Genomic DNA, 116,488 nt, shown 5'->3' with positions numbered 1-116,488 from the left:
CAGTGAGGTTAAACCCCAGCTCTTGCCCGATGGGAATGAATGAATAAACAGCTATTGATGATCATGTTAAACTTTAATAATAATAAATTTTATCTAAGGCAACTTACTCTACTCTTAAGGACGCTGTACAGACATATACTGTACGTGTACACAAAATACAGATTTAAAAACAATAAAAGGGACAAAGTGGAAAACAAAAGTTTTTACATAAATGTGTTTCACAAATAATCCTAAATACTGACAATTGGATCTTGAGTTGTAATTTTCTGAAATAAAAAGGTATTCAGACACAACTTATCATTTACAGGCCACGTGGATGCCTATAGCTACAGAGAGGAGAGAACCACTTCCCTGGCAACAGTTAGCTAGCTAGCTAGTTTAACCTACTTTCAACTAAATACCTTCCTATCAACTCACTTTTGCTAACTCAGATATGCTACTATTAGCATATGTGAACAAATGAAATGACGTTATGTCGTTTTGAGTCGCTTTGTCAGACGGTTGTAACCTACACTTCAGTTTGATTCAGCTAAATACTTTGCAGGTGGAATGCGTTTTTTAAAAGTGCTTCCTGTCACGTCGCCCCATCCCCGCCGGAACTCAACGCCACGCTGTCACGGCAGCTGGTGGCGTCCGCTACCGGCAGAGGCCCTCCATCACCGCAGTAACCAACTGACGGTTTTATTTGGTCTTTCAAACGGATGCTCGGCAAACATGGACGCTCGCCAGCCTCCCGTCCTTCAGCTTGATAAAAAGATACGCTGACATTTGTAAGGAATGTGTCTCCAGGCGGCAGAGAGAACAGGCAGAAATGTCATCCGGCGGCGGCGGATGGAAAAACACCGCCGTCCTGTCCGTCCACCTCGCTATCCACTCACTCCTTCAGGAAAACAAACTGACAAATATAAGTAATAAGTCAAAAATAAAACAACAATGGATCAACAGGGGGAACGTTTCCTTCTCGTAAATAATAACAACAACGATAATAATGTTTGAATATAAACATACTATTTGGTACTAACAATTCAATGGTCACTATAAGTAAGTAGTAATAGAAAACTAATTGAATTGGGCTAATTATTTGTTATTATTTTATAGAGGTCAAAGTAGAAACTGCATGTCATTATTGTCTTGACCTTTCAGCTGTCAATCAGGTTGCGAAAACCACCAATAAGCGTAACAGAAACTATATAGCTAATAATACAATATGGAAATATAATCTAAGGCTCGGTTAGCTCGCAGATTTGATTTGGAGAACTTCTAAAGCGTCTAAAGGGGGGAAATTGGCATCTGATACAGTTGCACTGCGATGGAGTGATTGTTCGGATTTCATCAGGTTGCGTCTGCATCGGTGGCTCCTGCAGGAAATAAAGACATTGCGTTATAAACCTGTCGTAAGCCGCAAACCCTCATGCGGAGAGGATGTGTCCACACAATAATGGCGCGCCGTGTTGCTGTGTGTCGGACGCATACGGCACAGCGGGAGGTGGGGTGAAAAGGGAGGGGGTAGTGTTTCTACACACTTTGTATCTATGAATCGAGGACCTCAAGCAGCAGAGAACAGAAAACAGGCCAAGAGCTTCCTTCATCTTATTTCAAGAAAATGTCACATATGCAGCAGTGTTTTGTTTTTTTTACTCATCCATTCATTGAATAAACAATTGTGATACACGAAGAGTAATATTCATTTTTCTGGTGTTTATCAACCCTGCTGATGTGATGAGAAGGGGTTTTCTTGAAGTAGCTTTCTTTTTGTGAACTTTTGTGAACTCCAATCTTGAGTATTCCTATGTTATAAGAATAAATGCAGTTTTATCCCTCTCTGACTGATCATTTGTTAATCTTCTTTGTTTGTTCACTTCTGGAATTTACTGAATAAAACCACAACCATCGGTTGTACGTTTGAAAGAAATCTCCTCAAAACATCATCAAATAGTGTGAAAATCCGAAGAAAAAAAATCAAGGCCAGAAGATGAATAAGCACAAAAATAATAGAATTAAGAACAGAAATACTGTCAAAAAGTTCAAGATGTGTAAAAGAATTTAAAAATACATATAATTAAATAAGGGACGGTGGAGGGCGGGGCGACTCTCATTGTCCGAGCCCGGGCCCGGAAGGCGGTCGCAGCGGCCCTGGAGCCGGCGTGGCTCCGCGGGAGGAGCGGTCCCTCCGGAGCGGTGAGCCTTCCGAGGAGGCCGTCGGAGTTTCACCGCTGAGCCGTGAAATGAAAAGTAGCAGCTGAAGGAGCAGCAGCAGCAGCGGCAGCCGGGTGGGGGAGGGTCTGCAGCGGCCGCGGAAGAAGAGGAGAGGGAGGGACTACTTTCTGTGGACGCCACTCAAACTTCACTCCGGAGTGCGGAGGGTTTTTTTTTGGGGGTGGTGGTCTGGTTGATACCTGCCCCCTCGGCGGGCCGGGTCTCTGTCCATGGTGCTGCTCTCCTCTCCACACGGTAGAAGTACGAGCTATTTACTGATTTTATCCACAAACGGGTATTTAAAATCCCGAAACGATCGCCGGTTGAGGAGTTCGCCTGCAGTTTGACTCTTTCCAAACACAAACTGCCATTTCTGTTTCACATCAACTCCCCGATCACATACGGCTTGGCCACGCCCCCTCTCCACCGGCCCCGCCCTCGACTCCTAAATTCTTCGCTTTGATTGGCTCTTCACCGCGTCACTCCACTTGTGCAACTCCCGATTGGCTCCGGGCTCCCCCCTCTCCCTTCCCTCCCCCGTCGCGCTCTGAGTCGACGGCTTTCGACCAATCGCCGCCCGTCTTGAGTCCAAAGGGGCGGGACAAGATCTGGAGGAGGTGGCGGGGGGTCAGGCGGACACAAATGGGGGAGAAGAGCTTGTTTCTGAGAGTAAACTGACACGTTTGGCCTCTTTGTGCCTGCAAGGAGAAGCCGAGCCGATCCCTGTTTTGCTTCCTGGCGGATGCAAAGCTGCACCGTCCCTCTCTTCTGTGTCCTCCCCCCCTGACTCTGTTGGCTGTGTGTGGAAGATGCTGTTGCCATTTTATCCTCCTGTTGTTGGAAACAAGATGAATCATGTTAAACGGCCATTTTACACCAGTCAGGAGTAAATCACTTCACACCTACTTCCAGGAGTGTGTCTGGGTTCGCCGGGTTCACCTCACCTCCGGCCGGATCATCACACATTATGATCCCAAATGTCCGTGCCGAACGGTGGAAGGGTTTGATCGGTGTCGATGCCCCCCAGCTTGCAACTCCACAAAGTTATTCTAGTTTTTGTGTCATTCATTTCACATTCCTTGAGTAAAACAAAACAAAAAAACCCCATGTAGACCTCCTGTCACGGGGGTAGCTGAGTCCTTTTCAAGGGTAAAAGTCAGAATTACTTTTATTTCCCAACTGGGAGCAGAATTTAACTAAAACCTTTTTGTTCATCCCCTTTGAATAAACCCGGGGATGTCTCAAGAGAAAGATAATACTTTTCCTGACACCTTGTGATGTGGAGGTAATCTAATCAAATATACTTCTCACCGCTCCAAGGTCACACTCTGTCACAGGTGAAGCTACGTTCGCTGTCAGGACGCCCAGACACTGGAACCTATAGATCTGATTAAAACACCATGGAAAAAAAATCACAATGTACAGCGTCTCCTCTTTTTTTTTTTTTTTTTTGACAGATACATAAGTATTGAGTATAATATGAAAAATCTGACCCAGCATCCCTATAAGGTTATGTGCTTTTATGTAGCGGTGATGCATTACAACTCACTGCACACACACACACACACACACACACAGTTTGTATCTGCACCACAGCCTGACAGAGACAAGCCTTTCCATGATTTGTGGTGTAACGATTATATTGTGTTTATTTAAAGAAAAATTGGACCGCCTGCCGCCTCTGCTGTGTGTGACGCTGCTTGTTTTTATCAAGATTTCTGTTAGTTTCATGTTTACTACATTTACTAAAGGGAATAAAGAGATCTTGTGCAGGTTGTCCTGGTTTATTTTTTCCCCAGTGTGAGTTAATAAGTGCGTTATAAGTACATTATTGTACTTTTTTTATGACAAGAGACTGCAGCACTGGTGGTGAAACACATCTATATTTGAATACAGTTGTATTATTTTGGCTTCTTTGTTTACCGCAGTATCAGATTATGGTGGCAAAAACATGTCATTCATATAAATCTTTATTGAATTATATAATAAAAGTAAAGGTACAAGAGAGAATGTTTCACGTTTGTTTATTCCATGCGTGTGAATTTGTTTCCACCCAGCATTAAACTGTATTAAGAACCATTTAAACATACTTAGGCCCAGGTTTACTCGTGATGGTTGTATCCATATTATACACGGTCAATGTAGTGATGTGATTAACATTGTTTCAGTATTTTATGTTCAAAAAACATTTTTATTTTGTATCGGAGACAATCTTTATCCCTCTACATATATACTTTTGCTCTTTATACCATAGCTGGTTAATCAATAATTGTATCAACTGTGACGGTTCTCAGTCATCCAGATCACGGTCACTTGTCAAATCTTATTGTGGCAACAGTTATCCTGAACTGAAGAAGCTACTCGGATGAGAGGCCAAATATGTTCAAGGACAGCCGCCACAAGACAATTAAACAACAATTCCATTTATCATTTACATTTATATTGTAGTGTTTTAGTCAGGGAAACATGATGATGGTAAAATGTCTGTTTAATGAACAATAGTTGTTGTTGGCCACAGCCGCGCCACAAGAGCACGCAATATAACTAACTGTTCTCGCTCAATTACAGGAACAAAAAAAAAAAGCAGAATTCATTGCACCCCCAAAACACACCCGCGTCATTCCAAGCAACCCCAAAATCACACAGAAAACAAGAATCAACATAAAACCCAACATTTGTGACTCGCTAGAATATTTGACTGTTTTGCGTGCTGTACCTGACAAGGGGATGATTGAGCCTTTTTTTAATTATTATTCTCAAAAAAACATGATAAAATGGACGCAAATTAGTAAAAATAAAAACAGAATAGCAATACTAGGACAGACACTAAGTCCAGCTGCCACAAGAAGATTTAACAACATTCCATTTATTGCTATTTACATGTATATTTTAGTGTTTTGCATGCTGTACATGACAAGGTGATGATTGAGCCTTTTTTTAGTATTATTCTCAAAAAAACACGATAAAGTGAACAGGAATCAGTACAAATAGACACAGAATAGCAATACTAGGACAGCAGCTAAGTCCAGCTGCCACAATAACATTAAACAACAATCCCATTTATTATTTTTACATTTATATTTGACAGTTTTGCATGCTGTACATGACAAGGTGATTCATTCTTCTCTAAAAGACGTGATAAAATGGACGGGAATTAGTAAAAATAGAGACGGAATAGCAACACTAGGACAGAAACTAAGTCCAGCTACCACAATAAGATTTAACAACAATTCCATTTATTATTATTTTTATTTATATTTGACTGTTTTGCATGCTGTTCATGATAAGATGATGGATTATTCTCGAAAAGACATGATAAATTGGATGGGAATGAGTAAAAAACAGAAACAGAATAGCAATACTCGTGTGGAGAACAGAAACAAAAGAAAAATACATATATGAACTGAGAAGTGCTATCATACAGTAGAAATAATATTTCCACATGATTTTGAACTTTTGATCGGTTACAACAATGATCGCGATAGTCTTGTTGACGTGTATAAGCTGTTTAATTCCTCTTTATAACTGTTTTCATCATAAATATTCCCCACTGCTGAAGTAGTTGGGGCTCGACCAACTCACAGCGCATGCGCAGTCAATGGGGGGGCGCTGCTCTCGCTGCTCCATCCGGGAACTTCAGAATTACCATTGACAGCCGAAGCGCAACTTTTCCCCAGGCAAAGTGAAATCAAGCCGCGGACTCGGACAAAATATAGTCCCCGTTTTTCAACTTAAAATTACCGAAAGAAAGGCCCGGCCGCTCCCCTGCCGGACCCCTCGACGTTCGGCCGTCGTCTGGAGTGGATCCGCGCGGGGCCTGGTACCTTCCCGGCCGGTTTGGAGCACTTTTTCAAGACGGGCGGAAAGTGGGTGATGAGTCCTAGCCTGTAAAAGAAGCGAGAACTTGCTTTGCAGCCCGAGTAGTTCTTCTTTCAATTGTTATTGTCGCTTTAAAAAATCTTTTAATTCACTTAAACTTGGTCTCGGCCGCGTCGAAAGTGGGAGAAAAGTGCTTTTCGAGTCGTAACATGGAACTACAAGGCCTGCAAGAGGCGCTGAAAGTAGAAATCCAATGTCATCAGGTAAGTGAAACATGGTGTTATTCTAGCCTTGTTGGTGTTGTGGAGCAAGTGAGAACACAGGGGGGGGAGAATCTGAAGGGATCCGAGGGGAACGCACTCCGAGCGGGGGAACAACTATGCGACATGTCGCTTCTACCATCCACCGGCGACACGGACGGTCCACTCCAAACTCTCATCACTTTCCACACTAGTTTCGGCTGATTGTCGTTTCACGCAGGGGGGAGGGGGGCACACACATTTTTCGGGGGGGATTTATTTTTTATTATTTTATTTTTTTTTCTTCGGAGTGAAAATGCGGCGGTGGCGATCCGGACGCGACCTGAATATTTATGAGGTGCAAAGAAACTGAGTCGTTGAGGAGGCTAACATCGCCCGCTTTGTTCCTCCCTCCATAACTTGAGACACTTTTCTAATTTCGCTGCTCCCGTCGTTCGCAAACTAGTTGCACAGATGAAGCAGAACCCACAGGTAAAAAGAAACAAACATAAAAAGCTGACATTTCTCCATCTCCCCCCCCAACTGTGGAAGCTCCCGGCCACCATCCGGCCAGGCGAATCTGGGAGTGTGTCGACAAACTTTATCAGCATAAATCTTTTTTTTTTTTTAGCATTCCAGTTAGCTAGCCTGACATTTTTTTCCACACCACCATCGTGACTTTGCTGAACGAGTAAAATAATAATAATAGTAATAATAATAACCACGAGTAGTGTGAAGTTTCAGTGTTTAAAATGGCTACTGATAAATGTTTTTTTCTCCATTTGTAGGATGGAGAGCTTAAGAGACAGCTACACGACAGGCAGAGAATAACAGCCCTGAGCGATAAACAAGTAAGATATGTTTTATTTCAATATACTCTGGTATTTTGTTTATTTTTTTAATGTCATCTTCTCGGGTTTTGTTAAAGAAAAAAGTGTCCCAGACCCCCCCTCCTCCTCTCCCCGGCTAATGTCGCTAGCTTCAGCTCCAGCCGGGGGTTTGTCTCTCCCAAGAAGTTGTGTAATGTTGAAAAATTTTAGCGTCCATTTTGAGTAGGTCGACATGTTTCTGGAGAGGGGCGAAGAAAAGGAAGCCGATAACTACCCGTCTCGGACCGCTTTGGCAAGTTTTAACGGCCACAATGAACCGTTAGTAACGACATTTGAGTGCTTTTGACGGTGTTTGGAGACGTTAGCCGCCCCGGTTTTGCTACTTTATACTTAGTCTGCTGGTATTATTTCTTCGGGGTCACGTGATCGCGAGGGGTGCATTTGATTCGTCTACGGTTACGCTTTCACCGTTTCACTCTCTTTTTTTTTATTTACTCATGGCGGTGCGAACGGCGTCCGGTGTTAACTTTTAAAGCAACTGGAGCCCGAGTTGTGGGCTAACGGTGCCACCGGGTTAGCTCGCTTAGCAGGTGGATGCTGAGGATGAGCGGAGCGGAACGGCGGCGGCGTTCAGCACCGCGGCCAGCTCCCGCCGCTTGCACCGCCCCGCCGGTCGGTCCCGGCCCCGACGGCAGCGCACACAACTTGGCAGAGGAGGAATTCAGGGGGAAAATAGGTCGATGTTTATTTCGACTCGTACTTGAGTAGCTCACATCGGCCTTGTTTTTTTTTTCCGTAGAAATCCACCATTTCCTGTGTGCAATGCAAGATAAACTTGCAGAGTGTAAAAAAACATACAAACAAACAACAACAACAAAAATACAAGGGGAGTGCAGAAACACTGCACCGTTGTTCCGACCCAGTTCCTGAACGTGAGCCCTTGTTTGTGTTGTAGTGCTTTTTTTTTTCTTCTCTTCAGTTTGATAGTGGAAGCATCCATTTTGAGAGAGAAGGGGGTGGTTTCCTCCCCCCCCTCCAACATGGAGAGGAGAAAAGTCTGCAGAGTTTCGTGCAGGAGGTGGAGGAGGAGGGGGGGATGGGCCCCATTCATGCCTAACATTACCATTTTGATTGCTTTGATGCTGTTTTTGGTTGGAGAGAAGGGGGGAGGGGAGACTCAGAGAGCCCAGTCAGCAGTGCAAGCCGATGGCTCTAATCACCGCCACACTTTTCCTGCTTTCTTTTGAAGCGGCAGCAAAACGTGACCTTTACTTTTCCATCGGCACACGCGTGAACCCCGCACTTAACTGAGTACACCGAATTAGTCCTGAATTAAACATCCGGCCGTGGAGCTGCTCCGCTATCGGATGATTTAATGATGATCTTTGCTGAAAAAGAAGCACACGTCGTGGCTCTGTCAACATTCGCAGCACCGCCAAAATAAACTCCGCTTTAAGCCGATCCGAGCCGCAGAGAACGACTATTTATCAGCTGGAGGCAGAAATGATTAGATGTATTTGTTGTGAGCGTTTCTCCCGGCTAGAATAGAGCCTGGAGGTCATTTCATGGTCATCGTTTTGAGGCCTATTTCACTCCCCTTTTTCCACACAGAGAAAGAGAGAAACGCTTTTCCCCTCTGCTAGAAAACATTCCCACTTGGTTTCAGCCTGTTTTTCACGCAAATGGGCTGCAGCAAGAAACAAAAAAACAAAAACACAAAACGCAGCCATCGTGTATATGACGAAACGGGCTGAGAACAGGTTGAAAAACAAAGTGAAATACAGCCTAGTTTGAATCGTTGCTACACATGAATTAAATACAGGGTGGCGGGAATCAATACTGGATAGCATCACAGTATTTTTCATAGCCATATCATACCGATGCAAGCGCAGCATATTGATCTTTCATTATATATATACAGAATCCAAATATTAATGACAGTTTTTTTTGTTGTTCTGATCTGAGCAGTTCTTCTGACTGTCGGTCTGCGTTCTGCAGCAATAAAAGTCGGAGAGAACACAGTGTCTCATTAGACGCTGACAAAGTTTTCCTTCGGGGACAGAGGGGGGATAAAAGTCAGGAATGGCAATAGCTTTGTGTTTATTCTGAAGTACGATGACAGCGTTGTGTCTCGGGGCTTCTGTGACTCCCAGCCCTGGGATAAATATTGAACCCAGCTCCACTGATTGTCAATAATAGTTTTATTTTCTCATCCTGGTTCTATGGGCCGGCCAGCGGGTCAAGGGACCGCCGTTAAACCTGCTGCTGTTTTAAGAGCTACTGCCCATAATATTACATAACTAACAAAACACTCTGCACATCAGCGTTTATATTCTAGTATTGTTGTTTTTTTTTTGCTTTTTTAAACCGACCGCCCCCAACAATATCATACATGACTTGCACTCCTGTTTCCTCTGTTTGCAGATTTTTTTAGTTTTATGAATAACTCCATTAATCGGGTTTATTTGATAGCAGCCCTTAGCAGGGGCGACTGCTGTAAATTCTGTCGTAAAAATGCAAATTCACCACACCTGAAATCAGCAGTGAAAGCGTCTGCATGCTGTTGCTGTCTGTCTTTCGGGGAACTTGAACAAATATTGAGCCGGATATTAAACTAAAATCAACTTTTAAGTCTATTGTGGCCTGGTGATCTGCTGCAGCTTCAGCCTGTAAGTTTTAATTTCTGGTAATTAAACAGTTCATTCTCTGGTCTGTGTTTTCTCTTCCTGACTTTGTGATTTGAGGCTCCAAGAGAAGGATCGATGACCAGTGAATGTTTATAATAATGGAAAGGTCCCCCATTCAGATGATTTGCGTTTTGTCCAAACTCCTTGTAAGTTTGGATTATTTGTGGCTTCATTCTTCTTTCTGCTCATCATCCTTCCATCAGCTGAAGTACTTGCACTTTTTTCACTCCATAGTTTACTGCTGTGATTCGGAGTTTTGTGGAATTTCTGCCAGTCTTATATGGGGCTTGGTGATATGGAACTAGTAGAACTAATGGATATGGGATCAGGAGCTTATACAGCCACAGAATCAAGATTTATCTGGATTTGGAGCAAAAAATGCCTATAAATTTATATGATTATATAAAATAAATTAGCTAAACTGTGTATGACAAGGTCAACGTTAAGATCCTGATGAGTAAAATAGGAGTAGAATACTGTTGGAAATACAAAAATAGTCCAAACACGATGAGAGAATTGTTTTTGTAAAGCTTGGACAAAGTTTTCAGTCATTCTCAGTTTTTTATTTTTGTTTTTAGCGACTGTTTCAACAGTTAGTGTGTGTGTGACGGCTACGGGACGAGCATGCGGTGACCGCGCATCACGGTTGTTGTTGTTTCGGACTGCTGGTGGAATAACTGGAGATCAGTTATTAGATTCCTGGTCCTCCAAGAAGGAACGGATTCATTGGGGGGTTGTTTGTTGTTAGCACTCGCTGTTATGATTGGCTCTTAATTTTGTGGCTCCTCCTCAGCCCAGGTGTGAACTCCTACACAACTGCATCTGTTGTCATGGTAACGCTTGAGGTGTGAACTGGAAACACTCATCATGGTTGTAAAAAAAATAACTCAGCTAACCTTTAAACGTATAAAGAATGAAGACTTGACACTTGATGAAATCTCCTGGCCAAACAGATGCATGGACATGACTTTTTTTCCCATGTTCTGGTAAATTAATGTGTATTGATTATCTGACCAATCAAATACTGGAAACCCAAAGCATGTCATTTACCTTTATCTTGAAAATCTGAGCCGTAACACAATGTCTCTATCTGATCAGTCCCAAAAAAAAAATGTTTTTTTAATTTTACTTAAATTTATGTCATAAATGTATATTTTCATCTTATCAATTCTGAATCTAATCCAAATTAAATCACATCTCGTCGTCTGATAACCTGGAGAAAATATTTTCCTGAGATTATCTCAGATAAAATGGAAACAAATCAACAACATAAACTGCGCAAAAACTTTAATACTTAATCATTGTTAGTAGACTACTCGGATTTTCAGCGCATCATTGCCTGACTGGAAGAGAATAACGTGGTCGCTGCGCCGCGCTGCGATGCCGAGCTATGATTGGCAGCCGCGTGAGCTGATTTCCTGCTGATATTTACAACGATTGGCCAGATTTGATATTTTATTACGTCAGATTAATTTGGATACACCCTGCCAACTGGACACCAACTTTGCTCAGATTTTTGGTTTCCTGTAAGTTTGACCGATACGGATCCCAACAACAGTTGTTTATCAGCCAAAAAGCCGACGTCTTCCAGGCGTCCCGCCCTAACGTTCGCATCCGCCCAATCTGCGGCTTCCGACCTCCGGGCGAAAGGGGTGTGCGATTTCCTGGAGGACCACCTGCTTCCAGATGAGGCCGAGGCTGACATATCTGCAGAAGCTGCAGCGAAAAGCAGTTGACGGATGGAGATGTGAAACACGTCCCGTCCTCCTGTCTGCCGTGACATCCTTCCAGTTAAAGACATTTCAATTCTGCTGCTGCTCTTTACGTCCCGCATTAGCGTCCCCTTTCACGTACGCCGGTCTGCTCGGGTCACCGCTGATGAAGCTCTCTGCCGCTCTAATTGGACGTTTCAGTTGGCACCTCTGGAGGGAGGCTGCCAGACTGGGCTGTCCTTGGACACCGCCCCCCCCCCCCCCCCCCTCCATCTCAACCACCACTTATTCCAGGCTGGGACATTTGGTAGATATTAATGTCCTAGTATTCATAAGACATTTATAAATATCAGTGTCAATGATCTGCTGAGGTGTCACAGACACTTACTAATTTATACATGGTTAGTTTCAGTGTAGGCCGGTGTTCTTTCTGTCTGATTCATAGGTCAATTTTTACCAAGTTCCGCTCTAGACATTTCCCCCTGATCCTGAGACGGATCAAATCAGAGGCAAAATCTTAAATAATAGCAAATTAGCAATTAACAAGGCAGCGATTGTTGTTTTAATGGCTCCGGATTCCGGACCGAAGGCTGGAGTGAAAGTTTCTTAGGAGCTCAGAGCAAACGGGGCCTGCTAATCCCAGGGCGGCTCATTACGGGCTCCAACAGGCCTGATTAGATCGGCCCGGGTTTTTAGAAGATTCTGACTGCTTCGTCTACACGGCATGCAAGGCTAACCGAACCCTCCAGGGGGTCGTCAAGACTCGACGCCGCCGTTCCTTCCAACTCTTTAAAATGTTGAGAACGATACCAAAATCCCCCCTTTTGCCCGGAAACCTGTTTTCACGGCGACGTCAAGGGTCTGGAAGGAGCACGATGGTCCGTTAGCCAAGTTCAGCGGGATGAGAACGCGACCGTTTTATTTGAAATATTGAGCAGTCGAATAACAACGGCTGATCCGTGACAACTTAAGTATGCAAAATTGCTTTTTTTTTTTTCCAAAGAAAAGGTTTTTCGGGGATATAAATCCCGCTGCTTTGTTACTAGCTCACAAAATGTCGTGCAAACCAGAAAACAAGCCGTGTCTCGATCATTATTAATCAGCATATTATTGATCGATTTTTAACCCTGTAAATTTGAGCTTTTTTTTTTTTTGGACACTGGGTTTTTTTTTTTTTGCACTGACGTGTGTGTGTGTGTGTGTGTAGGGTCATTTGAGGGTCATCTGCTGAACCGTCCTTGCACTCCACATCTAGAAACAGATCCGGGAACCAAAGATGATTGACAGATGCTTACACCCATGTTGAAAGTTGAAGGTCCATGATGGAACATTTGGACTCCCGGTTCACTCACAACCTCACAACTCCACATCGAAATCACATCTCACCGTCCTGATAGCACTGAGGACAAAGATTCATTCGAATTATTGGTCTAGACTTTTAATGAAGAGCATGTTTGTGTCGATGGGCGATCAGGGATTGCCGCTAAAAGCCCACGTCATGACAAAAAGGGAATGACCAAAATTCAAACTAAAAGCTACCAACCAAAAATGTTGGAGAAGAAAAAAAATGGAAAAAAAGACGAAGAAACCTTTTTGAAAGAAGAAATCCTTATGTATTTAACGAGTAAAATATGCTTACATAATAGTTCCATAAACACATTTGAAGAGCGTCTTCAACAGTTTGTCTCAAACAGGTTCATTAAATCACATAGAAAGATCGAGGCTTTATACACACATTTAATCTCATCAGGCCTGGAGAGGCAGGCAGACTGTGTGTGCGTGTGTGTGTGTGTGTGTGTGTGTGTGTGACGGCTGCTTATTACCAAACAGCAAACAGTGATTTCCAGGAGAGGAAAGTGCTGATGTAGCAGTGCTGCAGGCGGCCATGATTTAACCCTCCCCCTGCCACTCAGTGTGCGAGCTGACGACTCACTGGGCTGATCCAGAAAGCTCATCCGTCACGCTGCCTCCATGAAATAATCCCCCCCCCAACTTCTCACACACTTTGATCGTCAATCAACGTGATCATCTCAGCTTCTCTTGGAGGACAAGCTCACATGTTTTTACCTCCTGCAGTTTCCAAAACTCTCAGAATGTTGAATGTTCAAATACTTCCGGAGAAATCCCTTATGAGACCCAAGCCGATGCCAAGAAAGTCCGATCGATATCTTGATCATATGATCAAGGTATCGATCATATGATCAGTTAAAGATGTCCCACAGAAATAGCGGATGTGGCTGCGAGCTTTAGATTCAACCCAAGCATCTTTGCAGTTGGTTCAGTTGCTAACTGCCTCTCAGCATCCTCACATCCACCCCTCACTGAGTCCGACGGGGCTTCACTATAGGTTTTGGCAATTTCTGTTGCCGTGGTTACACACAACGTTACCAAAAACCCTCCACACTAGTCCTGAAGTGGGATACACTGATATATATATTTATATGCAGTGTATTGTTTAGTGAATCTGAAAACATCCACTTATCTATTACATATATTCATTTCATCTTTTATTTATAAACCAATGTTTTACATCCTTGTCAACAATGCTAGCTGGTAGCCATCCCGCTAGCCACTTTCACACCTCAGCCAACAGGAAGTCATATGGGATTGTGTCACAGGCCGGATTTGATCGATTGTTCACGGTTGCTTGTGCGATTTAAGCCGGTTAGTATCTTACCGTTTGCTAGCAACCCCTCAGCTGGCACCTCGTCCAAACAGGGTCGCCATCTTAAGATCCGTAGTCTTTCTGTAACGTAGAAGGTGTTTTACGGCGTGACAAGTGAATAAAGTGAAAGTTTAATGCGGTGATGTCAGGATGCTGTGAGTCAGCGGCTGAGTCAGCCCGCTACCAAGGACCTGTTCTATTTTCAATTCATTTAGTGACTTCTTCCCTTCTGTAATCAGTTAGGGGCCTAAAAGCAGGATAAAAAAAACTCCCCTGGGACGCCTTGCTTTGTTTTCGAGTGCCAGTCATCGCGTGAATTCAGGCCAGATGAGTAGAGGCTCAGAATCAACCCGCCTCTGTCCCCCATTGATATCGGACCAGGTTATAAAATACTCTAATGATCCCTTTTTAAACCGGTGTCTGCAGAACCACTGAAGTCAGATGAATAAAGATGATGCAACGCCATGACATCACTGACCACAGGCAGTAACTCCACCTTTTTTTTTTTTATCACATCTTCATCTTTTATGAAGTGTAAAAATAGTCCCGGCTCCGTCTCTCAAGCAGCTTGTTTTAGTTGTAATGCGCTGTATTGAAAAATAACAAGCTGGAGAGCAGGACCATTTCCTGTCGGAAGGGGGGGGGGGGGTCACTTCCTGTCACCTCAGATAGGACCAGACCACAGTACCCTTCTTTGGTCCCTCATAGTTCAATATTGCTGTGATTGAAATGCAAAGCTGTTTTTGTGTACAGAGATTGTAAAAGCTGATAATTCCAAATATCAATGTCATCATCCTCCTATTAGCCTGTTAACTTTTTATTTTCTATACTTGGTTTTCACAAAGGAATGCCGGAGTGTCCACAGAGTTCATGTCACCTCGAGCTGTCAAAGGACAAAGAGCTTGAGCGTTGTGGATCGATGTCTCTTTTCCCAGATCTTTTTTTACAAGTAAAAGAAAGTTTAAATCTAAAACACTGCTTTTCTGCTTCAATCATGTGGTGAAGCCTCTTAGAGAGTATTTCTGGTGTTATAAAGTACTAATCACTTTTAGTTTTTGGCTTGTTTTTCAGTCTGCAGGTGGTTAGCGCAGTGGTTAGCACCTCCACCTCACAGCAAGAAGGTTCCTGGTTGGAATCTGACCGCGATCCTCTTTGTCTTGAGTTGTTTGACTTTTTATTTGTTAGGTTACGACTATCCTTCCATTGTACTATTATCAGACCTCAATAGAATCTTCAACTTCCCACCAGGACATGAATCTACATACCTCTGACCATGTTTGGGCTGAGACCTCCTGGGTGACGGCATCAGGTGAACGGTCCTCAGCGCCACCTGGCCGCCCCGGTTCCCTCGAGGCAGCAGCGGGGTTTTAGATGATGTCACTCCCGACGTGGCGGGGTGACTCGTATCTCACACGCCGCATGGGGTGTGTGTTGGAGATGGAGATACTGCAGCGGGCGTGTGACGGTCAGCTCGTAGCATGTGGTCACACCTGTTGACAGACTCTGTCGATCAAACCTGCAAGCGTTTTTTGAGGAACAAGAGGTATCTTGGAGGAGTTGTGTGATGTAATTCCACTTTGCACCTGAAGGGGCAAAACTCAGTGCCTTGCAAAAATAATTGCACTGTGATATTCTTTATTCGTTACAGAGAATATTTCTTGATTTAATAAGACGAAGCTTGTGTTTGAAAGTTTCTGAATGGACGCTTTAGCATTCCTGAGTGTGTTGTGGTTGTGGTTACTTCACCTGGCTCATTGGAACTGGAAGGAGCAGTTCAGGAGGACACATGCCTGCAATTAGGAAACAAGCTACCGCGGCGTGTGTGTGTGTGTGTGTGTTTGTGAGCTTGTCTGGCATTGAGAAAAACCCTAAAAATGAAGGAGGAGTCATCTGAACTTTACCACATCCCCCCTAATTTGTGGAAACCCTGAAGATCAACGGACATTGTTAGAAGGAGGTGCTGAGAATGAGAGGAAGGCGAAATGTCAGCCTGCAGGAAAACAGAGAGCTCAGAATTTTCACTTCAGGAAGAAATAAATTGTTTTGAAACCCAGGAGATTAGGTAGTCTTACCACTAGGTTGGAGAAGCAGCACATGGCTGCTCTGAGGTCAACTGAGCCGCTGGAGAAGATTGGCCTCCGTTGATCGGGCAACTTTTGATTGGTTTCCCCCAGTCTTCACCTCTTAATGAACTCCCTCACACTTTCTCACCTGCTGTTATTGTGGCAACATGGGGTGCTCACTCTCCTCCTCCCACCGCCAAAATAAAGGCATGTTCAGACTGTGAGGGATGGAGACGTGGCGTCCAGCTAAGTGACAGGGAGTGTATCGTCTCCTCACAGCCGAGAGAGGTGGCAGCAGCAGGAGCAGAATTCATGCATAACTGATTCAGGTTAGGTCCAAGTCGGTGCCTTTCTGTCACTCACCCTCCTCCTAGTCCAACAAACCACCAGAAAGATGTTTGTTCCTGCAGTCTAAGTCATCGAACATGTTGAGTTGCCTGCAGGAAACTACATGTCAACCCACAGGAAACTACATGCAAGCCTGCAGGAAACTTCATGTCCATCTGAAGTAAACCACCTGTCCACCTGCAACAAACTACATCTTCCCCTACAGGAAGCTACCCGACCACCTGCAGTAAACTAAATGTCCACCCAAAGTAAAATATACGTCCGCCTATACTACCCTACGTATCCAGGTGCAGGAAAGTACCCAGTGACCTTCAGGAAACTACCCATTCATCTGCAGCAAACTATATTTTCACCTTCTGGAAACAACATGTCCGCCCTCAATTAACTACATGTCAACCTACAGAAAACTGATTGTCCACCCTCAGGAAATTACATGTCAACCTACAGGAAACTTTATGTCCATCTGACACCCACGCACATCAAACTACTTGTCCAAGTGCAGCAAACTACATCTCAACCTGCAGGGAACTACATGTGACCCTCAGATCACTACATGTCATCCACAAAAAACTAAGTGTCTACCCTGGGGAAATAACATGTAAACCCACAGGAGACTACATGTCCGTCCTCAGGAGACTACATGTCCGTCCTCAGGAGACTACATGTCCGTCCTCAGGAGACTACAGGTCTGTCCTCAGGAGACTACATGTCCGTCCTCAGGAGACTACATGTCAACCCATAGGACACTACATGTCCATCCTCAGGAAACTACATGTCAACTTACTGGAGTTTACATGTCTATCCGAAGTAAATTACCTGGCCACACGCATCAAACTACCTGTCCAACCACAGGAAACCTCTTGTCCACCTACAACTAACTATATCTCCAGCTACAGGATGCTACCCGACAACCTGAAGGAAACTACATGTCTACTCAAAGTAAACTACTCGTCCAGCTGCAGGAACTTTCCCAGAGAGAAGTACCATCATTTTCAGAGAAGTAACTAAAGAAGACTCCAAAAATAGTGAGGATCAGATGAACTTTCCAGGAGTCGAACAAACATGAAATTGATTTCGCAACATGACCTTTGACCTTCCCAGGCCCTGTGGACCTGGACGCTTGGAGGTGTCCGCTGTCACCGAGGTTTCGGCGGTGGTTCCTTTGACCCTCGGAGGCCTCCCTACTTGTCCTAGACCTGTGGGAGTGACTTGGGGGACGGTCAGGTCAGAGTGTTCCCCTGCAGGAGGAGGTTGCTGTGTCGACGTTTCCGGGCCAGCTTGTTTCAGCTGGTATCCGTGGCGATAAGAGGGCTTTGGTCAGCAGGGTTCCCAGCCGTCGACACGGCCGCGCAAAGTCAGCAGAGGGCCTTTATCATCAAACGTTGAGCCACAGCATTCTGACTGTGCTTTATGGAAGATTATTGTGACAGTTGCCATGGAGACGTCATCAGACCCGTCTTTTTGAGAGACTGGAAGAAGAAGAAGAAGACCAAGTTTGGATGTTAAAATGCAGCGAATCAGTTCAAACCGAGGCGGAAATATTTATCTCTGAAAAAAGTTGACAATCGCAGCTGCAGTGCAATGTCTTTTATAGAAAATATAGTTTCCGTCTTTTTTCCACTTATTTAACAAAAATGCCATAAAAGGTTCAAAAAAATCCTGACACACAAAACCACTAAATCAACATATTGAATACACACAGAACTTCAGTAATCACAACAAAAATAACAGAGAAGAAAATGCTGTTGTGAATTATAAATGATGTTCTCTTACTGCATCAGTTACACTTAATATCAATAATCAATCAATGATTAGGATTGAATTACTGGCTTGGCAAGAGACACACACAACAATGGGGAAAAAAATTGATATTAATAATGCCATGAATAAGAAGAAATATGAAAGAAAATACACATGTCTAATGATATATTTTGAATCAGAACAATAGAAATACGCAAAAGAAAAACCCATATTCGTACTGCTTAATGAATGCGGGATCAAAGATACAGCAAGGACATCCAATGGCGACGTCATCATCAGGTTTTCCCTACTTCCTGTCTGACATTTAATCTGTCAGGGCTCGACTACCGTTCCCATTGTGCGGTCGGCGGCACTCCGACGGGCCGAGGGAAAGCATGTTCGGACACGTCTGATTCAATCAGGCCGCCGTCTGAGATGGAGACGAGCCCGAGCCTGCCGCCGCTGCTCCCACTTCCATCCCCCATCCAACCCCCCTCCTTCCATCTGTCAGTCTCAGAGCATCAGTATCTCAACCCTCATCTTCAACCTGCAGCTTCTTCCATCGCCCGTCGGCCGGCGTTTATTAACTCCCGATCAGAACCGCGGCTGAATCTCGCGGGCTCGGGAACGGCAATAATAGTCTAACGAAAACAGCAATGAATGCGATGAGTGATGAAACTCAGCCAATGGGCTGCCGGCTTCTGCTCAACTTTTATTTTACCACGGTTATCAGCTAGCTTAGCTTAAGCCGCTACCTACCAGAGTCGGCTAACCCAAGTGAGTTTTCCCTGGTAGCTACTGATGACCATGTTGTCGGGATGATACCTTGAGCCTTGGTTTAGCGATCCCTAACCTGTCTTGTTCCTGAGAACGGTTTCCGCGGATCTTTTCGAGGTTGTTTTCTCCTGAAAAAGCTCATTTTTTTCAAGCGCTAGCTCGTGGTAAGCTGATGTGTGAAATGGCGTGATGTTGTTAAGTGCGGCAGTAAGGCGAAGGCGGGGACAGTTGTTTTTTTCAAAATTAGATCCGGAAGGTCTAATGAAAAAAAAATATAATTTGTGCCAAAAAAGATTTTCTTTGCGGACCGGTACCAAATGATCCGTGATCCAAACCCGGTCCAAAGTTACACCTAGGTTTTCTCTATAAGCATTATGGCCCCAGCTGTTGCCATGGTGACTGACAGATGGTTGAGTGTGAGCGTTGAAGTTTTTTTTTTTTGTTGTTTTTTTTGCATCTGTTTAAGTGTTGTCTGAGACCAGTGTGAACTCTGACCCCTGACCCCGCTGCTCATTCAGCCGTACCCCTCAGTGGCCCGCAGATGGATCTGCTCAGGCCCCGCTTCTGATCAGAGAACTTTGTTTATTTGTTTGTTTGTTTAGAAGTTTATTAGGACAGTGTACAAATACATTAAGCACAGCGGCAGAGATGTTTGTACCAGATTGTAGCTCATAGCTACTTTCCATCTGTGGTCCTTTAGTTTTGAAGGACCGTTTCGTTGATAATGTCAGGAACCCCTGGGACTGACATTTATCCCAAGTGTGGCAGCAGATTTGTAGTTTTCCCTTTAACTGCTGGCTTTTTTTTTTTTTTTTTTTTTTTGCGCAGATTGAGGTTTTCATCACACTTTCCTTGTAGGCGGCTCTCATCTGGCTTCCTGTTTCTTTAACATTTTCAGACCGGTCTAGATTTCCAAGTCTGAAAGTAGGAAGCTCAATGCGACGGCGGTGCGGTTTGGTGCTACTTGTTTGTTTAATTAAACCTCCGCTCCATCAAACACCGGGCAGGAACACCGCGTCCACAACGTAACTCCACGCGCACTCCTCCCAGCTCTCCATCAGGATTCGTGGTCCTGCATCAACACAGGGACGCCGTGTCCCCCGAACAACTAACAGAACCAGTTCTAATACGAAGGACTGACGTTACGCGACGATCTGACATTGGTCAGAAATGGCCGTGGACGTCAGTGAATTCAGCCTTAAAGTCCCCAAGAGGACCAGAGAAAGATCGGTCGTGGTATCTTGTGGAAAATGTCGCAGCCCCTGTGCAGAAAGTATTTGTCAAATCACAGGAGTGACCATCTTCTTAAAACCCATTTCATACAGAAAAAGAGATGATCGGTTGCAAATCGACAGCGAGACGAAGGGAGGTGTGTATTCTGAGTCGTGACATGATATAGTCTCACACTCACACACGCATGGATTTATCTGCGTCTGACTTTTAGTGTTCCTTTTATGAGCGTGCGGTGATGTCATGTGATGGACAACCCCGTGACCTTCTTGCTCAGAGGACACGTCCAACGCCCAAGGATGGGGGCGTCCCTCGCTGTCAGACGCTTGAACCTCATTCTCCCGTCACCTCCTCCGGTTTTGGTTCTTGACATTTTTTTTCTTCATGTTTTTGAAGAGAGCGCGCACCAAACAAACCGAAAAATCCTTATTTTCATCTTAATAATTAACATCTTGCCATATTTCTAGTATTTTATCATATTATTACGCTTACAACAATCTGAAATAACTTTTATTTATACATTTTCAAGAATTTTGTAAATTTTTGAGTTTGTTTTTTTTTTCCGCAAACATTTTCACGTATTTCCAGAAAACACACACACACACACACACACACACACACACGTTTGGAATGCTTCCCACTTTTCCGCCTAATTTGTCCCATCAGACTTTTTACTCTCGATTCGCATCGCTAAAAAAACCACAACGCTGTTCGCATCGACTTTCCACGGTTAGCTTAAGGGGGGGGGGGGGGTCGCCATGGCAACGAGACCACAATTCTTCAGAGGAAGGAAGCAGGTTTATTGGGAGGAAGAGGAGGAGAATTAGCAGAGTCCCCTCACCGCAGTTTGAGACAAATGAGCTCCGTCAATCCCGATCGGACGTCAGAAAGAGCTGATCGATCAATAGCGAACCGATCATAGGCCGCCTCCGAGCTCTTCATCCAGACGGGATTATTTCAATCATTTCTCATCTTCAGGCTCTTCTTGTGGATTATTATCAGTCCTCTACTTTAATGAGCAAACTGTCCAAAACACCGAGCGGCCGTGGATGCCTGTCGGCACGTCAACCGTCCGTGACAGGAGACAGGTGATATTATGGGATGCGGCTCCTGCACGTCCAACCGAGAAGGGTTTCTTTCCTCAGTCTTTTCAGAACAAACTGATCACACACACACACACACACACACACACACACATTCCTTCAATAACTGACCGCCGCTTTCACTGGCTGGGTGAGTCCATTGTTTGATCACTCCAACACACACACACACACACACACACACATGCACACAGAGCTAATCAGGGCCAGCCAGCAGGAGCTGAGAATGAAGCAGCTGCTGCAGGAGGTGTCTGTCAGAAGGATTGGGTCACATGGTCCTGCTTCTCCACTCACTGAACCGCTCGTCCTTCTTCTCCTTGCGTTGTTGTTGTTTTTTTGTTTTTTTTTTCCCCTCATCATCAGTAGAAAGTTTCTCCAAGAAAGTCATCCACTTAGACATCATCATCCCAGATATCGTTGAAGCTAGATACAAGACCCATGAAGTCTACTCCGCTTCCCTGGAAGGAGAGATTTCGGGGAATAGTCCTTAACGTCCGATGTAAACAGACCCTTGTGTGTGTGTGTGTGTGTTAGATTTGTCTCACAGCTGCATGAAACATTTACCGACCCAGTTTCTGCACTCGCCGATAACAAGTCGACCCGCTGATGAACCTCAGACTGTGAAAACAACCTGCGTCGACGTGCTTCCACCGCATCGGTTCAAACTTCTTCCTAGAAAAGTGCCTCGTCACCCTCCGCTCCCCCCCGTCCGTCCGTCCGTCCGTCCGTCCGTCGCCTCCCCAGGTCAGAATGTTTGGAGATGCAGCGGGGATGATTTGCGAGTTAATCTGCGATGAGCTGTCAGGTCGACGCCTCTGTGCGTCTAATCCTGCTTCCCCTCCCAAATCTGATCTGGGCGTCGCTCGCGGCATCGCTGCCTTAATACCCATAATCCCTTTCTGGTTTGTGGGGAATATAATCTTTGAAAATCCCCTTAATCAAAGCTGCAGCGACACAAACATTTGCCCTGGAAATGGCCAAGTAAAGACTTAACGCTTCGCAGCGCCACGGGGAGATTTCTCTTCTTCTGCTGCTGTTTACACTGAAGGCGACGGTTGTTTCTGTGTCTTTGCGAATGTGTGTGTGTGTGTGTGTGTGTGTGTGAAGACGCAATGAAGGTAGGGAGACGGACTGGTAGTTCGACTCGATCTTGGTGTTATTGAACCGGGAGCGATGCGAGCGCTGTGCCTCGGGGCCGACATCTTTGTTTTTTCGACCCGTTTCTGCTCCTCCCTCTAAAGATTTTTATCGAGTCCGTATTTGTAATGGGTTTTGTTGAATTTCACTTGTTATTGATAGAATTTTAAAGCTGTTTTTCTCAAAACCTTTTCAAATAAACCAGCCGGTAAACTGAGCACGGAGGACGAGCAGGAAGTGACATCACCTGCGTTTCCTGGAATTCCTGACTTTTGAAAACACTCCGTCCAGAGGCCTGTTTCTCTGTATCACTCCATCACCAGAATGTGTGTGTGTGTGTGTGTGTGTGAGTGTGACTCACTCACCTAAAAATATCAGCCATATTCTGACCCCTGAGTCACTGCTGCCAAGCAGCCGGCGCTCGGAGGAGGACGAGGGACGAAGACGCCGCTTGTCAGGGGGACGTCCTGGACAGATGGAGGAGGAAGACCAGGACAGGAAGCCGGAACGCGTGAACCAAAAGAATGTTCTGGAATCTTCCGAGCGACGGCCTGCAACCGGATCAGCTGACTCGGGGGGGGCCAGAAGCCGTCCTTCGATAGGACCGCCATCATCTTTGAGCGGCCATCTTCATCCTGAAGCGGCGTCATCGTCACGCTGCGGCCCAGCTAACATCCAGGGGGGCTTCACACAAAACGATTTGAAACTAGTGACTGCAAAACCGTAAAAATATAGAAGTGAGAGAAAAAAAATCAAACTGACAGAATACAAAATGTGTGTGTGTGTGTGTGTGTGTGTGCAAGAGAGAGGGAGAGACCGCAGCCAGGAGGTGGCAGGGTTTGTCTTGCTGATATTAACAGACAGCTTGCTAGTAGAAAAAGTGTAAACAACACACACACACCAACACACACACATGTGTTTCTGTATTCTCCCCCACCCCCTTCCCCCGGGGGGTTTGTTACGATGGGTCTTCGGGACGTGTGAAGAGCGGCGTGTCTGGAATGAAACCCAGACAGGAAGATCACCTGCAGCATTGAGTTGCCGGGTAACCAAAGAGGGAAGAAGAGTCGGCCGTGAACGTCCGCGTTCAAGGACGGACTCACGTCCTTGGCGGCGAGCCGGTGGCTCTCCTCTCCGTCTTGGGTGGAAAACCATCCTGACCCGACAGCTGGTTACAGTAACCGGGACCGGTTGGTTAGCGAGTTAGAGCATCTGCTCCTCTTCGAATCAATACCCGACGTCGACTTGAAGACCTGAGCAGGTCAAACGTTCACCTTCTCAGATGGTATGAAGAAGAAATCCTCATTGCTGACCTTTGACCCCTGACACCATCAAGCGTCTCCTCGCACGAGGAGCTGAGTGAAGTCACACTGTGTGTATGTGTGTGTGTGTGTGTGTGTTTGATTCACAGATTTCCTGCGCTCGTAGCCATCCTGTCTCTGCCTCGCCGCCATCTTGGCTATGGCGTGACGTCTGCTAGCATGCAGCGCACAGCGTCGGCTCAATCAAACAGGCAGGAAGTGACAACAATTCTCAAAAGAATTGTGGTGCACGTGGCCTGGAGAACCAAACTAGCTGCATCCCACAGAGGCGGTAATATTATGGTACGGTGAGTCTTAGCTGAGTTGCAAAGAGACGAATCTGCCGGCGTCGTGTCCGACGTGCGTCCGCCGCCGGCGACGGGGAGCGTTTGCGCCGCCGCCGCTCAGATTCCATCACAGACTTCGGGCGCGATGGTCTTGGCGCCGCACATCTGCGTCTGTGTGCCTTTATTTTTATGCCTGTTATATTTGGCACGTTGCTACGGAAACCGGCCCGGGTTTAAGAACTATTGTTGCCTCTCCCTCGGTGGAGGAGCAAACTACGCCGAGGCTTCGCTGCAAAAAAAAAAAACAAAAAAAAAAAACGGAGTCATTACTGCCGTGAAGCCGAGGCGCAGTAATCAGCTGCTGAGTAATGTGCTGGGAACACACACACACACACACTCTCTGGGAGGAAATGGACACACAGGGCTCCCACACACCCTTAAGGCACCACCGCCGCTCAGACCGGCGCCATAATTGGGTTAATTTATCCGTTTAGCGTGATGAGGCCGCAGGACGGCTGGAGGATCGGCGCCGGCGGAGTTGCGCGAGCGCTGGCCTGCTCCGTCCGCCGCTGTTTGTTTTTAATTGCTTTCCCAGTGTTTGTCTCCATCTTTGTTTACGTCTCTGCGGCTGCTGATAAGATGCGCAATAATGGGAAATTAATTTGAACGCATCGGCAGGGGGCAGGGAGACGTCGGGTCGCGGCGAAGTCGCTCCCAACTCTCATTAGTTGAGTTTCCCCGCACACGCGTGCTGCGAGCGGCCGCGTGGAAACACGGTAGATGTCAGAGGGCGGCGGACGCTCCCTGATATAACATGGCGGGAGTCGAATTTCCCAAGGAGACGGAGGCGCCGCCATGCACCGAGGATGAATCTTAACTTTTAATGGAGTCTGTTCTGGCGCCAGAAGAGTGTAGTTCCACAACACGACTCCTCTCAGCTAATGTTCCATATTTTCACTCCGGTTACAAAGCGGCGCTGCATTAAATGACCTGAAAATGAGGGAAATGGAGCCACGATAATCTGAGCTTCTCTCTCTGGAAGGATAAAGAAGAAGAGGAAGGTATGAGTTGGTGGTAGTTATGGCTCCTCATCCTCACTCTCTTCACCTTCTCTGTCTCTGCAGAACCAGACCTTGTGTAAAGGCCTCAACGAACTCCAGAACGGCCAGGTAGGACCTGTGTGTGTGTGTGCATGTGTGTGTGTGTGTGTGTTTGATGATGCAGTGAGGATGCTTCATTAGCAGTGTCTCTTGTAACCAGGAGCCTTCAAGTCCTGGTTAAAGTTCATCGCAAATATTCCCAGTCTCTTTCAAATCCCTTAAGGGAGAAAAAAAAAAAAAAAAGAGATTTTCAGAAAAGTAAACAAACAACGGCCTCATTATGCGAATAATAAAAATATAATCGATGTTTTCATGCTAATAAATCTGTAATAACAAAGTAATAACCCAGGAGTAAACATCAAGGTTGTTCTTCAGTCACATGACCAGCGGGCGCTGCTACTTCCTCCCTGAGCATCAGGGTCTTCCTCGCAACTTTTTACAAAACAGGACACGAAAAGGATCTCTTTGATTTTTCCGAATATATTTTTCGCACATTTCGAACGAAGAGAAGCCAAAAGGAGGACGAAGATCATCGACGGAACACGCCGACTGTCCTTGAACGCGTCGCCGAAGGGGCAAAATAACGCAAAAACGGTCAGCGAACGCACCAGACGCGTCTCGCTCCGCCGCAGACTCCTCTCGGTCAGCCGGGGAGGGAAAAGACGGCGATCCAGCACTGAACCGCCACCTGCTTCCAACAAATTAAATATTGACCCGCCTTATTGAGTCCAGATCTAATTTGAAGTGATTGTGGATGAGCTGTGATGGGGGCGGCGGGCGGCGGCGGCGGCGGCGGGGGGGACGGCCCTCCGTCGGCCTTTGTTACCGACCACATAATTGGCTGGATGGAGCGAATCATTGAGTTGAAGAAGAAAGGGTTTATTGTCCTTGTCGAAGCAGATTCCTGCGGTGAGGGGCCGTGTCGGGGGGATCTCCACCTCCTCCTTCTTCACCGCATCGTGGAGGAGTCCTGGAGGTCTCCTGGAGGCCTTGGAAGATAGACAGTGTGAAGAAAAGGAAAAAAAAAAAAAAAATCGGATTCAAACTTTCTAGTGGGTCCATTCTTCACATATTCAGGAAAAGTTTAATCAACTTGCTTTTTTTTTTTTTTTGTTCAAGGTTGTTTCCGGGGAGATTTAGAAAATAATTTATTAACAATTAAATTAGTTCATTTTCTATTCTGATATTTGTTTCTACCCGGTTCGAAGTGGGGAAAAACTGGAGAGAGAATAAAAAATAAATAAAAAAAAAGCCACAAATTATACTAAAACCTTAGTGCATTTTTTTTGGAGGGATTATAACCGAAGCTGTTGCCTGATAAAATTAATTCGCTTTACACTTTACCCCAAGAAAGATATAATAAATAAACCAGAAACAGAATATCCAAGAGGGTGAATGCTTTGTAGAATTTACCAAATGTGTTGGAAATGAGTTATAAAAAAACTTAACTTTGTTTACGTAGTTTGAAACCCGGAGGGCGTCTCGGCCTGTCAGTGGCGCCGATGCGTTCGGGTCCGAGTCTGTAAATTCCTCAACCGAGCCGGAGTCAAGAGACGGATCAATGCAAACCAAATACATCAGCACAGATGAAAAGAAAATGATGGAGATTAATCAACTGGATCGTTGGAAAATAATGGAGTTAAAACTCAAATGGAGTTAAAACTGGGAGTAACGCAGGAAAGGCCGGCCTGCTGAAGGTCAGGGGTCAAAACCCAATGGATGAAACTGACCTGGAGAAACGGGACAAATCCATCAAGGCCTCGTAGCTCCAGGAGCTCCTGTCAGAGACCCCAGTGGCTGCTGGAGGCCCTGCAGCCAGAGCACCGTGTGTGTGTGTGTGTGTGTGTGTGTGTGTGTGAGCAGCTCTTTGTGAATGCATCTGTCTGCTTCCATTGTTCATGGGGTCCATCTGCTGGCCTTCACACCCCCCGTCCTCCACCCCTCCTCCACCGTCTGAAAAGAACTTTTACATTCATTAAGGACTCCTGTCAGTAGCAAGTCACTTCCCTTATTCACCGAAAACTTCAGGGCGACGGCGGACGGCGATCGCGCTCGAACGCTGACTGAAAATCTATTTAACGCCGGCTCACTTTCCAGTGTAACGGCGGCGGCGGAGGTGCAGGCGCCGTGCAATCGTGCGGGTTCGAACTCCGGTGTGTGTCTTAACATCTCGCTGAACTCTTAATCAATAAACCCGTCCATCAGGAGAGATGGGGGGACGTTGAACTCTTAAATGTGAAAAAAAAACTTTGTTCGAAGCTCCCCTGCAGGCACGGCGCTGATGATGATGAGGAGGATGAAAAAAAAAAATCAATTCCCCTTTTTTTTTTTTTTTTTTTCCGATGATTTCCACGCGAATCTCTGGAACCGACAAGAACGAGGTCACAGCCGGGTCACTCATCACATGACCCGCAGCTCCGGCGCCATCCGTTAGTTATCCCGAGTTCCTGTCGTCATGGCGACGGCATCCCCCCGAGACGCCGGGGTTCGAGCCGTGTCACTCCAGACACCACACACACACACACACACACACTGTAGAAATCTATCTGAGGAAAAATATACTTCACACCTGAGAGGTGACAGTTTAACCCTTCGGGATAAAAAGCATGTTTGGATAACGCCTGGACGGACACGCAGGTTAAAACCAAACTCGCCGGCCAGGTTTCCGATGAAGTGCTGTTGAGCAAATGCAACGGGCGCCGCTCCAGCAGATGCAGGGAATCACTTCATATCAAAGAACTCAAAAATGAAAAAAAAAAAAAAAAAGTTAAAAAAAGGCGCCTCAGACCTTTTCATGGCCTAGATTCTTCTTCTTCTTCTTCTTCTTTTTCTTCTCTGGTTGTAATTCTTCTGTTGATGTCGATGACACGGCGCCCCCCCGCCGCGTGGGCTGCAACCGCGATCCGCTCGCCGGTTTCTATGGCAACCGGCCTCGACGAGTCCAGAACACAGAAAAAAAAAAAATTCTCCCCCTCCTTTGACCGGCCATCACATCCCACTGATGCGTGAACATCAGCTGACTGCCGTCGCCATGGCGACCGCAGCCCGACGTTTAAGCCGCCGCTGACGTCACTTCCTGTTTCCTGTCAGTAGAAAAAAAAAAAACAAAACAAGCCGGCGATTGGTGATTATTGATCGTCCGGCTGCGCTGGACTCCAGGGAGCTCAGGGTGTTTTAATGAATAGCACATGAAGGAATTCTGGTTTTGAAGGAACTTACGGATGGGATTTCATTGTGACCACACGGTGGCAGCACAGGGGCGACCAGGGCCAATGAGACCCCTCCGATAACCGGAGGAGCGCTCGGCGATGGAAGGTCAAAGGTCGTGCTCTGGATCGCCTACCCGTGTTCTAACGTCCCCCCCCCTTTCCCTCTCCATCCTCCAGAAACTGTCCGTCAGAAGTTGTCCCGTGGGGACGACCAAGCCGCTGTCCCTCATCAAGCCCCCCAGTCAGGGCATCGCCATCTCCGTGGTGCCGGCCAAGGCCCCCGTTTCCATGGTGACGGCACACATGAACGGCCAGAAGACCGTGGCGAGCCCAGAGCCGGTGCAGACGTCGCCCATCAACCTCCAGACTGGCAGCAGGGTGGCGGCCGGCAGCAGGGTGGCGACCGCCGGCGTCCACGCCTTCAGCAGCAGGGCGCCCACCCAGGTACCGATGGTGTCATTTACAGGTCAAAGGTCATAATCCCGAGCCCGATAAGACATTTGAAGAGAATAAATATCTGAGTCTGGACTTAGCTGGGGTCGGTATTGAGCTCCTCCTGGACAGTAATGTTCAGCTTCACAGTTGAATGAGACTAAAAAGTTTACACACACACACACACACACACACACACACACACACACACACATATCCCTGCCTTAACTTTGTATTGTAGCTTCCTAGCAGCCTCTGCTTTGTAGTTGTTTTGTTTTGTTTTTTTCCGCTCCTGCAGGACCTGAAGCAGCAACACAAAGCAGCGGCTTCCTGCTCTAATAAAGACCCCATGTTTCCTCATTGTGTCACCCTGACCCCCCCCCTTTTTTTTAAGGGGGGGGGTCAGGGTTGGGGCAGCAGGAGGCTGTTTTGTCTCCGCCGCTCTTCAGGCAGCTGCACCTCCATCCATCCAGTCTGAGGCTCGGCCAATCAGAAGCAGCGAGGGGGCAGGGACGGGGGCAACTATGGCGGGATCGATAATGACGGGTGTTTTTCAGGGGGGGCTGCATTGTTTCAGTCAACTTTTTAGCTCCTTTCAGCGGACGGAGCTCCTCTTTCGTCCGTCACCGCTTATCGATTATGGGCTGTAAAATAAAAACGGCGCGGAAATTCTCCCAGAAAGCCGACGATGTGAAAGTGGATGACGCTCAAGTCCGATTAAAGTCATGTGACCGGGTTACAGGTCACTGTCGTCGAGAGCCCCCTCCCTCTACACACACACACACACACATACACTCTCAAACATGAACCTCCTGCAGGAACTCTCATTCTTGCTGTTTCCATGGAAACGGGTGAGCCACCCCCTCCCCCTTCACCATGGTGCTCTGCAGCACAACACAATGTGAAGGGGGTGTGTGTGTGTGTGTGTGTGGGGGGCGAGCAGTTCAGGTCCTGTCCAGCCAATCAGACGAGTTCTGTTTGTCTGAATTGTGATACAGCTTTTATTTTCTAAATGTCTCCCGGTGCACCAAGTAAGAGGCATTCTTTTTTTTTTTTTTCTAGTCACCCCCTCTTTTCTACCCCCCCCTTTATTTCCATGACTTTTTTTTTTCCTCACCTGCTGCGTTTGTGTCTTATCAGATGCTGGGAACTCTCACTGCTGTACCCATCAAGGTGCCTCAAGTCAGTTCACTGCACCGGCTGGCAGGACAAGCAGCCACCGTGCTACCTCAGGTAACACACACACACACACACACACACTTCATCTCAAAGATTGAAAACAAGTCGACTATTTTTCACCTGGAGAAACAGGGGGAGCCACTGGCTGCAGTTCCCTCGGTGTCCACTAGAGGGCAGCACTCGCTGTAGTCAATGTATCTGTTTGGCGGAAACAATTAAAAAGTTGAACTGTTTCCCGACCAATCAGACGGGGTGTCACTCGGGCGGCTGGAATCAGTTTGAATTGAAATACCAACATTTCAGAACAGCTGCTGTCTGTATTACATCGACTCGCACTAATAGGGAACCGAACATTCCTGGTTCGATTCCCGTCTCCTAGTGTGTCAAAGTGTTGTTGAGCAAGACACCGAACCCCGAACTGCTTGATGGCTGCCGACTGCTCAGGGTTCATTGTTCAATGCGGAGAATGAATTTACCACAAGGGATTAATAAAGTCTAATAGAGTTAATACATTTAAATTAAGCATCCATCAGGGGTAAGGAGGCCTTCAGCTGAATACGAGTGTGATGGGATGTTGTCGGTCAGCAGGTCAGGCCAAAGACCCAGATCCCGGACAGCCTCCCCCCGAGCCCCCGCCAGGCCGTGGTGAGCCCTCGCAGCCAGGGCCCCACGCTGCCGACGCCCAACAGCACCTTCAGCCCCGACCGCCGGCCCAACGGCCAGAGCGACGCCGTCTCGCCGCCCCAGCCCCCGCCCCCCCACGGCCCGCCCGCCGGCCCGGACGCCGGCGGCTCCTCCGCCCAGCACGCCTCGGCGGGGCCCGGCGTCGCCTACGCCATCATCGCCGCCTCCCCCGCCACCGGCAACGGGGTGTCGACCGTCAGCGAGGCCGTCAAGGTGATTCTCGCCCCCGCGGGAAAACCTTCGCCACAGTCCGAACCGGCCGGGCTCACGCAAACCCTGTGCCGCCAGGTGATCATCATCCAGCCTCAGGCCCCCAGCGGCAGCAGCAGCAGCAGCAGCGGCGGCGAGGGGCCGCCGGGGGTTCAGGCCGACCTCCCCCTGCAGGAGGCTCCGCCCACCGCCGCTTCGCCCTCGCAGAGGAAGGACTCGGACCCGGAGGTGAGCGGCCGAGGGGCCGGGAGGTTAAAGGTCAAGAACTTGGGGGGTAAAAGCAGGTCGCGTGACCGACGATTCTCTCCGACAGAAAATCGCCTTCATGGTCGCGCTCGGCCTGGTGACCACGGAACACCTCGAGGGTGAGTCCGACGGACGATTATTGATCCCCGATCGGTTTTACATCCAACCTTTACACGCTCGAGTTGTTCAGAGTCGATCGATCGGGTCACCCGGATGTTTCTCCTCCGAGCAGAAATCCAGATGAAGAGGCAGGAGAGGAAGAGGAGGAGCACCGCCAACCCGGCCTACAGCGGCCTGTTCGAGCCAGAGGTCAGAGGTCACGCCGCCGCCGCCACATCTCCATCCATCAATCAATAACTGATCTATAATCTGTGTCCCCCTGCAGAGGAAACGCCTTCCGTCACATTACCTGAACAACTCCATCTTCCTGTCGGCACGAGGTGACACACACACACACACACACACACACACACACACACACATTCCTGTAATCATCAGACTGACAATCAGGGAGGCGGGTCTCGGTGTGATTGACACATCAGTCACTGCATGAAGCACATTGTCTGCTGCATGGCTTCTGTCTAACCTGTGTGTGTGTGTGTGTGTGTGTGTGTGTGTGTGTGTGTGTGTGTGTGTGTGTGTGTGTGTGGCCACTAACCTGTGTTCTGCTCTGCTTCCATCCCCATGCCAGACTCTGAGGACTTCTGCTGGAAGGTAGGTCACATGATGCACATGGTCATGCGGCACTGTGCGAGTGTGAAGTCGAGGTCATGTGACCCAGGTCGAGGTCATGTGATCGAGCTCGGGGTCAAAATCCCTCTCACTTATGAGTGTGTGTGACACATACACATGACAGAACCGGTACTTGAGTGTATGTGTGAAGTGTGTGCTGGAGTTGTGCCATGTGAGTATGTTTTAATGTGAATGCACAGGTAGAGCTTTTTACTGTATGTGTGTGTGTGTGTGTGTGTGTGTGTGTGTGTGTGTGTGTGTGTGTGTGAATGGACAGGAGGGGTTGTGTATTGCACAGTATGTGACCAGCTGTGTGTGTGCGCAGGAGGAGGTGGAGCATGATGAACACTGTGCGGTGTGTAAGGAGGACGGGGAGCTCCAGACCTGCCACAACTGCCCTCGATCCTTCCACCCTAACTGCCTGCACCCCCCCCTCAGGACCCCCCCCAGGGGACCCTGGTACTGCCCCAAGTGTCAGAAGAAGGTACACACACACACACACACACACACACACACACACACACACACATGTTAAACACATACTAAAAGTGACATGTTTTTCAGGTTCTGAATAAAGAAAACATGTCATGGCCTCAGAACTTCGTTCAGTCCTACGTCACACACAAGACAGGTAAGGACACGCCGGCCTGTGTGTGTGTGTGTGTGAACATGTACTAATGTGTGTGTGTGTGTGTGTGTGAACATGTACTAATGTGTGTGTGTGTGTGTGTGAGCAGTGCGGCAGGAGGAGAAGCGGCGGCTGCTCAGAAGAAACAGCGAGCTGAAGAAAGAGTGCGCTCACCTGGAGGAGGAAGACAAGCAGCTCAACAACACTCTCAAAGTACAATGCACACACACACACACACACACACACACACACACACACACACACACAGACACACACACACACTCAGAGGATGAGTATTGAGCGTTGCCATGTGTGTGTGTGTCCTCAGCGCTGCATGGACGTGAGGGAGCGCCTGCTGGGGCAGCAGCGAGACACGCAGGCGTCCCTGGACCGTGTCAAGTCTCTGATCCGCCTGATCCAGCGGGACCAGCTGATCCAGGTTACCATGACGACCACACTGCTGTCGCCGTCCTGGATCAAAACCACCAGCGCCGCCGCCGCCGCCGCCACCGCCGTCCCGGGCCCCTCGGCCCCGCCCCTGCAGACCAGCCACGCCCACAGCCAGGACGACGGCGCCAACTAGCCCAACCCTTCACACCCCTTTCATTTATTTTGACATTAATTTATCTATTTTTTACATTTCGGTCCGAAATCTTTTCTCTGAGAGCCGGGAGGGAACGAGCGTCGGAAGGGCGCGACCCCCGCCCTCCCCCGCGCAGCGCTGAAGGAGATTAGTGCTTTTTAACCTTTCTTTCTATTTATTACTGTTCTTGGCCTTAATGTATTTATGGTAAAAGTTCCACCGTGACCCCCCCGCCGCCACCGCCGCCGTGGCGAAGGGGGGGAGGGGGGGGAGGCGGTCGTCTTTTTGCCGTAATGATTCAGGAAACGTTTCCGCGAGCCTTCAAACAAAACAAAAAAAAGACAGAGTAACTTTTTTCAGTATTAATAGAGTTAAAGTCAAAGAAAAGAAGTATTTAAGATGAACCTACAGAAAAAAAATTAGCATTTCTAGTGCAGATTTTAGTATTTTCATGCCGATGCCTGTTGGGAAGTGTAAGCTGGATGTGGGAAGGTTGTACATACCTTGTATTATTATTATCATTATTATTATTATTATTATTATCATTGTCATCACGGCCATCAGCGCAGGGCTCCGGTCCCTGACTCGGGACTCGAACACCAGCGTCTTTTTTTCTTTTTTTCTTTCTCTTTTTATATATTCGGATGCAGAAACAAAGATCTTCAGATTTAAAAATGTACATAAAAGGTAACACTTTTTTTAAAATTATTATTTATTAATTTCATTTATTTTTTAACATTTCCGGGCACTGAACTGTTAGAAAACGTCCAAATCTCCCATCAAGGCCTTTTTAAAATAGTCGCTTGTTTGTGGCGAGAAAAAAAAAAAAAAAAAAAATTACATTTTTCTAAGTCTGTTACATTTATTGCCTGAAATTACCGACGGTTAATTTTTATTTATTTACCTATCTATTTATTAACATCAGGCCTCCTTTTACAGGATTACATAGTAATATATAAGAGCGATCTTCTAAATGTCTCCTGAACCGGATGCTTGGAAAATGTTGGACTTTTGATTTGCGAGCAACTAAAGAACAACGTCAACATGGAAACGTTTTTCCGCGCGACGTCCGAACACGATGATAATCCCCTACCTCGTAGGAGGAGGTCGTTCCCACGCAGGAAGTCGCTGGCGAGCCTTGGCTGACCGGCACAAGGAGGCTCCCGTCGTGGAGTCTAGAAGGTCAGATGCGAGGCTGTTCCACGCCGTTTAAGGAAACGCCGTCAGAAGCTTCTGGAAACCTTTCTGACGCTGAGAAAAGCGAGGTAGAACCCCCCCACCGGGGCGGCCATCTTTGATGAGGGCGGTGAAGCCGCTCCTCGGCCCCGGAGGGGATCCGACTACGCGTTTCGTCTTCGGGACGTTAAAAGACCAGAGGTTTTTGTTTCTGCATCTCGGGAGGAAAACGGCGCGGTCGTGTTCCTGTTCCGAGCGGGCGGTTTTAACCCGGTGGACCAAGTATTTCACAGCTACGATGCATCCCACACCCCCTCGTCCCAGCCGGTACAGAAAATATGCCAAAAACTCTTGTTTGGTACCGGTGTGTCCTGCCTTTTTTTCTACTTTTAGTTTGTCCTGATGTCCCTCACAGCTCTTAACTGTCCCCGACCCGTCGTCCCGGATTCGTTCCCGACTCCTCCGACTGCCAGGCGCCGGTTTACCGCCAAAAAAAAGAGCGGGCTGCCAGGCGGTCCGGTCTGTTTTAGTCTCTAGTCTTCCTGCTGGTCCGGAGAGCTTTGTGGGTTTTTTCAAAACGTCACGGCAGAGTCGATGCACAAACGCGAACAAACCGCTTTAACGTGGAAAATGCCTTTTATGCGAAGAAACAAAAAAAAAAAAAAAAGGGAAAAAGGGAGGGGTGGTGGGGAGTCATATCGCGGTGGTTGACCATCTCCATCATCATCTTCATCCGTAAAGGAGCCAGGGTTTCCCGCCGCCGAGGAGCCTCAGGACACATTTCTTTAATTATCCATAGATTTTAGATAAAAGCCTTCGACCTGAAAACCCAATTTTTATCATTTTACATTTTTCTGATTTTTTTTTTTTTTTTTTTTTTTAAGAAATCAGGTGTATTTGCAGGAAAAATACTTTGTTTTTAGATTTCTTTGTATTTTTATATATTTTTTTATTTCTTTTATATCCTGAACAACTGATGTTTACAGAGATTTACTGATCTTATTTTGCCAATTTCTCTTTTTTTTTTTTTTTTTTACCCCCAGCAAATTCCCTGATTTTATTTTGAAAATGGGGGAAATTAGGGTCGTGCATTTCTCCAGTGTGACTGGTGTTTTATTAAAAATTGAAAAATGTTCCCGGTTCCTGGAGGCCTTCCTCGTGTTCCTGCAGGTTCGATTCTGTTGAAGGTCGAACGTCTCGAACCAACAGAACCAGCGAGATGTTTCGAACGAAATGTGTCCTGACTGTCGCCTCTTCAGACCAAACGGACGACCCCCTTTTTTCCCCCGATGACATTTTCAGAACGTTCTACACAAAAATCCACTGATCCACACATGGAAGAGCAGCAACTTACCTCCTGCAGCAGCAGATCCGATCCGCTCCAAACACCTCGAGATTGTAATTTGACCTGGAAATAAAGAAAATTCAGCCGAAGAGGACAAAAAAGAAAAAAATCTGATCAGCCTCAAAATCCTTTCAAAGGTCGTTTCGCTAACCTTGGATCATCAGAACTCCCATTCGCAGAACAAACCATTTAAGAGACGTCTGCTTGTCGTCTCGGAGACTGATGTCATCCGACATACGGCTTGTCATCACGGTGGAGAGCGTCGCTGCTCCGATGGCCTCCAGACGTCGAGTACGCCGTTTGGTCTGAACGCTACATGGCAAACGCACTTAACAGTGGGAGGGGATCCACTCCGGAGCAGAGTGTCAAAAGAGAAACCATATCGTCCATCTTCCTCCATCCTGCCCTAAGCCTCCTCATCCTTTAGACTCTTCTCCGGGAGAAACTGTGCAGTGCTTAAAAAAAAAAAAAAAAAACAGATCTATTTTAATACATGACACGACATTTGAACAAAGAAAAAAAAAAAATGTTAGAACATTTTTATATTCTTTTATCAAGGAGCAAAAAAAAAAAAAAAAAAAAAAAAAAAAGGGGAAGGAAGGAACCGGAACATCTGGGTTTTTATGGTTTCTGCATTCTGACTTCTAGCTTGCGACGTCTGGTGTTTCTTTGCAGCGGCGAGGAGGAGGAGGAGGCGTTTAGATGGAAGTGAAAGTGTCTGTGGATGTAGACGTTTCTGTTTGTCATGACGGGGAGTGGGGGGGGCGTCCAGTGGATAGTGTGTATAGGAAAGTGTTTGTCTTTAATATGCCAATGTAGTTTCTTTTCTTCTTTGCATTAAAAAGTGGATTGATGGATTGAAGTCAGTAAATGGTTTAAGAGTAGTCTCACTTTTTTGTACCAAGTTCTTACAAAAAAAAAGGAATCAATAAACAAAAGTTCAACAATGAAAAGCTTTGAATTGACGTCTGATTTAAGGTCCTGAACTCAAACGTCGGTTCCAGACAGTAAACGAGTCGTTATGCTGTCGGTCCGAAGACGGATTTCAACAACACTGAAATATTCTTCGATATCAACTTCTCAGAACCTGTATAAACAGTGACAAAGACAAAAAGACAGGAGGCAGAGCTAGAAGTCCCAGAGATGAAGATGCTGAGGTTCTCTTTGTGAATGACCAGGATGGATAGGATCAGGAATGAGTCCATCAGAGACGGCACATGTTAGATGTTTCGGCGAGAAGGTCGGAGAAGCCAGACTGAGATGGTTGGGTGGGTCATGTACAGAGGGAGAGTGAATGTGTTGGCAGATGGATGCTAGAATCGGAGGTCTAGAGGAAGACCAAAGATTTATGGATGTCGTGAGAGAGGATATGAAGTTAGTTGGTGTGTGAGAGGATACAGAGAATAAGGTTGGATGGAGAAGGTTAATTCGCTCTGGTGACCCCTGAAAGGAGAAGATGATTAACTTCTCAGAACCTCATCCTTTGTCTGCACTGTTTCAGGGCACATGCTCGTAACAAACACACACTGACATCAAATATTAAAAAGAAGCATTTATTTGATAAGATTTTTTTTTTTTTTACAAAAATGTAAAAAAAAAAGAGACACGTTCTACTTGGTGTCTGTGGAGAAAAAAAGTGGTTGAGCCTGTGATGCCTTCAGAGATCATTGGAAAGTGAAACTCAATAATGATTAGTATGGAAATGGTTGTGAACTGGAGTAACAGGGTGACCCCTCAGGGGAGGAGGGCGGTAGAATCAGGGTAGGACCTCTCCAGCGGGGCAGCGGGACCCGAAGACAGCGTGGTAGTGCTGGATCAGGATCTCGGTAAAAATGTTGATGGGGGTCAAATCACTCAGTGAGAAGTGACCCCCCCGGGGCCGGACCAGGTTGACCCCGAACACGCAGGCCAGGTTGGACGGGCTCATCCTGTTCACCAGGCTCTCCTGGGACACCTGGATGTGTCGGGGGGAGGAGGGGGTAAAGAGGACTTGAAAATGTAGAAATGACCAGAAATGATGCACTAAAGCCAGGAATGGGACAGAAAAATCAGTCACAAGGGAGAGACACTTAGAAGCCCTCTTAGGTCTGCGTGTGTGTGTGTGTGTGTGTGCGCGCGTGTGTTTACCTGGTGCAGGAAACACAGCAGGAACTTCAGGACGATGAAATTGTGTTCGGGGAGACTTTCGACCATGGTCCTACACCTCGTTACCCTCAGGCTGCTCTCCACATCTGAAACATCATCACGACGACGTCACGCCCAAAGTACGGTTACGACTCTCTCTCTCTCTCTCTCTCTCTCTCTCTGTTTAAGAACGGCCTTCAAGCATTGCTTTTTCAAGCGTGGAGCCTTGACTCAGGAGTTTTCTGAGATACAAGCAGTTGCTCTGAAGATTTTTTTACTCTGTGCTTGGAGTCCAGATGTGACTTTGGAGCGAACAGGATGAGTGTTTGACACTTCCATGGCCGCCGCTGTCTGTGAAAAGTCATTACAATCAAACTGACCTACAGTTTTCAGTCAAATTCTGCATTGAGCTGCGAACGTGCCTCAGTGCACCAACACACAAACAAAAACTCACAGGATTTTCCGCATGGTGGCATTGTAGCTTAGCGGCAGTCACTCACTGTTGAGTACTCCTGTTATAACGCTTTTTTGTGCTTTTTTTTTCCAGTAAGCTAGTCCTCATTACGGCTACTAGAAGGTTAAAGCGCTAAGACTCGTGGTGTTAAGAAGTAATTGCGAATTCCAATCGATCTAAAGACAGAAATAACAGCTAACAATGTGTTCCACATCTCAGCAAGCACCACGACACAGCGAGGTCAACCATCTGCACCATCCTGAAGAACAAAGATGTGCTATATGTGACTGAAGGGGCGACAACGTTAACGAAGCAAAGTGATTGTTAGCTTGGATGAATGAAGGGCAGCTTGCTGGAGATAGTGTTTGGGTTGGCGAGCCTTTCCTTTTGCTGATTTAGTGAAGAAAATGCCAAGTAGAAGTGCTGGCAAGAGAGAGAGAACACCAGAAAAACAGCCATAATTAAGGTTATCTTTAATTCCTTTCTGTATTTTGCCACAAATAAACCCATAAAAAAAGTTTCAAAAAAAGTTCCGCTTGTTTTGGTGCCGGAGAGCAGATCAATGGGGTTCACACTGAGTTCAGAGGAAAACATTGATTCGGTTCGAAAACATTTGCGAACAGAGTCAAAAAAACAATTAAATTGGTAAACTCAGGTTCTACTGCAATTTTAAGGAGCGTGGCCTAAACCTACTCTAGATGGGGAGTCTCATCAGGAGCTGGTGGTGGATAATCAAAATCGACTTGATTTAGGTATGTGTGTGTGTCGGCGTGACTCACTAAGCAGGTCCACCACTTGCTCGAAGAGCCTGAAGGTGACCAGTGGCTCAGGAAGCTCCCTAAGGAACGTCTTCAGTATCACGGCCGGAACGTGGACGTTGTTGTAGAGTTCAAAGTTCACGGGCTTCCCTGGATCAAAGAAGAGCGAAGGTTGAACAAGCAATCTTGTAAAAGGCTCTCACACACTCACACACAAAGACAAACTAACCCTGATTATAGAGTTTCTGGACGTCCTTGATGATCTGAACTGCAGCTGAACGTCTGAAGATACCCTCTGTCTTCAGACCTGTAGACACACAACACACACACACACACACCATCTAAAGACACACCTCTCCTAAGGCACACCCCCTCCGTGAAAATACACCGTAATACGTAATGTGCTTCATGTTGACGGAGTCACCCTCAAAGTTTAGAGGATGTCTGACCTTTGACCTTCAGGTAGGAGACGGTGTGACTCATCACGAGAGGGATGGCGGCTGAGCGGTTCCTCTCTTGGATGCTGAAATCAGAGCATGACTGAGAGCTGACCAGCGTGTGTGTGTCCGTGTGTGTGTGTGTCTGTGTGCAATTAATGGGGCAGGGAGGAGAATAACACTCACTACTGCAGGCTGACTCCGAACTGCTGTGTGGGCAGGGGGGGGCGAGGCGGGGGGGTTCGCACCAAAGGTGGAGGGGCGTCTTTCTTAGCAGCTCGCAGCTCCTCATCATGCCTGGAAGACACACACAACTTTACTCTGAAGGTCTGACACTGACAACGCAATAGCAGGTTCTTGTTGATTTTTTTTTTTTTTGTCAGTTGATCAAGTAATCAATACGCTGATCCGGGCGGTCGGTACCTGAGCACGGCGGGGGGGATGATGAGCTGCTCGTAGTTCAGATGTTCTCGGAGGTCAGACAGGAAGTTCACGTAGAGCAGCTTCCTGCCGAACTTGTGGCTGCGAAGGACAACCTTTGGTGAGAAACGCTCCTCTTCAAAGGTCACACAGGTATCATATGGCAAAAGCAACTTTAGTTGAAGCGATTCAGTTTTCAGCTGCATTAATTCCGGGTTTAAAGAGAAAACTTGTGTTAATGATTATCATCTCAGTCACTGGTCCAGACTGTCTGAAAACACACCAATAACTACTTGCATGTCATGTTGTCACCACTGGCGGGCGCCAGAGAGCCGGCAGGGTCACCTGATCAGGGGTTTGAAGATGTTCAAGACGACGCGGATGACGTTGGTCGGATGGACGACGTACAGGGTCTTCAGGTTCTTCTTGTACCTGGAGCAGATGTTAAGAGTCAGGGCTTCCAGAGGGTTGGAAGTAGGCCCCCTCGGCCCCGTGATGTGTGGCGCCGAGGGGGCCTACTTCCTGTCGAACTCGCCGTAGGCTTCTCGCAACCAGTGCAGGGACGGCTTGTTGCTGCTGCGCAGGCCGTAGTGGAAGTAGACCAGGATGTAGTCCATCTCCACGTACTTGTCCAGGGTAAACTTCAGGTACCTGGGAACGCACAGCAAACCTGGTGAGAACCTTCTGCTGCCGCTGCCGGGGTCGGAGGTCGAAGCGGACGTACTCCAGCAGGCGCTGGTGGTTGAGCTGATGAGACGGAGGCAGGCAGCAGCTGCTGAAGATGATCAACTTCCTGCCGTAGTGGTCGTCACCTGGAGATCAAACACACACTTGTGACCTTCCTTTTCTCCACGTCAACAGGTTCAGTTCTGATTGGCCGACGGGAGCTTAAAGGATTAAAGCAGAGAAGATCCTCCTGGACAGGTGGCCTGCAACTCTTTCAAATCCATGAAATCAATCAAACGGCGTAGCGTCTTCACAGACTGACTCTCTCGGAGACGGACCGGAGACCTGGATGATTCCGTGCCGGGCCACGTCGAAGAAGGGATGGGAGGCGTCAGAGGCTGAAGGACTGTCTGGGACTCGGCTCTGCTCCTCATCACCCTCCTCTTCATCGGCATCCTCCTCCCTCTGGGCAACTGATCGAGGGAATTCAGAGTCACTGTTTTCATTTCAACAAATCAAAGCTTAAACCCCTTTAACTTCCTGAACTTTTATTCTTCTTCTTTTCCTTTGGGTTGCTCCCTTCAGGGGTCGAATCAACCTCCTCCATCCAACCCTGTCCTCTGTATCCTCTCCTGTCACACCAACTATCTTTGCTTCCTCTTTCACTCCATCCATAAACCTTCTCTTTGGTCTTACTCCAGTATATTCACTATGCCCCCTCTGTACCAAACCATCCCAGGCTTCTCTGACCTCATCTCAAAAACATCTAACATGAGTTGTCCCTCTGATGGGCTCGTTCCTGATCCCATCCATCATCGTCACTCCAAAAAAAAAAAAGAGAACTTCAACTTCTTTATCTCTGCTTCCTGACTCTTCCTCAGTAACATTGTCTCTGATCCATACAGTATCACTGGTCTCACCGCTGTCTTGTACACCTGCTGATGTTCTCATTTGTAATAACTTTACAGAAAATGCCAAAACAATTCTTATATCTTAGTTTGGGGATTTTTATCATTGTTTTTCTTTATAATTTCTAACTTTGACACAACATGTTATTGGCTTTAGGTAATTCCTTACCGTTGCGTATATTAGTTTTAATTTACATGAAGCTGAAACACTGTTTACTTAAGTCAAGAATTTTTTTTTTTTAAACTGCTCTCTATCTGGTGACTCTTTAGAACAGAGAAGCTGCGATGCAACAATCGGCTCCATCTGTTTGATATGCCGGAAGTTTCTGATAAACACAAGGAGGAAATAATCTGGGTTTTTTTTTTTTATCAGACACAAGGCTGGATTCAGTTCTGAGGCCGGAGACGGAAGCTGCTCCCCAAACTGGATGCCTAGTGTTTGTTTGTCCTAGAAGGTCTGGAGAATGTCCCGCTGGCAGAACCAGTCTTTGGAAACTAAAGCTGGTTTCGGTAGAAAAAAAACATTCGAAAAGTAAACAAAGATAAAGCCTTCAGGTCAAATCTGACAGGAACTCTTGACTCTCGAGGGTCCCACTTCAAACACTTGACCAACAGATTTTTCAGATTCTTTAACTTCTGCCCAAGTTTCTTAGACGGACACTGTCATTTCTCAATAAAGGTTCTACTTCTATAATCGTCCGGGTCTTTCCTTTATTTCCCTCATTATTATTTTGACAACACTGGGAGAATTCCTGAACACTCCAAGGTAAGTTCTGGCATTTTTGAGGTAAGTGATGCTTTTTTAACTCCCTTTTCAAAGGTAATCTGTGATTGATGTAGACACTTCCATTTATTGTTCACCAGATAGTTGAATGTTATTATTCTGTATGTAAGAAGTTCCGGGTTAGTCAAAAGACCGACTGCGGCTCACCGTCTTCTTCCAGCTGCGGCAGGTCGTAGGACGCTGAGGATGTCATGGTGCTCCTGGGATGGGGCAGAAAGGTTTTTTTTTTTTTTTAAAAAAACACGGACTAGACTTAATCTCAACTCCTGTTTGAGTCATAATTAGAGGCTAAAGTCTAGTATAGCTAATCGAGCTAATTAGCACTTTCGACAACACCCGGGTCATGTCTTCAACCGCCAAAATACTATTTTTAACTTTTCACTTTCACTTTTTTTTTAGATAAACAAGACCGTAAACACGTCCTACCTCGTCTCCAGGTTAAGGCACCTGACGCTCTGGGGTAGAACCGGGCGTACCTGGAGGTCCGGGCGGCCACCGGGGCCGGTAAGGAGCGGCTAACTCCGGGGAACGGGCAGGTACGGACTCGAACCGAGACTTCCTCCTCCAGCTTGTGCGCGCAGCTGCTAGGAGACGCGCGCGAGTCCCCACCGGCCAATGGGAAGCCACCTGAAACCGGAAATAGAACTTGTGGCTGAGGTGTTGCCGCTTAAGTCGGCAAGTAACAACTTAAAACTTATTTTACGGTTAAACTTTACATAATGATGGAGGTGCGCAAGCAGAAACAACTTGTATAAGTAATCTTTTGTTCTGTTTTATGGACTTTTAAAACTTCTAACTATAAGGGTCTGCCTGTGCCGCTTACCTGCAAATTCACGCTCTGTATTTACACTTTTAATGCACATGCTGAATTGAAAACTTTACATTTCCACTGCCCTTTATTGTGCTTGTTTTACATCCGGCTGCAACTGTAAGTTCAACAGTGTTGCACTCAACTGTTCACGTAACTTAATTGTCTATTTGAACAGTCTGCATACAACCTGAGCCTGCATTTTCGTTCAAAGCTGCACAATTTGCCGATACTGTTTACATTTCCCTGCACTGTTACATCTGGTCAACACAGTACGCCTATTATTATTTATTTAACAATACTTATATGGATTCACTGCAGACGGCAAGGTATGCATTTCATTGTACAAGGAAAAACGTTTTCCGACTCTACACATGACAAACACTTGAGTTTTTTTGTATTACCTTCTTACTAAACTACCCATGTCTCTTGTTACTTGCACTACGTTATACTATTTTGCACTCATTGCAGAGCACGGGGAAATTGTACAGGGAACACGTTTAATTACTTCACTTACAATAAGCACTTTAGAGTCCTGATTTTTGTTTTGATCTAACAGGGATTCCTGGGCCTTTTCTAGGAGTTTGTACATGTTGAGCCACCATTACCTTTTTAATATTATCACCTCAAACTGCAAAAAACCGGGGGAAAACTCAACTTGGGTCTGACGGTTTCTTTCACTTACCAGGTGATCAAAGCAGAATACTGATGGTCAGTTTGTTGCTGTGTTCATCAACTTTTGCTGAGACATTTCCTTCTACTCACCGCCATCTGGAACACGCTGGCTCCCCAAAGTTCACACTTCTGATACATCGGAGGAGTAACGTAGATTTACAAAGAGCTGGTTTGAGATAAACGCCTCATTTGAGATCCACAAAAGCGCACGGAGGGATGGCACTGCACATCTCCCAGCGCCAGGAGCGGGCCCTCGGCAGCAGGGAAAGTCCGACCTCTAGTGGACACCAGAGGTATTGCAAGAGCAGGGTTAAGACAATCTTTAAAAACCCGTTACAAGGTTTAGACCAGAACCGCAGACTTATCTGACTTTACACACACACACAAACAAGGTGTCAGAACCAGCAGCCCGCATCTGCCTCGTCAGGGTATCCATGGTAACCCCTGTCCACTTTGTCAGACTACCAACAGCACCTACAGTGTCATAACACATTTGCATGTTTTGGTTGGACTTGTGTGTTGTCCTGACAAGAACACAATAAATCAATAATTTTTCCAGAATAATTTCCTCCCAAACTCCCGATTCCTTTCAAAAGATAAAAAATGTGATCATGTGATGGGTGATAAAACATCAGTGCTAGGATCAGCTCCTTTCCATGAAATGAGCATAACATCAGACCGGAAAGCTGGATCATATAATGAGAATATAGACATTATTTAAATACATCCAACATACATATCTATTGTATGTAAATCTGCCTGGAAACATTGAAAAACTGATAAATCATTGCAGAATCTTCGATTTCAAGCAGGAACACAAGAACACTTCAAGGTCATTTGAAAAAGGTCGAGTTTTATTTCTCATTGTTCCGTCTCGGTTTGATGCGCCTGGTTCCGTCTGGACGCCGCAGCGTCTCTGCGGGGAAGGATTTACTCGTCGTCAAATCAGAATGCAAAGCTGCCAGGCGTCAGAGGATGAGCCTGAGCCACAAAGATGGAGCTCTGGGAGGCAGACGAGGGGGTGGGGGGGGGGAGTGCAAAGTCAAACAATGTCCCTTCACAAGGTTTTACACTTTCAGAAAAGGAGCAATTAACAGGCTCGGAGGCTCCGCCCAGGACACCCTGACACCACAATGTTTTTATCTCAATCAAGGTAAATAGCACAGCCACAAAACCCCATCATATTATCCTTAAGAACTTATGGGTAGAACCATCCATCAGGAACATGAAACTATCTGAGAATAAGCAAACATAAATAACCCACAATATATTAGAATTAACCTGATATTCAGAGACATGTAAAATGAATTCTTCATAAATCAACATGGGGGGAATGAGAGGAATATTACTGGGGAATTAGTAATATGCTAAACATCACCAAAGGAGAAACCTTAAATACTGGAAGAATTATACTGGGAATCTGCAGCAAAAGCACAATCTGTAAACATGCTACCAGTAAACACCCCCCACTCCTGACAGTGCGCTTTGGCGTGTACTGTGTGATGATTTAATGAGCAGTGAAAACAGGGATGTCGTGACCCAAATATGGAGGTGAATAAAGAGGAGCTTACTCTGTGTGTTTGAGAATATTGTGAGTGGGGGATTATATCCCCTTCTTTTCTAATTTTAGAGTGAGGAGAGGGCGAGTCACCGTGTGAACCGTCGCTGATCTGAGCTTTAAATGGTTCCTCTGCAGGTTCCTGTGTTTTCACCGACTGTCCCCTGGTTCTGACGCAGGTGGTACCAGACCTCCTCACCTCCATGCTACGGTCCATGCTACAGTGCATGCCAGTCTGAGCTGCCTTGCAGGAGGGGAAAGAAAATACAAGACAATGTTGGACTGAAAGTTTCCCTCTTTTAAGAAAATATATATATAGTTTTTTACACAAATATGAAAAGCGGCATGGTGGTTTGCACTTCTGCTTTACGGTGATAAGGTCCCCGGTTTTATTCTGACAGCCTTTCTGTGTATTTTGCATGTTCTCTCTATGCCTGTATGGGTTCCCTCCAGCAGTCGAAAAACATGCAGATTAATCGGAGATCCTAAATTCCCAAGACATGAATGGTCACATGTCTCCATGCGACATGTGAACGGTTATATGTCTCTATACGTGCCCCTGTCATCGACTGGTAACCCTGCCTCTCACCCAATGACACTAAGGACAGACTCCAGCGCCCCCAACCTATCCGGCAACACTGGACGCAGAACAAACGGTAGTTAATGAATGAATGAACGACAATAGATGAAGTTCAAGCAGCAAAAATGGGCAAAATGTTATCATTTACAAGTGTGTATGTTTATTAAATACTAATTTCACATGTCTGAGATTTGTTTCCTGGCCAGGTAAAAGTCTCTACAATTGTTCTCTTCTTAAATAGAGATATTTTTCTGATAAAAAAATATCTGTTTTGAAATGAATGACTGAGAAAAAAGAAAATACGCTTACAAACAGCCATTAAAACTCGTCACCCTTCTATCTTCCGTCAATCCATTTTCACTGCTGGTGTCATTCTTCCTTCTCCGCGCCCCACCATCCTTTGAATGGATTCCTCCTTTAAAAAGGAACAAGATATTTACAAAAGCCAACCAGGCTACAATATTTATCGTTCCATCAGAACAAAACAACATTTGACAGATTGATCAACTCTTCTGACTCCCCATCTTTACCTCCTACTATTCTGTTCACAGCAGGTCCTGTGATTCAGACTGACAGCCACCAGGGGTCACTGCTATGACAGGCACATGATGATCAGCAATCCGGAGAATCCTGCTGAGAAGAGGATGATGAAAAGAAGGGTCTCAGACACAAGGTGCCATGCAGCTGAAGAATACTGATCTCTTAATTTCTCCTCTTGGTCTAATAACCTCAATGCTGTTCAGACGATCATATTTGTTTGAATAGAGGCAGTGATGTCCCGATCTAAATCCTGCTGACAGCTGACAAATGTTATTTCCATGTCGCTGACTAACGCATCCACAGACGGAAACTTGAAGGTCTTTCTATCGAAGTGACATGAGGAAGGGATGAGGTGTTTGCGTGGTCCTTGAGAGGACGACCTCTGACAGACGACACCCACCTGCATCAGGACGCAGGTTAAAAATAAGGCAGACGGACATGGGTGAAAGTGATCGGACGGCCTCGTCCTTGTCCATCCCCGCCGTGTTCCCGGGTGGAGGACCGGGCGAGACAAGGTGGCGCCAGGATTCATATCAGCCCCGGGGAACCAAATCCTGCCCCCGGAGGCCGATCTGTCCCTGGCTCCCGGGGGGACAAAACTGGAAACTCTGAAAGTCAGTAAGAGTTCAAAAGGTCTGCTTTTAAATCAATCTCACCTTACATGAAAAATAAATACTGAGTTATTTAGACTAACTTTAATGTTAGACAACTGATCAAATTGAGACCAATCATTTTTAGATATTTTAGGATTGATATTTTTAAACTCCCAGGTAACTATAACATGTTCTAGTTTTTTAACAAATGTGTATATTTTAGGTCAGTGCAGAGGATCCTGAACTGGTGAGCGACCCGAGACACTCGAGTGACATCTGTCATTCGGGAGGAAAAAGTTCCCTAAGGGGATTTAAGAGGGACAGGCCTCCCAACCCACAAGACGTCCTCACTCCATCCAGGCATCAGAGCGTAGAGACTGACGCAGGCGCGAGGCGGATAACTCCTGACATCTCGCATTGGACAGAGGACGCCCTCCACAGGTCACAGGGCACATGATTGATGGGTGTGATAAAAAGGTACTTTCCCTCCTGACATCTGGGTGATGGAGGTCATCTACACCCCAATGACAGGCGGGCCAGGACTAGCTGTAAATCCTCAGCGTCAGAGGACAACACCTGGACCAGAAAGGAAAACTGTCCCTGGAGATCAGAAACATTGAACCAAAGGGAGTAGAAACTTCCAGAAAAACAACTTTACTCCGGCGTTTACTTACTAATTTAATGATAGTCAATTAAGTTAACACATTAACTCTTCCAATTAACTTCAAAAAGGTACAAGAGTTTTGAAACGAATTGTGTCTAATCCTGGCTGATTGCAGGCACTTTTTTTTAAAAACTAATATCGTCTGGTTCGCTTAGTTTCCTTGCTGATCTTCAGGTCATTTTCGGCCGATCTTCTGTCCATCTTTGTGACTCTGGGTCATTTCTCCCGTCCCCGGTTGTTGTGCTGCTTGTTCCCTGCACTGTTGCTGGGAGGCAGGAAAGCCCTCCTCAGTATTTCTGTAAATCCGGGGATGGATGTTTTGAATTTCTCCCCGTCCTACTAAGCTTGGATGTGAATTAAGAACGGACTGGTGTGGCCACAGGCCCGAGGAACCTTCTGGATCTCCAGTTACTCTCCCATCAGCCCGCGGGGCAGACACCTGTGACTCAGCAGCTTGTCCTGACCGACGTGTCTACGAATCTGGCAGCTGTTTGGACTCGCGGACCCACCGGCTGCCTGCCACAGGACTGAGTCAGAACCATAGAGACAGTTCTGACTGTGGCGACGATCTCAGGAGGTGGGACCAAAAGTTACACAAATCCTGTAAAAAGAACAAATGGAAAATATGACCAAAAAACTGTTAAAAAAAAAAAAAAATTGAAAAATTGAAAAAGGGAAATGAAAGAAATTCACCTCAGAACTGAAAAAAATTAAACACTGAATATAGGTGAAAAAATGTGCTGAAACACCAGCCTGAAAAAAGAGAAATCATTTAAAACGTGAATAGAAAAAAAACAGTGGGGAAAAACCTCATCTGAAATTTAAAAGCTCATCTAAAAATTGACAAACCCTTTGTGAAAGTTTGGAATAAAAAAAGTGACAAAAAGGGGGATACTTAACTGAATATTTTTCTTAATTAAACATTCTATTTATTTTTACGTGATATTTTGTCAGTTTTCCCGGTATTTTTCCATCACCTTTCCTGGGACATCGAAGCGGACGGTCTTGAGTATGGAAAAACAGACGGGGTGGCAGGGCCTGAAGTGAACAGAAGGTTTCTGTCCCGGCTGGACAGTCAGTCCTCAGAGCCTGCAGGAAGTGGGCTGTGTCTCCTCACGCTGTTTGTGCTGCCTGTTCAGGCTCCTGACGTCTTTCCCGCACCGCCTTCCTGCCAGGGCGACGCCCTACTTGCAGTTGGCCGAGGGCCGTGGGATGCCGTCCAATGTCCACGCCCCACCTGTTATCTTCTACCTGTGGGGACAAAGTGTCTTCAACGGAGGGAGAGGGGTGCAATTTCAGATACCAACGAAGGTCAAAAAAAAAAATGTAAAAAAAAATCAGACAGCATTAATATTTGCCAGAAGAGTACATAAACTGACACTGACTCAGAAACTTGAATCTGTAAAGACAACAAGTACCCGCCCCTGAATCCCAGCAGCAGCGCAGACATATACAGGAGACCTGACGACCTGGTGGGAGTCACAGGTCACATGACACAGACCATAAACCATGATGGACGTGAAAAGGTCCTGCCGTGTGGACCTCCAAGTCTCCTGCCCATATGAAAGGGGGTATTGGTGGTGGTGGGGGGGGGTGTTTGTCGTGGCGGGAATGCCGGTTTCCAGGCAACGCAGGGACAAACTGTGGGGCGAGCAGGTGCTTGAGGGCTGGTGGCAGCGGGAGGTCAGCGGCGGTTGGCAGGCGGGACTCCTTCATTGGTTAGTAGTTATTTTTACCAGGTGGAACGTGGTGACCTAGGCTCTCCAACCAGATGAGCAGCAACCGTGGAAACTCCTCCGACGGAGGGCACCACCTGGGTGGGACGAGGGTCGGCATCCGTATCGCAAGGGCACCGCAAGGAAAAATCAGCAACATAATATTCAAGTGACAATTTCTGAAGCGCACCAAAACTTTAACACTCAGTATCCAAGTCTCACTTTGAACAAGAAATAAAAAAACACCCCGAGAAGGTTAGCGAGCAGTGCAGGATGCCGATGCACATGCTCTTGGGATGTCTTTAGGTCACTTCCTGTTGAATAACGGGATTTTTAGTACATCTGTCATTTCAACCATTATTGAATATATTATCAGTGTGAGAGAGATGTCCAGGAGAACTCAGGGGTGGGAGACCCCCCACCTTTTTGTTCTGAAGATGATCTTATTTCACTCTACTAAGCAGAAAAGGTGTCAATCAGCAGGTTCCTTCAAAATAAAACGGCATCCTGGTTGGATGTAACCCTGTGCGTGTGGATGGAGGGGGTTAAGCATGTTAACAGGTTAACTCATCATCAAATGGATTTCGTCACAATGAAGTAAAGGAATGCCTTTATCCAAAATAATTACGATTATTTTCATTTCCTCATCGGTTCAATTATCAAACATGAGAACCTTCAGATTTTCAGCAGACTGCCCTTTTATTTGGAGGTGCCCTCATTTTGAGGACATTTTCAGGTGGGTTGGGGAGAGACGGACTCTCAGGGAGACTGTCTTGCTGATCTTCAGATAGTGTTCTTCAGTCTGTTCCGTAAAACGAGAAGCACAAAAGAATGACGGAGCAGAGTGGGAGAAGAATGAGGAAGAAGAGGGGATGTGTGGTTTCAATCTGAGCCGTGGTCACTGGACCATCACCCAGAAGAACCTGCCCAGTTTCCATCTTGGCTCTAATTGCTAACACATGTGATTTCTACTGTTCCTTCACCTGCAGATATTTTTATCCGCGAAACCCTAGGCAGAAACAGGAGACCCTACTCTCCCCGACGAAGACCGTCAGAGCTGGGATGTCACCCCGCTTCCCCCTAACTTTTCCTCAAAAGGTCTCTCCCTCTTTTCTCCCACAGCTCGAGACAAATGGCAGGAGAAATGGAAAGTCCCCGAAAAAACAGCGGCAGAATTTGGAGACGGAACCTGAGAGCTGGTGAAAAATAGAGGGGGAAGAACAGGAAGCCGGCTGAGGGCTGACAGGAAGTGGCTAAACATGGTCAGGGGATCTGAGTCAGAGTCTCCACAGCCGTGTGTCCTCATGTTTGATTTACTAATTACCGCACAGCATGCTGTGTAACACAGTAAAACCCTCAGTACAACGCGCACGCCGAACGCCAACTAACCGCTGATGCCGAGCCACTTCCTCCTGTCACGTGACCGGAAACATTCCTGTCCCTCAAGAGGAACTTTGCAAGGCAAGCCTTCAGACTCAGCAGCAAACTAAGTCAGCAGGGGGGAGATGTGACAGAGAAGTACCTTGGAAACCATCCAGAACCACAGCGTGATAAGGCTTCACCATCCTGCCTATCAAGATGACTGACAGAACAAAGAGCGGTCAGATAACAGGAAACAATCTTGAGTCACACTTAAGTCTGAGGTCAGCCACCCAAGACATATGTGTGTGTTACTGTGTGTGTTCGCAAGAGTGTGACTATGCGTCAGTGTGAGAGTAAATCGTAGAACAGAAAGAGGAAGTGAAATCTGTCAATAAAACACTTGACTTCCATCAGAACAAACGCTTTGTGGGGGCATCAGATCATTACAAGAACCTGCTTCAGTGTTTGCTGAACATCCCCCATTTATAGACTGTTAAACACCTGGGGTTATAAAAAACCCTAAACAGGATATTGAAACGGTTTAATAATTAACAGATTAGCAACCACGGACACATTCAGTACATGCTCATCTAGATTTAATACACTCAAAATAATCCTACCATCAAGTGCATGAAATTCAGCATATTAATCCCGTCCTAGTCAAACTGCAGATGATCAGTTAGATATAACAGTGTTGTGAAAACAACACTCCTATAATTCTAGGTGATCTGAGGCTGTTCATTTCTTGCCTCCTGTTCGATTTCCTGCTTTTGTCATTTCTGGCCCGCTTTGCTATTTTGGGGTGATTTTTATATCTTAAGTGAACTCCTTTCCGAATATGTACCTCCACCCATTTGGGGGAAATTCTAGCGCCTAATTTTTTAGGGTTGCTCACCGTGTGGATGTTTCAATCTGTATTTTTAAAACATTATTCTGAAAACATTTCCATTTCATTTAAGTTCATATATTTTCTTGGAAAGAAATAAGCCATAATATTAAGAAAGAATTTCATTAGTAACAAACTCATCTCATCCTACAAACAGGATTTCAGGGGGTTGGAGCCAATCACGTATGAGGCGAGGTTTAACCTAGACAGAACCTGGGACCTACTTTCTTAGAAGTAACACTTCCAATTTCTGACCCAAGAGGCCTCCAGGAAACTTTTTGAATGATAAAACGAGCAGTAGGATTGATTTTTTTAAGTTCGATGAGGGGTGGGGGGTTCCAGTGCAGGACAAAAGGCCTCTACTCCTCCTCTCCCTGCCTTCAAATGACTTTGACTCTGGAGGCCAGTGGAGGAAACACTTCTTGCACCCGATGTTATGAAATCACTGGCAAGGTTTATGCTCCGCAATGCTTCACTGCACAACAATAATCACACTGTGAGTGTGTGTGTGTGTGTGTATGTGTGTCTGCACTGTTGTGTCTGGATTCATGTGACTGTGTGTCCGGAGTCAGGTGCTGCTCTCACTTTCAATCTGACGTGCCATCAATAAGCTTTAGCACTGCAGCTTAATGCTGAAGCTTTAATAAGAGAATGCCCTCCCCTTTCCCCGACAAAACAGAAGGTAAGTCAGAAAGTACCAGGAAAAAAATGAGAAATCTTAAAAGAGAGTTTTGGTGGGGACCTGGAAGACACACTGCAGGGGACACTCAAGGATGAAGGCAAGGATGGTGTGTTATTTACTGACTGTCTTCATCAACAGACTGCCTGCAGGAATAGGGATGAGACGTCCGACCAGGCACACAGAACCACCTAAGGACTTAAAACCCTCAGAAATGGTCTGAGAGGTAGTGTGAAGCCACACCATACTCATGATAAAGGTGTGCAGGCGGTTTTTCCCAGCAGCCTCTGGAGCTCCATGGCGGAGGGTGACTGAGTTCATGTGGTGGGCAGACGTGCAGTTGGACTGTGCTGTGCACGGAGCAGCTGGGTTTGAAGATAACACGCTGCATTTGGAGCCTTGGATCAATAAAGCTGCCGAGGATTTGTCTTGACTGAAAACAGGAGGGGGAACCTTCTCCTCCACAACATCATTTTAAAACACACAGATACTTCCCCATGTTACAGACCGTTGATTTTGTACATCAGATTTTCAGAGCAGGCTGGCTCCAAGTGAGCTGAAAACACTCAAAACGACCTGAAAATGATTATAACTGGTCGTGAGAGTTGCAAATTTCTAGTGTTCACCAAAAAAATGGCGTGAATACAGTGAAAGGTTGTCTGTCTGTTTATGTGGCCCTTCGATTGTCTGTCCACCAGTCCAGGGTGAATTTGCCTCTGGCCCAACGGCAGCTGGGATAGGTTCCAGCATACCTTAAGTAGGATAAGCAGTAGAGAATGAATGGATAGATGGATGGATAGTGTTCAGCAAAGCCCTCCTCCCACTCACAGGTGGGGTGGCCGTGCAGTCAGCAAGGGGTGTGACATCACCTGGACATACCAATTCTTATCAGTGACATCCAACCATTCACTCTCATTCACACCTATGGACATGGTTAGTCTTCATTTAACCTACTGACTTCCATCCCAGGTGTCTTCTGGGCTCAGATTTTTCTCACCATCCACAAAACAACTTGTTCTGTCTCTTTCAGACATCCAACTGGTTCGTCCTTTCTCTTCCTCGTCCTCCTGCAGGATGTCACGGGCAACCAGAGTCTTTCGTCCTCCTTCCTCTTCGTCACACCAAACCTGCGCTGGCCACAACAAGTCCAGCCTCTGTGCCTTGGGGATCCAGAAATAATTTCCCCTCACTTTGCCAATGAAGACACAATTACTTTCACTTACTTAAAGCCACGATCACAAGGCGAGATGCTGGAAAGTAGAAACCAATAATTCAGGTTCAGGATCGATGAGGGGGTCACATGACTGACAATCGGCAAACATTACCGTCAAATTTTTAACGGAATCAGTCGTATCTAATATCAATTGTTGCAGTTTTCTTCCATCATACTTTGGATTACTGTTTTTCATTTTTTTAATGAAATTCCTCAATATTTTTTGCTTGCCTCTTAATTTTTAATTTTATTTTATTTTTTGGGACATTTCATATTTAACATGTGAATTTAATAAAACTGGGGGGCTGCCGTGAACTCTGGAGATTCACTCTAGGCAGCGGGCAGAGCTGTCTTGCTGTCACTCAGCAGAGTTGTGTAATCTTCAGCGCAGGCCGGAGGTGAAGCCTCGTCCGCAGGTCGACCTGCGACTCGTCTTACCCTAGTCTGGGAGGTTAGGGTTTCCCTCCATCTGGAAATAGCTCAAACATGCGAGGACCCCCGTCACCTGACACCCCTCCCCCACCAAGAGAATCCTTTGTGTGTGTGTGTGTGTGTCGGGGGGACCCTCTACTAATTTTAGCCGTATGACATCACGATCAGACAGAAACATTCGAGGAAATGGTTTCTCATTCATCATAGTGGTGAACCACCCAGAGTCTGTTGCTGCAGATGACAATGGACAATGAGCCTTGGTCAGACGGGGTTTAGCAAAGGACTTCAGCAGCAATCAGAAGCCTAAACAAGTTAAGACTTTGAATGTGGAGGAGACCCTTCCTGATTCACAGAGGTTTTTCAAGGAAAACACAAGTCTTGTTCCAGCTGGATTTTCAGGTGAAACTTCATCCAAACTTTGTCCTGATATGGTTTGCTGATCATCTTGAGGATTCTGTTCTTGTGCAAAAAATTGTCTTTACAAATATCTGGCAGTAGCGAATAAGTGTTGAAATCCATTCTACACTATGATGTTTTTAGCAGACAGTCATTTCTAAACTTTGTTTAATGGGAGGATGATGTTCCTTTTTTTCCGGGAGCCCTACAGTTTGCATCAGGCCATGCAAGCGTAGTCTCTGCTGATGGAGTGCTGACCTCTGGCTCTGAGGGCTCATCCTATTGGCCACTCAATCAGAGCCAGGGGGACAGGGGAGCTGACAGGCTGTTATAGCTCATATTACCATCATCACTCCACCCTTCTCTCGGCTGAAGAGCCACCGCTGCCCTTACTGCGTCCTGGTGACGGAGGTAATGACCCCGCCAGCAGTCAGGTGGAGGTTATGGACCCTGAGAGGTAGAGAGGGGCCACTGAGTGATAATGATAATTAAAGTCCTCAAAGCCCCTTGATGGTGTTGTTGGTCACAAGCACAGAGGAGAAGAAGTGGATCTGAGAGTAGAGTCCTGTGTGTCCCTGCAACCTTAGTTGGTCTCTTACTGCTCTCTTCTATAACAGAGTGCCATGGGAGGGCCTTTACCGCTTTCTGGGGCAGGGAGGGGGGTCCCTGACCTGCAAATATATCAGTCAACGCCTGTCCAGCACTGGAAGGGGAAGCTGTGATCTCACAGGGGAACGGGGAGTCTATTTAAATATGTCCAACCTCCTGTACTGTGAAGAAGCTGTGACGATGATGGAGAAAACAGCTCCATGTGTCTGGTTCACTCATACGGAGGGGGGGGGTGTCATCCCTAAACCCTTGTACAATAGGAAGCTGTGATGTCACAGATTAGGAGACTTATTCTTCCTCATTATTCTTAATAGAATCAGCAGGAGCGGATTCAGGATAATCAGCTGATCAATTATTGTCGAGGCTGGATGTGGGGATTTGGAAAGGGATTAGGGGGTTACCTCTGCACTGCAAAAAAGGGGGAAGCTGTGATGCAACAGATGGAAGCGCAGAGGAGGGAGGAAAGACACTGTTATGTCACAAAGGGGAAGCACCTTGTCTGTGAGATCACTCTGAGGGAGACACTGACGGATATTACTGTAATCTGAGTACTACCCAAAACTTCACCTTACTGCATCTTATTAGTGTCAGAATAAAATAGTACTACAGTCTGCGCACTACAAATCGGTAATCTGATTACAGCACCAGTCTGACACACGCATCACAGTGACGTCATAGGTCACATCACAATGATGTCACGTCTGAAATCACAGAATTCCACAACATGATCCGTCTGACAGTCCGATGGATTCCGTAAGAGGACGAGGAAGACGGTGGCCAATCGGACACGGCGCCGAATACACGTGCTTCTTGCTGCGTTAAACTCAGTAGCTACAGCATGGAGAACCCCACCACCTCCTCTGACCTCCCAGGGGCCGAGAACGATGACGAAGCGGAGCTGACCGAGACAGACGGGACCGGGGCCGCCGATGGCAAACTGCAGAAGGAAGCCCATAAACTCATCCGACGCATGTGCGAGATCGTGGAGGAAAAGCAGAAGATCCAGAAGGAAAAGGAAAGCCTGGAGAGGGACTACTATACAGAGCGAAGCAAAGGAGCTGACCTGAGGAGGAAGATTGCTGCATTGAAGTTGGACATCCGCCGGGGCGAGGACTGCTTCATCAGGCTGGGTCAGGCTCATGAGACGCTGCTGGAGGATGGCAGGATGCAGAGGAATGAAAGCTACAGACTACAGGCAGACCTCAAACGTGAAATTTCAGCACTGAAAAGAAAAGCGAACAACTTACAGCTCATGTTGTCCCGGTACCAGAGCGAGTGTGACCACCTGTACAAGACCCTGGACAAGGACAGGAAGTCATTCAACAAAAGGAAGACCGCCCTGATGGCGAAGAACCAGGAACTGATGGAAAAGTACTGCCAGGCCCTGCAGGACAGGAGAGCCTTGGAAACCAAGCTGGACAAGATCCTGGAGGTTCTGGCGCCGAGGCTGGAGGCTCAAAAGCTGGAACACCAAAGACTGAAGCTCAAACACCGACGGCTGAAGCTCAGACACAGTCGAATCAAGCTGAAACATGAGAGACTTAAGTTGAAACGCAGGAAGTGCAAGCTCAGGCACGGTAACTGAAGCTAGTTCGACCCAGTGGGGAAAAAGAACAAATGCTCCCGACCCACTCCAGGCCCCTTGCAGCCTGCTTCACAACCTAGCGACAACCATGTTTTAAAACCCTCCCTTACCATAGGGAAACCCCCTGTGTTTCTAACACTGACAGCGCTTCCTCTGTTGCCATGGTAATGTTGGCACAGGTAACGGAAGGTTAATCGAAGCAAGAATTTATAACCTAAAGGACTCAATGCTCCCGTTAATGGCAGTCAGTCACATGACACACTGGTCCAACATGAAGGAGCTCTGACCTGGTGAAGATACAATGTCTGATTGGACACTTTCAGTCCTGTCAGAATCTCAGGATTAAGGTCAAATTCTTAACACCTCATGATGTTGATATTGTGGACAAGAGAGCAGTGATGTCAAATGGGTAAGCAGCACTTTTCACAAACCAGCCATTGCAAAGAGTATTTTTTTCGTTTTACATTTTTTGTGAAATAAATTAAGGAATTGAAGCCCATTTTCCTGTGCACCATGTGAGACCCTAGAATTTGTCAAACCGACCCGCCTCTCTGGCTCAAGTCAAGTAGTTCTTCAAACAATGTCTGCTGTGGGCAGACAGGAGATTTGACTATTGTCACTACAGCAGTGTGGCAAGAAGGCTTCTATACTTAGGAGTGACTGTATGCTGCACCTGTTGCCACTCACGCCTCTGAGCAGGATGGGATGGGATGGGACAGGATGGGACGGGACAGGACCTCCCCTCCCCATTTTGCCCCTAGGGGGAAGGCCCCGCTGAAGATCAGCTCTGCACCAAAGAGGTGGGGGCTGTTCTGGACATGTCGACCCTGACAAAGTGGACACGTGTCGACACAAGGGGCAGCAAAAAGGCCCAGTGACAGGGTTGGGGCGTGGGAGGGGGTCTCAGCAACGGTACACTGACATTGTCCTCGACTGGACACAAACATTTCTTGAGTTCTAATTTATACTAGCGCCCCTACACAAAAGGTGCCCCGTGTCTTACAGTCACATTAAAACCTTTGACTTTACACTATATCACAATACACTATATCACAGACCAGACAATTGGCACATATGTAAGATTATTTCAAAATGTAATTCATGAAAACCATTGCTTGATTTTTGATTTCTTTCTGAACTGGCTCTCGGCCTCAATTATCACACTATCAAATGTCGATTTGCTTTGAGAATAGGGCTGATATGTCATGCTGAAATCATAATAAGGTTCAGTCAGCACATGTATAAATATCAGCAACCCGGGGGACAGGTTTGTTTAGATTTTTATTTTAAGTCAATATCGCGCCACAAGGCTTTTACAGTCCTCCTGCTCCGACCCCCTGCTGCTACAGTAAGTCAGGGTGGTGGCAGCGGTAATGGAGGCTTTTAACACGAAGCATGTCGCCTTCATCACACCAGTTATTACCCCTCAGGGCCGTTTATTGATTTTAAATTAGAATGACATCAATCTTCCAACACAAGCACACAGAGGAAATCACCCCTCTGCCCACCCCCACTTCATTTCAACAACCAATTCTTATTTTTACTTCTGTTGTACTTGACATTTCCCTCTGACTTCTTTCTCGGAGTATTGTTTTTGAAATGGAAAGGCATTGAGTCAACTGCCATAAAATCGCCTACAAATCTGCAAAAAATGACAATGAAAAATTCACAGATTAGTCATCTGAAAAATACATAACACAAACCATCAATCAGTTAAGAAGAGATGAAATTACAGAAAAACTCAGGTGGGTGGGGGAGAGACAGACACTCTCAAAGCCGGTGATTTATTCCTACAAAATTATGTCAAAATAAGCCTTCCACTGGAAATTAGCAGATGTTGACCCTTCAGTATGGCAAAGGTGACCTGTAGTTACAATAAATGTCATGTGATAGCAAATGAAGACCCTCCAGCCTCCCCTCCCTTCACTCCTGCTGCAGGTAATTAGGTCCTTGAAAGGACATGCAGCCCCTTCCACCCCCCAACCCCCCATCCGCCTCCAGCCCTGCCTACGTGACAATGAGGGACCCCCCCCTTCAGGAGCCATCTTGTGACTCAGTTCTGCGACGCAGTCAGGTGGGCTTGGACCCGTCTCTGACGACACCTGTCCGCTCTGCCTACCACAGCACTGATGGACACGCGATCGCCTATTGTCATATGACCTTAAATCTGGTGATGGAGTTGGTTATTCCAGCCTCCTCGCCACTTTGTTCTGGCAGGTGGACGTGATGGTTGATAGAGGGGTGGAGGTGACAGTGGGCGCACTCCATAACATTAACATGAAAAATCAAAGCACCGCATGAAGTAATATGAGATTAATGAAGCTACAGAGAACCCCTTTAAATGTCATTAAGAAAAACTAAAACAACCTGAAGCACTTGAGTTATTCATTGTTTGTTGAGATCATTATCAACAAAACTGCTAACAGACAACCACTTGATTGAGAGATTATCTGACTGACTGAAGGAAATAAAAAAAAAAATCTAGGGAACCTAGATTCACGAGGACTTATTCAGAAACATGATGTTCATTTTCGTAATTATTGAAATGATCAGTCAGATAAGTTGGATTTCCACTTAAATGGTGATGATGCCTGATCCAGAACTGGCCCGCACCAGACTGGAATCTGCACCTCAGGCAGAGCAGAAGCTGCAGTGGTATTTTTACTGTGAGGTATTTTTCTGCTCCAGACCATAATAACTGCTGGGTCTCCAGTGCTGAAGGAATAAGAAACAAATCATTTGTTGATTAGAAAACGGAAGTGACGAGGAGAGCTCTTCAGTGTATCATGGTCCAACCGACGGGGGAGGAGGAGTAGTCTCGCCACTAGGAGATTAGTTAGCATGTTAATGTCCATCAGCGAGACAAATGTAAAGTGTTAAGAAGGAGCGTCATCCATAAACCTGTTGTTCATGCTGCAAGGCTTTTTATTCGTCTGCTCTACTTTGTGCAGCCCTGTGTTCAGGGACAATGAGACGCCTCCAAATAATGAAGACAAGGTGACCTTGAAGGCTCTGGGATGAATATCAAACAGAGTGGGGCCGGCGCTGGTCAACCAGGCGGAGCGGCACCAACATGACGACCCCCAAAGTGTGTGTGGCGTAACTGGCAGTGTGTCAATGGCTGAATAATAACAACTGAGAAAAGAATCACGACTGTGAATGTATCAATACTCGAGGTGATACAGCCCCCAGTCTGCACTTATCATACCACATCTACCACATCGACGACCACATACACCACATGACTTATTTTTCAACCTTCTCTGCAGAAGACCTGCTGCTGGTTTCCACGACCGTCAACTTGGTACAGCATTTCAGATGAGCGTTGCTACTACTCCAGAGGTGAGATGAACCAACCTTCGTCTCCTGGTAAGCTCTGACCATGAGGGGTCAAAGAGTCACAATAAATTCCAAGGCACATATAATATGGCTGTTTTGTTGAACTTGATTCTTCAACCATTTATTTTTCATGTGATTCTTAGATAAAAATGTAATTTGAAAATGGATATTCGAAATTTTCACACTGAGCCACAAAACAAAACAACAAGACATCAGGTCAAATAGTAATGCAGAAAATGTAACTATAATCAAGCCAAAACCAACAATCCTTCAGGGAGAAGTAAGCATGCATTTACAAGTAAATTACAAAAAAACAAGCAGGAAACTCATGAACAGGTTTCTGCAAATATTCTTGGTGATGAGTGACACTGAGTCGAGGGTTCAAACCGTGTTCTTTTCTAATGAGCTGGTTGGATTTGATCAGTCATTTGTAGGCAGCATCATGTGCTCACACATAATAACAGTCTGTAAATATTCCACCAATCACCGAGGGGGAGGGTCTCTTCTCCTACAGCTCTGGAACCAATCCAACATCTTTTATTACTTACAGAAATAAAAGATACCCCCACCACACACACACAAACAGACATTTCCCTCCTACTAAGGAGAAGAGCTGATCCACCCCATCATCACATCCACGGTTGCTGCAGCTACAACACATCGATAACCGCAGCAGCATGCAGCCGCCGCTAATGTGGCTAATCTGGGGGTTTGGGGTGTGGGTTGAGGGGGGCTGGGAGGGTAGGGGGTGGGGCAGATGGCAATGACCGATGGCTCTGAATTCCTGCACTAAAGCAAACAATGATGTCCTGAAAAGCCTGCTCTTATTTTTAGGGTCTGACTGCGATTTACGTAACGGGTCACGGCAGTAAGAATAGCTCCATCCATCACGAGGGGAACGCCGTCCAAACGCTCTGGGAACGCTGCGATCAGAAAACATACCTCCCTGCCAGAGAGCTACGGCCAGCCAAGACCACGTTTCCAAAGCAGGCCTCGCCAGCCCCCCCAACCCACCAAACAGCCATCATTCACGGGGCTCATAGAGGACCCATGGGGCGACCCCAGTCTCCCCAGTATAGGACACTTTCCCTATCTCATTTCTATACAGTCCTGAGACAAATACTTGTGACATGTTGCAATCCGGAAAAAACACAGACCTCTGGTCTATTTAAACTTGAAAAATAAATGATGTCACTGCCAGGCGAGGAAAACATTTCCAACATAATGAACCAACCCAGGTTGCAAGTAAAAAATGGACGGATAATTTCTGAAATTATTTTTTTCTGAAATTTATATTATGATGTGCCTGTGTTATCTTAACAAAAATTTGATTTTCTCATAGATTTGACACTCTGACCTCATTGTTTGGTCTACACAACTTTTCTTACCAGCCCAACACAATCTTTTTTATGCAGAGGCATTATTGCAGATGACTGACAGTGCCTTTAAATCTCTCAGCTCTAAGTGTCACTCTGTTTCCTTTTGAATGAACACTATGTTTACGCTTTCATAAGGAGCCTAAACATGTACCGTAATTTGATTTTAATCAGGGCGGGGGGCTGTTCCGGTTGTTTCGCTCCCGGTCATGTGCACACAACTGCCAGCAGATCTTTGGTAAACACTTTCACACACAGACTGGTTTTAATCCACCCGCAATGCACGCGACCCCCCCACACTCAATTAGCCTGGCTGATTAAACTGACAAACTATCACACACTCATCTCTGAATAACAACCCCCACCTAGTCCGACCCTTACTACACCCAGTGAACAACAAGGAGCCGCAAAACAGGATGTTCTAGTGGGGTGTGACACAACGATCTAGGTGCTCGCCATGTTGCAGACTGAAGTTCACCTGCGGTAAAGTGAAGGTTTTGGAGGAAGAGAAAGATTTGATAGGTCATATTTTACAGTTTCACGTCTAAGTTTCCCTTCTTGTCTTAAAAATACCAGCAGCACATTGGTGTAAATTATGCTCAGGTTCATCTCTTACCTCCAGGTACAATCTACCCCCCATGCCTGTGTCCATCTGCTCATGCTCTATGTTTACCCTTTGTGGTGACTTTTCTTAACTGAAGGTTAAAGGTCAGGAAGAATCTTACGTGCAACACTGTAAAGCCCCTTGAAGCAAACCAAGTGTGCTCAAGCAAATTGAGTAAAACTGACTTGACTATGTCTATTTAAGGAGGTGGAGCTATTTTACAGTTAACTGACCAAATAGCAACGGCCCACTGTTTACCGGCTAATGATAAGATGGTTCCATTAATCCTTTGGTTTAAATAATACTGACTTCAGTGCTGAGGTGACCTTTAAATGGAATTATTTTGTTGTTAGAATCATGATTTGAAGAATGTGGCGGAGATCAAAACAAATCACCGAGAATCACAAGCAGCTTCATGAGTTCACTTATTTTCTGCTTCCTGCCATCAGTGGCATATTTGGCTTGTGACAGTAACCTTGTACTTTGATACAAAAATATAAATCTGAGTGTTTCTATAAACTGTGTAGGAGAGAGAAGGAGCCCTTTGTTTTAGATCTTCTTCTACGTGGATTTTATTCTGTGCTTGACAGTTTCATATGATACTCAGTAATGGGAAACATCTGGCCTAATTACGCATGGCTGAGTTGTCACGGTGACCAATTGGCAGGCGCATTGTTTTAGTGAGTCATGAGTTGGTGCTTTGTAACAGTAAATCAGAATTGAAAGAACATGGTTACGGGTCGTTGTGGGTCTGGTCCAGAAGTGCACATGGATACTGACTCATCGCTTGTTATCATAATTCTCACTACGTAAACAGGAGGGGACGGCTGTTTGTTGAAATTACCCTAGTGGCCCAACAGTGGAACTACAAGATGATGTCGGCCCCTGGGCCCACAGACTCAAATTAATGCTGCATTTCGACTACACAGTGCCAGCCCAACCCAGCTCAACTTTGTACTTTTAGCAATACCATTAGAAATTGTACCTCATACTGAATACTTTTAGAATTCTTGCACTTATGAGGTTCTGAACAAGCCAATACTAAAAACATAAAGTTAACTGACTCCGTGTCAGTTGCGCAGAGTCAGTTAGAGAATGCTGGCACCGGGTGCTGCACCTGACAAAAGAATCAAACCTCATTTTGTAAAAGTTATTTGTAAAAGAACCACATGTTAGCACGGCTGCTGCGGCTTTCAACTTGAGTGTGACAAAAGCCCTAGAACGAGCAGCAAGTACTGCGTTGCCTCGATCCAATCCACTGTTCGTATGTTCAGTGTCATGTATAAAACATCATACCATTTTGTTGCAGTTCCCATCTTAACTACAAAGACAAAGTCACGTTGGAACAGTGTTGAGGAGAAACACATTAAATGATCTTGACTAGGATCATCATGTGACTTTACATTACACTTTTGTAAAACAAAAGCATCTGTAGACCTGTTCTTCCACCAAATCCCGCACAGAGGCACACTTCACTAACGGGAAGTTTGACAGGGTAATTCAATGTTGGCAGAAGACAAAGAGCAAGAGTGGCAAATGGAAAAATTTCACAAGACTGGGGCCAGACCTGTGCATGACAACCCACCCTGAAGAAGACGGGGATCCAGAAATACAGTTTCACATACATTGATTACATAAATAGAACTTGGATGAGTTTATGCAAATGAGCGACATCCAGCTATGACATGAATTTCTTAATTTTTATTTGTATTCAATACCGGTATTTCCCGTCCTGTATCTGGTTATGGCCCGTTACTATAGCTGGGAGTTAATCCGCAGCATTAGCAAGAGACACACAGACTTACCCTGTCATGTTTCTCGGGTTTTTCCACACGTGGAAAGTCCAGTTTTTCCCTTTTGTAATTCCAGTTGATGTTAATTCCCCACAAAGTCTCTCTGGACAAAGGACGCTGCTTTTCTGTGGTTCAACGGGCTGAAGTTGGGTCGCTGCGGAACGGCCACGGTTACGGTGACACCCTCACTCGGAGCTAGCTACAGTGCTAACAATGGCATCCAGCCGCTAGTTTTCTTCCGCCATCTAAAATGGCTTACACGCCAGTGAGAAACTTAACTTCCTCCCATTTTTCTTTCTTTCTTTCTTTATTTCTTGACGACACATCAGTGTTCCGGTGCTGGGAAACTATTTCACCTCACCCGACGTCGATGATATCCGATGGACAGCTAACCGAAGGGAAAATGGCGCCAAAATGGTTTGTATGTCACGTGACCAGGTCACGGTGGCGATTTCCCAGCATGCCTTGCTTCCTCCTGGAACTAATCTGTTTCCTGAAAAAATATTTTGAATTATATATAAAATACTTTATGGAAAAAATAAAAGCCCGAAAATGCAGCATTTTACGAATAATATCGGGTTCATCAAGCTAAATACACATTGTGCTCCCCTTAGATTTTTATTTATTTATGTATTATTCAATTGTTCTAATCTTATTGTTACTTTTGCAGTTATAGGATTTTGTTATCAATCTTGTTTTCATTTATCCATGTTTATTCGTTCAAAAAATTGTTGTTATGCGGACACAGAAGAGTAAAAGCAGTCTTCTATTTTCAATACATTTGTTTTTGGTACTTTGTCACTGATAGCGATACTTTTTGCCCATTAAAAAGAATATTACATGATTGCACACTATCCATCAACAATATGAAATAGGAATAAAAGAAAAAAAAATGCTTATAAAATGACAATCCAATCTATCGGTGAGTAACTTGAATACGATGAAAATACATCTTTGTTTGATTGTTTGTTTTTTTTATCATAATTTACTTATTATGCACCACTTCTGCACTGGGGATGGCGGGGATGCTGGAGCCTATCCCAGCTGTCAGTGGGCGAGGTTACACCCTTGACTGGCCACCAATTGATCGCAATTGGACCACATGAAGAGACAAACAACTATTTACTCAGTCATTCACGCATCAGGGCAATTTAGTTCTTTTTTTCCAATTAACCGTCTGTATGTTTCTGGATTGTGGGAGGAAGCCATGCAAACTTCCCACAGTTTGATACCAAAGCGGGAATCAAACCAGCGCTAACCGCTGCACCACCATGCTGCCCATCATAAGAAATGATTAGACCATAATGCGATTTATTTACCCGTGTGTTTTGATATTTTGTTCACTTGAAAATTTCCGGCTGTAACCTGATGTAAACAGAATTTTATCTTCCATTAATGACATTCTTGAAACAAACTGTCTATTTTTTAACTTATGGGATACACTGCAAGCATATAGACCTTTACATTTGTTAGCTTGATGAAATAATGGTGAACAGGTTATTTTTTTACTTTTGGGGCTTTATAGTCAGCAGGTTGTGGTAACTTCACTCAGGTTTCACTAACCTACAGATTTTCTTTGTCACAAAAGAAAAAGAAGCACCAAATGCAAAGATATATTCTAATCAGATTATTTAATAATTGTAAAAAAAAAAAAAACTGTTTTGGTGAATGTTTAATTACAAAGTGAATACAAATTTTAATGGTCGTTAGATCTTCCCACTGATTTTAATGTGACAAAAACAACCCCAATGAGTAAACAATTGGCAAAAAAGAAAGAAAAAAGAAGCAAATAAATCAATGATTAAAAACAAACCTATTTTGCATCTGTGCTTCTGGATAATTGTGTGCGCACCCTGACGACTTGTGCTTTTTTTAATCCATGCGTGCAGAAGAATCCAGAACTAACCTATAATCTGCGCCACGTGTTGTTGTGATGGTGTTGACATATGAGTAAACAGCAGCACAAGAGTCCCCCCCCACCTCCCGCTCATCCCAACCCCCGCAGCTGTGAGTGCCGAGGGGTGGGGAAAGGGGGGGGGCAGAGGGAAATGACTTTCCCGACAAGACACAGAAAATGCAATATCTTAATGCTTCAGGGAACACATCTATCACATGACTGTCACCTTGACCAGGACGCTGGGGGACACCCGGCTGTCCGACCATCACGCAGGACAAGAACAGCAGGTGGAACGTGGAGAGGCCACCAACATGGATAAGATAAGATAATAGGGGAAATTCGTTGTCACAGCGGTACAACAATAACCATACTAATAAACATGAATAGACAAAATAGAGACAGCAAGAACAGCAAGGATAGAAATCGATAACAATGAACAAAAACAACAATAACAAGGGGAGCATTTGGATAATTAGGGTGAGAATGGAGTGACAACAATGGGGATTAGGAAAAAAACATGGATAATGGAATTTGGATGTGACATGTGTGAGCGAGTGAGGTAATGAGGTTGCGGTAGCCCAGATGCAGAGTTGTGTGCCGCCTGCTGTTGTACAGTCTAGTCTGATGGGCATAAAGGAACGTCTGAAGCGTCGGGTTCGGCACCGGGGTGGGATTAGCTGTCGTCTGAATGAGCTGGCTGTTAGCCGCAGCTCGTCGTGAAGAGGGTCGGGAAGGATTGTCCTTCACCCTCCCCACCGCCACGGATTCAGGATGGTCCAAGTTCAGTCCCACCAACAAGCGAGCTTTCCTCACCAGCTTGTTGAGCCTATTGACCTCACCGGTTCAGGCACCACCCCATCAGCACGCTATAGCGAAGAAAGCTATCATTGAGGAACCCGCTACAGATACCAGACAACCTCTGGAAGAACATCCTGTGTTGTATGTCCAGTCCAGTTTGATAATATAGACCCCAACGTACTTGTAAGAGTCCACTATCTCCACCTCTTCACCCAGGATGGTGATCGGTACACGTCTCCTCCGATTCTTCCTGAAGTCTACAACCACCACCTTGGTCTTGGAGATGTTGAGTAGGAGGCGCAATCGGACCTCTGTGGCCCTCCTCGTCATCGTCGTTGATGCATCCAACGATCGAAGACTCATCGGAGAACTTCTGGAGTTGGATGTGTTTTTTTCCCCCATTATTCTGAAAACCAGAAATGTATTTTATCAGGAATTTGGATCAGAAAGGATCATCCAGTCATTAACCACCTGCCTGTGAATCATCCATCCACTGTCAGAGAACCCTCGCTCATGAGTCTATCAGGAGTAAATCTGAACTGCGTGTGTTTTACACAGTAACTTTTTCCATTCAAAGACCTTTTTTTCCAGGACGATTTTTTTGAGTCGACTGTCCGCCAGGGAGACCGGGGGAAGAGAAAAAAAGAGAAAAAACAAATATCTACTTGTGCTTGTGTCGGAGCTGCCAATCAAAGTAAAAGAGCAAGTTCATTTCTATTTATATCACGCCAACAAAAGTTATCTCAAGGCACTTTTCAAGGAGCAGGTTTTGGCCGTACGCTCTTTTCCCTCATGAGCGACCACTTGGCAACAGAGGCGAAGAAACACTCCCTTTTGACAGACAGAATCCAAGTGATGGTGTGCGGCCGTCTGCCTCGACTGGTTGGGGGAATCGAGAGGAAGGACGGTGGATCAACCAATCTAAAGCCCCTCTTTCAATGTGGGAACTTTTTTGCGGTCTCTCGAACCCTTCTAGCAGTGCATTTCACACCCAGGCCTTCAGTAGTGCTCCAGTCATCCCCTTAATAACTGTTATATGGCTATGAAACTGTTGGTCCTTTTAACATTTTCCTATTTTTCTTCATCTTTTCGTTGTGGTGCTGTGTTTCCCTGCACACTAAGTTCTAGTTCCACTCTGGTTTCCCCCTCGGGAAAGTTTTGCACAAACTATAATTGTATTCATGCCGCTTGCTACAGATGCAGCCTGCTCGCTCTGGCTAGAACGCTCTCTGAGGATTCAGTCAAAAGGCATGTGGCACACTGACATCAGCGTAGCCTTCGAGAAGGCTTTGGTGTCACAGCTCGAAATCTGATTGGTTGAAGCAACAGTTTCAACAGTATTTTTTGCCAGAGCAGCTGTGAATCGGATTCTGCTGGCCTCCGAGCGGATTTCTTTGACTTTGATCCTGCCTGGCAACAAATAACAGCTGAAATTTGATTGGTTAAATGCTCTTTTTCAATTAAAATACATGTCAAGGAAAAAGCTATGAAAAGAAGCGAACAGACCATTTGGAATTATCTAATCAGATCGAGATTCAAAATAGAATTAAGATTCAATTGTAATTAAAATCAGTCTGTGATTCAGATATTTTTTTTTGGGCCAGCAGAGAAGGCCTCGCACCACTGCCTTCTAGGAACCAAGCCGTTTCTTCCTGGAACTCATAAGCCGCTCCCATGACCAGATTCAACACCATTTTTAAAAACTCTTGCAGTTAGTGCTTGTCTTTTTTCTTGTGATAAAATGGACAGAACCAGCAAAAAATTGAGCAACAAAGTGGTCCAAGCTTTTCTGGCCTGCTACACTGCAGAGGGATTTCCTGGGCTTGCAGCGGAACAAACATTTTGGCCAAAATAAGTCCGGAGCTAGCAAACGGAGTAGGTCGAGGTTCCTCCTCAATAAAAGACTGAGGTGATTCTCTTCTTTAAAGTAAATAAACATCCAGGTTCTTCCGCTCACCTTTGTGTTGGCTGCCATCTTGTCTTACTAAAACTGCTTCTAGAGGTATTTCTAGAGGCAAGTTTCGCTCCTCGATGACTTCTTCCGGTTCTTTCCTCGACCGTTGCCAATCAGTCTGCAATTTCCTAAAACAGCTGGTCGCCGTGAAAACAAACATCCATGTTTGGTGAAGCACTGAGTGGTTCTGGCAGCAGCTGTGTGCATGCGTGCGTGTGTGTGTGTGTGTGTGTGTGTGTGTGTGTGTGTGTGCGTGCTAGTGTGTGTGTGTGTGTTTTAAACAGTGTTCTTGGAAAACAATAGGAGCTCTTGGCAGCGATGGACGGAGTCGGCAGAGCAGCTGTCAGAGACACTCAGCATAGGATTAATTTGGTAATTAGAACATTTCCATAATGTTAACAAGTGAACAAAAACCTTTTGTGCGACATTCCTCCAACGCTGGCACGGGGTTTCCTGAAATGTTACCACAATATACGGACGTGACCCCGAAAACCAGATTAGTTCCTGCAACTGCTGGAACGTTTAGGGACTGTTCTGCAGGGAGATGAAAAAAAAAAGGGTGGAGAATGTTGTAATAATGTTGTACAGTTGTTTCTACTCAACGAAATACCGCAAATTAAATTGTTCCTTTTAATCCAAATTGACGGACAGTGTTTCAAATGGGTGGCGGCTGCTAGAAATGCTTCAACCTCAGGTGAAAGTTTGGAGATTGACCCCCCACACCTTGTTCTATGTGGTTCCTTTCACAAAAAATACATTTGCAAAAATTGTTTCCGTGTTTCCTCGAACATTGTCAGACACTCACCTTGGAGACTCCAGAACATTGTCAGAGGGTTACCTGGGAGATTCGAGAACGTTGTGATTGGGTCTCCTAAGGGACATGAGAACATTGTTTGAGGGTCATCTGAAGGGCTGGAGCACAATATTTTTGCGTTACCTAGGCGACTTGAGAACATTGTTGGAGGGCTATCTGAGGGACTCGAGAACATTGTTGGAGAGTTAACTGAGAGACTCGAGAGCGTTGTCATTGGTTCTCTGTAGGACTTGAGAGCGATGTTTAAGGGTTGCCTAAAGAACTCGTGACTGTTGTTCGAGGGTGACCTCAGTGACTTGAGAACATTGTTGCAGGGCCACCTGAGGGACTCGAGAACATCGTCCTTGGGTCTCCTGAGGGACTCAAGAACGTTTTTGGAGGGTCACCTGAGAGACTCTGGAACGTTACCATTGGGTCTCCTGAGGGACTCAAGAACGTTTTTGGACAGTCACCTGGGGAATGTGAGAACATAGTCATTGGGCGGTAATTGTCATTGAGACCTCAGATGGTGTTGGAGAGTCACCTGAGAGGGAGATGTTTGGTTGAATGAACGTTACAGGAATGGAGGATGGAACAGAGAAGGAACATCAGGGACTGTCAGCTGACTAGAATCTTGGTCTCTAGAGACTCAGCTCAATGTTTGAGCCCATCTTGAGAAACTTCCAGAAGATTCTTCTGTGGTTTATTATGAGGTCTGATTCTTTTGTACTTCTGCGCCCAGTGTTCTTCCGACCCCGAGTTCCTCTCCACCTCCTCGGGTTCGAATCTACCGAAGGTCAACCGATGTCGCTGAGGTTCAGCACGGGTCGCCTGGAGACACCGGTGGTTCGAACGCATCGAACTGAGCTCTTCGGAAGATGTTCTACCTTCAGATTGTCCTCCGAATGACAGCAAACAACAAAAGAAGAGGGATTAAAAAGTAAGTCCACCTCTTGAGGAACAGGTCACACAGTCTGCCTTTCTGGAGAGGTTCTTCCACAACCTTCAGCTGGTAGCTCCAGGCCTTGGAGACAAGCCCCCCTCCCCCTCCGCCCTGGGAGGTTCCATGGGAAAGGGCTGTTCTCCAGCAGCTCCGGGAGAAATCCTGCTATTTTAGGGAAGAGCGTCAGGCTGTTGACCGGCAGCCCAGAGGCCCTCTGAAGCCTGCAGGGCATCTACCTTCTGTGGCCTCTAGGGGGCGCCACTGAGCAGCTCGCCCTGCAGCCAGGAAAGTCTTTAAACGGTGTGTGTGTGTGTGACGGATAAACGGTTTTAAAATCGACATTAAGCAGTTTGTTCTCCTCAAACGTTTTGCCGCTGTTATTTGTCCGTTTTAAAGCTTTCACTACTTTCTCGCCGTTTCCATGACAACTCCCGCTGTGCGGCTTCACCGGTCTACAGTTCAATGAAAACACGCACGATGACGTTTCTGACTTTGCAATGACGTCAGAGCCCGAAGGTCTGACCGCAAGCCCAGTCGGATTCCTTTAAAACCCCAAACTTTTATTTTTCTCTTTCCCCCCCCCCTTCCAACTGTATTTAACTTCTAAAACACGAACAAACAATTATGGCTAAATGTGAAGCATACGAGGAACAGAAAAGGATGTTGTTTTCAAATTAAAAAATCGTATTTTTTTTTTATTTAATGACATAATAATCATCATAAAAAAATAAACCCTTGAACTTTACAAACGTGCGCCTGCAAAACGACTTCCGTTTGTTTTATTTTCTTCTCCTCCTTCCCGGACAGTTAAACCGTCATTAATGGGCCGGGGGTTGGTGTTGGTGGTGTCGGTGGTCGGGGGTGTTTGCCTGCGTGTGCGTGTGCATGTGCACGTGTGCAACAGGTTTCCCATCATGAATGAAACCCCGTGCGTAAAAATCAACACCAACAGGCGTCCAAGCGCGCCACCCCTCTCTCCCTCCCTCCCTCCCTGCAAGCCGCCAATAACCTTGAGCGTGCAACCCCCCCCCCCCCACCCACCCACACACACACACATGCACACACGCACACACACACACACACACACACCCTCTTAGATATGCGCGTCCACGTCAGCTCTGGGAGGGCGAAGCTGCTTAAAATGCAGTGAATGCGCCCGCCGCGGTCCAGACGGCGGCGGGCGGCGCGGACGGAAGCGACGGCGGTGAAGGTGCGCGGCTCAGCGGCGGAGGCGGAGGGGGGGGGTCCGGGGAGGGGAGGGGGACCGGGACCGGGACCGGGACCGGACATGCAAGCCCGCCCGCAGACGTGACGAGCGATCGGACGGAAGATGACCGTGGTGCACGGGGAGAACCTGGACGAGACGGCGGCGCTGGCCGCGCACGACGCGCACGACGCGGTGCGCGCTGCGGACTGCTGCGAACGCGTGGTCATCAACATCTCCGGGTTGCGCTTCGAGACGCAGCTGAAGACCCTCGCCCAGTTTCCCGCCACGCTGCTGGGCGACCCGCGCAAAAGGATGCGCTTCTTCGACCCGCTGCGCAACGAGTACTTCTTCGACCGGAACCGGCCGAGCTTCGACGCCATCCTCTACTACTACCAGTCCGGGGGGAGGCTGCGCAGACCGGTCAACGTGCCGGTGGACATCTTCATGGAGGAGATCAAGTTCTACGAGCTCGGGGAGGAGGTGATCGAGAATTTCAAGGAGGACGAGGGCTTCATCAAGGAGGAGGAGCGGCCGCTGCCCGACGGCGAGTTCCAGCGGCAGGTGTGGCTGCTCTTCGAGTACCCGGAGAGCTCCGGTCCGGCCCGGGGCATCGCCATCGTCTCCGTGCTCGTCATCCTCATCTCCATTGTCATCTTCTGCCTGGAGACGCTGCCGGAGTTCCGCGAGGAGGCGCGCAGCTCGGACGCGCCGCCCGCCGGAAACGGCACGACGCGCGCCCGGAAGCCCAACCCCTTCACCGACCCGTTCTTCATCGTGGAGACGCTGTGCATCATCTGGTTCTCCTTCGAGCTGCTCGTCCGCTTCCTGGCGTGCCCGAGCAAGGCGGCTTTCTTCAAGAACATCATGAACACCATCGACATCGTGGCCATCATGCCCTACTTCATCACGCTGGGCCTGGAGCTGGCCGAGCACCAGGGCAACGGCCAGCAGGCCATGTCGCTGGCCATCCTGCGCGTCATCCGCCTGGTGCGCGTCTTCCGCATCTTCAAGCTGTCGCGACACTCCAAGGGGCTGCAGATCCTGGGCAAGACCCTGCAGGCCAGCATGCGAGAACTGGGCCTGCTCATCTTCTTCCTCTTCATCGGCGTCATCCTCTTCTCCAGCGCCGTCTACTTCGCCGAGACCGACGACCCGGAGTCGGGCTTCAGCAGCATCCCGGACGCCTTCTGGTGGGCGGTGGTTTCCATGACGACCGTGGGCTACGGCGACATGTGCCCCGTGACCATCGGCGGGAAGATCGTGGGTTCGCTGTGCGCCATCGCCGGCGTGCTGACCATCGCGCTCCCGGTGCCGGTCATCGTGTCCAACTTCAACTACTTCTACCACCGCGAAACCGAGCACGAAGAGCAGCTCCAGTACACGCACGTCACCTGCGGCCAGCAGAACCCGTCCTACGGGGAGTTCAAGCGCAGCGACAGCAAGCCGTCGTTGCGCTTCGGTTCCGGTTCCGGTTACCCGGACAGCGAGGACGCGCACTCGGTCAAGTTCACTAACTGCAGCCCGAACAAAGCGTTCACCGGGAAGCTGACGGACGTCTGAGGAATCCGTTCTTCGGGGTGATTCTTGTTATTAACATCCTTTTTTTTTTCATTTTTCTTACCGGGAAGTCTTCCATCATCGCAGCGGGATACAGCACTTTATCGCTCCCCACCGGAAACCGCGTGGAGGAGACGCCGGTTCGTACGAGACCGACCGCCGTGACGTCACGAGCAGCCGTCGAGGAAAACAATTAGGGAAAAAAAAAAAGAAAATCTCTGACTTTCCACAACCAAAACACTTTGTGAAATCAAAACAACAACAAAAAAAATAAGAGAAATTGAAATTAAAAAAAAATCTTAGCCGCACTGGAAAAATAGCAGCGCGAGGGGTTTCCAAGGGGGTCGAAGGTCATGACCCCTGACCCCTGAGGCTGCTGAGAAACCACGTGGCCGATTTCAATTCAAACTATAAATAGCCACACGCGCTGGCTGATTACTATGGCACGCGCGCGCGCCTGTCGCGTGCTTTCCCGCCCTCTGGCTGCAGCCTCGCGGTCTTTGATTTCACTTTTTTTCTTTTTTTTTTTAATTTCAAACCGGAAGCGAGTCGATTCAATTTCCCGCTCCTTGTATTTATTTTTTTTCGCCCACCTGCAGGATTTTTTATTTTCATCCAGACAAACAAATGAGGGTTCCTTCTCCCGTGCGCGATCCGCGTGTCGGCGGCGCCCCCGCGCGGCCGAGCGCTAGCATCCTCCCCGCCCCCCCCCTTTTCTCTCTGGATGCAGTTTCCATAGCAACCTTCCAGACTTTTCTGCTGTTGCCTGCCACGGAGAGAGGACGGGGCCAAAACCACCATGTTGTGGAGCCTCCATGTTGTTCGGAAGAAACTTCCATCTTACGGCGGAAAAGGAAGTTAACCTGAGTCACATGACCGGGCTGCAGCCGGCGGGTCGGATCACGTGACCCTTCTTGGCGCGATTAAATGGAAGGAAGCCTGAAGGGATGCATTCAAATGTATATTTAGAAAAATAAGAGCGATAAAAGAAAACACATAGAAGTCGACCCAATAGATGTAGAAGCAGATATTCAAGGTAAAAAAAAAATATATATATTGTTTTTGTTTTTTGATGTAAAAAAAAAAACAAACAATATTTTATGCAAGTAAGTGTTGTGACCTCATGTCTCCGAGAGCAGGCTATTTTAGAGTTAGCAATATATTTTGTTATTAGAGACGTAATACAGCTTAAAACGTAAAAAAAAAACAAAAAAAACTAAGCGTCGGGGGGGGGGATAGTTTTAAAAGATGAGGAAAAATTGGAGCCCATTAAACCGGGATGACCTGTGCATCAGCTGGGTATGGAAGCAAAAACACATCAGGTATTCTTATCCAGAGAAAAATATATCTGAGGAGCATCAGGTGGACATGGGTGTGAATTCATTTTCATGTCTGCCCCAGTAGGAAACAAAAATGAAGAAAAAAAAAAAATCAATGGAAAACTAGTTAGAAAATCTTGCAAACAAGAAATTTAAATGTATTTTTCACTGTGTTTTTGCTTCCGTACACACCGACCTTGAGAAACGTTAGTGTCGACATGAAGGAGCTGATTCAAATATTCAAGCCCGATGAAGACGAACTCTTGGGTCCCATCCTCATCCTCAGATGAGTTTGCTCAACAAACAGGAAGGGAACCCATCCAACCACATCCCCATGGAATCACAACCTGTGTGGGATTATAAAAGACGGACCCGGCGGACGACCTCCACTCAGACTGTCCCACAAAGAAGAGGTGAGTGGTTTGCAAAATTTCAGACATTTGTATGTGAATGACTTGGAACTTATATTTAAATAAAAAAAAAAATCTATATATCTATATATCTATATATATAGATATATAGATATATAGTTAATCTTTAATTAAGAAAAATAAGATCCCATAATATGGGAAGGAAAAATATCCACACGAGGTCGTTTACTAAATCGCACAGAATGACATTTACTGTATATGTGAATAATTGGATAACCGTAGTGAAAAAAAAACAAAAAAACAAAATATATATATATAAATAAAAATAGATTATTGTTCCTTTTTAATCAAGAAAAAAATAAGAAAACATTATGGGAGGGAAAAAAAATCCACAAGAGGTGTTTCTCCTATGTACAGCGGCCGTTCAAAAAATCTCAGAGAATGACATTTACATGTAAATGACTTGAAATATGTAGTTAAAAAAAAAAAAAGATTATTGTTCATTTTTAATTGAGAAAAACAAGATCCCATAATATGGGAGGGGAAAAAATCTTCTCAAATCAACAAGAAATGAGTTCTTCAATCCCAGATGGTAAGAAATAACAAACAAATCCCCTGGATAGCAATCAAATCAGAGGTGATTTTAAATTAAATATTCTCAGTCCATTAAAAAACTGAACAGCAAAAGATTAATACGCCTTCATCCGGATCTTTCAAAATAAGAGCAGTAAATATTTACATTTTAAGTCACTGACAGTACTAATGATGGCCGTCAGATGGCAGCAGAGCACAATAATCTGTTTTTGTGGGAAGGACAAAATAAAGTAAAACAAGTTCTGAATCAATAAGCTAAACTAGACTGATCAGATCAGGAGTATTTCCTTCTCGTCACTAATGTTCTGATGATTCGCAGGGTTCTGTGACTGTGGAGTTTCTCTCAGTTAATTTGGAATGTCAAGGACAAGCTGGGAATAACATAATTATATTTATCATCGATAAAAATCACCACTAGAATAAAAAAAACAATATTAATGAATTGATCTAAAAATTATATAATAATCCGAAGATTGGATTTTAAAATCTTATTTCAGCAAGAAAAACACTTAATTTCTCTTTGCCTGTTAAAAAATATTGAAATATTCACAGGGTATATGTTGATGATTTTTGAAAGTATTTCAAGTAATTAGATAAAAGTAAATTGAATAATAAAACAAATTAAAATAAAAAAGTGATCCTGAAAATGACAAAGAACTGAAATGAAGTTGTTAAAATTTTAGCTCACAACTCTGATGCTCAGACACCCAGGCCTGTAGGGGGCGCTGTGTCACAGAATCTTTACAACAGGCGACAACACTGCCTCTCAAACACACGCACTGCCACTTACATACACACACTCTCTCACACACACACACATACACACACTCACTGGTGTATAACGTATTTCCTTCTCATGAAGCTGGGATAAACTAGGCGGGGCGTGAAATCTGAGGGGGGTTCATAGTAGAGGTGCTGGTCCCTGGTGTCGAGTCAAAACAGGAGTTTCCTGGGAGGAAGTCGGGAGGAAGTCGTTCTACTCCCAAAAGAGGGAGTAATGAGGATGAAGGTTTTTCTTCCTGCATAGTGAGTGTAGGATCCTGCTGTGTTGACTTCCTGGAGCTTTTAATTCATTGCTCTCGTTCCACCTCCTGGTTTTGACCCCGCAAGTCCTTCTGGTTCAGACTCAAAAATCGGAGGCTGACCTTGAAATGACCTTGAAATCATCAGGAGGCGATCCGCTGCAAGGAAACTCTCCCTTAGCCCGAGTCCGGTTTTCGACGAAACTTATTTAAACGAGTCACATTTCCACCGGGGTCAAAGGTCGGCGGTATTTCTGGCGGCGCATCACGAGCCGCCCGGCAGCAGCTGCGGGGCTCTCGTCGCCATAGCAACCGGATCACAATAACCCGAGGCCGGAGAGGCGATGTTCCGGGAGGAAGTCGTTCTGCCATAATCAGAGAATCAGCCATTGATTATCAATCAATAAACAAACAGCAGCCGGGGAACCAAGTAGAAAATAGTGTGAAACAGCGCCCCCTCTGGCCAAAGACACAACGCTTATAAAACGTTTGAGATTGTTTCCAGAGAGCGAGAATGAAATGAAACACATGAAGATTCCAGAATGTGGATGAACAGGAGATTCGTTACTAAATAAATCGATGACTTCTGGTGTTTCCAGGGTGACGAAGGACACATCTGCTCGACTTCCACCTGCTTCCTGCTCACGGCACCTCGTCCAACTGGACAACCTCCATCTCCCTGGGATGAAGGAGCCAGGTGTGTGTGTGTGTGTGTGTGTGTGTGTGGAGGCCCCTGTCGCTCCCAGGAGAACATGGAGGTACGACCAGCTTCACTTGAATCTCCTCCTCTTCCTCGCCCGTCCAGCTTCCTGTCCGTGCACCGCCACTCCCGGACCCGAACACTGTTGCATGCTGGGAGGACGAAGATGTTTTTCTACCAGAGGACCTGCTTCCACTCCTCTGCTACGACTTCTTTTGTAGATTTTTTTAACTTTTTTTTTTTTTTTTTTTCCTAATTTGTTCTTTTTTTATGTTCATTTTTTCGCCTTAAAAAAATATAGACATAAATGTTTAATTTAAAAGGGAAAGGGATGAATCCAGGACAAAGTCTGCCCGACGACAGCGAGTGGAAGGTGATGATTGTGAATGTTTGCATCATCGGACATCTACCTCAGTGTCGCCAGTCACCCACTGAAGCTTTAACCCGCCCCAACGGTCTCCATGGTAACCTACGTAAGACCAACATGCCAGTGTTGAAACGTTAACTTTTTTTTTTAAATCATCAATAATCAATTAATAATTTATTAGCAAAGAACTACTGATTAGTACAAAAAAGTAGTAGCTTTAAATCAAATTTAAATCTAGCTTCATTTTCTGTCTTTTTCTCCAATTTTTGCCAAAAAGTTTAAGGAAAACCAAATAATTGATTGTTATATATTTTAATATTACATTTTGTTAACATTAGAGCATCGTTGCAGAATGTAGTTTGGAAAGCACTAATCTAAGAAAAAGATGTTCTGACAGAAATTATTAAACAAAAAAAAACAAATTGAATTCAGCACCAGAATGCTAATAACAACAACAACAACAACAACAATAATAATAATTTCAAAGTTCCAAACTGAATAAAATCACTTGGCTCACTTGGTCTTCCGTAGCCGTGGCGTCAACCCCGCTCCGGTTTTCCTCGTCCAATCACAGCATCGTAAGGCTGATATCGACGACGTATTGGAACCAATCGGGGCCTTTGATCGGCCTTCCGGCAGCAGTTGCACCGTCTTTGCACATTGTTCTCCTTCGCCGGTGAATGGTCTCCGCAATAATGGGCTGAAAACGGCGAGCGTCCGGTTGCTCCTGCAGCGGGACGGAGTCAAAGTTCAGCAGCTCCACTCTCACACCTTTTCTCCTCATTTGCACAAAGTTTCATTATTTCCTGGTAATTTTCCTGATGATATTTTGAAGAAATGATTTCCAAGTATCCAAAAAAAAAAATCCAGTGACAGGAAGTGGAGAAAATATCTCCACTGGGGAAAAAAAAAAAAAACAAATAAATTCCATAATATTCATAGCTGCTCTTCTTCTCCACAAGGCAGAAACTTAAGAACCAATCGGCATTTTTTTACTGATCAATAATCACAAAGAGCTCAGGATGTCTGGTCACAGCTAGAAGGTTCTCTCCGGGTTCTCCGTCTTCCTCCCGCAGTCCAAAAACAGTCAGCGGGTTCATTGAAGACCCCAAATTGTTTGCAGGTGTGAAATGATGGGTCCGTGATTGACAGCTGACCCGTCTGGGTCAAGCCCCGCCTCTTCTCCCAGTCTCAGCCGTGATTGGCTGCAGATCCAGCCCGGCAGGGACGGTTTAGACGACTGAATCAATAATCGTTATCTGGACGAGAACCCAAAAAATGCGATCAATTTTGTCCCGTATCAGAAGAAAGTGACTGAACAGCAGTGGCAGGTTCCAACAACAGTGGAATGTACCAACCGCAGGGGGAGGGTCTAATGGCGGTGGAATGTACCAACAATAATGGGAGGTTCTAAGGACAGTAGAAGTTTTTAATAACAAATATAAAGGTCTAATTACAGTGGAATGTTCCAACAAAATTGGGAGGTTCTAACAACAGTAGAAGGTTGTTGCTATAGTGGAATGTACCAACCACGGAATGTACCAACAATAATGGGAGAGTCCAACCGCAGTGGGGGGGGTTCTAACACTGGTTCAAGGTTCCTCTACAACAGTAGAGGATTTGAATAATGGTGCAATATTCCAACAATGGAGGGGGTGGGGGGTTCTAGCAATAATAAAATGTTCTAACAGTTGGAGGATCCAACCACAGTGGGAGGTTCCAACAACAGCGGGCGGGGGTTCTAACACTGGTAGAAGGTTCTAACAACAGTGGAAGGGGCTAACGCTAGCGGAATGTACCAACCGCAGGGGGAGGTTCTAACTACAATGGGAGGTTCCAAAAACAGCGGGGGTTCTAACACTGGTTGAGGGGTCTAAGGTTATAATAGGTATAATAATGGCAGACTATTCCAAAAACAGTGGTGTGTGTGTGTGTGTGTGGGGGGGGGTTCTGGGACGAGTAAAATGTTCCAACAACAATGGGAGGGTCTTAACTACAGTGGAATGTACCAACCACACAGGGGGAGGTTCTGCTGGCGCTGGAATGTAACAACAATAGTGGGAGAGTCCAACTGCAGTGGGGGGGGTTCTAACACTGGTAGAAGGTTCTAACAACAGTAGAAGGTTCTAATAATGGTGGAATATTCCAACAACAGTGAGGGGGGGGGGTTCTAACACTGGTAAAATGTCAAAAAACAGGGGGAGGTCTTAACTACAGTGGAATGTACCAATCACAGGCGGGGGGGGTTCTAATGGCAATGGAATGTACTAACAATACTTGAGTATTTTGTGTTTTACTGGAGGTGAAAAACGACACATACACACACACACACACACACACACACACACACACACACACACACACACACACTTTGAAAAGTGAGGAGAAAACGGTGTTTGTCCTTCAGAACCCGTCCAAACACTAGGAACTTCTAGAATGTCAGAGGTCACTGAATAAAAACCAGGAGGTTACTGCTGAACTTTACTCCACCGTCTGTGTGTGTGTGTGTGTGTGTGTGTGTGTGTGTGTGTGTGTGTGTGAGTGTGTGAGTGTGTATGTGTGTTTGAGTGTGTGTGTGTGTTCATACCACAGTGCAATAATACCTGTCTTGTTCTGGTGATTTACTTCAAACTTCACCATTGGCCTGAATATTAGGGACAGGAAGGCATCATGTGACTGGTTCCACAGGTCATGTGACTGGTGCAATGGGTCAGTCGGAGAGCAGGTGTGTGTGTGTGTGTGTGTGTGTGTGTGTGTGGGCGTGTGTGCGTGTGTGTATTATGGATGTATTTCTTTGTGTGTTATTTATCTGTGGACAGTTGTGATTTATTTTTCTATCTAAAATAAATGTTGGATCCTGATGAAACTTCAGCTGTTTTTTTCAGTTTTGTGTGAGTTTCTATATGTGTATGTGTGTGTGTGTGTGTGTGTGTGTGTGTGTGTGTGTGTGTGTGTGTGTGTGTGTGTGTCCTCAGCAAAATGTTGTCGGCAGTAATGAGCAGGTCGTTGCACACAGGAGCAATCAGGAAACTTTTACTATTAAATGATTCATTCTACAGCCCGATTAATTGTTGATTAACTAATGGATTAATTAGCGATTAATATTTAATCGGATCCATTTCCTCAAAATCAGTCCACATTGTGTTTTTATAATCCAACTTTGCTTGTTGGGCAAATTGTTTTTTTGTTTGTTTATGGAAGAAAAACGATAATCCGGCGTTCCCAAGAAACTAGAAGGCGTTGCAATTTCATTGGCTGCTCGTCCGAGATGCAAAAAAAGAGGGGTTTCGATGTCTGTTTGGCGCTCTGCGGCCTCCGTAGGGCGGAGGTGTGTGTGTGTGTGTGTGTGTGTGTGTGTTCTGTTGAAATTTCTTTTCTATTCCTGAAGAACGGAAACTGCGGATGGAGGTCCGTGATGGAAGAACCTTGGCGGAGAATCAACGGACTGGAAGAAGAGGAAGAGGAGGTCACAGCGATGAAGGTTCTGTTGCCTAGCAACAGGAGACATCCTGTTTGAATTCAGTCCCCGATGTTTTGAGAGAAAAAAAAAAGCGTTTCCATTTCAAAAAGAAAACTTTCAACAGTTAATTGACTGGTATTTGAGTAGATGAAGAGTTCCGGCAGTAACCTTGTCTTCTTCTCTGGACCGTCGCACCTGAAGGTTCCAGAACGTTCCTCCGATGACCGTCATTAATTCCTCCTCCGCCCTTGGAAACATGACATGGGATAACCTAAAGGTCAAAAGGTCAAAACGGCAAACAATCACTCAGGGTTCTATTACATAAACCCACACCTCCTCGATTTAAATCGCTGCTTGTTTCTCTCGGCTTAAACCTTCATTGTAAAAGAATGAAACAGGAAATGATTTCTAAGTTCAAGTTCTGAAAATGTCAAAAAAAATAAGGAATAATATCAGCTTTTCAAAAACGTAACAGCTTAAACACTGATAATAGTATTATGAGATGAGATGAGAACAACTTTATCCCGAAGGAAAGTGTTGTGCCAGAGTTTCAAGTAAAAACATAACAATAATAGATAATAGTAGAAAAGAGGAAGAATAAGAAATACAATGAGATATAAATTGTCTTAACTGTTAACTGTTAACTACAAAGATTTGAAGATTCCCTGCGGCTGAGGGAAGAGGCATTAAAAAAATAAAATGAATTAAATTAATTGATTAGTTAATTAATTAATTCAATTAATCAAAATTAAAAAATATACATATTATTAAATATATATATGTTATAAATATATAATATTTAAATAACATTATAATATAAATCATAGCTATATATGAAAATATTAATAATGATTATAGAACATATGTAATTACTATTAATAATGTCTAATAATAATCCAATGAATTTCCAGATTAATAATCCCAGTTCAGTTTCCGTTTCTTTCATTTTGCAAGAATTGGAGTCGTCTCGTTCGAGGGACTTTTGACACCTTTATTTGTTTCAAAGCATCAAAAACAAACCGTCAAACACTTTCCTGCAGTCCGACGTGGATTCAACAGATAAAAGTCTCAAACCTCTGATCGGAGAGGATTCTCAACTTCAATCTGACACTTTCCGGATTTCTCCGGCCCACGACCGCAGTCCTCGCTGACATCCTGGCGTTTCTCCTCCAGAACCCGGAGACGCCGAAAGTCCTTGAAACGTTATTGAGATAATCGAGACGAGCCGAGGGACTCGGGATCGAAAAATGTCGGAATAGTCCGGGTCCGTCTGGAAATTCAGCCGTGTCCTGCTTGGGGACGCCCGTCACCATGGAAACCACTATAACCACCCTCTAGACCCGTGGACATAAATCCAACTTTTTTTTAAAAAAAAAAAGGACCACAGGAAGTGAAAAGAAATAGAAGCAACCATCAGCTTCTGATCGCTCTACACCGGTCTCCATGGCAACCATCCCCATGACATCACCGCCATGGAGTCACAGCTTGTTTTGGCCCAAACCACTGCAGCGTTTCTCCATTTTGGACCCCCAACCCCCTCAAACAAACAAACAAACAAAATCAAACAAAACCCCAGCAGGTCTTTGAAATAGATTTTTGTTTACAATTTGTTTTAATTTTTTTTTTTTTTTTTTTTTTTTTTGATTTTAAAATCTCTGATTTAGGTTTTCTTAAACCTGAATTACATCAATATCTTTTAAAAACAATGGACCCAAAATTTGCCAATGCTGCTTGATGAACAAAGATCAGGTTTATTCACTAATTAGTCTGATTCTTAAACAAGCTTAAATTCATGTCATGTAAGAAAATTCTGTATAAAACAATAACTTTTTGTTCAATTAATCAATAGTTTATAACTCATGAATGCTGAAGCAAAAACATAGAGGTGTTGTGTTGTGATTAACATTAAGAAATCATAAAATTCTCCGTCAAAAATCAGTGTCTTACAACAGTTAAAAAAATTTGATGCAAAATTTGGGATTTAATTAAACTGAACTTGAGTTTTAACCATAAAAATAAACCTGATTTCTTTTCATCTTGGCTTTTAATGGAGGTTAATCCCAATTCGGGCAGGTTTCACTGGATTAAACATCACAACAAAGAAGGACTCCAAGGATATAAGACCAGAAATAGCTGCCTGTCGATGTTTGTCCATAAGGGGGCAGTGACCTTTGTGACCTTTGACCGCGGCCTTTACAGTCAGTCGGCTAAAAGTTGAGTAAACAGCTGCTCAGGTTCATCGGGAAAAAAAACCCCAACACAAAAATCTGATCAATAAATCACACCGTCGTCAGCGTATTGATTGATTTTCTTCTTCAAAAGAATAAACTTAATCGGATTATCAGCAGCTGAACGGCGACACCCATCAGTGAACTTTGACCCTTAGATCCATCTGCACCTAGTGGGACCCAGAAGTACCAGCTTAGACATTTAAAATATCAGTCATATGTTTGGAAATGTCAGAAATCCATGGCAGGATTTAAGGGTTAAAAACACGTAAGTGAAAACTGATCACTTCCATATCATTATTTCATAAATGATCTATATGAACGTACCTTTTTTCATTCCTAAATGACTTAGCTACCTCATGAAAGAACCAGAATGAACTTTGTAGGAATATAGAGCTTCTATCCAGGGTGAGGAACTCTTCACAAATGGATGACACTGAAATTATTCCTAATTCTTTTTTTTTTTCTTTTTTCAAAAGGCCAGAAAAGTTAAGTGGTGGCAGAAAAAAAAATCACCTGGCAGTTTGGAAGCTTGTAAACTCTCAGCTTCTCCTCTCACATGTGGTCCTGAAAGGGTTCAAATCTTTGCGCGTCATAAAATCAACCTCGAAAAAACACACAACAGGAAAACATCTCAAAATGTCCATTTTTTTTTTCTTTTCCTTTGTTTCTTTTTTTTTTTTTGTAGAAAAACAGTTGAGATTCTGCTGCGATGGAATGATGATAAATTGTTCCATTTGGATCCAGCAGTCTCGGAGCAGCAGAACCCCCCCCTCCCCTCCACCATGACCTTTGACCTTCAAGTCAGACAGGAAATTCGGTATTTAGAAACGGCTTCAAAACAAGATATTTCTCCCAAATTAAAAATCGCATTTTCCGATATTTGCCGCCAAATTAAGAAATGTCTTTTTTCCCATTTTTTTTAACTACAAAAATTGAGGTTTTTCTTTTTTTTTTGGAGCCAATATTTGGTTTTCTGGCTAATTTCGGCTGCGTTTCTTGCTCGGGAGCGAGCGACGTCCCACTGACTGCACGCAGTTCCACTTCTTGCCACTGGGGGGTTTAACTGAGCCCTGATTGGATGCAAAGTGCTGGGATGAAGCTGATTGGTTCCCCAGAACCTCCTTTCATTCATGAATCCATTGAAGAACCTTCGGGGCGAAAAGTTGTTTAAAGGGTTTTTTTTTTCTTCAATCGTTCCAGGGACGGAACATTGAACCGCCAGGATGGAAACCTCAGGGGATCAATGACCGATTATTGATCTTCGATCCGGTATCGTGATCCGATTCCCGCTCTACAAATAAACACCCTTGAAAATTAACCGTGATATGGATTTTTTTTTTTGGTGAATTATCAAGATATTGACGACGAAAACGGAAATGATGAAAGATGTGCGATAAATGAATCGAACAAAAACTTGAATGGAACAAAACAATGAAAATTAAACCCAAATTAAAACCCAATTTATTTCAGTTCAGACACCAAACATTCTCCTGGAGAACCTTCTGGAAACACAAAAGAAGAACAACCAAGCAAAAACCAAAGTCATGCGTCATGTTCCCTAACCGGATGATCGATCGGGGTCGGGGGGGGGGTCGGGTATTGATCGGTAACGATCCCGATCGAGACCGATAACGGTTTTAAATCCCCGTCGCTTTCCATCCCTGACAGGAGACCTGGATGGAGGTGGAGAAGGAAAAGGAAGAGGAGGAGGAGGAGCTGTGCTGTTGGCTCTTTAATTCCTGCTTCAGGAGGCACTTCAGTCCACTGTGTCTCCAGAAGAGCTACAAGGCACTGATTCAACCCATGTCACTCATCCGGCCTCCCGGACCGGATCGGACCGAACCAGACCGGCGGGTCGGGGGGGTCCGGTTCCCCTGCGGCTCCTCGGTGTTTTAATCCGGAAGCTGTTTTGACTTTTCGTCCCGTCCTGCATCCTGTTACATAAGGAGGAGAATCTTCATCATCGTCACCCTCCTCTTCCTCCGCAGGCGACCGAACGCTGACGTCACGCGGAGAAAACGGGGCTCCACGGCGAGGAGGGGATGACAAAAAAGAGGCGGAGCCAACCGCCGCCGCCGTCGAGCTCCATCTCACGACCTCGGCTAATCCACCCCGTCCGATCGCAGTCCGCCTGGTGGTCCGTAAAAATCCCGGTTAATCCTGAGCGTCGAGTTTTTCGGGGGGCGGGTGGGGGGGGGGAATTGTGCTTTTGATGACGAATGAGTTCGCGAGATCCGATCAAAAACCGACAAAAATCTTCCTCCATCCGTCGATTCTTTAAAACGATGAGATTAAGCTTGTTTTTTTTTTTTTTTTTTTTTTTTTTTTTAGAAAATATTTTAGAAAATTTTCTGACTATTTTCCAAGTTCGGGGACTTTTTTTTTGTTTCGATGTATTCCACGGCAGGGAAAGAGTTAAAAGAGATTTTACAGGTTTTCATTTTCATTCGAGACGTTCCTTCTATTTTTAGCCTCTTTCTTCACTTGGATTAAAAAAAAAAAAAAAAAAAAAAAACCTTCTGGTGAGCGATGACATCATCACGCCCGCCGCCGCCAAAGACGTCGATTCTCCAGCCGCTCGATCCGGGCTTCAGTTATCCCGATAAATAAAACCTGCGTTTTTATCACGAGAAAGACGTCGCTTGTCGTATCCGCCGTGCGAAACAGAAAATCTCGGCTCCGCCTCCTCCTCCTCCTGCAGCCAATCGTCTTTGAAGCTGCCCGAAAGGTGAGCGAAAGGTCTAAAAACGAACCCAGAGAGAGAATGAAATGCACCAATGAGGATCGAGCATCCAGATGTTTCTACAATATTTACACTGGAGTGCCGCCCGCCGCCGCTCGCCGCCGCCGCCGCCGCCTGCTCACACCTGAGTGAGCAGCTTGGGCGTGTGGGCGCAGTTCTGTCGAGGCGGCGTGCAGTTGGCGGTCCTCAGGTTGGCCTCCCGGAAGTTGTCGATGCTGTTGGTCAAGTCGTCGTCCGTGTCCACGTACTCCGACCTGCTCGCCGCCGACGAGCTGCGGCGGCTGGAGGCGCCGTCCGACGGCAGGTTCTGCTCGCTGACGTTGAGCAGCTGCGCCTGCTCCTCGCCGTCCGTCTCGCGGTGGTAGAAGTAGTTGAAGTTGGACACGATGACCGGCACCGGGAGCGCGATGGTCAGCACGCCGGCGATGGCGCACAGCGAACCCACGATCTTCCCGCCGATGGTCACGGGGTACATGTCGCCGTAGCCCACGGTCGTCATGGAAACCACCGCCCACCAGAAGGCGTCCGGGATGCTGGTGAAGAAGGACTCCTTCTCCTCGGCTTCGGCGAAGTAGACGGCGCTGGAGAAGAGGATGACGCCGATGAAGAGGAAGAAGATGAGCAGGCCCAGTTCGCGCATGCTGGCCTTCAGCGTCTGGCCCAGGATCTGCAGCCCCTTGGAGTGTCGCGACAGCTTGAAGATGCGGAAGACGCGCACCAGGCGGATGACGCGCAGGATGGCCAGCGACGCCGCCTGCTCGCCGCCGCCGCCCTTCCCTTCCTTGTTCTCCTGGTCGTCGGCCAGCTCGGTGCCCAGCGTGATGAAGTAAGGGATGATGGCCACGATGTCGATGGAGTTCATCATGTTCTTGAAGAACGCCGGCTTGCTGGGACACGCGAAGAATCGCACGATGAGCTCGAAGGAGAACCAGATGATGCAGAGCGTCTCCACCACGAAGAAAGGGTCGGTGAAAATGGACGGGTTGACGTAGACGGTCCCGTTCCCCGCCGACATCAGCCGCTCGCCGACGTCCTCCTTCAGCTCCGGCAGCGTCTCCAGGCAGAAGATGACGATGGAGATGAGGATGACCATGACGGAGACGATGGCGATGCCCCGGGCCGGACCGGAGCTCTCCGGGTGCTCGAAGAGCAGCCACACCTGCCGCTGGAACTCCTGCTCCGGCAGCGGACGCTCCTCCTCCCGGATGAAGCCCTCGTCCTCGCGGAATTTCTCCATGGCTTCGGCGCCCAGCTCGTAGAACTTGATCTCCTCGGAGAACATGTCCAGCGGCACGTTGACCGGCCGCCGCAGCCTCCCGCCCGACTGGTAGTAGTACAAGATGGCGTCGAAGCTGGGGCGGTTGCGGTCGAAGAAGTACTCGTTCCGCAAGGGGTCGAAGTAGCGCATCCTCTTCTTGGGGTTCCCCAGCAGGGTGTCGGGGAACTGCGCCAGCGTCTTGAGCTGCGTCTCGAAACGCAGCCCCGACACGTTGATGACCACGCGCTCGCAGCACTCGTGGTCGTCGCGGCCGTCGTCCGGCAGGAACAGGTCCTGGGGGTGACCCGGGAGGGCGCACGCCTCGTCCACGTTGTCGGTCGACACCACGGTCATCCTGCCGGGCGGGGGGCGGGCGGGGAGGGGAAGCAGGTACAGGGGCAGCAGGTTGAGGACCGACGGGTTCTTAGAGGGGCGGCGAGAGGCGGAGAGGCGAACCCTCCGTCTTCATCCTGGTCGTCTTCATCTTCGTCTCAGCTGAGTTTCGGCTGTCGGGTCAGAAAAAGACACGGGTTCCGATCAGCGCCGCTAAAGCTACGATCGTACCGGACGCTATATCGGTTCCAGGAAACTACCGCTTCGCGCCGTCGCTAATCTTCGCATCTCGACTCTTCGGAGCGGTGGCAGTTTTGGCGGTGCGGCGTCGAGACGTTTCCGCGTCTCTTTTTTCATGTTTTTTTTCTCGTAATCCTTTGAGATGAACCTCCGTCCTCGTACGGGGACGGAGGCTCGTTTGGACAAAATAACCCCCTCCTGCACCCCCTCCTCCTCCTCCTCCGGGGCAGATCTCCACTTCCTCACATCGTAACAAAAATCGTCCGAGCGATGAGAATCGACCGCCGGCGCAGATCCGATGAGAGAAAGCGGCGCGGTAACGCGTTAATTGACGCCCGGCGTTAAATAATTCAAAGGTCACTCGTCCGTGAACGCAGGGGGGGGCAACCGGGTCAACCGTGTCCCGCCGGCGGAGGTCGGAGGTCAGGTGACCCGCAGATTTACCGCAGGCGTCAGGTGACGTCCGGGGAGGAGGAAGAGGAGGAGGAGGGGGGGGGGGGTCGGTTACCTGCTGCGGGCCGGAAGCGCCGTTCTCCCTTCCGTTTTCCTCAAGGCTTCCCGGGAAGGTCCTCCTGCTCTCCGCTCGACGTCCGCAGCCCCGGCGGCGGCGGCGGCGCGCTGCAGCCGCTCGACACCTCACGCCCGCGGCGCGCCGCCGAGAGAGCCGCCCGGGCACCGGCTCTCCGCGGCATCGTCGACGAAACGGCTCCCGTTGCGGGGAACCGGACCGCAGCTCCTCCTCCTCCTCCTCCTCCTCTTCTTCTTCTTCTTCTTCTTCTTCCTCCGTTTGCGGTAAACAGAGGAGCGTGCGGGTGCGGGAGGTCCTGCTAATATGGAGGCATATTGCAGGGTTCCGTGCGTGTGCGCGTAACAGAGAGGGGGCGGGTGTGTGTGTGTGTGTGTGTGTGTGTGTGTGTGTGGGGGTGGGGGGGGGGGGTCGACGCAATGCAGGCAGACTGTAGGACGCGCTCTTACTGTACGCCACAACCGGAGCGTCGCCGGTAAACAGTCAACTCTGCGTCACGTTACGTAACCGGCGCCGGTCCGAGAGGCGGCGGCGGCGGCGGCCGTCCTGCCCGACCGACCGACCGACCGACCGACCGATCGACGCTCCTAATTGGCTGCCGCGGCGGCCCCGCCGGGCCCGAGTGCCCCGGTGTAAATATGCCGTGTTTCCATGGTAACAGGGATGGAGCGAGGAGAGGGGGGGATCAATCAGGAGGTGACGCGTTTTGATTGGCTACTAATCCTGGGGGGGGGGGGGTGACGTGCATTAATTAAGGCTATCGATTAGCAATCCAGAGCCTTTCAATATCGAATTTCACTTCACTTCCAATTATTGATCAATAAGTCATCTATAAATCCATGAGGGAATCATCGATTAGATGAACAGAAATGCGCATTTGTAATTTTTTTTTTTTTTTTTAGTCGAAGGAACTGAAGTTGTAACATTGAACGTCCCTTTTCTTACCTCCTAAACACCAGGGCTAGGCTTTAGGTCAGAGTGTGTGTGTGTGTGTGTGTGTGTGTGTGTGTCCTTGTGAGGGATGAAGGTCGTGCTCTAAACTATTTGTCACCAGCTGCTTCACATCGGAACTAAATTTAGGCTGAAAAGAAGCGAGTGTCCGATGGCCGAGGGTCTGACGGTCTGGGGCGGGGGTCTGGTGGTCCAGGGGTCTGCTGGTCCAGGGGTCTGCTGGTCCAGGGGTTCGGTGGTCCAGGGGTCTGAAGGTTTAGGGGGTCTGGTGGTCCAGGGGTCTGAAGGTCGGGGAGCCTTCAAATCATCATGGGGGATGTTTTGAACGTGAAGGTCAAACAGCGTCTTCAGACCGGGGAATGAACTCAGCAACCAGACACACACACACACACACAAACACACACACACACAGACACCTGCGATGACATCACAAGCATCAGCTGATCTTGACAAAGAGCTTCTCGGGTTGCAGCTTCTCCCCGTGACACCCAAGACGCCGGTTCTCCTCAGAGCCGCCGGAAAGTTTAACGCCCGGCTGAACTCTTTAAGCGCTCCCCACCCACCAGACACACACACACACACACACACACACACACACACACACACACACACACACGACCTAGGCAGGAGAACCTGGAAAGCACACAAACGATACTAGAACCTTCTCCCAGTGAGGGAGACAATCAGTCAATGAAAATGTGAGTTCCTCTTCATTTCCTGCTAGTTATTATTTTTTTCTGCGATTGGTTATTTATCTTCAAAGATTTCAAACATGCTGCAAAGTTTTATATCATTTGCTGTAGTTCTGAACTGACTTCCTGCTTTTTTTTTTCACCCCCAGTAGTTTCCTCTTAGTTTTCCTGCAGTTTTTCCAAAAAGTGGGGATCCTGATAGTTTTTCCCCAGTAGTTTCTTTTTTTTTGCTTCTTGCTAGTTTTCAGGTGGTTTCTTTTTAGTTTCCTGCTCACTTTCTACTAGTTTCTTCCTGGCTTACTGGTAGTTTCCACCTTGTTTCTTATTGGCTTCTTACTCGTTTTATGCCGTTTTTCCAGTAGTTTCTTACTAGCTTTCTGCTCCTTTCTTGCTAGTTTCCTGATAGTTATCTACTAGCTTTCCACTTACTTCTTCTGATCTCTGCTAGCTTTCTGCTACTTGCCAGTTTTCTACAAGTTTCTTTCTAGTTTTCTGCTTGTTTCTTGCTTGTTTTCATCTAGTTTCTTTCTCGTGTTCTGCTTTTTTCTTGCCAGTTTCCCACTAGCTTCTTTCTAGTTCTCTGCTAGCTTTCTGCTACTTTCTTTCTAGTTTTCTGCTAGTATCTTTCTATTGTTCTGCTTCTTTCTTGCTTGTTTCCCAATAGATTCTTGCTAGTTTTCCACTAGCTTCTCTCTAGTTCTCTGCTAGCTTTCTGCTACTTTCTTTCTCGCTTCCCATTAGTTTCGTGCTACTTTTCTGCTAGTTTCCCCACTAGTTTTCTGCTACTCTCTGAAATGTTTTCTATTCATTGTTAACAGGGGGTTGCTGACAATGATACAGATAATTCAGATATGCTTCTAGGTATGTTGTTTACTTCTCACTCCCTGCTTTGCATTACATGACCCTCAGTAGCAAAGTATCACAACAGCACCTCCCGATGTAGCAGAGGTACTGCACATCACATCTCTGTCCTTGAAAAGTGGTGCAGCCTGTTAAGAAACATAAACAACAGAATCTCTCAAATAGCAACACGAACACTGTTGGAATATTACCTTTCGTCGAGTAATAAATGCTTTAATAATTGACCGTAGGTTTTTTTTAGAGTTCTCCTCGTGCTCATATCAAATTAAACAAACCACTCAGATGATGTCAAAGGCAACTCAGCAGTTGTCTGTCTACCATGATGCGAACACCTTGCAGTCCCATGAGTGCATGGAACCATCTGTTACTTGGGACCGAACGGGAGTTGGCACCATTGCACGGCGTCTGGTGTTTCATCGGCCGAGGGTGGACCATCGTCTTGATTCACCGATCTGCTCTGATTGGCGATGGTTTCCTCTGTGCTCTTCAGCCGTTGTCTCCTGTTTCTTCGAAAGGCGCAACGTTCTCCAGTCTGGACGACGAAAGCACGTGGATGTACACGGCTATTTTCACGACAGCTTTTTTTTTTACCTCCCCGAGCAGGAACTTCATACTTCTCTCTGGCCGTCCTGACCGGATTCATTTCACTAGCTGTTGTAGTCCAGCATCCTCTGCAGTCGCAGTTTTGACTGGACGTGATTTTGCTTCTGATACTGGCAGGCTACGTCTGCGCATATCTTTGCAGTATGCCAGCGAGACCGCAGAAAATTCCCCGTACGTGAAAAATTACTTGGCGATTGAAGAATTTCTGATTCCGATCGCCGCGTTTCGGTCTTTGGGGGCCCACGCGGATTCTCATTTTTGCCGGGTGTCTGGACAGTGACCGTGCTATTATCCCAGCCGTTCACTTTCAATTACTCTGGAGTTTCTCCATTCCTTCCCGGTTCTGTTTTGAGTTTGTCCTTCAATGCGCATCGACAAGAAACATTCCTTATCGGAGGGAGCTTTGTCCTGCCCAATGGCTCCACCTTGTGGCGCGTCACTCATTTGCCTCCTGCAATGTTGCACGTTCCTTTTTTTTTTTTTTTTTTAACTTAAACATTTACTTTAACATTGTGAATGGAAAACCGATGCGGTCCTGCCCAGTACCGAGCCTGAATGGTGAGTCTCACCCTTACCCCGGAATCCTGTGAAGACCACATGACTCGGGTACATAATGTTCTTCTGTGGCTCCCACTATTCCCTTTAAGGCATCCGATTCATCTACATCATCATCACTGCCCGTGGTATTAAACACCTTTATCGCCTCTTCTCCTGACTTCTCTAGAGATCCCGCTTGCTGTGAGTGTTGCTCCGGATCCGTGAGTTTTCCCTCCAGGCAGTGTGTTTGGTGTTCTCAGCTGCTCCCTGTTTTTTTGTTTTTTTTTAAATTCCTGACACCATGCAATGTGTTTTATGCGTGGATGAGGGGAGGCTGAACAACCGGGCAGAGACTTAGGCGTCCGTTCGCCCCCAACCTTTTGGACGGTGCAGGCACTACACATCGCAGTTTCCTGCTTGTTTTTCTGTTAGTTTCCTGTGGCGGGTGAAGCGCCGCCGTCCTTGTTCAGTTTGAATCTCTCTGATGGGGAACAACTCGGGATGTAAAGACTCAGATGTGATCTTTGTGTTTGAAGCAGCAGCTGCGGGGGCTTGTGACTCCCCCGCCCCCCCCATCCATTCACAAACACGCTGTCTGCTTATATAATGCCGCCCTACTCATGCTATGGACCTTATAAATAGCTGTGTGGGGGGGGAGCGGTGCCCTTCTCGAGCGTGGCGGCCCCCCGGGGGCTGCGGGGCCCGACTTCAGGATGCTATTATTAGCATCACGTCATGGGAGAGCCGGGCAGGCGGGAGGGGGGAGGCTGACAGATGGGGGAGGGAGGAAATGTGAAAGAAAAAAAATCATCTTGAATTAAACATCTTGAATACGGGATCTAGATCCCGTATTTCAATTTGATATAAATCACACCTCGATGCTTAAGAAATGACGGAGTGTTATTCACAAACAAGAAATGACTACGGCTTAAAAATAAGATTTCAGGGGCCGCTGCAGGAGAATTAAAAATAATTTTAGGAACCGCTTTTTTAAAATTTTGAGGAATAAGCCCATTGTTTGACTTGAAACCTAACATGAATGATGAAAGAGGGTATATAGTTACTGTACGACAAATCACTGCCATGGCTGTTGCTGTTGACAGGGCTAAAGACCCGTTGGCGCTCTGTGTTTACCCAGGGATCTGCTGAAGGCCTCCACAGTCAAAGGCAGGGACAGACAGGTGTTTGGTGAGACGGATGACCGCTTTGTGAGCATCGCTCTGTCATCCAACTTTTTCAGAGATTTTCAGGGGACATTCCAGAACACGGCCCCGGCGTAACGGACTGCTAATGCAATCAGCGCGGTGGGATTTTAAAGACAACATCAGACTTCGTGCTACAATCCAACTACTGTGTGGATCAAACCATAACTGTGTTATCGCGTACTCTTATAGAATTTTCAGTCATTTCTTTTGTACCAATGTTACAAATGCAACCATCTTTCAGGATTTTCTAGATACTTTATTGTACAATTGTACACATTTTAGCATTTAAAATTATCTTATATATATATATGTAGTTATTCAATTGCAAAAAGAAACATGCTTTCATTTTGTTGCCAATTTATCACCCCCTCCCCCAACAGTGTACCTGAGACCTCCTCTGGAATGGATGATGTAGAGCCAGATGTTCGCCCCGTGTCTTCATCCATCTTCAGCTCCTGAATGAGCGGATGAGAGACTCAATGAGAACTACTCTCATTCAGTATTATAAGGGATACGCCCGATATATTATGTTACAAAACAAATGAAATAGTTAGTAGATAATGGCTATTTCTAGCAGTGAGTTACAATATAGTTGTAACTCTGCTCGGAATATCAAGAGCACAGTTCAGAGTTCTACTCAAATATGTGAGTAGAATAATTATACAAAACGACAAACACAAACAATCATTTCAGATAGATAGTTTTTGTTAAAATGTGCATTCATTAATGATTTGATTTGTCTTTCTTGGATTCACAGAGTGAGATCTGTGCAAGGCTTTCTTTCCAGTAAGCTCCTGACCATTTTCATATCGTCCGTCTTTTTAAACTCTTTTCTGTTCCGCTGTCTCGTTTAACTCTCATCGCCGTCTCCCTATGCTTAATTTAGTACTTTTTCTTTTCTTGGCCACGTGTCTCTTACTATTTGATATCTCCCCTTATTTTGTCTAATTTCTTGTCCCTTCTCAAAGGATTTGATAGAAAGGAATCAAGTTACATCAGAGGGGTTACAGTTCAAACTAGCACAAACTAAACACAAGCTTGGTTTGTTTACCTTTTCATCTTGTCTTGTCCTCAGATTTCAACTGAACCCCTTCCTTCTCTTGTTTGTATTCTTGGAAAGAGTAACAAAAAAGAGAAAACTAAATTAAATTTAGCATGCACTGGAAAAATGCTGATTCTAGGATGTGTTCATTTCTTTTCTCCAGTTCATCAAGCAATGTCTGACAAGAATGATCTAATCCAAAAACTAGCAGGAGATCCCTCACCTCCTATTTCTTCCACCTTCTTGTGCTTCTCTGGTTTCTCTTCAACTCCTTCATCCATCATCTGCTTCAAAAAAAGAAATAGAGCAAATGGAATTGGAAATGAATGGGAAATAGGGTCTGGTTTACACAGGGTACTATTTATCTTTTTTTAAATTCAACGCTCAGCAGACACACTTTGATCATCAATATAACTGACTAATACATAACGGTACAATATTTACAATTAAATTATATGCCTTCTTTGACGTGACACTTTCCCGTAAAATGCCAATAATAACAGATCAGGTAAATCTAACGTACACGCAATCCTCGAAATTTGCACTATATTTGGGCTCCCGAGTGACGCATGTACAACAATATACTGGCATACAACACTAGACGTGGGGATATCGGTTGATGTAAGAAATAATTACGGGTTAAGAGAATAGAAAATGTCAAAACAGAGAAGTTTGGGAGGGCGGATAAATCACAACATTGATCAAGTTAGGACGAGAGACAGAGACGACCGTTATCTCGACTTGTTTTTATATCCTGCTGACCTCTTAACGTCCCGCCAGACTCCTCTTTACCCAAATATCTCAAAAATAATAACTTTATATTGAGTAAGAAAGTTGACTGACTTCTGCTTCTCGTTTCATTTAAGTTTACATTCGCTGCTTGAACTAATTGACGGCTAGCCTGGCCGCCTATCTACCTGCTAGCTAGCTAGCAGGTCGTCTACGTAACTTCCGGTGATGTCATCTCACCAAATATGAGCGCCGTATTCGAAAAAGTCTTTCTCGTCACACGGTAAATATCGCGAGATTTGATCTTCAGACTCTTGCTGGGAGCCAAAGTTGGAGGGATTGCAGGGAGTTCTCCAGGAGGCCAAACCGGTGTCCAGCTCACAAACTTGGAAATTAAAATCGGTGAGTGTTTTTATTTTATAAATTAGCTGAGGGATAGATTATTCTGGATCTACAGGAGGAGGGTAGATGGAGTTTGCTTTGGTTCTGGAGTCTCATTGGAACCCCCTCATTTGTAAATGCCATTTCAGGTCTCTAAAATGAGCAGAACATTTCAAAACGGATATTTTGTAATAAATGAAAATAATGATCATAAAAAAACAAAACAAAAATGTAGAAGTATTTTTTAACTGTTATTTTTATTTTAATTGCAACATTCTCCCCTCAGCTGGTTTTGATCAAAATTGTAATACATGTATTTTGTTCATTTCAAAATTTTCTTCTCTGTTACATTTGTACAAAATCACTCAATGACTTTTTAAATGAGTTAATTATCTGGTTGACAGCAAAGTAGGCCATTCTTTGTCAAGCTGAAAGAGTAGCCACATAATTTACCAAACTACCACCTCTAATACAACAAAATAAATGATCAAACATAATGATAACTGATAATGTTGTTAACATTCTTAAAGCTCCCAGATAAGGCCACTTATAACCACGCTGTATTTTGCTTCGAAGCAGCAAACTAAAGTAGAATTAGACCTTTTCTTTTTTATCCCAAGCAGGGTATTAGCGTTAGCGGGTCAAAGGCCAAGTGGTCTTCAGGAGCTACTTGTGAACCCCATATAACCACCAGGATGCTAATGTCTCCCCAGAGCAGAGCAAACAGTAGCCACAGTAAAATCCAGCTCCCACCTTCGACCTCTCTTTCTCTTTCCCGCTATTGATCCCGCAGAATCCTGTGACATTGAGGGTAAGTGTGAGAATTCCCCTCTAGATAAAGGCATTTGAGGAGTCATTACCTTCGGCTCATCCAGAGCGTATGTGTGAAGACTCCGTCTGAAATGGATCATTAAGTCACTTAGTGGCGCTGTTGACGGTGCGCGGTTCGAGGATTACCCAATTTCTTCTGGGCCCTTCGGCTCGGTGGCTCGTAACCCCTCAGGTTGTGTGTGAGGAGGCCGGTTTGGGGTCAGCTAGATCACCTGAGGTGACACGTGCAGCAACTCCGTCCCGGCACAGAAGGAGTTACACACCGGGTAGGCCGTGCTCAAGAATCAACGTGAATGGTTGGTGGTGTTGTTATTAAAATTGCCTCGACTTCCCCTGCCTCTTATTTCAATCATATCCTCCCTGGGCGTGCAAGTTTACATATCTTATTATCTTATTATCTTATTATCGTATTGTTTCGCATCCTATTTGAATCGATGAAGTAGCTATTATCTTGTTGCACGACCTGTGCTCTATCAAAAGCGATAAAACGTAATACCATAAACATCCATCGCAATGTACTATTTGAGGTTCACGAGTTTAAATTGTAAATGCAATCCAGATGAAAATCATAAGCATAGCTAACACAGCTGAAGGCTGCAAGTTATTATTATTATTGTTATTATTACCATTATTGTAATCATTTGTCTCCCAGCTCAGAACACGGTCAGTTAAAATTAACAAAAAAATTAGTATGTATTAGCTTTTAATATAGCTAACACAGCTAAAGGCTGCATCATCATTATCATTATCATTATTATTATTATTATTATTATTATTATTATTATTATTATTATTATTATTTTCATCATTATTATTATTCAGGATCAGAACTCATACAGTTAAAACTGACTTAAATGTTAGCATGTTAGCTTTTAACAGCTGAACAGCTAAAAGCTGCAGGTTATTATTATCATTATTATCATTATTAACATTATTGTAATCTTTTGTCTCAAGGCTCAGAAGACGGTCATTTAAAATTAACAAAAAATTGTATTTATTAGCTTTAAATATAGCTAACACAGCTAAAGGCTGTGTTATTATTATTATTATTATTATTCAGGCTCAGAACTCATCCAGTTAAAACAGACAGCTAAAGTTATTATTATTATTAATATTGCTTTTATTATTAGTAATATAATCACCATCACTATTCATTATTACTATTATTATTATTATTGTTATTTGTAGTAGTAGTAGTAGTAATAGTAGTAGTAGTAGTAGTAGTAATATTATTATGATAAGCATTTCTATCAATATTGTGATTATTTGATCCCGAACTCAGAACTCTTACATTTAAAACGGAAAAAAAAAATTTAAAAGACTGTTTCACTTTGACATCCTTCGCCAGGTCAAATGGAGGTGCTCACACTCTGCCTGATGTTCTTCACGGTTCCTGGATATTCATACATCTTGCAACCCAGTAAGTACCGCAACACGACGTCATGCCTTTATAACCTCCACCAGCAACGAGCACAGCGAGCGTCGGCTCCATCTCTTCTTATTCCGGCAGCAAAGTTATCGCATGTATTTTGTTATTAGATTGTAATCTCAGCTGCCGGAGCTCAGATGGATGCCGTCATTGACATCCCTTAGTTTGCGAGCCGTCTAAGAGGCTGTTATCTCGCAGGAACGACAGCGACAGAGATAGCAAGTCTAGACGGAGATGATTTATCAGCGGGGGTGAGGGAGACGGCCACCTCCGAGGCAAAGAGCGCCGACAAGGAACAGGGAACCTCTGAGACCTCTGGGATAAAGGATGTGGTGTTTTCAGACAGGAACTGGGCGGCTGGAGAGAGAGAAATCACTAAAATGACCATTAAACGTGATCAAGGCGGTGAGGGAACGAACGAGGGAAGAACGACGTCTGGTCTGCCGGTCGAAATTGAAACGGCGGAGTTTTTGGATGGAAGGAGCGCCGGCCGGCAGATGGTCACCCGACAGGAGAGGGCGGAGATAAACGGAGATAAGGTGGCGGGCGAAACAATCCAGACGCAGAGAAGCGACTTAGTGGACAAGTTGGAGCAGAACATGGTGAAAGAAGAGAGAGAGAGCAAGCTTGTGGCCGGGATCACTCCGATCCCGGGCGTCCGCCTGGTTCCTTCGGTTCCGTCGACCCGAATCCAGCCGGTCCCTCGCCTCGATTCCTCCCCCGTTCCCTCCGTCACAGCCTCCGAGCCGAAAACAACCCACCGGCTTTCGGTCTCAGCGGTGGCCCGTAACCAGGAACTCCTTGCTGAGGTTGTTCAGAGTCCCGGTAGGAGTGGGTCGCGAGTGACGGCCGGCGCCGGTGTAGATGACGCGGCGGTCATGTTGAGGAGTCGGCAAACTCCAAACAGACTCGGCGCGGTCCGATTCGTGGAAAACAGCTGGGAAAAACAAAGCGCAGGGCGACTTCAGAAGAACAAACCGGACCCGAGAGCCGCCGAGAAGGCGAGCAGAGGCAACCGGAGTAAGATCGTCAAGAATCCAAAGGCAAGAAAAAATAACACAACCCCGGTGGAGGAAAAGACGGTGACGACGCCGGCTTATTTCCCCTACTTCCTGGACAACTACTGCCCCCCTGCCTGCGCCTGCTACGGAAGGTAAGACTTTCAGGATGCGGAGCGGCGGTACGCTGCAAATACCGGGTAATCCTGAAGCATACCGTTACAATTTGCGATCGTGCGTCGGAATGTTGCGTGTCCACCGCATCCCACGCCTATCTTTGCCCTCCAGAGTGGTCCAGTGCTCGGACGGAGGCGTGGATAGAATACCTTACGGCATCCCCTACAGCGCCCGTTACGTCCTCCTGATGAACAACCGCATCGACGGCGTCCAGCCGGGTCTACTGGGCGGGTACGTCTCCATGGAGTTCCTGGTGCTGAGCAACAACCGACTGACCGACGGCGCCATCGGGGGAGCTTTCCGTGAAGTCCCGGCGTTGAAGCGTCTTTACTTAGATAGAAACTCCCTGGTGTCTGTACCCGCCGACCTCCCGAGTTCTCTGGAGGAGCTCCGGCTGGACAGTAACCGCCTTGCGGCGATATCAGAGGCGGCGTTGGTCCGATGCCCCGATCTCTTGGTTTTGAGTCTCAGCAACAACAGCCTGGGGAACGGATCAGAAGCTCTCCCTGAGGCTACGTTCGCCCCGCTAACCCACTTGCGCACGTTGAACCTGGATTACAACCAGCTAACTTCCGTCCCTCTTAGGCTACCTCTCTCCATCAAGGACCTGTACCTCAAGGGGAACCTCATCGAGCAGTTCCCAGGAGAAGTCTTTCTCGGGACGTCGGACCTGCTGGTGTTGGATCTCAGCGCCAACCGACTGTCCACCGGGGGCCTCCCCAAAGAGGCTCTCCTCAACGCGACTCGCCTGGAGAGCCTGAACTTAGCGGAAAACCGACTGCGACAAGTGCCGAGACACCTCCCGCTCTCGCTCAAGACGCTGAACCTCGAGGGCAACCTCATATCGTCCGTCAAGAAAAAGGCTTTCTTCGCCCTGAAGAACTTGGAGCATCTGGGCTTGGCGAGAAACAAGATCTCCAAAGTAGTCCCGGGCGCGTTTCTAACCCTGCCGCTTCTCCACCAGTTGGATTTGTGTCACAACGCCCTGAGTTACGTGCCCAGGCAGCTGCCGCGGGGCCTCCATTCTGTGGCCCTCGCGCACAACAGGATTCAGTCGGTGCCCCGGGATGCTTTCTGCTGGGGGGGTCGCGACCCCGGCCTCAGCCGGCTGGCGCGGGTGCACTTGGAGAACAACTCCATCGATATGGGGAAGTTGGATTCCAAGGCGTTCAGGTGCTTGAGGGGGTTCCAGGTGATACATTTCTACTGAGAGCGGAGAAAATGACCGGACTGTTTCAGACGCACGTGCGTAAAAAAAAAGTATTTATTTTTTTGGATTTATTGCTTTGAGAAAATGATATCTTTCCACTACTTTTATTATAATTCTTTTAGATCACGTCTGCAGAGTTTTCTGTCAGAAGAATTGTTTTTTTAAAATGACTCCTTGTCGTTCAACAAGCAGTGTCTGATTTTCATGGGTTCATTTTCAGGACATTTTTTTTTATTTATTATTACCTTTGTCATTTTGAAGTTATTTCAGAGATTCATTGTTGGGTTTTCTTTCATTGACAGAGGGGTACCGTCAATTTTATGCACTCTCATTCAGATGTCTGGGCAATTTAGGGTTTCCAATGAACCTCCTGCATGTTTTTGGACTGTTGGAAGAACCCGGAGAACCAGGGAGAACCCCACCGCATAGACAAGATATAAACTTAAAAAAAAAAAAAAAAAAAAAAAAAAATTTAATATATAATATATATAAATATATATATACAATACTATATATTGTATAATATATATATACAATATATATATAATTTTTTTTCTTTTTATATATATATATTTTTTTCTTTTTTATCTATATTTATATATATATACATATATATATATAAAATAAAATAATTAATATATTCCATATTATACTATTAAACAATATAGTGATTTTATTCATTAAAATATGAATAAATAATATTCTATATTTCTAAAAATAAAAAGATAAAATGTTCCCCTTAGAATATAGTGGTTTGAACTGACTGACAAAGAAAATGCATTTCAGAAGAGACACAGGATATCCAATAGGAGTCATTTTGCAGCATAACATGCAACCCGGATGTCGGACAAAGCGTTCACCTTTACATTTTTTGAACGTGCAAATGAATCGGAGTGCGAAAGTAACGGCAGAAAACGCACACGGATGTAAACGGAGGAGTTGTAGCAACAATTCACTCACTCCTTTACAGCCCGTTTGAAACCTAAATGTGCACCAATGTCACAGAGACAAAGAAAACCAACTAAATCAATGGAGGAGCGTTGGATTTATAACCTTTCTGCACAGAGAGGTCACAGACTTTGTCCTCAAGATTGTGCGTTAACTATCAAATGGCAAGACGGGGCGAAAGAAAGCATCGAACCCTGAGTCAGGCAAGGGTATATAAATAAAGATATATTGTTGTGTTTGTCACACAGTGCATATAATGTTGTAATCTCCCTCTCACTATATATATATTATATATGCTTGTATATATAAAATAAAGGTGTGTGTTTGTATGCGTTAGTTAAATAAGAATGCAGTTCACGACGTGTCCACTAGATGGCGCTAATGTGCTAGAAATGAGGGAGTTGCAGCGCGTCAACTTGAGAGCGCGCCTTCAAATTAATACATAAAATTGAATAAATAAACAATATGAAGCTTGATTTTGGCTCAATTCCTGCAGACAAATAGCAAAAAAATGGTGGCAAATGAAATGTGTATGTGTCAGGAAGTTTATCTTGCGGGGACAAAATGGTATACTTTACAAATGCAATGCTGGAAATGCAGCAATCCAAACCCACACATCCCATCAAACTAAAACACACACACACACACACACACACACATACAGGCAGCAGTCACAAGAAAGTCTTACCAAGAGGCAAAACTGTTTTGAAGCAAGAGAAAAATAAGCAATTCTGGCTGCAAGCATGGAAACAATTAGATGGAGACGTCACGTAAGGAGGTTTGAGCGAAAGAGAAGAAAATGCACGGACGTGCAAAGCACATTTCTCTTCTCTTTGCCTTTTCAAATGAGTTCTCTCAGCAACGTGGCACTGCACCCATAAGGCCTGGGAAAAAAAAAAAAAAAAAAGAGCCGTGTGTGTGTGTGTGTGTGTGTGTGTGTGTGTGGGGGGGGCAGGAGGGAGTGCCAGAAAGAGGAGGAGGAAGAGGAGGGAGTGAAGAAGAGAGAGCGAAAAGGAGGAGGGAGGAACCGAAGGATGGATCCCGGCTCCGTTGCCTCGGTACGTGTCCAGAAGGAAAGAGCCTGGCTGGGCAGGGAGCTCACCAGCACCTCCCTACAGTCCAGCAGGACCCCGACCCCATATGACAACACTGAATATTCACCTGGATCGGCTGGAAACCCTGCTCCTCCCCGGCCCTTATCTGCATTCCCCCCCTGCTCTGCAACCCCCCGCTTCTCATTTTAACACTCGCACACACACACATACGCTTATTCGCCGGGTAATCTTACGCTACCTGTTAGCGCGCTCGCATGCAGAGAGAGAGAGTATGGTAGTCCGGCACGTGGGGGATTTATTTGTGTACCTCCGTATCCTGCAGCCTGATATTCGGGCTCTTCCTGACAGGAGGTTTGCAGGATTAGCGATAATAAGCGTGTTTGACATCCGCTCTCAGGAAAAGCCCGACGATCCTGATGTTTTGCAAAAAAAGGGGAAATCTTTGTCGGGAAAATCGGCGAGTGAACGGCGCGATCGCTTACGTTTAGCTCCGCGTGCGACAAATAACGCGAGCCGTCCGTTCCGCGTTATCGTCCAAAATTCGTGGCCGGGATCTCACGCGAAAACGCGATCCCGTCCGTTTCTAATGCTGACCACATCCACCAGCAGCGTGACCACACAAAGCCAGGAGAGAACAAAGGGCGCAGGATATTAAACCGAATCGGCCGACCGGATGAGTCTGCTAGACAGTTGTGGCGTTATTCAATCCTTCCCTCTTCTCCGAGCGATAACTCTGCTTTCTTGAAAACTCCTGGAAATGATCCCCCCCTCCCCTCCATTTGGTTGTAGAATTTCTACGAATCCTGCAAAAATTCACCCCGGTAGACGTGTTTTTAAGCGATGATGGCGACTCCGGGGATCTGGCATAGGGTAATTGCACGCAGGTGTAAAACTGCCATCTGTTTCTTTTCCCACCACTGAAACACACACACACACACACATCCGCTTGTATCTACTTAGTTTTTCCCGTTGAGAAACTGAACTCGCGAGTTGACCCGGACGACCTCTCCCTTAAAACCTAACCTTCACGTGCGCGCGAGGCAAAGCGAAGGGGTTAACGCGCCTCCTTGCAAAAGTGCTATTGCACGCGAGGGGAGGGAGGTGGCGCTTGAGTTAACCGTGAAAAAGGGTAGAAGCAGGAGGGAGGAGGGCAAAGAGGGAGGAGTGAGGGAGAAGGAGGGGATAGAGAGAGAAACCATGGGAGCCAGAGGGACCTCTAGACACACACACACACACACACACACACACACACACATCATCTAGACCTGCACCGTCAACACACACAAGCACACTGTTCACAGCTTTTTTGCCAGTCAATGTGCATATATTTCATGTGGATTGTAAGATAGCTAGCTATCCGTCGTTGCTCTTGTGCATGCACACACACACACACACCCACACACACATATATATATACATACTTCATTAAGACATCCAGTCAGGCCTGCCCCCTAGCCAGTAATACACACACTGTCCATATTCACTGTTTTTCTGGGGATCCACAAGGGGGCCTATGAGGGCCCCCTTTTTTTTTTTGTTGTTTTTTTTGCAGTAAAGCTACACCTTTTTGCTGCAAACTGCGTCCAAACACAATACGATCCGCGGCCTCCGGTTACGGCTCAGACTTCAACGGGCTTCTGCGGAAAGGATAAGTAAGAATTACAACTGGCAACTCTCGCGCCGCTGCCATTTCACGTCTCCCGGCGCGTCCGAGTCCCGCGGGAGTTGTAAACAGGCAATTGTGGAAACTGCAAAGTTCGTTCGAGGTTCGTTTGAATGTGCAAAAAAAAAAAAGAGATGCTCAAGTTTACCGTCTGTAACAATCACAGCATGTAAACACGACGCGTTTGCTCTTTGTATCGGGATCCGTGGCGGGTCGTGCTTCCAAAAGGGCGGAGGATCAGGCTGAGATGCTTCGGGGATAAAAAAACAGTGGGCGGGATTTTGAAAATTTATCTTCTTTCCAGCGCTTGTATGAGATCGTATGAGATCCTCGCTAATGCTAACGCTAGCTTCTGTACACTGTCCTTCATTCATCCAAGCTAACAATCACTTTGCTCTGTTAGCATAGCCGCCCCTTTAGCGCATCTTTGTCCTTCAGGATGGAGCAGATGGTTGACTTAGCCGTGTCGTAGTGCTTGGTGAGATCTGTAACACCAACGCCGCTCTAACGTTTAGCTACTATTTCCTTCTTCAGATCAACTGGAATTCTTACCTTCTCCTTAGCCCCGCTAGTACTAGCACTTTTAACCTTTTTGGGAGCCATAATGAGAGCTAGCTTACTGAATAAACAGGAGGACACAACAATGAATGACGTAAACAATGCGGACTAGCACACATATGACTGCCGCTACGCTACGCTACGATACGATGCCACAATGCAGAAAGTGTGTGAGTTTGTTTGCGCGTTCGTGCACCGACGCTTACTCACAGCTTGATTCAAAATTTGATGGAAAACTTTTGGTGATTAGGGACGTCAGAAATCCAAGATTCTACTGTACGTGTTCTGTCATGCTACCGATAATGTTAGCATTTAGGAGAACAAAAAAAAAAAAAAAATGGCCAAGCCAGTGCCCCATTTGATCATAACGGGAATCACCGCTTCTTTTGTGACTTACATTTTGTCAACCCAGAAGCAGGAAGTGAGGTCGCTTCCTTCTGAGCGGATCTTGCTAGAAGGTGGCTGCATATTTACGCTCACTCACCGGTATTCATCCTGTTCAAAGTTCATAAAATAGCATCATCTAAAATCATCTAAAAGTGTTCTTGCCCAACCATCGCTTTAAATTCTGGGTAGATGTTAGCACATCATATGTAGCATCTATGATAAATTCTTTTAGCCTCCATGCTCCACAACTCTCTCCACTTCAGCCTTCTAGTTTCTCTTTTTTTTCTTATTTGATTGTCATACATCTGTATGAGTTCGGAAAAGGTGACAAACTGGACCATTTATTTTGGAATTGTTTAAGCTAACAGTGGTTGTTGTTAACCGCTAACCGTTAACCACCTGTCCTTTGTGATTTTTTTTCAAATATTTTTGTAAATAATCAGCGCATTCTTTAATCAGCCCCAATAATCAGCCCCATCTGTCGTCGGACGAAAAGGCCATCGGGCCATTCAGAGACATACGACCATTCACCATTGGGGAAATACTTAGGATCTCCAGTGAAACTCCTGCATGTTTTTGGACCATGGATGCTGAACCGCTAACTGCTAATATCTAACCGCTAACACTGACCTTGTCTGTGTCATATTGCATATTGTTACGACGATGTTGATTTGATTAGCTCTGGTTTTGTCAACGGTTTCACATTTTTTTTCGACGTTTCGAACCACCGAACTCACCACATCGTCCTGTTCCTTGGCGTTATTGTCTGGATAGCTGAGCGTACGTTCGTGGGGAAAAAACGCTTAGTCAGTACAGAGCGCCGCTTATCTTTCACGCCAATTATTTTGGCGTTTGCGGCGATCACGTAACAGAAACCACGGTTTTGCAATCCGATGGTGAAATTAATAAGGTAGCTGTGGGTGTATGTTTTTTTTCTCATTTTGCCTTTTTATATGAATACGAGAACAATAGCCGAAAGGCCGTCCAAGTTCGTTGTTTTGCAGGAAAACGCTGACTCACTCACGACTAAGGGGCTGAGAACATTTAAATGGGCGGCAGTTAAATTTAGGTAATAAGAAAACGCGTCATCCCAAAGGTTACGTTTTGATTTGTGTCTATCGGAGGCAGGTTTTTTTCAGGGTTCGGCACGATGGCGCTGTGGTTAGCGTTTTCCTCCCAGCGAGAAGTCGCATTCTGACAGGGTGACCTTTTCTGTGTGGAATCTCCATGTTCTCCTGTGTCTGCATGGGGTTCCTAAGGGTTCCCCGGGTTCCTCCAAAACATGCAGCAGGCCCAGTGGAGACTTTTTCCCTGGCTGTGCTGGTTCCAGACATGTATTTTCATATTAAAGCATTTAACCAATCACATTACAGCCATTAGTTGTTACCAGGCAGGGTCAAAGTTAAAGAAATCTGCCTGGAGGCCTGCAGAATCAGACTGACAGGCGCTCCAGCAAAATATAAATGTCGATGAAACTGTTGCTTCAACCAATCAGATTATGAGTGGCGATGCCAAGGCCTTCTAGAAGGCTATGGTAATTTTAATGTGTCACACGCCCTTTGACTGCATAGTCAGAGAGTGTACTAGCCAGAGCTAGCAGGCTGCGTCTGTCACAAGCTGCACAAACAGTTGATATGTTTGTTTGTTTCTGTTGATATAATCGCTAATTTGTCAACCCATGATGGCTGAAGAAATTGATGTGGTTTGTTTGGCTGCAAGAGTTTTCTCTGCGATGTAACGGCTCTTTATATGGCATTTCTTCATATTAAGATGTTTTTTATAGCCGTAAAACAGTTGTTAAGAGGTGGAATAATAAATGGAGCTCTACTGAAGGCTTATGCGTGAAATGCTGTTGTCTCTAGATGACATGTTGAGTGGTTACATTTCTAAATTAAGTGTAAATGGACCAGTGAATGGTTATATGTCTATAAGAATAAGACGTAGAATAGCATAGAATCTGCTCATTGTCATTATAAAGTGCAACAAAATTAAGAAAGCCGCTCTCATATCATTTAGCATATATCTGCCCGCATGTGTCTTATATCTATTTATTGTTGATATTCGTGTTTATGAGTAGTTTTTTAACTGCACATTTGGCGTTTGGAGAGACACCAAATTTCGACGGAGGAGGGATGGTGAAGATCCGGGAAGAAGGACGCCGACTGACCGAAAAGCTGTCTTCAATCGGTTCGATTAAATCCAAAAAATTAGCATGCTAATCTCCAATGTTGCATTCAGGATTCAGTTCTTTCAGCGGGTTCACAATCTGCTTTGCCAGTGGATCCCTTTTTTTTTTTTTCCATTAATGTTTTGAAAGTCATCAGCTCCACGTGGGCGCGTCCAAGAAACCGTCGGAGAAATTCAGACGTTCGGTAAACGAGGGCAGAAACAAAGGCCGAGGCGCTTTAAGGGCATTCCAGTCGCAGGCGGTCATACATTTTATAGGGTGAGCGGATTCATCCGCCAGCGTTAGCGCCCGTGTCGGGATGTTGTTGTTTATCATCTGCTTGTGAAATCCCGGATTTTTCCTGCGCGCACAACGTTGGCAGGTGGTCTTCTGCTGCTCAATACCTGCCTCAGGCGAGGGTCACCGCCAGACTATAAACCAGGTCACTGGAGGAAACACTTCCCCTCTCTGTTTCCTGTCCTGGCTCCTGCCACATAACGCTCTTAATCAATGTCTAGACAGGTTAGCTTGAGGAGAACCACATTTGCTAACAGCAAAATATCATGTTATGACTGTACAAATTTGCGGAATAAAAGGACAAGCGCTGGCACGGGGAAGCTTTTAAATAAATTATTAAAACGGATTTCTCACTTCCCGAGGATTGCCAAAAAAAAGGACCTGGTTTTCCATGCTAAGTAGCAGACGTTACCTAACCGATCGTTTCCTCGCTCCCACTCCCGTTATTTGAATGCCAGCGAGCGCCGAAGCCGGCTGAGTCATTAAACGTAGACGCGAGGAGGCCTCCGACAGAAAAAAAGAGGCTAATTAATGTTTGTTATGGACCGCAGATACAAATTGCACGACTTTGCCGACCTAGCAACGCCACCTAGCACCGCTCCAGAACCCATGTTTTGCCGTTTCTTTCCTCTCGAATCTGGCAACCGAAGTAATTTGTCGTTTTACACGACTTTGTACGCGAAGTGAGGCGGGCTACATATAAAGACATACAACCATTTGTCTACTTGATCACAGTTCTGGACAATGAAGGGTCTCCACCGAACCGACGGAACCAGAGGGCTTCAGGATGCGAGGCCTTCGGCGCTAAGCGGCGTGCGCGATGAGAAAAAGTATTTTTCATTCGCTTCCTTCCTAAAAATGATCTCCCATCATGGGTGACATCAGCTTTTCCCTCCGTCTTCTCCTTCTCTTACTTTTGTCGTCTGTTCAGATAGCATACCGGAGAGTCACTTCTCACGGACGTGACCTTTTCGCAAACTCTCGAAGAGCTGTTATTACGACCGTAGCGGCCGGGGGACTCATTTCGTAGCTTCGGGACGATGAAAGGGATGAAAGCCCGAGGGTTAATCCGTTTCTCCTCCGAGCCTGCCAACGCGACTGGACGAAGATCAGACCGTCCTAAATTAAAGCTCTGCACAGCGGCGGAGATCTGAGCCCGGCGTTTCTTTCTACCGCGTCGTTTACCCTCCGAAAATCCACGTTTGACCCCGAAGACCGACGAGTCGATGACCCATCGTGACGTATTGCTGCCCTAAACTTATGAACCAAAACATTCCTCCGTCTTTCTCCCAGAAAGATACCCCCGGACCCGCCTCCGCACCCTTCCCATTGGCCCGGGATTGAAAAAACCAGCCATCTTCCCGTGCACGCTGGGCGGGATCCACCGAGTTGAGCATCCGTTTACACGCTACAATGAACACGGAGAGTCGACTGAGTCACGATGAAGCGACAAAAAAGGGGTTTCCGCAGAGATCGACGCCCGAACGCCCCTCGTCTTACGCTTTGAAGAAGATAAGGCTAACTCTACGGCTAACTCAAACTCCTCGCTCGGTCCCCGGTTGGTCCGGCTGGATGGATGTTCTACTTTCCTGCCAAATTGAAACTACGAATTCATCCGTTCTTTTACTATTCGGTCGTTTATTGAATAGTGAGACAATATAACCCATCTTCAAAAGGGACTATTGAGTGAATCCCAGCAAAATTCATCACTAACAGAATCCAGATGCGGCTCTTTTTTTGTTTTCGCCGTCTGAGAAAATGCAATTTCGCTTCCAGCCTTTGAAATCCAGACAAGGACGGATATTTACTTCATTTTCTAAGGTGTCGATCTTTGATCCACCGGTGGAAGGGGATCGCTTCTCCCGCCGGTGTGAGCGGAAAGGGAAAGGGGGCGGAGCTTAGGGGAAACATAAGCTACATCGGACACTGGAAAGTACCAAACAGTTGAGTAATAAATTCCCTCCGGTCCGCTTTTCTTTGACTTAACTGTTCCTTGTTACCACGGCAACCCGCCCCAACCCCATTCCGATCCAGATACGGCGACGCGTAGGAGTGTTCGAATCGGAACGTGACCTCTTACCTTACATTTGGACTTTAGCGATGGAAAGTTTCAGATATTGGATGTTATTAATAGCCGACACTTCATCCGAGTCTTTCTCTGAAGGGGGGGAAATGCTTCGCTCTGCCATGTTTAACATTCTCCCATTTTCACTTCCAGGATCAACAAAGACTAAAAAGATTTTGGAAAAACATCTTAGCGGACGACCTGGATGTGCACGGATCGTTGGATATAATCTACCATGTCCCAAATATTTACAGCTGGTAGTACGGCAACACCCCTGCACCGGAGTCTGCACTTCGACGACGCACATTAGCGGTCAAAGCTGCAGGGCTAACACCCCCCCTCTTCACACACACACACACACACACACAGAAAAGGGCTCCTTTACGGCAATGCATTCACATCGAAGGGTCTCCTCAATGTTTGTGCCGTGTTTGGCAAAAAAAAAACAAAAACAAAACAAAAACAAAGCGTAAGCTAAAAGTTAGCATTACGCATCGATGCAGAGTCAGCTACTTTCTTCACAATAGAACCAAAACATCGAATTGTATCGGCGCAAACCATAAACGCCGCGCTGAAATTACCGAGATTCGCCCGCAGGAAAAATTAGCCGCTCTGAATATATTATCATATAAGTCATTGTGCTAGTTATTGGATTGTCTCCGTGTGTGTGTGTGTGTGTGTGTGTGTGGAATAAAAGCATAAATCTAATTTATCCCGCTCAGTCTGAGGGGGGGAAAAAAATAAAACGGTATTTTTCTTTCACGGGCCGGGCCAAGCGAAACACAGACTTGAACCCAATCCCTCAGATGAATGGGGTCGCGTTGTTATCTTAAACTGATTATTTCTACCGTCCAACCCTTATAGAAGATTTGCATTCATTTCACTGCAGCCAACCAACGCGTAAATTTTATTATACGCTTTGCAAATATCACCTCGGTGCATATGGACGATTCTTCCACCAAGCTGTTGCGTATAGCTAATGCATAAATACTTTTATCCCCATCTGTGTCACTCCCTCCACATAAAACGGGTATAAATGAATAAAATGGATTCAGCATCAGCGACGGGGACGGACAGAATACGGCTTCATATTTTGGATGTGAGCGTGCAAAGGGCAAAACAAAGAGGGTAAACCAACGGCGTGGAAAAATATCGATTCAAATCCCCGGAAATTCGATGCTGTGTTGTTGTTAGCGCTTCCGCTAGTTTCCGCGGGGTGCCTCTGGGTTCAATGAATGTTCCTCAGGACTTTCATCGGAGACCTCAAACCGCCCAGATGTTTGAATGCAAGGGTGAAAGGTTTCGTGACGTGAGAGAGCGGCTGAATTCTTGTCAACTGGACTTGATTTTGACAAGAACAAGCCATAACCTGGCAGCGCGCTCTCACTCCCAATGCGTCAGTCCTTTAGCGTCATAGAGTGACGCATTAGTCAGATGTCTGCAGATGTCTAGGTTTACGTCTACATCCGATGCAGATGTAGATCTGACGGCTGAGAACTGAGAACCTGGAGTTGTCACCAAAAGGTGAATGTTTGCACGTCTTTATATGACGTGTGAATGAACGAGTGAATGGTCATATGGATGGCTGGGATGTGAAACCTCCTATCTGCAAATTTTTCGATTTTGGGTTTTTGCATTGAATGGTGAGAAATGGGACGGATAATCCCGCCTTTCTTTTGACATAAATGTCACATGACAAAACTCGTATGTGCACGATGAAGCAGAAAAATTTGGAAAAAAAACACTTATCTGCTTCGTCAGTGGTAAAAATACATGCTGTGTATTCTTAAATTATAACATAGAAATATAGTCTGTGAACAATAGAATATTCTTGAATATCTTTAACAAAAACCATGTTATAAACAAATGAAACGTTTTTTTCATTTCCTGAAAAAAATTGTTTTTTTCAGATAGGAGGTTTTGCATTCCAGCCATCATTATGTCTCTAATTGTCCGATCTGGCCATTTTGCTTTTACATCCGGCCTGCCAAATTATTTTCTTTTAATATCTTAATAAGTTTTTTCAATCAATATCCACTTTAGAAAGTCCTTATTTTTTCCTTTTGGTTAATTTCGTGTGGATGATTACATACAAAATAACGTCGGTACATTTATACGATCATGACTGATGTTAAAGTTGAAATAAAATGCCAAAAAATGTAAATATTTCAATTGCAAATTTTCATTTTGTTCAATTTACACGATATCTAATTAACTCGTGCATAAAAATGAATAATAATAATTACCCACCCCTGCTATGTGGTCACCAGCACCCCTGTTTCCCCATGTTAGCGCTACAGCTAATGGATGATTGCTGTATGCGCTGCTCGGAAACAACAGGAGCCCGCACGCGTGTGTGTGTGTGTGTGTGTGTGTGTGTGTGTGTGTGTGTGTGTGAGTGTTCGCTGGTCACATCCTGTTCTTTAACAAGCCTGCAGGTTTCTACCGCACAGGCTGGAGAAATAAACTTTCAAAGCGCCTGAGGCTAAAACGGGAGGAAAGACGTGCAGGACAATCCTTCCCGGGATGTAAACACTCGGCCGCGCCGTCAGTCTGGCGGGAATCAGGCGTGTTTTGTCGCCCGCATCACTTTCTACTCGTGAATCGCAGCAAAGGAAGCGCCGGTGGACCTTCTGTCCGTCTGAAGCCGCGTGCTTCTGCAGAATGAAGTCCAGATCCCACATGTCTGGACGTGAATCCTGCAGGCTTTCGGATGGAGCGGAGCTCCAGTCACTGCACGGGCAGGAAGAAAGTTTTCATCGTGTTTTCCACCGTCATTTGATTTGTTTGTCTAATTGCGCTCTCGAACGTTAATCGAGGCAGGCCCCCCGAGTTTCCATGTTGTCGTATAATGTTTCAAGATGTTCGGCGAAAAAAACATAAGAGAAAGGATTCCGCTGGATCGGCTGAATTTTTTTGCCAAATATGGTAAATGCTTTTCCGAGCAGACGACCCAGCGGGAGCGCTCGCGCAACAGGAACCCGGATCCGAGGGTACCTCGAAATCATTACGGCTCCAAATAAACCCGGACGTTCAGCCGCTTATGATTCCGCAGCTACCTGGGAATCAAGTGCAACTCTTTTATGATTCTGAACGCACGAACATAAAATTTCATTGGAAAACCTCAAATTTATTAGTTTGCGTGTCTAAATGTTCAGTGGCGCTGACGGATTGGCGGTGATTGACAACCGCGCAGGCACGGACGCGCCTCTTCGGGTTCACCCAGACGCCGCTGTCGTCAACGCCCGCTGGAAGTGAAATACGATCCGGGGGGAGAGCGGACGAACGCCGGGAAATTTCTCATTTTTAAAGGTTGCTGGAGTTCTGGTTGGCCCCTCTTGGAGAGAGCTTACAGTTAGCGCCAGGCTAGCCCCTAGCAATGCAGCCATAGGATTACCCTGCTGAGGCATATCTGTCTTCCTAGCCTTTCTCGTGTCCATGGTGATGCCACATCTTCTCCAGACTCCCTGGCCCTTCTCTTCTGAAAGGTTCCCATTATTATTCATTTTATGAATATTAAAAGCTATTATTGTAGATTGTCTGACAGAGAGATACCCCGGAGATGCCCTACACGGACAGTACCATCAGACAACTGGGTTGTGATTTGGCACCACAGAAATAAAATCGGACTTGACTTGTATGCTCTCTCTGATGGTCTCTTTCTTCCCGCTGCCCACAAACATGGAAGACCCTAAATCGTCTTTCTATGTGGTCCCATGACCGGTCCGAGGTGAACCCCACCTCTTGCCCGATGACAGCTGGGATAGGCTCCGCCAACCCCACGACCCTGAGAGCAGGACAAGCGGTAGACGATGGATGGATGGATGAATACCGAAAGCTATTATTGTGTGGTTTCAGCTATTAGCATGTAACCATCAGCGCTACCGGTATCAGTAGTAATAGCCCATTTGCCCTTCCCAATGCTTGCACCCCCTCTTTCCCTTTCGCGATCCCACTTTTTGTCTAATCTACCTCTTTCTAGTCCAACCAGTTGAGGCAGAAGGCCGCCCATTTTGAGCCAAGAACTATCCATTGTTTCTGCAGCGGTAAAAGGTAGCTACCGTTGCCCAGTGCTCGCTCCTGTCGGGTTCCTGTAGATCGTCTTAAAGAGTGATGGTCCAGACCTGCTCTACATCAGACATCTGGGTTGTAATTTGGTGTCATAGAAATAAAATCGGACTTGACTTGTATGCTCACTCTGATGGTCTCTTTCTTCCCACTGCCCACAAACATGGAGTAGGTTCGCAAGAGACCCTAAATTGTCTTTCCATGTGTTCCCACGATGAACCCCGCCTCTTGCCCGATGACAGCTGGGATAGTCTACGGCCACCCCACGACCCAGAGTGCAGGATAAGCGGTATAGATCATGAATGAAAGAAATTGCAATACCTAGCAAGTCATCTTACTTAATGCCTTAATAAACACTTTATAGGTGATGGAAGAAAAATGGATACATCAGAAATATTACCAGATATTTGGAAGGGCTTTAAGCTCATATTTGTGTTCCCTTCTCTTATGTTGAAGCCTCCGACTGTTATTTCATGTACACCCACCCGACAGATGCTGACTCTTTTCTCGTGCTGACTGAATATGTTCTGTTGCGATGGATTATGGACGTCTCTGGTGACGCGTCGTCATTCGGGCCTGCTTTGCTGACTTTGGGAATATGTCACGTCTGAGCATCTGCCAGTGGTTGACGCGTACAAAAGAGCACATGAGAAGATGTCCGGAGGAAAGAATCACGAGTTGTTACTCGACAAAATGGTCGAAAAACACGGGGGTTCGCGTTTTTGCGTACCCAACGTTCATGGAGAAATATCAAGACGTCCAAACGACAACACCCTTTGCGTCACTTCTGATTGGATGGAAAGCTCCGACAACCAATGACAGCCAGGCGCTTTCAGACTGATCTCGCAACAGTTCTAGGAACTGTTCGGCTTGGATATCGTTCCAGGAAGTAGCCTTTAAGTTTCACGTTCCCACGACCAGTAAGGGACCGAGGTGAGGCAAACGTCTGCGACCACAAACCATCACAGAGAAGAAGAGCAAGACAACACGGACAGCACGGAGGTGGAAGCTCAGCGTTCACGGAAGAATAACCGGGGTTGGAGTGTTTGTATCTTCTCCCTGCACTGCTTCAACTCCTTATTTTGGCCAAAATGTTGGAACACCTCAGTGACCTTACAGGCCAGAGGAGCTCAGACCTCTTCGTCCCTCCATTTCTGGCAGCTTCTGTCCACTTTGTCCCGAAAAAACAGCCGACCGGCGACTACTATCATTTTTGAAAACGGCGTCCCGCAAGAAGGTTACGCTGCTACCATCTACTTTATCTGTTTTTATTCTACCGCGTACATACATCGTCTAGTTATAACTCGGGGCTACCCGAGAGTCCCTGCAAGACTTTGTTAAAAGTCTTGAATTTTGGGTCTTTGGCGGTGCACAGAAAAATAACCCGGTTCCCGAAGAGGTTTTAGGATCGGCAAAGAGGTTTGTTGACACTTACGCACTTCTGGATCCGTTGGCGAAACAGGAAACCGACCTGCGGCTCAAACCAAAGTTGCTTGGAGGACCTTTTTTTTTATTCGAGTGCAGCACCTTCATGGCGGACTGCGAGAAACTTCGGAGTTTCTGCAAATTGCTATTTCTGGTTCCAATCCCTGACCGCTGTCACTGTTCGTCATTAGCCAGAAAAGTTGGGCCACAATTTGACTGTGACTTTATCGATTTGATTCTTAACGTGCTTTTTTTTCCTTTTTAAGAGTCAGATTGGGTTTCGGGTTTTGCAATACAGTAAACCCTTGTTTTTCGCGGGGTTTAGGTTCCAAAAAGAACCCATGATGGGCAAAATCCGTGAAGTAGAAACCTTTATTTTTTTTTACAATTATTATACAATTAAATACTCTATTATAAATTGCTGCTGTCGTCCTTATGTTTTTTTCTTCCTTCTTTATGGAACGAACGGAAGATGCATTAATTCCGTAATGCCGACCTACAGCCGCATAGCTTTTAGCTTCCCTTAGCATGTCCAGAAGTTTAACTTTATCTGCGATAGATAGCATCTTCCGCTGCCTTTTGGGCCCTTTTGTCGCTCCAGAGCGTTTTGTCAACATTATGGCTTTTAGAGAAACTCGAAATTGCAAGAAAATTTGCACGTACGTCATGTAAATTCGGCAAGCTGTTTTACGTACGTGTACATATTAAACTGCAACGTTATTGACCCACGGGTAGAGAAGAAGCGGAGTGACTTTTTAGCCAATCAGAATGCAGAACACAATGCACCATGCAAATCCGTGAAGTAGCGAAACCGTGAAAAGTAAACCGCGTTCTAGCGAGGGATCACTGTTTTAGTATCTTGAGAACCTGTGAGAAGTATTTTTCATCCTTTGAGAATATAAGCGAGATGTTGTTGCGCATTCGCGTTTTCCTTTCCCTTGCTGTATATTTACGATGGCGTTGCCGGGGCAACCGGCGACCTGCTCGCACGTCTGCATCGGCTTGCAGCGTTTGGAATCTACAGAATTTGGATGATTTTCAGAATAAAAAAAACAAAACAAAACTCCAGGGCACCGTCACGTGAACGAGGGATCTGGATTTGTTTTGAGAACATCTAGTTCTAAGAGCGAGAGAACATGTCGATATATTTCTCACAATTCTTTTCATTCTACAGCTTGGCAGCTCGAACTTCATTTCTGCCACCAAAACCCAAATGGTTTTGGGAAGGGTTGCGCTCGCTTTGTTGGCAGACAAGAACCTCTTGGCTTTTCACCTCATCCTTGTAAATCAGAAACAGACTGAAGTGGAAAGAAAGGAAAAAAAAAAGTCCTGCAAATGCATTGGCTCTCATGCCGGGGATTAATTGAACCCCTCAAACAGTTTCTGAACATTTGTACATACAGACAGTGTATAGTGCGGAGGTCCAAAAAGGACAAAATGTACTGCAGATTGATGTGAACTGTTGCAGAAATGAGTAATGTGGAAAATCGTGTTCTTCCACCACGAGGGGATGATCTGACAGCATCGCGGATTACACAACAAATTTTGTCCAAATGCGGCCGCGGCGCGACGCGTAGCTTCGGAAGACCTCGATTTTTCCTGCGGCCGGTAGTTTCGGGGGGTTCGGCGCTCCGGAGTTGGCATCGGGTAATTCCCTCCCGAGCTCCCGGCCAATGCGAGCGGCGCCTCGGCGAGAGATCACAATAGGAGGACGCCTGCAGACGGAGTCATTTGTTCCCCTTGTCAAGTCAGTTTGCGTTTAAACAGCCCATAATAAACACAGTCCGGCTCCAGGACTTTCTGCCCAAGGTATGACCACAAAGCTGCTAACGGGAAGGAACAGTCCAAGGGAGTGAATGGATGAATATATTGATATTAGTGTGTGTGTCAGTTGTCTGTCTCTATAAGACACGTGAATGAGTGAGTGGATTGTTTTAACGTCCCGATATGACATATGAATGAATGAGTGAATTGCATAACACCTCTGTTGATTGTGAGTGAATGAATAAATGAATAGTTGTGTGTGTCTGCATGAAGCGTGAATGAATGAGTGTGTGGTTGTTTATATGATGTGCAAATGAATGAGTGAATTGTTTTAGCGTCTCGATATGACGTATGAATGAATGAGTGAATTATATAACGCGTCTATAAATCGTGAGTGAATGAATGAATGAGTGTGCGGTTGTTTGTTTATATAACGTGCAAATGAATGAGTTAATCGTTTTAACGTCCCGATATGACATATGAATGAGAGAGTGAATGATTGCATGACTCTATATTAAG

At 46.0% G+C, this 116,488-nt stretch overlaps 5 protein-coding genes and 4 long non-coding RNA genes across 14 annotated transcripts; 5 read left to right on the top strand and 4 right to left on the bottom strand.

Annotated features, from left to right (window-relative positions):
• Positions 1 to 5,865: 5,865 nt before the first annotated feature.
• Positions 5,866 to 36,608, top strand: phf21b (PHD finger protein 21B). 3 transcript variants are annotated; one of them, XM_086146424.1, is made up of 15 exons: positions 5,866 to 6,278; positions 7,043 to 7,105; positions 25,256 to 25,300; positions 28,618 to 28,884; positions 30,013 to 30,105; positions 30,640 to 30,948; positions 31,024 to 31,173; positions 31,259 to 31,310; positions 31,424 to 31,500; positions 31,577 to 31,631; positions 31,883 to 31,905; positions 32,249 to 32,407; positions 32,488 to 32,554; positions 32,661 to 32,764; positions 32,880 to 36,608. In XM_086146424.1, the coding sequence occupies exons 1-15, from the start codon at positions 6,225 to 6,227 to the stop codon at positions 33,132 to 33,134; spliced, it is 1,773 nt and encodes a 590-aa protein (XP_086002550.1). In that variant the 5' UTR covers positions 5,866 to 6,224; the 3' UTR covers positions 33,135 to 36,608. The 3 variants fall into 3 exon arrangements, with proteins under 3 accessions (XP_086002550.1, XP_086002552.1, XP_086002551.1); XM_086146425.1 differs by lacking the exon at positions 5,866 to 6,278 and adding an exon at positions 6,358 to 6,746; XM_086146426.1 differs by lacking the exon at positions 7,043 to 7,105 and having other exon boundaries at positions 32,880 to 36,518.
• Positions 36,609 to 37,194: 586 nt separating this feature from the next.
• Positions 37,195 to 42,777, bottom strand: LOC147233832 (rho GTPase-activating protein 8-like). The gene is made up of 13 exons (XM_086146423.1): positions 42,633 to 42,777; positions 42,354 to 42,406; positions 40,853 to 40,987; positions 40,573 to 40,660; positions 40,368 to 40,499; positions 40,194 to 40,280; positions 39,852 to 39,950; positions 39,615 to 39,725; positions 39,441 to 39,514; positions 39,221 to 39,298; positions 39,013 to 39,141; positions 37,783 to 37,886; positions 37,195 to 37,609 (listed from the first exon to the last, which is right to left on the bottom strand). The coding sequence occupies exons 2-13, from the start codon at positions 42,397 to 42,399 to the stop codon at positions 37,412 to 37,414; spliced, it is 1,281 nt and encodes a 426-aa protein (XP_086002549.1). The 5' UTR covers positions 42,400 to 42,406; positions 42,633 to 42,777; the 3' UTR covers positions 37,195 to 37,411.
• Positions 42,023 to 45,459, top strand: LOC147233831 (uncharacterized). 2 transcript variants are annotated; one of them, XR_015106132.1, is made up of 3 exons: positions 42,023 to 42,188; positions 42,606 to 42,742; positions 45,386 to 45,459. It is a non-coding gene; the product is annotated as an uncharacterized LOC147233831 (long non-coding RNA). The 2 variants fall into 2 exon arrangements; XR_015106131.1 differs by having other exon boundaries at positions 42,023 to 42,209.
• On the bottom strand, positions 44,522 to 63,737 carry LOC147233830 (uncharacterized). Of its 2 annotated transcripts, XR_015106129.1 has the most exons (8): positions 63,626 to 63,737; positions 48,602 to 48,875; positions 48,318 to 48,377; positions 46,768 to 48,225; positions 46,358 to 46,460; positions 46,137 to 46,242; positions 45,341 to 45,491; positions 44,522 to 44,691 (listed from the first exon to the last, which is right to left on the bottom strand). It is a non-coding gene; the product is annotated as an uncharacterized LOC147233830 (long non-coding RNA). The 2 variants fall into 2 exon arrangements; XR_015106130.1 differs by lacking the exon at positions 48,318 to 48,377.
• Positions 63,738 to 71,170: 7,433 nt separating this feature from the next.
• Positions 71,171 to 73,736, top strand: LOC147233829 (shaker-related potassium channel tsha2). The gene has a single exon (XM_086146440.1). It carries the CDS (start codon positions 71,329 to 71,331, stop codon positions 72,763 to 72,765), a length of 1,437 nt encoding a protein of 478 aa, XP_086002566.1. The 5' UTR covers positions 71,171 to 71,328; the 3' UTR covers positions 72,766 to 73,736.
• Positions 73,737 to 74,145: 409 nt separating this feature from the next.
• Positions 74,146 to 77,984, top strand: LOC147233828 (uncharacterized). The gene is made up of 3 exons (XR_015106136.1): positions 74,146 to 74,494; positions 76,668 to 76,765; positions 76,874 to 77,984. It is a non-coding gene; the product is annotated as an uncharacterized LOC147233828 (long non-coding RNA).
• Positions 77,985 to 84,451: 6,467 nt separating this feature from the next.
• Positions 84,452 to 88,267, bottom strand: kcna1b (potassium voltage-gated channel, shaker-related subfamily, member 1b). The gene is made up of 2 exons (XM_086146439.1): positions 87,909 to 88,267; positions 84,452 to 87,333 (listed from the first exon to the last, which is right to left on the bottom strand). Exon 2 carries the CDS (start codon positions 87,179 to 87,181, stop codon positions 85,688 to 85,690), a length of 1,494 nt encoding a protein of 497 aa, XP_086002565.1. The 5' UTR covers positions 87,182 to 87,333; positions 87,909 to 88,267; the 3' UTR covers positions 84,452 to 85,687.
• Positions 88,268 to 92,382: 4,115 nt separating this feature from the next.
• LOC147233826 (uncharacterized) lies at positions 92,383 to 94,761 on the bottom strand. Of its 2 annotated transcripts, none has more exons than XR_015106135.1 (4): positions 94,580 to 94,761; positions 94,041 to 94,104; positions 93,827 to 93,886; positions 92,383 to 93,230 (listed from the first exon to the last, which is right to left on the bottom strand). It is a non-coding gene; the product is annotated as an uncharacterized LOC147233826 (long non-coding RNA). The 2 variants fall into 2 exon arrangements; XR_015106134.1 differs by having other exon boundaries at positions 94,041 to 94,101; positions 94,580 to 94,758.
• A 2,654-nt stretch (positions 94,762 to 97,415) lies between these two features.
• Positions 97,416 to 100,996, top strand: LOC147233825 (podocan-like protein 1). The gene is made up of 2 exons (XM_086146111.1): positions 97,416 to 98,340; positions 98,474 to 100,996. Exons 1-2 carry the CDS (start codon positions 97,568 to 97,570, stop codon positions 99,570 to 99,572), a joined length of 1,872 nt encoding a protein of 623 aa, XP_086002237.1. The 5' UTR covers positions 97,416 to 97,567; the 3' UTR covers positions 99,573 to 100,996.
• The last annotated feature ends 15,492 nt before the right edge of the window (positions 100,997 to 116,488 follow it).

This window comes from Fistularia commersonii, chromosome 5, assembly GCF_037954325.1.
Source record: "Fistularia commersonii isolate RoL2024-O1a breed Wild chromosome 5, RoL_Fcom_v1.0, whole genome shotgun sequence".
NCBI classification, from domain to species: Eukaryota; Metazoa; Chordata; class Actinopteri; order Syngnathiformes; family Fistulariidae; genus Fistularia; species Fistularia commersonii.
Note: the sequence above shows the minus strand (reverse complement) of the source record. Positions and strands in the feature narration are given on the sequence as shown.

Bases quoted from the DNA above. Each gene is read 5' to 3' on its own strand.
- LOC147233829 (XM_086146440.1), top strand. From the start codon at position 71,329: ATGACCGTGGTGCACGGGGAGAACCTGGACGAGACGGCGGCGCTGGCC.
- LOC147233832 (XM_086146423.1), bottom strand. From the start codon at position 42,399: ATGACATCCTCAGCGTCCTACGACCTGCCGCAGCTGGAAGAAGACG. The intron at 40,988-42,353 runs GTGAGCCGCAGT...TCCCTCGATCAG, and splicing joins GCCGCAGCTGGAAGAAGACG to TTGCCCAGAGGGAGGAGGAT. The intron at 39,299-39,440 runs GTCAGACATCCT...GTGTGTCTACAG, and splicing joins CTCCTACCTGAAGGTCAAAG to GTCTGAAGACAGAGGGTATC.
- kcna1b (XM_086146439.1), bottom strand. From the start codon at position 87,181: ATGACCGTGGTGTCGACCGACAACGTGGACGAGGCGTGCGCCCTCCCG.
- phf21b (XM_086146424.1), top strand. From the start codon at position 6,225: ATGGAACTACAAGGCCTGCAAGAGGCGCTGAAAGTAGAAATCCAATGT. The intron at 7,106-25,255 runs GTAAGATATGTT...CTGTCTCTGCAG, and splicing joins CAGCCCTGAGCGATAAACAA to AACCAGACCTTGTGTAAAGG. The intron at 30,949-31,023 runs GTGATTCTCGCC...CTGTGCCGCCAG, and splicing joins CCGTCAGCGAGGCCGTCAAG to GTGATCATCATCCAGCCTCA.
- LOC147233825 (XM_086146111.1), top strand. From the start codon at position 97,568: ATGACCATTAAACGTGATCAAGGCGGTGAGGGAACGAACGAGGGAAGA. The intron at 98,341-98,473 runs GTAAGACTTTCA...TTTGCCCTCCAG, and splicing joins GCCTGCGCCTGCTACGGAAG to AGTGGTCCAGTGCTCGGACG.